Source organism: Pongo abelii, chromosome 1 (assembly GCF_028885655.2).
Source record: "Pongo abelii isolate AG06213 chromosome 1, NHGRI_mPonAbe1-v2.0_pri, whole genome shotgun sequence".
Taxonomy (NCBI): domain Eukaryota; kingdom Metazoa; phylum Chordata; class Mammalia; order Primates; family Hominidae; genus Pongo; species Pongo abelii.
Genome location: NC_071985.2, coordinates 49144052 through 49288230, shown reverse-complemented (window position 1 = coordinate 49288230; position 144179 = coordinate 49144052). Strand labels below are relative to the sequence as shown.

Below are 144179 nucleotides of genomic sequence, written 5' to 3'. Positions count from 1 at the left end.
CAACATGACAAAACCCCATCTCTGCTAAAAATACAAAAAATTAGCCAGGCATTGTGGGGCATGCCTGTAATCTCAGCTACTCGGGAGGTTAAGGCAGAGAATTGCTTGAACCTGGGAGGCGGAGGCTGCAGTGAGCGGAGATCACACCCCTGCACTCCAGCCTGGACCACAGAGTGAGACTCCATCCCAAAAATAACAATAATAAATAATAAAATAAAAGTGGAGAGAAGCAAAATGCAGAAAATTCGAAGCAAAACTTTCAGTCTCCTTATTGGCTGTGTCAGGGACATGTCTCTGAGAGTGAGGCCAGTGTCCCAGGCCTCCTGATATTGGGTGGTATGGATGACAACCGAGAGGTGGAACTTGCAATGAATGGCAGCCTACCCTTCCTCCTTGCTTTCTGCAGTCTCTGCTATGGCTACAAGTCACCTTCATGGAACAGCCAGCTGAAGAGAAGAGATAGCAGAGCACTGGTTCAAGGCCCCAGGCCTGCAGTTTCTGGGGTTTCTGCAGTTTCTGCGGTTTCCGTGTCCTACAGCTTCCCAGCTCTCTCTCCAATTTTTGCTGTCAAATTTCAAGACTTACAGCAGCATCCTTTTTTTTCTATTATTATTATTATTATTATTATTATACTTTAGGCTCTATGGTACATGTGCGCAACGTGCAGGTAAGTTACATATGTATACATGTGCCATGCTGGTGCGCTGCACCCACCAACTCGTCATCTAGCATTAGGTATATCTCCCAATGCTATCCCTCCCCCCTCCCCCCACCCCACAACAGTCCCCAGAGTGTGATGTTCCCCTTCCTGTGTCCATGTGTTCTCATTGTTCAATTCCCACCTATGAGTGAGAATATGCGGTGTTTGGTTTTTTGTTCTTGCGATAGTTTACTGAGAATGATGATTTCCAGTTTCATCCATGTCCCTACAAAGGACATGAACTCATCATTTTTTAAGCTGATACCACAGCTCCTACACTACCAAAAGTGCCCAGATGTTCTAGAAACTTCAAAATGAACTGAGCGTGGTGGCTCACACCTGTAACCCCAGCTATTTGGGAGATGCAGAAAGATCTCTTGAGGCCAGGAGTTTAAGATCAGCCTGGGTAACATAGCAAGACCCTGTCTCCAAAAAATTTTCTTATTTTTATTTTTTTGAGACTGAGTCTCACTCTGTCACCAGGCTGGAGTGCAGTGGCGTGATCTTGGCTCACTGCAACCTCCACCTCCCAGGTTCAAGCGATTCTCCTGCCTCAGCCTCCCAAGTAGCTGGGACTACAGGCGCACACCACCACACCCAAATACTTTCTGTATTTTCAGTAGAGACAGGGTTTCACCATGTTGGCCAGGATGGCCTTGATCTCTTGACTTCGTGATTTGCCCGCCTCGGCCTCCCAAAGTGCTGGGATTACAGGCATGAGCCACCGTGCCCAGCCAAAATTTTTTTTAATAAACCAGGCGTGGTGGTGCACACCTGTAGTCCCAGCTACTCCAAAGGCTGAGGCAGGAGGATTGCTGGAGCCCAGGAGCTTGAGGCTACAGTAAATTATGATCATGCTACTGCATTCCAGCGTGGGTGACACAGCAAGACCCCACATCTAAAAAGAAAAAAAGAGTCTGGGCATGATGGCTCACGCCTGTAATCCCAGCACTTTGGGAGATGGAGGCGTGTGGATCACGAGGTCAGGAATTCAAGACCAGCCTGGCCAACATGGTGAAACCCTGTCTCTAATAAAAATACAAAAATTAGCCAAGCGTGGTGGTGCACACTTGTAATCCTAGCTACTCAGGAGGCTGAGTCAGGAGAATCTCTTGAACCCAGGAAGCAGAGGTTGCAATGAGCTGAGATCACACCATTGCACTCCAGCCTGGGTGAGAGAGCAAAACTCTGTTTCAAAAAAGAGAGAAAGAAAGAAATAAAGAAAGAAAGAAGGGAGGGAGGGAGGGAGGGAGGAAGGAAGGAAAGAAAGAAAGAAAGAAAGAAAGAAAGAAAGAAAGAAAGAAAGAAAGAAAGAAAGAAAGAAAGAAAGAAAGAAGAAAGAAAGGAAGAAAGAAGGAAAGAAAGAAAGGAAAAGAAAGAAGGGAGGGAGGGAGGAAGGAAGGAAGGAAAGGAAGGAAGGAATAAAGGAAGGAAAGAAGAAAGAGACTTCAAAATGGTTCAGTGGCAATAATATGTTTTTTTAAAAAGAAAGGCCAGGTGCAGTGGTTCACATCTGTGATCCCAGCACTTTGGGAGGCCAAGGTGGATGGATCACCTGAGGTCAGGAGTTCTAAACCAGCCTGCCCAACATAATGAAACCCTGTCTTTACTGAAAATACAAAAATTAGCCAGGTGTGGTGGCATGCCTAGCTACTCTGGAGGCTGAAGCAGGAGACTCGCTTGAACCCGGGAGGTGGAGGTTGCAGTAAGCCGAGATCATGCCATTGCACTCCAGCCTGGGTGACAGAGCAAGACTCCATCAAAAGAAAGAAAGAAAAGAAAGGAAGGAAGGAAGGAAGGAAGGATGGGCAAGCTGGGTGTGGTGGCTCGCACCTGTAAGGGAAGTCAGGGTAGGGGTACTGCTTGAGGCCAGAAGTTTGAGACCAGCCTGGGCAAGATCCCATCTCAAGGAAGGGAAGGGAAGGGGACAGGAGGGGAGAGGTGGGGAGGGGAGGGGAGGGAGAGAAAAAATGGAAGAAAGAAAGAAAATAAATTGAAGATTTTTATTTTTAATTTTTTTTTTTTTTTTTGCAGGAGTTAGTGTAGCTTGATGGCAAAAAGCCATAAAGTAGAGATGGTCTCTGCTAGAGGCCAGGCAATATGGTAACTGAGAGCACAGACTCTGGGTTTGAATCCGGGATCTACCAACCTGTTTAACTTTGGGCACATTGCATGATCACACTGTGCCTCACTTCTCACATTTGTATAATGGAGATAATAACAGTACCTATCTCATAGAAATTGTGAAGGTTAATAGATTAAATCATGTAAAAGTTCCTGGAAGTAATCGGCACATAGTAATTCCTCAGCACATTGAGTCTCTGTCTCTTAGCAGCTGTGGCCTTGGGGACTTATTTACCTTCTCTGTGCCTCACTTTTCTCACCTGTATAACGTGGATAACAACAGTGCCCACTTCAGAGGATTGTTATGAGATATAAATGAGGTAAGTTGCCTGGCTCGTAGTAAGCATCATAAAAGTGATGGCTATTATTTCCGTTCTTTTTCTCCATGCACTTATCAAAAAATATCCATTCACTTTTCCTGGCAATTCTCCGCTATATCAAACCTAACAACTTCTTCAGATAACAAATATTTTTAGTCTCACCATACCATCCTGAGATATAACTCAGACAAAATAACCTACCTATATACATAATGTCAAAAATATATACAATGCACTCATCATATCAAAATGATTTATATTTAAAATATACATATATATTTCAATATCTAAATGCTTGAACACAACTAAATTAGAAGACATAATTAAGAAGTCAGATGCTTGCCCCTACTTAAACTAAGTTTGGATTTAACAGAAGATAAGAAGGCAGTCCACACAACAAGTACAGTATGGTTAAGCAGCAGAGGTACAGGTGGATGCTAGAATAACGTCTAGTGTTTAAAAAACGGTAACAGACAAGGCTTATGTGTATATTCTAAAAGAAAGAAAGAAATTACTCTAATTAGAGGAGAAAAAGCATGCCAAGACAAATTACAGACCCTCAAAGTGGAGAAAATGAGTTAGTACTGATATTCTTGCCAACAAATAGGGCCTAGCTTACAGGGAGGCAATGAATGATTACCCCTGTTATGACTGGAAGCAAGGTGGGGACAAAGTCTGATAGCAAACATGTCTCCTTTCAGGAAATCCCACTGCATATTAAAACTCATAGTCTGGCCGGATGTGGTGGCTCACACCTGTAATCCCAACACTTTGGGAGGCCAAGGCAGGTGAATCACCTGAGACCAGCCTGACCAACATGGAGAAAACCCGTCTCTATCAAAAATACAAAAAATTAGCCAGGCATGGTGGCGCATGCCTGTAATCCCAGCTACTCGGGAGGCTGGCGTAGGAGAATCTCTTGAATGTGGGAGGCAGAGGTTGCAGTGAGCCAAGATTGCACCACTGCACTCCAGTCTGGGCAACAAGAGCGAAACTCCGTCTAAAAAAAAATAATAATAAACTTACAGATTCAGTGTCTGGAATTTAAGAATCCTCCAGGGAATAAAGAAGGGAATGAAAAGAGAAAATTAGTAAGAGAGACTAGAAAAAGGTTATACAGGAGACTTCCAGAAACAGCGTCAGGGAAAGACTGAAAAAAGGAGAACCAACTCCTATAATTAGAAACAATTTTACCATGAAATTTTCACCATATAGATTTCTTTTTGACATCTGGCAACCAAAAACACGTTTTAGACACACATCTGTAGTCCCAGTTACTCGGGAGGCTGAGGTGGGAGGATTGCTCGAGCCCAGGAGGTCAAGGCTGCAGTGAGCCATGATTGTGCCACTGTACTCCAGCCTGGGTGACAGAGGCCCTGTCTCTAAAAACGAAACAACAAAAATGTTTGAATATATAGCATGACAATAAAATGAAATATTTTAAAACCAAGCTATTCTTAAAATTCAATGCAATCCTTGAAATTAATGTGTCTCCAGTAGTTAATCATTTGGCTCTGAAAATCTTTTTTTTTTTTTTAAGACACAGTCTCACTCTGTCACCCAGGCTGGAGTGCAGTGGTGTGATCTTGGCTCACTGCAACCTCTGCCTTCCAGGTTCAAGAGATTCTCCTTGATTCTGCCTCCCCTGCTCAAGCGATCCTCCCACCTTAGCCTCCTGAGTAGCCGGGACCACAGGCACATTCCACCATACCCAGCTAATTTTTTTAACTTTTTGTAGAAACAGGGTTTCATCATGTTGCCTAGGCTGGTTTTAAACTCCTGAGCTCAAGCAATCCACCCATCTCGGCCTCCCAAAGTGCTGGGATCACAGGTGTGAGCCACCGTGCCCTGCCTGGTTCTAAGAATCTTTAAAGGAATCTCAGGTACACATTTGCAGTGGGTTTTCCTTGCTTATGATGAAACTCTTTTCAACTAAAAATGAAGTTGGACATGTTAGACTACATTGAACAATAATGTTGAGGAAATATCTTTATTTCATTTCATCTTTCCTCTCCATAACACCATCCTATAGTGTTGGGTATTCCTATAATAATTTTCTATGATTATTTAGTATTATTATGTATTAAATTACTACTGGTTTATATTTAATAACACATTTAATTCACTGGGATATTCCAAAGTAAAGCAGGATGCTGGACAATGCTACATTGTACTGATCTGTCCCACAAGAGCCAAGATGTCTAGCTTCCTCTGTCCCTGCCCACCAAATGCCAGCAGCTCCTCATCACTGTGACAACCAAAAAACGTGCCCACAAATTTCCAAAATGCCCTTTTTCGGAACGCTCCCTTGTCTAATTCATTCAAGCTTCCACAGGAGATAGTGAGTACCTGTGTTGTACCAGGAAAAAAAATCTAGTTAGACTCTTACTAGACACTCTGCATACCAAAATAAAGAGAAATGTTAAATGTAAAAATAAAAGTAAATTAAAAGTGAAACTAAAATTTTATTTTTATAGATATGTTTTTTAATTTTTTATTTATTTATTTTTTTGAGATCAAGATACTCTGTCACCCAGGCTGGAGTGCAGTGGCACAATCTCAGCTCACTGAAACCTCTGCCTCACGGGTTCAAGTGATTCTCCTGTCTCAGTCTCCTGAGCAGCTTGGACTACAGGCACCCGCCACCATGCCTGGCTAATTTTTGTATTTTTAGTAGAGACAGGGTCCCACTATGTTGGCCAGGCTAGTCTCGAACTCCTGACCTCAGGCGATCTGCCCGTCTCAGCCTCCCAACGTGCTGGAATAACAGGCATGAGCCACTGCGCCCAGCCAAAAGTGCAACTAAAATTTTAGAAAAAAAATGTATGAGAATATTTATCTAATGTCAGGTGGGGAATCCTTTTGAAACCCAAAATTTAGAAATCACAAAGGAAATGAATTAACTACAACACAGGTTTTTAAAAGAAAAAGAAAAATCAATAAAAATATTTGTTATAAATATTCGTAAAGTGCCATATATAGAGAGGGATTTTGCAAACTGATTAAAAGGAAAAGAAGTACAATAATGTGGCTGGGTGTGGTGGCTCATGCCTGTAATCCCAGCACTTTGGGAGGGTGAGGCGGGAGGATCGTTTAAGCTCAAGAGTTAGAGACCAGTCTGAGAGCTCAGGAGTTAGAGACCAGTCTGGGCAACATAGCAAGACCTATGAGAGTAAGCTCGGGAGATTAAGGCTTCAGTGAGCTGTGATTGAGCCACTGCACTCCAGCCTGGGTGACAGAGTGAGACCCTGCCTCAAAAAAAAAAAAAAAGCACTAAGCACAGCAATGCAAATGTACTTAATGCTGTTAAACTCTATACTTGAAAAACATGGAAAATAAGACGCCAGTAGAAAAATAGGTCAGAGAGTAACAGCAGAAAACATAAAATTCACATGAGACAAACATAGTTCCATCAATACATGTCGCCTCATTAGTAACTTAAAGAATACAAATTTAAAGTTTTCATTTTTTAATTGATAAAATTAGCAAAAAGAAATAATTTGAAATGATGATGCCCAAGTCATCACTTGGGTCTGAGAAGACAGAAATTCTCAATGTTGGTTTAAGAGAGTAACTTGGTACAATCTTTCCACCACACAATCTGGTAACACAGTGTATCAAGAGCCTTCAGAGGCTCTTTGACCCTTTGATCCAGTGATGAGCTCAGCTCTGAGAATCTCTATCAGTCAGACCTGCTTCCATCACAAGGGACAAAATCTCATTTCACAGTAGTGTTGGCATAAAGGAGAGTTTACCAGCTCACACGACAGATCCCGCTAGATCCAGGGGTGCAAATAGTGGCAGTGGGACTGTACCTCTCTCTCCCTGTTGCTCAGTTCTGCATGCCTCTGCTTGGCTTCATTTACATCAGTTCTCTCCACAGGCAGAAAGATGGCACCAACAGCCCCAGGGGATTCCATCCTCACAACAACTCTCGCAGAGAAGAAAGCACAGCTCTTTCACCCCCCATAGCAATCCCATCAAAAGGCCTCTGGGTGGCCCGGCTCTGGTCACCTTCTGTGAACAAGAGAATAAAGTCACTCTGAGTAGCCAGCCTGAGTGGTGTGAAGTCTAGAATCACGTGCCATGATTATACTAGATTCATGTGCCATGATTATACTAGAATCATGGGGTAGGGAGGAGGGTAGAAGAACAGAGAAAGATGCAAGACAAATACATAAGCAGCTTTTGTTTAGAATACCTCCAAGGGAAATCATCGGAGTCAGGATGGCAACCTCTATTCTAGTTTGTCCTGGTTTCAGAACAAGAGCCAATCAAAAATCACCTTACAGAATTTTACTGAATAGTCATACATATAGCTCAAAATGTTTCCAAATTTCAAAAAGTCCAAAATGATTCTTTCTGAGTGGTGACATTATGGATGGGTTTTATTTTCTCCTTCATATTTTCAAGTATTTTTCATATTGTCTTCAAAAAGCATTTATCTTTTTAAAAATCAAAGATAATATATCTTCTAAAATGATAACTGAAAACTATGTCTATGATATGTATAATCCTGAAAGGGAACTATTTTTAATAAAATACACCTCTTTATTCCTTTTCTGTGTTTTCTACAATGTGCACACAGCATTGAAATAATGTAGGGAAAAATACAACAAAATAAAATTCTTTTAAAGATCTGTTCCTGACTCCGGCGACTTTATTCTGCGCCTGTAGCTTCTGGTTGGAGTCTTATTGTCCAGTATCCAGGGAATCACTTTCATGTCTTCTTTTATAATTGCAACTTTTACCACCAAAACACATTCCTGAAGTGTGTTTTACTGGTTCAAATTTGTGACATACACAATGAGCAATGAACCAAAAATTATTTATAGAGCCAAACAGTAAATAGTTTCCCTATTTGCGAAGGAAGGGAGAATAATAGAGATCGTTTGTGGATTAAGCAGAAGTGTTACAATTTCCTGATGAAATAGGAGAAGAGGGATGCTTTAAACATTTCATTAGGAGCCCAAGAGCTGCAAATGACAGCAGGATGCAAAAAGCCCTCAGCTCAAGAATTGGCACAGGCTTCTCAGTATCTTGAGTTTCTCTCCTGTCCCTTTCAGATCCAAAACATGTAGGCCACGACTTCAGGTGGCACAGATGCAAATTCTTGAATACTTCTAATTCAGAATTCATTGAAAAAGCACGGAATTTTGGAACTAGATCCCGATATTCAGAACTTGATGAGTCAAGAAAATATTTCCCTCAAGGGGCTCTTGTTTTTGCCTGGAATGCCCCAAGACCCTAGGTTTCTTCTAAGCAGACAAACTCCTATTTATCTTTCAGTCCTGATAGTTTTTCAGATAGAAAGCCCACACATCAGACAGTTTTCACTAGGTTATGTTGCAATAACAACAATAACAAAAAACCCAAATCCCATGACTTACTACAACAAAGGTTCATTTCTTTATCATGTTACAGTAGTTCTCCCTTATCTGCAGTTTTGCTTTCCACAGTTTCACCTACCTGCAGTCAACTGTGGTCCAAAAATATTAAAAGAAAAATCCAAAACATAATTTATAAGTTTTTAATTTTGTGCCCTTCTGAGTGGCATGATGAAATCTCTTAGTAGCCTTCTGGGTTATCAGATCAACTGTCATGGTATCACAATGCTTGTGTTTATAGCATATATTTTTAAAAATATAAATAGAAATATCAAAGTAAAGATAAATGTGCATATTTTAACGTAATTAAGGACACTGGAATCATGCTATTTTACTAAGAGAAAACTCAATGTGTTCCAAATTTAATTCCTAAACAAATCAATCAATGAATTCATTCATTCAAACAGCATATTCTTACCACTGAATTTAAGCCCTTATTGAAATAAATAAATAAATAATTTTTTTTAAAAACACAGCATACATTGTTCCCCTCCCTTAATTAAGAAACAAGGTGCTGTAGAAAACAGAAAGATAAATAAAGAATCATTATTATCCTCAATGAGCATTAAAAAAAGAAATAACATAAGTAACTTTAAGACAGTAAACTAAACACACCATAACAATTAAAACCCTATCCAGATTCAGAAGACAGAAATCACAGTAGGTGGAAAGCATCAGATGCTTTGTAAAGAAAATAATCAGTACTCCAGCTGAGCCATTTAGCATGGAAGAGACTTCAACAGATGGATACAGAGTAGATGCACTTTGCACTATTGAAACATAAAGCTTAGGATTTAGAGAACCTTGAATGGTGCATTTTGATGGGAATGTGGCATACATACATCCTATGACGGAGCAGCAGAGAAAAAGCCTAGGAAGGTAAATTGAGACCAAAGCACAAAGGGACTTGAATGTCAGTTTAAGACATTTGGGTTTAATTCTGATGACAAAGCACATGCATTAAGCCTTCCTAGATGTTTGCTTTAACAATGTTACATGCCACTACTGTCAAGAATGTGATTGCAAGCATTGAGCAGACTTTTAGAAATCATAATCCTGGATTACCACTCAATTGCCTAGAAAAGCATGTCAATTGTTCTGGGCTTTCTCTTCCTCATGTACTAAGTCCTATTGCAGCAGCCTCAGTAGAGTCCTCATCATGTGTGTGTTCATCAGGAAAAATGAGAAACTTGCATGCCCGTCTACATTCTCTGCCTAACTCTTACTGTGAACAGGAAGACACGACTGTGAAAAAATTCATCAACTTGAAACTACCTGTAAGTAAAGACACAAAGTACGGGGGGCAGAAGGAAAATGGGGGCTGAAATGCAGCCCAAGTTCTATGCAACCTGTTGTGTGACCTGATGCGAGCTTAGTCAGTGCAAAGTGCTCATATTCCTAATTAGCACAGTATAAGCCTGTCCATCAAACCCAAGCCTGAAAGGCTATATGTACCCAAAGCGGGCAGCACCTTTTTCAGCATCACCCAAAGGTACCATATTTATAGCAGAGGCCCTGTTGCCCCACTTTATGTTTTAAACAGGGACCACAGTCCCATTTGCATGATTTCCTTGTGCATGTCTTCCTGCACTCGAAAAGGCTTTATTTATCCACCAAAGGGGCTCAGCAACTGTCTTTTGATTGATGGAACTAGAGGCTAGACCAGTGTTAATGAAAGGATCATTTTGAACAGAGTTACCAAAAAACCATCAACAGAAATAGCATGGAACTCCTGGCAGCCTAATTTCATTTGTCCTGGTACCATGTTTCCTCACCAGTATACCACGCCAAGCCATAATTCTTTGCATAGTAAAAACATCAACGCCTTTTATATATTCATTTAAAGTAATTTATTCATTATTATAAAATGCTTTTTTTATTGCTTAGTTAATAATAAACATGAATCACCAACAATGAGATAAATATTCTCAAGAAACCGCCAAGATACAGACTTGGTATTCAAGTACTTACACATTTTTTAATCACCCAATAAACATGTAAGATGTTTATTATTATTAATGTTCACAATTGGAAAGCTTGATAATGTCCTGTAGGCCAATAGCTCTTATTCTTCTAGATCCTAAAAGCAGGTGCCAGAGCAGAACTCACGGGGGGGTGGGGGCTTGTTCCCTTGGCATTCTGCATATCTCAGCATACGAAAATTGCTAGTGCAATAATATTCTGCTTTAAAGCTATAGATAAAAAAAGTGACATGCAGTGCCATGCTGTAATCCTCTCCAGGGCATTTAGGAACTGATCGACCTTCATTTTGCTTCATGAGGTCCACATTATTATCTGACTCATAAAATGACTTCTCACATTCTAAATAAATTAATCTTGCTTGTTCCCCTCAATAACATATACTCGTGTGAGTATAAACAGACAAGATTTGCTAAATTATTATTGATGGCTGAGGGCAAAAAAACCATATCAGAAGCAGGCATATCCCAAGCTTTTACCATGATCAGAAGCTCATACTGTTTTACCTGTCAATATATCTGGTTTCTGTACTCTGGTTGCCAGAGAGCTCCAATTGTAGACCTGGATGAGTTGTCAGGCACCACTTCCTGTACTTCCAGCCAAGTGAGACAAATGAATCCTTTTCATCCTGTGCAGCTGAAGTGCAGGAAGTTGAACCATTTCTTCCAAGCTTAGCTCCCTTTGCCCTATTCTATTCCATGGACTCCTTCACCTCCTGAACAAGAAAAGACCAGGAAATGTGCAGCAGCAATTCCAAAGTTCCAACTCCCAAAAGTAAGTGGCTGTGTAAGGGCATCCTCTAATGATCCCCCAAAACAGAAGTCACAGATCGTAAGAATCTGCTTTCAAGGATGCCCATAGTAGTTATCAGTTCCCCCCACCCCCGGCTCTGTCGTAAGACCAATTCCACAGCAAAGGAAAACACTTAGAAACTGTTTAAAATGCTTAGTTCAGTTATTCTGGAAAGCAGTCTGGAGATTTCTCGAAGAACTTAAAATAGAGCTGCCATTCAACCCAACAATCGCATTTCTGGGTATATACCCAAAAAAAAATAAATCATTCTGCCAAAAAGACACATGTACTTGCATGCTCATCACAACAGTATCCACAACAGCGAAGACCTAGGTGCCCATCCATGGTGGATTGGATAAAGAAAATGTACATATACACCATGAAATACTACGCAGCCATAAAAGAACAAAATCATGTGCTTTGCAGCAACATGGATGGAGCTGGAGGGCCGTTATCCTAAGGGAATTAATGTGGGAACAAAAAATCAAGTACCACGTGTTCTCACTTCTAAGTGGGAGCTGAACATTGAGTACACATGGACATAAGGATGGGAACAATAGACACTGCAGACTACTAGAGGCGAGAGGGGTGGAAGGGTATGGGTTGAAAAGCCACCTATGGGGCCCTATGCTCACTGCCTGGGTGAGAGGATCCATACTTCAAACCTCAGCACCACATAATATACCCATGCAGCAAGCCTGCACATGTACCCCCTGAATCTAATATAAAAGTTGAAATTATATAAATAAGTAAATAAAATCATCTTCAAAATAACAACATTAGAAATGTAATAATTTGACCCCTAAATTAAAATTATTTGGACAGAGGTACAGTGTAAGGCATCTAAAACACTAGCTGTTTCTTGAGAATACTTGTCTCATTGCTGGTGATTCATGTTTATTATTAACTAAGCAATAAAAAAATTAAATGCTTTTTATTTATTTATTTATTTATTTTTTCTTGGGACAGAGTTTCACTCTGTCGCCCAGACTGGAGTGCAGTGGCCCAGTCTCGGCTCACTGCAACCTCCACCTCCCAGGTTCAAGCGATTCTCCTGCCTCAGCCTCCCGAGTACCTGGGACTACAGGTGTATGCCATCACACCCAGCTAATTTTTGTATTTTTAGAAGAGACTGGGTTTCGCCATGTTGGCCAGGCTGGCCTTGAACTCCTGACCTCAGTTGATCCTCCAGCCTCAGCCTCCCAAAGTGCTGGGATTACAGGCATGAGCCACCATGCCCAGCCTAAAAGCATTTTATGATAATCTTTGTATTTGCAAGATGAAGAGAATATGTTAGATGGTGCCCTTAGTTTGGGCTGTGATAACAAATACCACAGACTGAGTGGTTTAAACAAAAATGTATTTATCCTAGTTCTGGAGGCTGGAAGTTTGAGATCAGAATGCCAGCACGGTTGAGTTCTTGGTGAAAGACCTCTTCCTGGTTTATAGACAGCTTCTTCCTGCATCCTCACATGGAGGAAAGAGAAATCATCTTTCTCTGTCTCTTCTTATATGAACACTAATCCCATTCATGAGGCCTCCCTCCCTTATGACCTAGTTATCTCCCAAAGGCCTGACCTCAAATACTACCACATTGGGAATTAAGATTTCCACATGTGCATTTTGAGAGGACACAAACATTCAGTCCATAGCAGACAGCAATGCTTTAAATTTTGCCATAGGCAAGTCCAGGACAGAACCTTTGGAATTTCAAACCTCCCTACTCCTGCTACTAATAACCATTCCCTACAGGCCTTGAGCTAAAAATATCCTCCACACTGGGTAAGCTGGAAGAAAAATAAATATTTACGCACCATGAATGACTCCTTTGCCTTATAAACACTGTGTCAAACTTGGTTGCTTTGTCAAGAGGCAGTAAAAAATAGGACTCCAGGTGAGGCGGCTCCCCTACCTATAAACTCAGCTACCCGAGAGGCTGAGGCAGGAGGATGCTTTGAGCCCAGAAGTTCAGAGACCAGCTGGACAACATAGTGAGACCCAGTATCTTAAAAAAAGAAAAAAAGAGCATTCCAGAACATTTGAGCCATGAAGACACCAGCACAACAAATATTTAGTATCACCATGAGGTCAGTCATTTACAATTTAAAGCTATTGTGTCCTCAAGAGACAGGAAAATTGAAGCTAAAGGGATGCTAAAAGATGGCAGGGAATGTAAATTTGCCACCTTAAAAGGGTGAGCTCTGCTGACCAAGGACCAAGAGATCAAACTGGGAGATGGTTCATTTGTCCCTAAAGCCAGTTTAATTTCAGCAATTAACAAAACAGTATTTCATAAAACGAACACAACAGTTTAGTATCAACAATTAATATCAACAATTAAAACCTAGATATCCTATTTCACAACCTTTAAAATTGGCAACTCAAGCTGAGAGCAGGGGCATGAGCCTGTAGCCTCAGCTGAGGCAAGAGGGTTGCTTGAGCCCAGGAGTTAGAGACCAGCCTGGGAAGCATAGTGAGACCCCACCTCTTGAAAAAAAAAAAAATGGTAACTCAACTTCTGGCACATATTAACTAATAACTTTTCTAGTTTGGACTTTGCCATGGTTTTTTTTTTGTTTGTTTTTGTTTCTGTTTTTTGAGATGGAGTGTCACTCTGTCACCCAGGCTGGAGTGCAGTGGTGCAGTCTCGGCTCACCGCAACCTCCACCTCCTGGGTTCAAGCAATTCTCCTGCCTCAGCCTCCCAAGTGGCTGGGACTACAGATGCGTGCCATCATGCCTGGCTAATTTTTTGTATTTTTAGTAGAGACGGGGTTTCACCATGTTAGCCAGGATGGTCTCGATCTCCTGACCTCATGATCCGCCTGCCTTGGCCTCCCGAAGTGCTGGGATTACAGGCAAAAGCCACTGCGCCCGGCCTGCCATGTTTTTTTTTTTTTTTTTTTTAAAGCTAAAGACTAAAACTGTTCCCATAAAGCCTTTTCTCTGTCAGAACCTGCAGTTCTACCATTCATTCAGCTGCTCAAGCCCCCGACCCATTGAGCTCCATGACACCAGCAAGTCCTGCAGCTTTTGTCTCCCAAACACCAAATTTCATCTAACAACAGGCCACGGATTGTTAGATGCACCATTGTCACTTGTATCTCTAAGAAAGAATCAGTATCACCAAATCTAAGCCTTATCCCAATTTTAGAGATAAAAACATGAAACATACTTACATTTCAGGATCAAGGTAATATGGTATATCTTGACTCTTAAGTTTTTCTCATCCAATGTCACCGCCCTGGTCCAGGCCCCCTTCATATCTCACCTGGACCTCAGCAACTATGGGCTGCTAACTAGTCTCCTTTACTCGTGACCCCTTCCAACCCATTCTCCATTCCACTGCCAAAATCACAATTTTTATAATACAAATCTTATCATACAATATGAATCTGGTCATTGTTGGTTTCAAAGTCTTCAGTGGCTTCCAATTGCTCTTGGCATGAAGATCTAACTCAAGAGAGCCTGTAAGACCATGAATGATCTGACTTCTGTCGTCTCATCTCTCAGCAGCTTCTCAGTCAATATCTCACCTGCAACCATATCTGACCCCCTCCTGAGTTCTTCATACATCTCAACTGCCATACACTCGCTTCCTCTGCTAACTCATCCTCTCTCTTTACCTGGCTAACTCCTACCTGTCCACCTTGTCCATCTTGTCTGTCAAAGCTGATCCTGGCCACTGTCTCATAAGAACAGGTGTGGTCCCTACTACTTGCTCCCATAGTACTCTGTACTTTGCCTGCACAGCACTTGGCACACCTGGAATGATTTGCTTAATTATTTACTTAACTGTGTGTTTTTCCAACTTGAAGTTCTATGACACTGGGATTGATTTTAATCAGAACAGATTCACTTGTGTCTAGCACAGTATCTGGTACATGTACATGTAGGGTGCTCCATGATGTGTGTGTGTGTGTGTGTGTGTGTGTGTGTATGTGTGTGTTTTGTTTTTGGGTTTTGTGGGGTTTGGGTTTTTTGGTTTTTTTTTTTTGAAACGAGGTCTTGCTCTGTCGCCTAGGCTGCAGTGCAATGACATGATCAGGGCTCACCGCAGCCTCAAACTCCTGGGCTCAAACAATCCTCCCACTTCAGCCTCCAGGGCAGCTGGGACAACAGGTTCATGCCACCATGCCCAGCTAATTATTCTGATACCAGTTTTAACAGGTATTAGAATTATTTCTCCTTTAACAGGATTAACTTTTAAATATACCCCACAATTGAGCTCTATATAGTTTTTATCCACACAAGTGTCTAAGAGTGATCTCTCATAATCATATTAATCATAAAAATTCTGAAATCCCAGGACAGGAAAACAGTACTAGAGTCAGTTGAAAAGGCTGATGATCAAGAATCGACAATGAGGAGGCAGGGCACGGAGGCTCACACCTGTAATCCTAACACATTGGGAGGCTGAGGCAGGTGGATCACCTGAGGTCAGGAGTTCAAGACCAGCCTGGCCAACATGGCAAAACTCCATCTCTACTAAAAATACAAAAAATTAGCCGGGCGTGCTGGCATGCGCCTGTGATCCCAACTACTGAGGAGGCTGAGGCAGGAGAATCACTTAAACCTGGGAGGCAGAAGTTGCAGTGAGCCAAGATGGCGCCACTGCCCTCCAGCCTGGGTGACAGAGTGAGACTCTGAATCCAGAAAAAAAAAAAAAAGAATTGACAATGATAACAAATGCTATTACTAAGTATGTTTTCTCCTTAAGTATAGGATAAAAATGTATTACCTGAAAATGCAATAGAAGAACCATATTTGATGTGTCTTTTAAAGTCTAAACCACAAAAAATACATAAACTAGCCACGTGAAGTGGTGCACACCTGTAGTCCCAGCTACTCGGGAGGCTGAGGTAACACGATCACTTCAGCCCAGAATTTTGAGGCTAGCCTGGTCAACATATCGAGATCCCATCTCTAAAAAAATTACCAACTCAAATTTTATCAGGCCATTTGTAATAGAACAGGTGTTCTCCAGGCCAGGCATATAGCGGAACAATTTCATGTAAAAGAATCCCAGCTGACCATCATGTTCCTAGCTGATTACATATTTGGAATTTGCAATGAATTACCCACAGACATCCTATCCCACGACAAGGTCTTAGGAGTTGATACCAATTGTACTGTGGAATGCTATACTATGTGGTATGCTGTGGATTAATGGGCTTTATGAGTTCACTTTAGAACCTGGGGACATTTTCCAATATGGTTTTTGTGAGAAAATCAGTGCCAGGGCACAGGAAGCTCAGAAGCAATGAAAACCCAAGTCTCCATCCACCATCTCCCCTTCTCCACCCCTTCACCTTCAGCCAACCCTGCCCCAGCAGCAGCCCAGCATGAGAAATGAAGCCCAAGGCACTATGGAGATACTTCATTCCCTGTCTCCCCATCCCCCTCAGTGCCATTTGCAACTGTGTCCCCCACCCCAGAGCCCAGGCAGCTAGAATCTCCTTTCACCTTTCACCCCTTACCAAAAACACTCATGAAACTGCTCCTCACCCTCCTCAGACCCTGGGAAATCTCACCTCTCCGTGGTCTCCCATCCTCAGGCTCCCGTCAGACTTCACTTGGCCGCGTCCTTCACTGCTCTCCTTCCTTACGCTTTATTGAACACATTTCCACAAGACATGTGTTCCCATGCCCTTCTTCCACGTCCACCTCCACAGGTTCTCGTTCCCTCTCCCAGGCCTCTCTCCACTCTATACTTTCAGGAATTCTACCCATGCAAAGCCCATCTCAGCTTCCACCTACTCCTGACCTGACACCTCCTCACGCAGCCGGCCTGCCTGGCGCCTTGTCTAGATGCTCTCACCTCGTTCTGCCTTGGATTACTAAAACTTACTTCCTGTCTTGCTTTCTTTCCTTCTGGAGTTCTTGAGGGAGAGTGCAGCTTCTTTACAATGTCTAGATCCCTGTCCCATCCACGCACACGGCACAGATACACTACAGAGTGCCCAGCTCACAGCAGACACTAAATGGTGAAAGAATGCAAGAGGGTCCTATGTCTCCCTAAGTCCAAAAAGAGGTATAAGAATATTACAGGTAGATATTTGTAACCCATTAAGAAAAAAGGTGAAATAGTGTCAATACCTAAGCAAAATACCATGAGAATATAAATCAAAGTGTGAACAGAAGAATATTAAGACAGAAAGACAATGGTTCTCCTCTGGAACCATTAGCATTTAAATACAGAAAAGAAAATGCACCATTTTAACAGCTGCAGAAGATAATAACAGACACAATTATTTTTCCCTAACTAGATGCCATGCGCCATGTACAGTACTTCCTAATCATCCCCTCATCCTAGTCTCAAAACAACTCTATTGTTGTCTCTATGTTACATAGGAGGAAACTGAGGTACCGAGCAGTTAATTAACCTTCTCCATCATGCAACCAGCAGGGCAGAGCTAGGATTTGTATCCCAGTAGCACCTTACCTTTTCCAGATTCAAGCTCAACTCCTAAATTCTCCTGCTTCTTCACTGTATTGTTTTTACAACACATTTGCAGGTTGTGGGCTAAGTCACCGGCTACTGAGAGATAAAGAAGTAACACTCCTAGGAATTTTACATTTCTGGCTGGGCACCGCGGCTCACACCTGTAATCCCAGCACTTTAGGAAGCCGAGGCAGGAGAATTGTGTGAGCCCAGAAGTTTGAGACCAGCCTGGGCAATATAGCCAGACTCCATCTCGAAAAAAATTGTGCATTTCTAATACTCACTGAGCCCCTACTATCCCCTGGATCAGTGTACATTGCTCTATATCTCCTAGCAAACCCAGGAGCTATGTATGAACTGAAACCCTGGTTAAATAGCTTGGTCAAAGTCACACAGCTCAGGTGGGGGAGGCTGGTTTTAAAGGCAGGCTGCTGATGCTATGTTCCATACTTTAGGCTACTACCGGCCACAGGCTCCATCTGAGGCCTTGTAGGGGGTGAGAGGAAAAGCCCCGCCACAGAGACAAGGTCTGAACCCTCTGCTGCCAGCCAGTAGAGAAAACAGTCCCTCACCCACAACGTGGGGGTAACACTGCCTACCACACCAGGCAGTGGAAAGAATTAAACTAATTTAAATAAAGAAGACAGTGCAGAGTACCTGACATGCAATAAGCACTCAAGGAGAGCTATTATTAGAGGTAACTCTCCCTGCTTTCAGTCTAATGCCATGTTTCTTATCACTTAAGGTGATCACCTTGTTGCTCTTTAAAATATTATGTATGGTTTTCTCTAAGATACATGTAAGTGTAAAATGCAGAAGAAAAGCATGCGGGGGCCGGGGGGGCAGAAATTCCCTTTTCTTTATTGATCAGCCTTTCCCCCAAAACACTTTCTCAAGGAATTATTAAATACTCAACAAGGTGCTGCACTACGTTATTTTAATTTAAAAAAAAAAAAAAAAAACGCGCACCAAACAACGAAGCTCCTGCCCTTGGGAGTTTATACCCAGGCTATTTTAATATTTGCAAAGGGCCCCGAGTGTCTAAGTGGCTAATGAATGTCTTGGGTCGATTTCCTCAAAATCCAGCCCATTGTTTCCCCCGTGAGCACGATCCGAAGCCTTATCCCATAACGCGCTATAGCCCGAATCTTTCTGCCAACAACCGCTGAAACTACCAGAGGTTGAAGCAATTAACATGAGATGCAACCTCACCGCGGCGCAGCTCCGGGCGCCCCCGGCTGCTGCGACCCGGGAGGAGGGAGCCCCGGAGCGGCTGCGCCCGGCCCCGCATCCCCGGCAGAGCAGGTTAGCTCCCCCTGGGGGGCAAGCCCTTGCAAAATAAAACCGAAAATGAGCATTCGCTCTCCCGACAGTCTTGCCTAAAAGAACCTCGTCTATACTGCAAAATCCCATTAGGTACACAGTCCGGTCGGCATTGTCACTTTTAGTGCGACTTCATTTTACACATTCAAAGAATACCTGTCCCGAGCATGGGACCTGGTAGAAAGGTCACGCTGTCTCCAAAGGAAGTTCAACTCAGTATTTCCCTCCCCCAGTGCTGCACACACCATCAACGGTAAAACCTCCCCTCCCAGTTTCAGATCTAGGCTTGCTGAGAAAGGTGCTGGAGTTGTTTCCAAGGTCATCCCCAGCACCGCGAGTCCAGCCTTCTGCACCACGCAGATTTTTTCGTGGGGAGTCAAAATTAGAACCTCAGTTTCCTTTGTGCTGTCACCCTACTGGTAAGAATTCTTACACTGTAGATGCACTGGGTGCTCAGAATTTTATCGATGATCTTATTATGGAAGCCTATTAATAAGCTCCAAATCAGAGACCTGCTCTGGAACCACGGAGCAGGGAGCAAGGGAGAAATTGCTATCTTTTCTTCAAACGCTCGGACCTAGCACAAGTACAAAACGTAGTGGCTGCAGGCTCGGCCTTGCTCCTAACAGCACTGACAGCTGGATTGGCGGACGCACTCCAGCATCACTGTCAGGAATGAACACGTTCCCAATTTTCACTGCACCCTTCCACTCTTGTGTGAAATGGAGGGGAATGTTCTTTTCAGCATTCATCTCTAAAGGGAGAACTATTTCTCACTATGCGAATACCTCACGGGGGTTCCCATCAAATAAAACTGCTTGATGATAACCTAATTTGTTCATTCAAGAGAATAAACTCTTCCTATCCATACATTATTGTTGTTATGGTTTCCGTTGTTAACTTATACATAAAAAGCCTCAGCTGAACCAAGCCTATTTTAGAAATAAAAATGTTCTTGGGACATGAATCTTAATGAGATCCTTATTTTAAATTGCGCCTGAAAATATGCATTGTTTTCAGTGCTTCCTTATATTTTCACCAATTTGTTGTCCTAAACGCATTTTTAAAAAGTTATAAAATGCATTTTCTTATAATGTGTTCTAGGTCTGTCTGTTGCCTTTTTGGTCTTAGGTTACTTTTTGGTGACCAGAAAATAAAATGTGTAGTTAAAAGAGGTTTTCCAGGCTGGGCACAGTGGTTCATGCCAGTAATCCCAGCACATTGAAAGGCCAAGGAGGGCAGATTGCCTGAGCCCAAGTTCTTTACAATGCAGCTTCTTTACAATGTCTAGATCCCTGTCCATCCACGCACATATGCACAGACACACTACAGACCGCCCAACTCAGAGCAGACACTAAATGGTGAGAGAATGCAAGAGGGGGTCAGTGGTCCTGTGTCTCCCTAAGTCCTGGGCAACAAGGCAAACACCTGTCTCTATAAAAAATTTTTAAAAAAAAATTAGCCAGGCATGGTGGTGTGCATGTCTGTAGTCCTAGCTACTGGGGTGGGGGGAAGGGAGTTGGGAGTGCTGAGGGGGTTGGAAGGTTGAGATGGGAGGATGGCTTGAGTCTGAGATGTGGAGGCTGCAATGAGCCACTGCACTCCAGCCTGGGCAACAGATTGAGATCCTCAAAAAAAAAAAAAAATCAGGTTTTCCAAAATGATATGCCAATTCATGCAATTCACCCTCCAAAATAAACCCGTTTACAGTCTTTTGCCTTCCCTATGTCCTCTTTTCCTCTATACTAAATCTTTTCAAACATAAATGAATCTATAAACAAGTGTATTCCCAAGATGCGGTTCTTAGAACACCAGTTCTGCAAGCTCCTCTCTGGGAAAGAAGCTGGCCCGTGTATCTGGGAAACCCGGCACATTCTCTCTCTGAGGGTTACATCTCACATTAAGGCTCTCAGTCAAGAAACTTGCTGAACTTGGCTCAGCCCAGCATTTTCCAAATTTATTTGGACGTGGAACCCTTTTCCAAGCAAGATTTATTAATACACTGTGGAATTTGTATTTCCAGGATTACACTTTAGGAATTGGTGATTTAAACCATCTAATATATGGAATAATTTTAGGTCAAATAAAACTGAGATGTCAAGATCCAGCATAAGATTTTTTTTAAGAGAATTAAGAAGCTGGCTCTAATTGCTATTTGTGAATTTTATAAAGCCATTGTGCTAAAAAAATAAATAAATAAATAAAAATGTTTTAAATAACTGGAAGGGTAGGCATCATGTCAGAATTCTGAAACTATACTAAATAAGAAGATTCCAGAAATATCCCTTTTTCCCCCATGGGAGCTATAACCCAAAGTGTGGTACAGTTTATCTTGGTTGAGTCAGCCTCCCCATTAGCCCCAACACACCTGGAGTATTTAAAAATAGCCCCCTAGGTATAGATTCCTGCAGCATTGGAAGTAGATTCAAGGCTCAGAAGAAAGGGCCACCCAGTCCAAACCTATTCTATTATTACTTGAGCCCCACCCTTGCCCCCCAAAAACAACCATGCACCCCAGCAGGCTCTAAGCTGCCAGAAGACCTGCATGTTTGATAAGCCTTATATGTGCTTTCTTTCCCTTGAGGCACAGCTAACGGAGAAAAAGTACACACAAACATCACCCTTGAGAACAAGCCAGTCAAGCTAGCAGTCTAAGGGCTGTTCAAACTGTGACCCATCTGGACTAATTTTTATTTAATGAAAACATTTTATAAAAGGAACTCCAGGTGTGTCAAGCACCTGGACTAATAGGAAGAGGGGAATAGGCAAATGAAAAGGGCTGCATTTAGTCCTTCTCAATCGGAGAGTTTCTTCAGAAAGTGAGACGGAAGTGTTTATGTTTTTTGTTTTTTGTTTTTTTTTGAGATGGAGTCTTGCTCTGTCACCCAGGCTGGAGTGTAATGGTGCAATCTCGGCTCACTGCAGCCTCCACCTCCCGGATTCAAGTGATTCTCCTGCCTTAGCCTCCCGAGTAGCTGGGATTACAGGCATGTGCCACCGTGCCAGGCTAATTTGTGTATTTTTAGTAGACACGGGGTTTCGCCACGTTGGCCATGCTGGTCTCGAACTCCTGGCCTTAAGAGATCAGCCCACCTCAGCCTCCCAAAGTGCTGGGATTACAGGCATGAGCCACCACACCCGGCAGAAGTGTTTATGTTAAAACACCTAAAAAATTGCCCTTTGACACCCCTGCCTATCTGTGGCTCCCTACAGCACACTTCCTTCTCCCTATCCCACACGTGAAGGCACAGAAGGTAACATGGATGCAAGTATGGGATTATGCATTAAATTTCTCTCATATTCCTCACAACACTTAGCAGAGAACTAGGTAATAAATAGATGTCCAAATAAGTAATAATTGATTGATTAATTAATTGATCAACTGATGGCCCTTCTAAAGTTACTAATTATCTGAGAGAAGTTGGACTCATAATGCAAACACTTTGTTCCTGTTTCACCCCAGGAGATTATCTTACATTTCAAGGGAACCTCACAGATTGAACTGGACTGTGAAAAATGAACCAAAACAAGCTGGCAAATAGTTCTCAAATTCTATTCCACCCACAAAATTTGCATTGCTTCTATTTGTCAAATGCCACCAGGCCCTTCATATCTATCATCTTCTCCCACACAGAATAGCCTGAAACTGTGAAGTTGTGTGTGCATACATGCTTTCTGTTACTTAATAATTATGAATTTTATGGAAACTTTCTAAAGGAATACAAATAATAGGCAAAATCTGTCTCATCTAAGCCCATCTAGTGATTTTGTTTTGTTTTTGAGACGGAGTCTCGCTGTCGCCCAGGCTAAAGTGCAGTGGCATGATCTCAATTCACTGCAACCTCTGGCTCCTGAGTTCAAGCAATTCTCCTGCCTCAGCCTCCCGAGTAGCTGGGACTAAAGGCGTGTGCCACCACACTCTACTAATTTTTTGTATTTTCAGTAGAGACGGGATTTCACCGTGTTAGCCAGGATGGTCTCTATCCCCTGACATTGTGATCCACCTGCCTTGGCCTCCCAAAGTGCTGGGATACAGCCACAATGCCCAGCTATAATTGTTTATTTTAAAGTTGGATGTTTGACTTCTTTAAGATTTAAACACAGGCTTAATTTCATCACTAAGAATTACTAGTGTCATGTCATGTACCCCATTAAACAAATGAGTCTATCCTGAGACATTTATAATCATAAACCATATTAAGATCTAGAGTCTGCTACTTAAAATTCTTTTTTTTTTTTTCTTTTTTTTTTTTCAGACAGAGTCTTGCTCTGTCGCCCAGGCTGGAGTGCAGTGGTGCGATCTTGGCTCACTACAACCTCCGCCTCCCGGGTCCAAGTGATTCTCCTGCCTCAGCCTCCCGAGTAGCTGGGACTACAGGCATGCACCACCATGCCTGGCTAATTTTTGTAATTTTAGTAGAGACGGGGTTTCAACTTGTTGGCCAGGCTGGTCTCTAACTCCTGACTTCAAGTGATCTGCCCACCTCAACTCCCCAAAGTACTGGGATTACAGGTGTGAGCCACTGTGCCTGACCAGCTACGTAAAATTCTTATATTTGAATTGGCTAGATGTGTTTAAAGAAGAAAAAAACTATCCAGTGTGCATAAAAATTGTAGCATGCCTCTGCATCCATGCTTCTCATACTTTCACAGGAAATGAAAGTGATACTTAATTATCAAAATAAAAATCCACAGAATCTACATGTGCAAAACAACTTCCTTTTTCTGTTATTCTCAGTCACCTAAGGAGTACAAGAACTGAAAGAGATCTTTTGGCTGTTGGTTCCAAGAAACAAAAGTATTTTCCTGTTCAGAATAAGTAATTTCTTAGGGTAACTTATATACTATTTAAACAGTGATACTATGTAGTAAAATAAAATACTAATCGCCACTCAGGAAATTATATTTGATTTTATATGGAATATGTAAATGCCTCTGAGTCAACCAATAATCAAGCTCTGTGCTTTTCTCTCCATGGTGCTCAACTTCTAACAAAACGTTGTCTTTCAATTTTTGTAACCTTAAAGTCCAGGACTGCTCATTCAGTCTCACGCTACTCCTCTACGAATATTTTAGGACAGTTTGATGGGACATTATGTCCACAATCTATCCAAGCCAAATCAAGGTTATTGACAGGATCTCACACAGATAAATTTCAACTTTAAAAGTTTTCCACCGTCAGGAAAATGGGGCTGCTACAGGCTGGTGTTTATGCTGCCACCTCTCGGCCTTATAAGGAAATACATCTCAGGGAGAGGAAAGGAGAATTCTTGTTGCAAATTGTATTCCTATCGTATTTATGTTAGGGCCCATGAATGCTTCTTAAACGGGGAAAGAGGAGCTCACAGCCTGGAGAATATTAGGAAAGCCTGAATCCTCTCTCCAGAAAAAAAAAAACACATACACAATAGTTTGTTGTAGATAAATTTGGACGTCTTGAAGCCCATCCATGTACCACTTTCTATACTACAAATTCAGCAGAGCAACCTCATTTTTCGTGTTGTGACAAAAATTATGTAAAATGAAAGAAACTGGACATTCTGGGAGGATGGTTAGAATATAAGATACCAATAGTATCTTATTCAGAAGAAAAATTTTGACATCAAATTATTTTTAGTTCAAAATTAGTAGTGTGTTGGGAAAAAAAAAAAAAAAAAAACCATAAACTTTTTCCTGCAGCCAAGAATGTTTGGATTTTGTTTCAAAGTTAATCAGTGAGAAAGGCTCTCTGGGAATTCTGGGTGGTATTTCCAACAGAAACATTATGCTTTTGACACCTCTATTGTTGATATCTTAAATCCTCTGGCAGTTGAGTTTTGGATCAAGTAACTTGGTGGGTCTGCTGCACGTGGTCTGTTTATTTGTTTAGCTTATAGAAATGTCTTCTGTGTTCCTATGAATATTTTTGCAGCACAGGTTACACAGAGCTGTCAGCTGCCTCCGAGTGTTTTAAGGACTGATGCTTGACTTGTTTAAGATTTAAGCACAGGCTTAATTTCATCACTAAGAATTACTAATGGCACATAATATATACCATTAAACAAATACATCTATCTTGAGACATTTTATTGTCGTCAGCCATATTAAGACCCAGAATCTGTTTGTTGTTTTTTTTTTTGTTTTTTTCTTTGAGACAGAGTCTCACTCTGTAGCCCAGACTGGAGTGCAGTGGCGTGATCTTGGCTCACTGCAACCTCTACCTCTGGGGTCCTGGTTCAAGCAATTCTCCTGCCTCAGCCTCTTGAGTAGCTGTGATTACATGCATGCATCACCATGACCAGCTAATTTTTGTATTTTTAGTAGAGACGGGGTTTCACCATGTTGGCCAGGCTGGTCTTGAACTTCTGACCTCGTGATCTGCCCGCCTCGGCCTCCCAAAGTGCTGGGATTACAGGCGTGAGCCACTGTGCCCGGTCAAGACCCAGAATCTTAATATCTCTACTTAAAATGCTTATATTTGAACTGGCTAGGTTTGTTTAAAGGTATAAATGGGAGAGCATATCCCAGTGCTCTCCAAATCTGGAGGCCTCCTCATCCTCCCCAAAATGAAGTCATTCTTCCCATTTCCTACCTAGGGAAAAGTGTCTGGCTGAGTCGTTGGAGCATCTGAGAAACTGCTTGAACTAATCCATGCAGTCTTCCACTCTAATGGCATGATTGGCAGATACCTAAAGAGATATCGATTGGTCCAGTTCATCCAACACACTGTTCCTTTTGCCTGTCAGTGTGACCAAGGTATTAGCCCAGTAACACTTGAAACCCTTTACACTTCCCTTTCATAAAATTAGCACTCTCTTTATGAGTTCTCCCAAATATCTGCTGCATGTTAACAGAATAAACAATTTTTTTATGTGCACAGTGACAGAAACTGGTCACTTGGTCTGCCTAGAGGAACAAGCAGTTCTCCCATCCTCCTTTTTGTCCTTGTTAAGTTTCATTTTTATCTTTGCTGCTACTCTCATAACTCTCATATTGTATTATTCCATCAACATGCAATATTTTATCTTGGAAAATAGATCGTCATTATTTTATGGGAGAAAAAAGGTTTCCCAGTGCCCTGTGAGTGTTACTACCAACTAAGAACAGTTGAACAGACTCCTAACTGATGAAGCAGCGAGCCCTAATAGTGTTGCTGCTGCCCAGTCTGGGTTGCTTCAGGAGTTTTTACGTTTTATTAACATAATAAAATGTAGCTTCTACAGTTATCTACAGTATGTAATTACAAATGCATATTACTGATATTATCCGCGTGATGCTTGAGTTTGCTTTTCCATTAATAGAAAGTCTGCATTTTATACATTAATCATACAAAGAATTAATGATGGCTTATTCAAGTCTGTCTATAAATTGGTATTTTAGAAGCAGTTATGCTCACAGTAGAGTAGCCGTTTCTTTAGTGACAGGGTTTGTTCCAAAAGATGATTTTAAATGCATTTGTTTATAAACATAAAGTGGTACTATACCAGTAATAAAATGGGCCGGGCGTGGTAGCTCACACCTGTGATCCCAGCACTTTGGGAGGCCGAGGCAGTAGGATCACTTGACGCCAGCCTCGGCAACATGGCGAGACCCTGGTCTCTACAAAAATTCATTAGGCATGGTAACACACAACTATAGTCCTGGTTACTCAAGAGACTGAGATGGGGCTAGGCACTGTGTCTCACGCCTGTGATCCCAGCACTTTGGGAGGCCAAGGTGGGCAGATCACCTGAGGTCAGGAGTTTGAGACCAGCCTGGCCAATATGATGAAACCCTATCTCTACTAAAAATACAAAAATTGCCAGGCATGGTGGCTCACACTTGTAATCCCAGCACCTTGGGAGGCCAAGGCAGACGGATCACCTGAGGTCAGGAGTTTGAGATCAGCCTGACCCACATGGTGAAACCCCGTCTCTACTAAAAATACAAAAAAAAATTAGCCAGGCTTGGTGTCAGGCACCTGTAATCCCAGCTACTCAGGAGCCTAAGAAGGAGATTCTCCTAAGAAGGAGAATCACTTGAACCCAGGGGGTGGAGGTTGCAGCAAGCTGAGATCGCACCACTGCACTCCAGCCTAGGTGACAGAGCAAGGCTCCATCTCAAAAAAAAACAAAAAAAACTCCAAACTCTACTTGTCCAGAGTCAGAACAAAAACCACCAAGGTCTTTTGCCAGTGTCCCCATCACAGGGGATGGCACCACCATCATCCAGCCCCAGAAACCAACCCAGGGGCCATCTGCATCTCCCCACATCTAACCCATCAACAAGCTTTGTGGATTTTGCATGCCACGTATCTCTTGGATCTGTCTATTTCTCCCCACCTCCACTGTCACCCTCTGGTTTGAACTCCATCATATCTCACCAGAGTTCATGCAGTTGGCCCATAGCCCAGCTCTCTGCATCCACCCCAGGTCTATCTCAAATCCATTTTCCATGTTGCAGCAAGAGGAGTGATGTGAAACCCAAACCATGCCACCCTCCCCGCATTGAAAATATTTCAATTGCTTTCTATTGATCTTCAGACAAACAATAAATTCCTTTCCATAGCCCACAAACTCTTCCTACATGGTTTGACTTCGTGTAGCATTCATCTCTTCCTAGTATCAAAATGACCTTCTTTCAGTTCCTCAGCCTCAACTCTCCCTCTTGTCACAAGGGCTGTGAAGCACAAATTCTGCTCCCATTTAGTTGGTTAACTCTTACTCATCTTTCAGATCCCAGCTTCAGGTACTATTTTCTCAAGGAAGTTTTCTCTTACTAGGCCCAGTTTCTCTATTGTGAGCTTTCTTAGCACCTTGCACCTCTTGCTCATATTGAAATTTTAGGATTACTGATGTTATTATTTGAATAACATCTATCTCTCTGATTTATCTATAAGTTTCATGAAGGTAGCATCTGCTTTTGGTCCCCACTCTAGCTCTGATGTCTTGCTGAGTAACTAGCATGTAGTACATACTCAATAAATGTGTTGGTTGGTTAGTTGGTTGGTTGGTTGGTTGAATGAATGAGTAAATGAGTAAATTACAAAACAATGCTTCATTCCAGGCTTCATAAGAATCACGGACTCTTACATCAGTCTTCCTGATTTAGAATCTTAGTTCACTTACTGGATGACCACAGGCATGTTACACAAGTTCTCTGCGCCTCAGTTTTCTCATCTATAATACAGGTAACAATATCTTACCTTATAGAGTTGTTATGAAGTTTAAATGAGTTTATATATATAAATTACATCAAACTGTGCCTGGCACACAGTGAACACATATATGTAGTGTTACAATTATTACTATTGTCCTCTGACTTTAACAGTGATAAAGAAGATTCTCAAAGAAATTAAAGGCTTCGGCCGGGCATGGTGGCTCACATCTGTAATCCCAGGACTTTGGGAGGCCAAAGCGGGTGTATCACCTGAGGCCAAGAGATCGAGACCAGCCTGGCACACGTGGTGAAACCCCATCTCTACTAAAAATACAAAAACTACCCGGGCATGGTGGTGTACACTGTAATCCTAGCTACTCGGGAGACTGAGGCAGGAGAATCGCTTGAGCCTGGGAGGTGGAGATTGCGGTGAGCTGAGATCGCAACACTGCACTCCAGTCTGGGCAACAGAGTGAGACCCTGAAAAAAAAAGAAAAAGAAAAGAAGGAAGGGAAAGAAATTAAAGGCTTCTAAAATAATGGTGATGTTAAATCTCTTGAGTTCTTATCCTGAACCTTGTGCTGCATTGAGCTTACGGCCCAAGTGAGGACTCATCCCTTAACCATGTGTGGCATATGTCCTTGTTCATTGTTTTAGAAAAATATGCTACTTTTATTTTCACTGGTGTCATCTGCCTTCTCTTACTAGAACTTTTAACCTTCTCACTGTTTCTGCACTTAGAGATCATCATGAGGTTAGTAACGTCCAAATGACACCTCAAAATTAAGTCACAGCACGACAAACATCCCATAGGCTATGGCTAAGATTAACCCCATGCGCCCTGTAACTCCATCTGTTGCTGCCATGATGTATTGGCACTCTTGCCCTGGAGGGTGCCTCTCAGGACAGTGCTCCCCACAATAATTGGAACATCCTTCACAGCTCTCCTGGTCCTCATTCCTATCGCAGAATGCTCACCTCCATCCTGCGTCTCAAAGATGGCAACTTCTCAATAGTCACTTCAATGTTTCTGCAAAACCCTCCTGACCATATTCTTTTTCCTTTGCCACCAGGCTTAAACTTTTTGTAGGCATCTTTTTCTTCTTTACTCGATTTTGAATTACTTGAGAGCAAAGATCTTATTGCAATGTATTGCTTCAGGAAACCTTCTTTTTCTACCAAATTGAATCTTTCAAGAATGACCAAATGCGTAAACAAATAGATAAATGAATAAATAAACAAGAGCCCAAGTGAGAAATTTATTCATCTCATTCCCCATATTCTCTTGTAATATTAATCAATGTTAATTACAAAACCACAATGCAAATTATCTCTAAAATTCATTGACACTAGGTTCTAGTCTGGATTTCTTAAACCAAATAACTGGAGTAATTGAAACTAGAATAAGAATTTTTGGTTTAGTGAAGGTGAAAAAAACTTCTAGAATACTCCCTTTCACAAGAATAGAATGGACATCTTCAAGTTCATAAAATCTGAAAGAAGGAAGAGGTTGACATCCTCATTTCAGAATGAAGAGGGAAGAAAAGGCCACCAGTACTGATTGGATAGTTGCTGTGTGTTGGCAACCATGCTAGGCACTTTCAAGTAGTTTATTGAATTCACTTCCAGGGAAGCCACCTTAGTTTTATCTCCATTTTACAAATTAAAACTCTGACACTAAGAAGGTTTGCATCTTTTGCCAAAAGTATCACAGCTATGATCTGGCAGACCTGATTCTTGAACCCCAGGCTGACATACAGAATGCCACTGTGAAAACTCTATCCCCTCACCTACTTCAAAATGGAATGCATTCCAAGTCCCTTCCCTGTGTTATAATTACTGTTAATTTTCTACCAATACTTCCCTTCTCTCTTCTCTTCTTGAATGCTAAAATTTTATCTCACCTCCAATTTTGTTACCTTTCCCTACCCTTATGCACAGTCCCTTCCTTGCCTAGCCTTGATCTCTTCTCAGAAATCTCCACTGGCCAAGGACCTCTTTCTTAGGACATGGCCACCCCCAGTCCTCTAAAAGTCTGCAGCACACTCTTTGACCGTCTCAAGATGTTCAGGGCCCTTCCTAGAGCTTGATACTTGACCAAAAAAAAAACAAAAAACATGAATAAAACACACATGTAAATTTGGTCTGGATCATTGTTAACTATATAGTTATTTAACAACCTTCTATACTCAGGAGTCAAGCCTACACCAGTCATGACAAATGACACCAACCTAATGACCACAGTAATTCATTGTCCTGTTTAAAGATATTATTAGCAAAGTCAAGGTTAAAACCATGTAACGGAATTAATTAAGGGGTGATATTACAGGACCTCCATTACACTTTCGGTATACACTTCAACTAAGAAACATAGCTATATTTCATATTCCTCTAATTTTTAATTTTTTTCCCTTTGTACATTTTAAAATATCATAGGAGAGATTGTTTGAAACCTTGTAAGAAAATTTTTTTTCCAGAACCTTTAGCCAATACAATCTTTGCTTTTTCCATTTATTTTTTAAATTTCTTAATATGAAAAATTTAAGATTAAGACATTGGCTCACTTCATGACTAAAAACAGCATTTCATAAGGGTCTGACCAAAGTTATAGCCCCATGCTATCATGTAATTCACATTTATTGGTGGAGAGCGGGAGGGGGTCAATTTCAATTTTTTAAAATGACACCAGGGTTAGAAGGCTCCCATCAGTGAGCTTTGCCCCTATGGGCTGAGGGCCCCTGAACACACTGGAGAAAGCAAGGGCAGCCCAGTGACCTGTGCAGAGAATTTGTATCCTGTGTTTTAAAGGGAAAGAATATGAAGGAAGAAAAGTTCATTCTGAGATGAACAAGCAGTGCGGTTTAACCTGCCCCTGTGTAATCATTCCGCATATGCAATGAAGGGAAGTAGGCACTGCATTTTTAAGAGCTCCACAATCTCCCGTTTGGTGACATAGGATGTTTGCAAACTCCTGGAGGGAAGGGTTACTGTACTCAACCCACATTCCCTGTGGGCCATCAATGCCATTTATTTGTCATGATTTCAGCTGATTAATATGTAACCACAGAGGCAAAAGAAATAATTTCACAATCTGCACATCGCAGCAATTTTCAAATTCCTTTAGGTTGAAAGCAATCACCAGCAAGGCTTTCTCCACTCTGACATATTTATTCTTCCTCTTCAGATTCAAACCATTCCAAAAAGTGAACAAAAAATACAGCAAAAGCAGCCTGCTTGTCTACAGTATTTACATGCTTTACATACCCTAAAAATATATAGCTTATTAACGACTGATTTTCCAGCCTCTTCAATAAGCTTTTTATTAGTGTGACAATTTTTAACTTGTAAGTGTCAAGCCGTCTCTCACTGTGTGTGTCTCCTTTATGATATTTAATATAAAGATAGAAGAGTATTTATATCCCTCACAACAAGAGAACGAATTGTTTTAAGGTTATACAGCCTAGATGTGATAAAGAAAGAAGGAACCTTACAAAATGATAAATATTTTCATTAAAAAACTTTAAAACTAAAAGTTCAAAGATATGTTCTCCTCTCTTATTTCTTGTCAAAACATGACTTAAGACCCAAAACTAATCTAGTTTCAATTTTATTCCATATTTCAGTGCTGTCATAGTACTCAGCAAAGAGTATTGGAATACGATCATTTTTTATTTTGTTGATGTTACCGACAGCTTTATTTCACAAAGCAATCTTATACTATGTCTACCAGTGGCAGGGCATAGAGGTCAAATAGTCTATCCTTACAGGTAGAGAGCTTATTAAATGGCACGTCTATTAAACCCGACGGACAACATAAAGAAACATTTCAGCAAAATACTTTTAACATAGTTCAATGAAGATATGGCTCAAAAGGGTAGTAAATAATTTAAATGGAGACCAATAGGGAATTTGTTATATTTTTTACTAGCATCTTCAAAATTATATTTCAAGCAGAGTGGTTAGAATAGAGAAAAACACAAAAGCTTACAAACCTCATGTCGTGGGTATTTCCTACAGCAAATATAAAAGGAACATCAACCCAAATCCAAATATTAATAAATCAACAATTCTATCACAGAGTTCATTTAAAACAATCTCACTATAAATATTGTATCACTGTGAACTAAGGAAACAGTTTTTTAAAAATTACCTTACTGTCTTTTTTATTTTTGTTTTGGAAGACAGTCAATTTTAAAATTCTACTTATGGTAGCACCAATTCATGACAAAACCGCACTTCTAAGAAAAACTGCACCAGAAGAATAGAATAGAAATAATATGGAAAATATTTGTTTACTTATTACATACTATTTGGTGTGAAAATCTAAATTAGAAAATAACATGTGTGAATTCATAGTTGGGAATTTCTTTTCTTTTCAGATATCCCTGGTAACTCTTTGGTTATCAAAAATCAAGCTGATTATCTTTTTAATCACAATGTTTTTCTCCTGTATATGTTTAACTATATTTAGGAAAACCAGAAGAAAAAGAAAAAGAACAGAATCCATGAAAGAGACCGCGACTTCTTATCCTTATATACAAGCTGTGATTTATGGCCAAAATAACTAACTGAACTGTAACTTTTAATAAGTTTATCATAAATACTATATCTCTTAATCCTGAAATTGGGTCTCTGGTCTCTTACCAGGAATATAAACTACTTGATCAAGGGTTATCAGTAGATTCACCTAGTAGGATAATTAATAAGATACAGAAACATAAAACATGAGTTGTTAAAGTTTACAATTACCTTCCCTCACAGCATCGCTCTAAACGCACTGTCCTTGCTTCAGCACACAGTAAATCATCTACCTAAATGTATTTGCACCCAATCATTTTTTAAAGTCACAATCTTTGTAGTGTCAACTTGTCAAAGGTCAAAGGGAAGAACAGGCAAGATTCCCAAATCAATCTGCTTGTAGAAACTGTCTCATTTCATTTCAAATTACCTTCTGTGGTTGAAGCAGGCTATGGACAAACTGCCTTCCTCCATAAACCATGACAGCACAGGTCGAACTTATGTGATCATTCATAAGGGGCAAGTCGTGCCGGTTCTGTCATTAACTACTTTTAAACGGCTGTGCAGGGTTAAGTGATCTTGCAGGGCAGCCGCAGATATAAATACTGTTTGGACAGTTTAATGTCAAGAGACAACTCCTCTGGGATTAAAACTGTGTAACCCAATAGGATGGTTGTCAATACAAGGATTAAGGTACTTTGGTCCAGTTACTTGAAGTCATACCTTTACATGTTTTGTCCAAGTGACACTATAGGAGACCCCAAATGAGTGCCATCCATCTACATCATGCAACTCCCAGACAGCATTCTGAGAATATTAAAAATAACTTCAGGCATTCAGAGGCTCACTCTCCCAGGTGTTCAAGAGTTTACATTTGTCCTTGTGAGGCTGACCAGAAAATGAGAGCACATTGCTGTTGGGAGCAGGTGCCTTGCAGCAGCCTCGCAGCCTTGGACTTCCAGAACTCATGATCAATGGGAATATCAAAGACCCACTGCTGTCCATAACATCAGGGAAGTTGGGTACAGTAAATCGTGCAAAAAAGAGCCATAGTATAAGAAAAAAGACTGAAATGCCTATTCCATTGCTTTTCTAGTGCCCGTCCCTTGAGATAAACCCTATAATATCTAAAGATAACAACAACTAGTATTTATTGAGTGCTTAGGATATGTTGGGCACTCACTGTACTAAGTGCTTTGTATGGATGACTCATTTAAATCTTACAATAACCAAATGAGGAATCTGTTATTGCCCCTGTTTATCATAGGTGAGAAAGCTACAGACCACAGCAGGTAATCATTTGCCCCAAGTCAAATAGCCAGTAGTGATGAAGAACAGGAACAAATACTGTACCTGACTCCAGAACTCTCACTACAATGGTATGCCCCCTCCACTATAATTATGACTCCTGTGAGAAATTCTACTTGCTTGACTTAAAAAGTATTTATAATATACACTGGCTTAGCTTTCTTTAACGTGCATTAGCTGCATGCAAAACTGTCTGAATCATTAAAAGAAAAGCGTTGCTAAGTTACTCAGAAACCAAAGACAGCCAAATCAGGCTGATATGTGAGTATCTCTGTGGGTACATGAAGATTTTCCAGAGGGTACGTGGGCACAAATAGTTTTAAGGAAATGCATTTCAAAATCTTTTTCTAAAATTGATCCACCTGAGAAAATATAAACCTCTACTTCACCCAAAGCCTATTTACCAGGTCCCTGAAATTCCCTCCCCAATCCATTCCGTTAAGAGATGCATTTCAACCAAAAGATTTTTGTGTTTAAAACTCATCTATCAAATATATCAAATAGGTTGTAATATATTTATGGTGTTTTGATCAATTTCCAGTGCTACCTCAATACAGAGGAAAAATGTTAACCTTTAGAACCTTATAGGATATTTGAAAAGAAATTTCAATTTACATACCTAGTTTTGTAGCAGAGAATTACATGGTAGTTAATAAGGGCTTTCAAACATAAGGATGTATTTCATCAAGGTAAAATTCTATGAGGGAAAGAGAATGGAAATACAGTTCCAAGGAAAAAAAGGAACAATGCTATGGAAGAGTCGTGTAATTTTTTTTATTTTTTTATTTTTATTTTTATTTATTTATTTATTTATTTTTGAGACAGAGTTTTGCCCTTGTCGCCCCAGCTGAGGTGCAATGGCACGATCTCAGGTTACCGCAACCTCGGCCTCCCGAGTTCAAGTGATTCTTCTGCCTCAGCCTCCCGAGTAGCTGGGATTACAGGCATGCACCACCACACCCGGTTAATTTTGTATTTTTAATAGAGATGGCGTTTCTCCATGCTGGTCAGGCTGGTCTCAAACTCCCGACCTCAGGTGATCCGCTCGCCTCAGCCTCCCAAATTTCTGGGATGACAGACTTGAGTCACCGTGCCCGGCCCCGGGTTGTGTATTTTTTAAATTGGCTCTGGTAAGTGCAAAATCCCATGATATTCATATTCCTTTGGACACATTTAAATCAGTTTCTCAGCCTCAGCACTGTTGACATTTGGGGCTAGATATTTGTGTTATAGTTTGCTGTCTAGTGCATTATAGGATCTTGACCAGCATCCTTGATCTCTGCACGCACATGCGCGCACGCGCACAGACACACACACACACACACACACACACACACACACAGCTGTGACCACAAGACTTTGCCTAATGTCTCCTGGGGAGCAAAATCACTCCTGGTTGAGAATCCTTAAACAAAAGATACTATAGATTTATTATCGATTTTCAAAATTGGATATTTAAATTTATGAAAAATGTTAAATGTCCACTAAAACTTGTGCAAAAGAGTCCATTTTTCTTGAGACAGGGTCTCTCTCTGTCACCCAGGCAGCAGAGCAGTGGCATGGACACAGCTTACTACACTGTTGACCTCCTAGGCTCAAGCAATCCTCCCACTTCAGCCTCCCGAGTAGCTGGAACTACAAGCATGTGCCACCATGCCCAGCTACTTTTTAAACTTTTTATAGAGATGGGGTTTCACCATGTTGCCCAGGCTGGTCTCAAACTCCTAGGCTCAAGAAATCCTCCCTCCTCGATATCCCAAAGTGCTGGGATTACAGGTGTGAGCCAACTTGCCCGCTGCCCATAATCTTTAAAATTATCTCTAGAAGTGTATATGGGAAACAACATTCCAAGACCATGGAATTAAATAGGAATAGTTGGTGACAAATGTGGTGTGGGCAGAAGAAACCTCCACTGAAGCTAGGACCTCAGCTGAGACTTGCACTTTTCAGTCTCAACTGCTAGGATGATTCAGGTCCACAGAAGTCAAACAAAGCAGCCAAGCCATCATAAAAGGCAGTGTCAGTGTGATACTTGAACATGTGACTCTGAATAATCACCAGTTTAAAAGAAGCAGAAATAACAATGAGTAGGTGTTATTCCTCAGTAATTTTAAAAGCACACCTTTGGAAGAAAAAGCATAAACTGGGATAGGCCAAATTGAGGAGAACCTGAGAAACTCCCTAAAAACATGAAAGGTCACAGATCACATCTTCCTACTTTTGAATTTGTTGTAGTACTGTGTAGCACTTATCCATGCTTAAAAGTGAACTTACAGTTGTGTTTAATTTTAATTATCTCTCTTGATACTAACAAGAGTCTGGAGGGGTTAGAATCACAAGGACCTTAGTTTTTCACAGGCAAAACTGTCCAGGCCTGTTCTACCCCCAGCCACATACCAGAAGCTAGGCTGGAGGAGAAATCAAACCTCCTTATCAGACTGTGACAGGTAAACTACAGTCCCTAAAAATCAGCAGTAATCATTCTCTTATGTTAATTACACTGTCACTTAGATACATCAATTGTACAATATCAGATATTTGCCAAAATGACCCTGAAATGTCAACTAAAATATCAAAGTGTAAGTCACAACCTTTTCTTTTTTTATTTTATTTTATTTTAGAGACAGGGTCTTGCTCTGTCACCTAGGCTGGAGTGCAGTGGTGCAATCATAGCTCCCTGCAACCTCAAATTCATGGGCTCAAGCAATCCTCCCACCTCACCCTCCAAAGTAGCTAGAACTATAGGCGTGTGCCAACATGCCTGGCTAATTTAATTTTTATTTTTTGTAGAGATGGAATCTTGCTACGTTGCCCAAGGAACAAAGCTCCTGGCTTCAAGTGATCCTCCTGCTTCAGCCTCCCAAAGCCTTGGGATTACAGGGATGAGCCACTGCACCCAGCCCACAGTCTTTCTACTGGGAATCTTAAATGACTTTTAGTAACTCAAGCAAAGTGGGAAAAAAGTTCATAATATCAAAATTAGGAAATACATATAGGCTAAACTGAGAAGAAAAAATCACCCATAATCTCACCACCAATAAGCTCTATAGATGATCCTTTTAAATTTAATGGTACACTACAAAAATGCCTTTAAAATAGTCTGTATCTTCTGACCTCACCTCAAGCTTTAGGTTACTAGAGCATGCATTATCATCCTGGCTTTATAAATGAGGAAGGAAATCCAGACGTGGTGGCTCACGCCTGTAATCCTAGCACTTTGGGAGGCCGAGGCAGGCAGATCACCTGAGGTCAGGAGTTTGAGACTAGCCTGACCAACATAGAGAAATCCTGTCTCTACTAAAAATACAAAATTAGACGGGCATGGTGGCGCATGCCTGTAATCCCAGCTACTCAGAAGGCTGAGGCAGGAGAATCACTTGAACCCAGGAGGCAGAGATTGCAGCGAGCCAAGATCGCGCCATTGTACTCCAGCCTGGGCAACAAGAGCAAAACTCTGTCTCAAATAAATAAATAAATAAATAAAGAAGGAAGGAAGGAGAGCCCAAGAAGTTAAGTGGCTCACGCCCCAAGTCCAGCGCTCTTTCTGCTGAAATACACAGCCTTCAAAAACAAAAGCAGGCAACGGTTGTTTTAAGCATGCCAAATATTCATTTTTGGCTCAGCTGCCAGTGTGAAGACAGTTTCATACATTTGATCCTAGTTAAGACAGATTAGCTAGCCAAGTGTGCATTTGATATCTGAATGTTTAAAAGAAAAAAAAAAAAGTCAGGATACTCCATCCTTGGATGTTCTAAAGAATCTTTTTCTGGAAAGTGCTTTCTGGGCTCCAACGTGCTGGAGCTTAGTCCCTGGGCTCCAATGTGCTGGAGCTTAGTCCCCTGCATTAGTGAATACAAGGCAATCCTGGCCTGAGAATTCCCCGTCTAGCCAGGGGATTGGCAACACACAAACAAAGGCTTAAAGAGAAGAAGCAGCATACTAATGAGTGCATGTCCTACACTGCGGGCCAGATACTCAAATGCCCAACACACTGAACAAAAGAACCGTCATGGTGAGAGGAGACAGGAAGCATTCATGCAGTCAGACAACACATACTTGGTGGGTGCCTGAGTGTTAGGCAGCGTTCTAGGCTCTGGGGATACAGGAGTGGTTCAGACAAAGCAGCCTGGGGTGGTGGAAAAGCAATGCAGCCAGGCCTATGGGAACATAAATTCTAGTGTACCTCTCACTAGCCTACAAGGCAAATTATGGAATCTCTGAGCCTCAGTTTCCTCCATTTATGATGGAAATATCTAGTCCATTGTATGAAATTAGCTAATACTTAATTTTATTTATTTGAAACAGGGTCCCACTCTGTCGCCCAGGCTGGAGTGCAGTGGCACGATTATGGCTCACTGCAGCCTTGAGCTCCCAAGCTCAATGAATCCTCCCACCTCAGCCTCCCAAGTAGCTGAGACTACAGGCGTGTGCCACAATACCTGCTAACTTTTGTATTTTTTGTAGAGATGAGAGGTCTTGCCATGTTGCCCAGGCTGGTCTCAAACTCCTGGGTTCAAGCCATCCTCCCACCTCAGCCTCCCAGAGTGCTGGAATTACAGGTGTGAGCCACTGCAACCGACCTAGGTAATGTGTTTAAAGTACACGATACATTACTATGTGTGGAGCTCAATAAATGTTATTCATGGTAACATGAGTAGTAATGATACATTACTCTGTATGGAGCTCAACAACTGTTCTTCATGGAAGCTAGTTTTGACTGAGATTTTTACTATGTCCTGAGGACTGTGCTAGTCATATCACATATATTATCTCATTTAATCCTCACAATTTAGCATAATAATTTATGGATGATGAAATTAATCATAGTAACTCTGTCCAAGGACATAAAATTATCAGGGTAAGAGTCAATATTCAAATCCTAGTAGTTATCTCTAGAGCTTATGATTGTAAAGATTCAAACGCCAGGTGTGGTGGCTCACACCTGTAATCCCAGCACTTTGGGAGGCTGAGGCGGGTGGATCATGAGGTCAGGAGATCGAGACCATCCTGGCTAACACGATGAAACCCCGTCTCTACTAAAAATACAAAAATTAGCCAGGCATGGTGGCACAGGCCTGTAGTCCCAGCTACTTGGGAGGCTGAGGCAGTAGAATCGCTTGAACCTGGGAAGTGGAGGTTACAGTGAGCCAAGCTCATGCCACTGCACTCCAGCCTGGGAGACAGAGAGAGACTCCATCTCAAAAAAAAAAAAAAAGATTCTAAATTATACCACCTCCTCATCTTCCCTCATGGTCTCAATCCCACCCCAACTCTCCACCTTCCTTTCCTTTTCTTTGAAGGCAATTTTTAGTCCTTGTTCTAAAGGAGAGGAAGGAAGCAAAAAGAGAGGACTCTGAAGTGTGCTGAGGCCTCTGCGGACCTACCACGGGATTCCTTGATCTCCACTTGCTATTTGTATCCTTCCTTTCATCTGTTGCTTCCAAGCAGGTCTCCAAATTCTAATTCCTCTGACTCATTTCTTACTTAAATTTCTTAACTTGCAGAACTAGAGTTCCTTGAGTGAACCAGTCATTTCATTAATAATTCAATGAATCCCTGCTGCTTCTAATCATGAAGTTCAAGATATAGTGCTCATGTTAGAAGCATCTAAATTGCAAGTCAACACCTATAATTCTTTTATTAAGAATTTGGGTGCATATTCAGTTGGAATCCCTGCTTGTTCTGTACACAGTATCTTAATAACTACGTACCGTGCATGTTTCTCTCAATCAGCAGTCACAAGGGTTCTTCCCCTGACTGCAGTTGTAGGGAATAACAGGTTGTCTCTTGGAAATGGAAATGGTCTCCTCTAAGGCTTTCCAAGTGAATCTGGAACACACTTCTGAGCTGGGGTAATCATATAATTTATTGTCCAAACTCGACACTTTAGAGAGTGAAAGGAAACACTAGTAATAATTATACTGGGACAACAGGTCTAAACTGGAGCTTTTCTGGGCAAATCAGAATTCATAGTTACCTTACTCAAAACCTATGGTTTAAGTCAAGTCATGCCAAATATGATCTCCAAATGTAGTGAAAATCCACTCAGACATTTAGCCTGACACAGTTACAGACGAACAGGTAGAATCTACTTTTTCTTTAGATTGTGATGCAATTCATAATATCAACCTCGGTCATATTACATGCTATGCCCACTCATTTTGGCACTTGACTTTTTTCTTTTAATACAAGGCACGTTTATGTGCCTGACACCATGTTACTCTTTAACTGAGTATGGCAAACACACAATGTATATATTCAATTGGTTGGAGCAATGATTTCCAAAGTGTGGCATGTCCATTACTCAAAAGCCAGGAATAGGGACTACCTCAGGTGGGCTCGATTTGGGACACACATAATAACTCCAGAATCTACCTTCCAGCACCACTGTTTCTGAATCCTGGGTTCCCTTCCCAGCGTTCTCCCCTTCCTCTCCTGTGGAAGGGTGAGTCTGCTTTATTGATGTTTCAACACTTTATGTTCTGAGCACTTGAGTCACATGGGCCCCAGCTGGCTTGACCTTGGTGGTATGCCTTGATCCAGTCACTGTGGCCAGAGAACGGAATATGGTGATTGGCTTAGCCAAGGTGAGAGGGATGGAGTCTGCTGGACCTGAAACATGGCATGAGAAGCAGACTGTTCCTTACTGTGGCAGATAGACTCATGATACTCATACAAGTGACTGCCATGAGTCCACCTCCTGGCATTCATGCTCTTGTGCAATCCCTTCCACTTAAGAATGAACACAGCCTGTGTCTGGCTTCTAACTAATAGAACACAGCAAAGGTAATGGGGTATATATAATTGTTTGAAAAGATTGTAGAACCTGTCTTGCTGAAGTCTTTTTCTTTCCCTTGCTGACTTCATCAAGCAAGCAGCTATGTTGAAAGCCTGTGTGGGAAGGGACTGAGCATGGCTTCTAGGACCTGAAGCTGGCCTCCAGACAATAGCCAGTAAGAAAATGAGGCCCTCATTCCAGTGGTCTGCAAGGAACTGAGTTCAGCCAATGACCATGTTAGTTTGGAAGAAGATATTTCCCCAGTCAAGCCTCAGATGAGAACACAGCCATAGCCACCATGTTGTAGCCTTGGAGAGGACCCAGTGAAGCTACACCCAGACTCTTGACCTATAGACTGTGAGATGATAAATATATTGTTGAATCTGTGATAATATTATGACACGGCAACAGGTAACTAATGCACCCACAAAAGCAAAGACAGAGTGCCATTGTCACAGAAATGGAGAATAGATGCTGCATGGCAAAAACAATGTCTACATGGCCGGGCATGGTGGCTCACACCTGTAATCCCAAAACTTTGGAAGGCTGAGGCAGGCGGATCACAAGGTCAGGAGTTCAAGACCAGCCTAGCCAATATGGTGAAACCCCATCTCTACTACAAATACAAAAATTAGCTGGGCATGGTGGCATGCACCTGTAGTCCCAGCTACTCGGGAGGCTGAGGCAGGAAATCACTTGAATTCGGGAGGCACAGGTTGCAGTGAGCCAAGATAGTGCCACTGCGCTCCAGCCTGGCGACAGAGAGAGATTCCATCTCAAAAAAAAAAAAGTCTACCACAATGAGCAATCTGATTAAATATTTGCCATTCAATCCTGTTGTTTGCCTAAGTAGACTATAAATGTCAAATTGATTGATCAATAATCCAATTAATTGAATTACAGATTATCAGAAAATAAATTCACTTAACCGTCATATTTAACCACCAAAAATACCTGTTTTAAAAAAATGTGGCCAGGCGCGGTGGCTCACGTGTGTAATCCCAGCGCTTTGGGAGGCCAAGGTGGGCAGATCACCTAAGGTTGGGAGTTCAAGACCAGCCTGACCAACATGGAGAAACACCGTCTCCACTCAAAATACAAAAATAGCCGGGTGTGTTGGTGCATGCCTGTAATCCCAGCTACTTGGGAGGCTGAGGCAGAAGAATCCCTTAAACTCGGGAGGCTGAGGCTGCGGTGAGCCGAGATCACGCCATTGCACTCCAGCCTGGGAAACAAAGAGCAAAACTCTGTCTCCAAAAAAAAAAACAAATGTAATCTTTGATTTTTGAACCATTTATACCAACGAAATTATACCAGCCACCTAATAATCATACTTAAAACTGACTGCAATCAGTATTTCATGGTCCAATAAGATGAAATCAAATCACAGAAAATGAAAAGGGAAATAAGCATAATAAATATAAAACTAATTAAATAATGCTATTTATAAAATTTAACATAGTCCATATTACAGTCTATGCTGACTTGGAATCAGTCACAGTATTTTAAGAAATGATATTTTCAACATTTACATATAAAAATTCAGAAATTGGCCAGGGGTGGTGGCTCACGCCTGTAATGCCAGCACTTTGGGAGGCTGAGGCAGGCGGATCACGAATTCAGGAGATCAAGACCATCCTGGCTAACACGGTGAAACCCCATCTCTCCTAAAAATACAAAAAATTCACTGGGCATGGTGACATGTACCTGTAGTCCCAGCTACTTGGAAGGCTGAGACAGGAGAATCACTTGAACCTAGGAGGCGGAGGTTGCAGTGAGCTAAGATCGCACCACTGCACTCCAGCCTGGGCAACAGAGCGAGACTCTGTCAAAAAAAAAAAAAAAAAAAATTCAGAAACTACAAATATACTTGATGAATTTTTGAAGTTTGATGAACTTTTAAATGTAAAAATTCTCATGTAACCACCACCCAGATTAAGATAGAGAACATTCTCAGTAACCCATCAGCTTCCTTCATGTCCCCTCCCAGTCCTTACTCCAACCATTAGTTTCGCCTGCTTTTGAAATTTATCTCTAATTACAACACACAGCATGTGTGTTGCATCCCTCTTCTCTCACTCAGCATTGTGTTTGTGAGGTGTAGCAGCAGCTCATTTTCTCTACCAAATAGTATTCAACTGCAGGACCATAGCAAATTTGTTTATCAATTCTACCACTGATGGACATCTAGGTTCTTTCTAATCTTGGGTTATTTTTAGGAATAATGCTGCTGTACACATTCTTGTATCATTTTTTAGTGTATTTACTCTTGGGTGTATATTTCAGAGTAGAATTACTGTCATTGGGTATATTTACCGTCAACACTGACAAAGAATTTTCAAAGTGTTTGTTCCTATGTACATTCCTACAAGCAGTGTCTGAGTGTTCCAGTTGCTCTGCATCTTCAATAACACCTGGTATTGACAGTTTAACATTTTTAACCATTCTAGGATATATACACGGAGCTCAGGAACCTGATAAAAAGGAAAGGCACAGTAGGGGTGTGGTGGAGCTGGGCAGCACAGAAGTCCAGTAATCATAACCCCCAACCCAGCCTGGTTCAAGGGCTGGCGATGGTCAGCACAGGTCACTAAACGGATGCAAATCCCCAAGGGAGAGCCTGGAGGAGTTCAGCTCTCCTCACCTTAGTGTCTGAGGACAGGGCAGGCGCTGAGCTTTTGGCGGAGAAATGGAAAGTTAATGCCAGAGAGTAGCCCCTCACCCCCTTCCCACGTGGATGACTTATTCTGATAGGTGCTGCCCGCTTGCTTGCTTTCGTGTCCTTCCTTCCTTCCTTCCTTTCTTTCTCTTTCTCTTCCTTCCTTCTTTCCTTCCTTCTTTCTTTCTTTATTTGAGATGGAGTCTCACTCTGTCACCCAGGCTGGAGTGCAACAGCGCGATCTCGGCTCATTGCAACTTCCGTCTCCCAGGTTCAAGCAATTCTCCTGCCTTAGCCTCCCGAGTAGCTGGGATTACAGGCATCCGCCACCAAGCCCGACAAATTTTTGTATTTTTCTTAGTAGAGACGGGGTTTCGCCATGTTGGCCAGGCTGGTCTCAAATTCCTGACCTCAGGTGATCCTCCTGCCTCGGCCTCCCAAAGTGCTGGGATTACAGGCGTGAGCCACCACGCCCAGCCAGGTGCTGCCTTCTTGACTCCTACCCATGGGCATCTGCACATTCCTGGAGAAGACACCCCCATCCCATGGATTTGGCTTCTAACTTCATGGTCCCCAATCTTAGCAAGACTTCCCAGCAGCACAATTACTTCTCCCTCCTCCTCTCCACCTCCTTCAGTGGGTCCTCCCAACCTGCAATCTCTCTCCAAATCCCCATCACTTTCTCAGGTGCCTTCAATAGAGGGTCTTGACTGCTCCTCTTTGAAAAGAGGCAAGTGCTCACTTGACCCTTCATCCTTCACCTACACAGTCATCTGTACCTGTAGGTGAGGCACAGTCATCTGTACCTCCCTCACCTTCCTGCAAACAGGCATCATGCTGCACAGGGGCAAAGACACAAATAAGACATGCTCCTGGTTTGCAAAACATTTTTTTTTCCTATTCCTTCCTCCAGTCCGAGGTGAAATGTTGGACCTGGCCTTCAGGTCGTCACCTCCCGTATCCTCCAGGACCTTGTTCCATTAATTGTCTCCACCACCATGCACTTTTATTTCTAAGCTCTCCTTTTTAACTGGTTCTCCTCTTCATCATAAAAACAGGCTCAAGAATTCCCCCCCCCCCCATTTATTTTTAAAGCGTTTTCTTAGTCCACAACCCCCTCTCTAGTAACCTTCCATGCTCACTTCTAACTCTTGAAATAACCAGTCTCCCATTCCCTGCTCCTTCCTCTGCAATCTGGTCTCTACCCCACTATGCCTCTCAATGGTGGCCGCTTTGGAGAAGCTGTTAAATCTAAAGGACGCCCTCCAGGTTTATCTGAATTAAAGAAGATAGGGGAATACCTCTTTCTGTAGTACCAGACACTTTTCACCACTCTCTTTTCTTTGAAACACTTGTCCTTGGTCTCCATGTTACTTTGCAGGCTCATACGTTTTTTAGATGCTTTTTGGGTTCCTCCTTCTCCAGCCCCATAAACATCCATGTTCACCAAGGCTCTGCCCAAGGCTGCCTCCTCTTACTCTTGACACACGCTCCCCTTGGTGAACACATCCACACTCACAGCTTTAACTACTAACTACACGCTGATTACTTTCCAAATGCATTCCCAGGCTAGAACTTTCTGGAGAACTGAGACCTGTACAGTGGGGTCACATCATATCAGTATCTGACTTCAGTGAATTCAAATATACTCATTCAGTAATTTTCTTTTAAACAAGATAAATAAAACCATACAAATAGCCCAGGTCATTCCACAAAATGAGGACTGTAGTGAATGTGGCTGTGATTTCCTAAATGCCTCACATTTCCTAAATGCCTCTGGGGACTTTGAGCACTAGTAAGTGGAGAGTTTCAAGAGACTCCTGGTCCCAAAACATAAGCCAACTACTTCACCTCATGCTCAACTGGAAAAAAAAAAAAAAAAAAGCCACAGTCTGTTCCAATGCTGGAGCAAAAGGTACCATTCTTACATATGAATTTCATGCTTCAACCCAGCGCCTTCCTAAGAATTTTTGGTTCCATCAGATCCTGGCCGCAGCTGCAGCAGTTCTCCTCTCCTGGGGCTCTCCCTGCCATCTCCTTCTTACTTCCAGGAACACGGCATTGGGTGTGGCTGTTTCTGATGGCATCATCAAGGTGCTCAATGAGGCCAGGTGTGGTGGCTCACGCCTGTAATCCTAGCATTTTGGGAGGCTGAGGTGGGTGGATCACCTGAGGTCAGGAGTTCGAGACAAGCCTGGCCAATATGGTGAAACCCTGTCTCTACTAAAAATACAAAAATTAGCCGGGCACAATGGCGCATGCCTGTAATCCCAGCTACTCGGGAGGCCGAGGCATAAAAATTGCTTGAACCTGGGAGGTGGAGGGTGCAGTGAACTGAGATTGCGCCATTACACTCCAGCCTGGATGGCAGAGCAAGACTCTGTCTCAGAAAAAAAAAAAAGAAAGAAAAAGAAAAAAGAAAAAAAAAGGTGTTCAATGACATGATGACAAGAAGGAGCACAAGTCTTCAACAGCAGAGGAGGTGAAGACACGTAAGAAGGTGGTGCTCTTCTGCTGAGTGGGGACGAGAATATCATCGTTGAGGAGGGCAGCGGGACCCTGGCAGGTGAAGTGGGGCAGGCTGTTGACAACTCCTACACCATGGTTGTCAAGGTCAAGATGCTGCCAGACAAGGACTGCCACTATGTCCTCTGTGATGCAACCTATGAGACCAAAGTGAGCCAAGAGGAGGACCTGGTGTTTATCTTCTGAGCCCCTCAGTCTGCACCTCTAAGAGTAGAATGATCTATGTCAGCTCCAAGGATACCATCAAGAAGAAGCTGACAGGGATCCTGCATGAATTACCAGCAAATGGCTACAGGAGGTCAAGGACCTCTGTACCCAGGCGGACAAGCTAGAGGCAGCACTGTCATCTCCTGCAGGGCAAGCCTTGGTGAGCCCCCTCCGGCCTCCTGCCTGGAGCACCTGGCAGCCCCAGACCTGCCCTTGGGGATTGCAGGCTGCCCCCTTCCTGCCAGATGAGAGGGGCTGGGGGGCTTCCAGCAGAGGGAGGGCAATCCCTTCACCGCAGTTAACCTAAGTTAGGAGTTAACCGAGTAAATGAGTTTGAGTAAGATTACTGTAGCTCCCACTACAGCAACAGACACCTTTTTTGTGCTCAATGAATGTTATTGAATTAAGTTGAAGCAATATACAGAAAGATTTCGAGGGATGGAAAAGCACACGGTTTAGCAGAAAATACCAAGAAACTTCAATATCGTGGAGGTGTGAAATGTGAGGTGGGGATTAGGGAAGCAAGGGGGCAGGGAAGAGGTGGCTGAAGGTGGTCTGGACAGGTGAGCAGGGCCTGCTTGCCACATATATCCCCATGCTGGGCTATGACATCTGTATCCCCAGAATACAGGGCCTATGTGCTAAGCTAAAGACTGGAAATTTCATTCTAGAATTTCTGGGAAGATTTGCAGTGTTTCAAGAAAGAAGGTGACAAGATAAGATTTACACTTTAGACTGCCTGACACTGGGTAGAGAAGAGATTAATATGGAAAGAGAATACGGACAAGGAGGCCCTTTAGTAAGCTAATGAGAAGCGACCTCCACTTGGAGGAAAAATAAAGACACAGCTGTTAAATCCTTAAGGCAGTTTTAAGGAAAATAGCCTTAAATTAAAACCCTTAAATAACATGTCCAGTAAACTGAGGATTTGCTGCTTTGCCAAGATTAATATCATAAAGTATGTATTCCTTCACCTCCTCTTCATGTTACATTGTCACCGTATCTTAATACATTATTTTCTCCATTCATGTGTCTGAATAAACACCCTTTTCTCTTTCCCAAGCCCCAACCTCTCTGAGCTCTTCTCCCAGCCCTCCTGCTGATCCTGAGATGGAATTTCTGCAGTGAATTTTTTTTCTTTGATACCATCTTCCTCCCTCTTCCCCGACTTCCCTTTGTTTAAAAGCATGAATGCTCATATATACTCTGAGCTGAATTTTTTTCTTCTTGAGCCTTCTAGAGCCAGTGTTAAGCCAGCCTTGAGCCTGGTCCCTTACGCCTTTTCCTACCAGCCTTTCTTTCTTCCTGCCTAATCTCACAAAAGAGCAACTCACACATAGTGCCCACCACCCACTTCCTCCCTAATTAACCATGTAATCTGGTCTTGATGCTCCAGGAATCTGTCCTCCCGAAGGCCCTTACATCCTAGCAGGATGAAGCATGTGCAAAACAACACGCCCCAAGGCAGTGGCGAAACAGTGCAAAGAAAGGCTGGAGAAAAAGCAGGCAGGAACACAAGAAGGAGCTGGCGTATGACCTGCACCTTGGAAGAAGGGCCACCTGGTTCTCACAGGCGACAGAAAGCTAACTCAAATTAATTTAGGCAAAAAAGGGGAATGTATTGTCCCCAGCAGAAGAGAAATCCAAGGAGGGATCTCAGGGTTTCATTGATGCCTATCAGGGCACATTCCTGAAATCCCTTGACCCCTTGGCCCTGCTCCCGAGTTGAGTTTGTTCTCCGACAGGTTTTTGCCACGCTGTAGAATAAATGGTTGTGGCAGCTCCAGGCTCACACAGCCTCAGAGCTGACGGTCACGGTCTCTCTCCAGGTGCTCACATCAACCCCGGAAAAAGGCTGGCTGCTCAGCTTAGCTCACATGCTTCCTCCACAGCTTCCAAAAAAAGGAGAGGGTGTGACACTGAAGGAATAACCAGCAAGTATGATAGGATTTTAGCAAGAGATTACTTGGAGGGAATTGAGGGACACAGATGGTGATTGACAGGGTGTATCTGGGGGGAGAATATGCATTCCCATGCATGGGGAGAAGGATACGAAGAGAAGTTGTTATTGAAAAAGACGTTGGGAATGAAACTGAGGCCTAGAATATCATTCTAAAGTTATGTGTGTGATTTTTTTTCCCTTGCCAGAAGTGGGGAGATTGTTTATTTTTAGGCATTGGACACACATTGATGGCTATTAAGCAGGACAATGGCCAAGTGTAACTGAGGCTTTAGAAAAAAGTTGATGGCAATATCAAGTCAAATGAATAGAGGAAGAAATTCCTGAAAGAACAAGGAACCACAGGTCACGACAGTAACCTTCCTAGACTGCTATAGGTAGAAGGGTCATCTCTTACGGAGGCACAATGATGCCTTCTCAAATAGGAAAAGGGGTAACTACTTGTGGAAAGACACTAGGGAAAGATAGCAGAATCCTGATCCTGAAGATTTATGGTTAAGGATGATGGCGAAATATAGTTTCTAGTAATAGAATCCTCCTAGCACATCAGTGCGGTCATACTGGCTGTGTAAACATTAAAATACTTCTGGGCCGGGCGCAGTGGCTCATGCCTGTAATCCCAGCACTTTGGGAGGCCAAGGCAGGCGGTTCACCTGAGGCCAAGAGTTCAAGACCAGCCTGGCCAACATGGTGATACGTCATCTCTACTAAAAATACAAAAAATTAGCCAGGCATGGTGGCAGGCAACTGTAATCCCAGCTACTTGGGAGGCTGAGGCATGAGAATCACTTGAACCCAGGAGGCGGAGGTTGCAGTGAGCGGAGATTGCACCATTGCACCCTAGCCTGGGCAACAAACGCAAAACTTCATCTTAAAAAAAAATTAAATAAATAAATAGAAAATAAAATACTTCTGTATCGGTTGGTAAATAGTCGATACCCTAACATGCCCTCCCATGGTCATTGCCTCCTTAACCCCAATCCCAGGACCAGGAGACTTCATATTCCAGCAACAACAGCATTGAGCCTGATGGTGGGGTGGTGGGGTGGTGGGGTGGTGGGGTGGTGGGGTGGGGGATGGAATTCAGAACCTGCTGCATTATACCATGGCCCATGTCCTGTGAGCAGACTGGTTGATGCCTGCACCATATTGATTGTTCAATATTTGGGATCTAAGTCCTAGGTGAGAGCAGACCTCTCATGGAGAAAAATTCCTAAACTATTTCCCAAAACCTGGAAAGTGTTAGGAAGGTTGGGCCACCAAAGAGCAGTTGATGGATGAGGAGCTGCATATTCATTAATGGGTCACAGACCCTTGTGATGGATGTTGTGATTTATGTAAGAAATATGTATTTGGTTCTTGTCCCAGTTTCCTGGCACACAGCTCCTAAAACTCTTGGAATCTCCAAAGGGATAAGTATTTTTGTATGCTAATGAGATGACTGATGGTTGGGGGCTCTGGTAGCCTCCCAAAGGGGGCTGGTTGCCAAGGGAACCAACCATGTGATTGGATGGTTGGAACTTTTATCTCCACCCCACCTTCATCTCCAGGGAGGGGGGAGAGAGAGGGCTGATGGCTGAGTTATTCACTAATGGCCAATGATGTAATCAATTGTGTCTTTGTAATGAAGCCTCTGTAAAAACTCAAAGGACAGGGCTAGAAGAGCTTCCAGGGTCCTGGATGTGTGGAGGTGTCTGGAGGGTGGTGCACCTGGGAACACATGGAAGGAAACTCTGTGCTCCTCCCCACCTGCCTTGCCCTGTGCATCTCCTCATCTAGCTGCTCGTCTGCATCCTTTATTAATATAACAAACCAGTAAATGTGAGTAACTGTTTCCCTGAGTTGTGAGCCATCCTAGCTAATTAATGGAACCTGAGAAAGGGGTCCTGGTAACTTCATTTATAGCTGGTAGGTTGGAAGCATAGGTGGGCTGGGCACAATGGCTCACACCTGTGATCCCAGCACTTTGGGAGGCCAAGGTGGGTGCTGAGTTCCAGGAGTTTGTGACCACCCTGGGCAATGTAGCAAGACCCCCATCTATATAAAAAATAAAACATTAGCCAGGCATGGTGGCACGTACCTGTGGTCCTAGTTACTCAGGAGGCTGAGGTGGGAGGATCGCTTGAGCCCAGGAGATCAAGGCTGCAGTGAGCCAACGCTGCACTCATCCTGGGCAACGGAGTAAGACCCTGTCTCAAAAAAACAAAAACAAACAAACTAACAAACCCAGAAGTACAGGTGACAACATGCTATGGACTTGCAATTGGCATCTGAAATAGGAGCAGTCTGTGGGACTGAGCCCTTAACCTGCAGGATCTGACTCTAACTCCAGAATTAAATTGAATCATAGGACAGCCCATTGGTGTCTGCTGGAGAATTGCTTGGTTTGTGGGGGGAAAAAACCCCACACATTTTGGTGACTGGGGAGCTCTGTGCTGTGGGGAGTGTGAGTAGGAAAACACTTTGGTTTTCACTAGCTCTTATACCCTTCTGTGGAGCTCACTGTCTGTGGCAGTCAGACTTCGCATTATTGTTCATTTTTAGCTAGGACTAGGATCCTCACCAGCCAATTTCATGCTGGGAAATTATCAGCATTATCTGTCATCATTCTATTTATCTTTTACCCTGCCCTAGGGAACCATGATATTTAAGCAAAAGTAAACACAAAAAGGAAGATGAGCAGCTAACTCGGATTTGCCGCTGGATTATTCTACATTTAACCAAATCACAAAAGAGATTAGAGAGCTTCCATCTGACCCAGAAAAAGTACAAAACCAAAGTGGAGAGTGACGGTATCATGTATTTATAACCATCATCTTTAGAGATACTGAATTTTGTGAAAGGCCAAATGTTTTAGGAAAAAGCCAAGGATGGCAAAAAGCAAATGAATATAAGTGGCTTCTGCCTGCTTTGACTGTTCATTTAGCAAAGTATTCTGAATGAATTTTGAAGGAAACTTTGCTAAGGAAACATCTTAGGCTTTTAATATTCAGTCCAGAAATATAAACATTCTTTAACCCAAGTCTCATAATTGATATTTTGTGGTACATTTTTATTTTTAGAAAGGCATTTAAAGGATAAGAGAAGCCAGGTATGGTGGCTCATGCCTATAGTCCCAACACTTTGGGAGGTCGAGATGGGAGAAGCGCTTGAGTCCAGAGGTTCGAGGTCAGCCTGGGCAACAAAGTGAGACATTGTCTCTACAAAAAAATAAAAAATAAAAATTAGGCATGGTGGTGTGTGCCTATACTCCCAGCCACTCAGGAGGCTGAGGTGAGATGACTGCTTGAGCCCAGAGGTTGAGGATGCAGTGAGCTGTGATTGTGCTACTGCACTCCAGCCTGGGCAATGGAGTAAGCACATCTCAAAAAAAAAAAAAAAAAAAGATAAGAGAAAAACAGGTCAGTGGTGACTCACTAAGGTAAGCAGTATAGCCATGTGACTCACCATTTCCACTTCCAGAGCTATACTCACAAGAATTAAAAACAGGTCTTCAAATAAAAACGTGTACATGAAACATTCATGGTAACACTATTCACAATTGCCAAAAGGTGGAAACAACTCAAATGTCCATCAATTGATGAAGGGATAAACAAAAGGTAATATCCCCACAAAATGGAATATTATTCAGCCATAAAAAGGAATGAAATGCTGGTATGTGCTACAATGTGGATGAACTGTGAAAACAGTATACTAAGTGAAAGAAGCCAGTCACAAAAGACCACATATTGTTCAATTCCATTTGTTTGAAATTTCCAGAATAGGCGAATCCATGTAGAGAGCAAAGCTGGAGGGAGGAGAAAAACAGGGAGGACTACTCAATAGGTATGGGGTTTCCGTTTGGGGTGATAAAACTACTCTGGAATTAGATTGTGGTGATGATTGCACAGCATTGTGAATGTAGTAAATGCCACTGAATTGTACACTTTAACATGGTAAAATTGGTACATTTTATGTTTTATGTTGTACCACAGTAAAAAAAAAAAAAAAATTGGCCAGGCGCGGAGCTCATGCCTGTAATCCCAACATTTTGGGAGGCTGAGACGGGCAGATCACGAGGTCAGGAGTTCGAGACCAGCCTGACCAATATGGTGAAATCCCCTCTCTACTAAAAATATAAAATTAGCTGGGTGTGGTGGTGCGCACCTGTAGTTCCAGCTACTCAGGAGGCTGAGGCAGGAGAATCGCTTGAATCTGTGTGGTGGAGGTTGCAGCAAGCCGAGATTGCACCACTGCACTCCAGCCTGGGTGACAGAGTGAGACTCTCTCGCAAAAAAAAAAAAAAAAAAAAAAAAGAAAGAAAGAAAAGAAAAACATTTTTGATTTTTATTTATTTTTATTTTATTTTGAGACAGGGTCTCACTCTGTCACCCAGGCTGGAATGCAGTGGTGTGATCTTGGCTCACTGCAACCTCCACCTCCTGGGTTCAAGTGATTCTCCTATCTCAGCCTCCTGAGTAGCTGGGACTACAGGCACCCACCACTATGCCCAGCTAACTTTTTTGTATTTTTAGGAGAGATGAGGTTTTACCATGTTGATCCGGCTGGTCTCGAACTTCTGACCTCAGGTGATCCACCTGCCTCGGCCTCCCCAAGTGCTGGGATTCCAGGCGTGAGCCACTGCTTCTGGCCTGCCTCTGCTTTTAAACACAAGCTTATAACGAAGTACAAGCCAAAAATGCTTCAATTAAAATCATTTGACAGCCACAGATTATTACTTTAAACCTGCTGGAGTGACCAGTTCTCAGGACTGGAAGTTGTAGAAATGACCAAATAAGGAGGATGGTTTTGTGTACGTGTAGCTCATCACTGAAATCAACACAGAGTTTCCCTATGTTTAATGTCAGGTCACCTACACATGTGCATGTGGTAAATATATACATCATTATATTGAGCACTACCAGGAACAGAAACATCTAATTTCTTTTTGGTAGAAAATTGTTTCACAAAAACAGAGAAAAGAAAAAGAAAAAACACATAATTTTGGGTTTCCTATGAATTTCTGAGTAGAAAAATAACATCTAAGATTACTATTTTAAAATCAAATTAGATAATTTTTTATGACGGGAAACTATCCGAACAATGACACCTTACTTCCTGTAAACTATGAGTAAATTCCACACATTCCCATGTTTACATAACCACAGCCCAGGGCTGCAATTCCCACATCTTAGTCACATAAATGTGTGTTTCGTTTATCATTAGAAAATAAACATGCTTTATATTCTGAGGTCTAACTTAATGGTTTGAACAATATGTAAAAGACTAGACAAACTAAAATATGTGAAACATTAACATTTGAGAAAGGTTTACATGGTCCCAGTTTACTTCTACTTTTACTGACACATCACTGCTGAATAATTGAAAGGCTCTCAAAAAACTCCAATCTAATTTTGTATTATTAATCTGAACATCTTTCCTAACAAAGTTTTTTCATCACTGGAAATATGGCAACCCTTTTCCCTTCCTAGCCCAGAAGCAGCAATGAATTGACACAAGACACAGACTGCTCTGAAATCACAAACGTGTTTGGGATTTCTTAAGCTAAAAGGAAAAGGGAAAGGGAAAGGCTTAAAGCAGCATTGCCCAAAAGGAGTTCCCGGGAACACCCAGAACACCAGTCCCCTGAGATAGCCATTGACACATGGCCGAGGTCTGATAATTGCCATCCATAGTTTCTCCCTCTTGGAGGGTCACAGAAGTTCACACAGTAAGATCCTGCTTACCCTTGTTTAACTCTACATCCCCATACTTATTTGACCACTCCTTTTTTCTAGTAACATGATTAACATTCCACAGGCACCTCGGGCATTGCTGGTTGGGTCAGTTCTGTTAAATTTACGACCTGGTATTCTGGACAATCGTTGTCTGAGTCAATCCAGAGAAACAACCTGGTTTGTCAGATGTCAAGATGTTTTGATGTTTTGTCAAGATGTTTGATCTTGCAAAGTCATGATAACCCCACATCAGCAGAAAGAACAAGTGTCAGTCTTTTTTGTCCCTCATCCAGTTTTTTTCTGGCCTGTTAGCACTTCCAAGTCCCTTTGGTAGTAAATGTTCTTTCTGAGACGCAGGGTGTCTGGTCTGACGGTGACTACCAGTTTCCTCTTTGGTATCTACCTGAGGGAGTTGCCAAAAATGCCATCACAAAAAAAGGAAGGCACCCCTATTTTCCACCCACACTGCTTTCCTGTCATAGAATATGCAGATATGCCTGATCCGTCACCATACTTAAGAGCTCCATCTCTGGAGTCACACTGCCTGGGTTCAAATTCCAGGCTTCACTGCTTCACAGATATGTTACACTGGGCAAATTGCTTTGCCCCTCTGAGCCACAGTTTTTTCATCTGTAACATAGGAGAACAATAAAAGTACCCACCTTTTAAAGAAAAGATTTAAAATGACAATGCTTGTGCTGGGCACTTAACAAATATTGACTGCTATTATTTCTCATTCCTCTGACCCCCTTCATAGCTAATGTAGTTTTGACAGCTAGGACAGAGGACAGAGGAAATGGAAACCATAGGGGAAGAGGAAGAAGGGTGTCTGCGGATGTTTTAGCTATATTTACACTGTGAGATGCAGAAGACAGAGAGACAAAAGCAGAGATAAGAGCTTCAAGGCGAAGAAAAGTAACAGGTGAGTCCCAGACTGAAAAAGAAAAACCTGATCTAAAAGAACAGGCCTCCATTTATGAGACACTGCCTAGCGCTTCGACACTCATCATGCCAAAAGCTTGGGTTCAAGCCCCATGGGATGTGTGTGGCTTCTTTCTATTCAACAGCCTCCATATGTCACCTTAACAAAGGTACGGAGCTGGTGGGTTAACACAAATTCAGTCACCATCACTGGGGCCACATACCCCCAATTCTCTGACATACCTCCCCAACTAGGGGAGGGCAAACAGAGCTGAGTCCCTTGATCTATTTGGTAGAAGAAGTGGATGCTCAATAAATATTTGTTGAATAAATAAATGTCTGAATGAAAGACAATCAGGTAAGTACCTGAATAACTGAGGGTGAATAGCAGAGTGATTATTAGTTTTCAAGCAATTTCTATTTATCTTTTAGGACAAGGATGGGCAAACTTTTTCTGTAAAGAGCCACATAGTGAATATTTTAAGCTTTGTGGTTCCTATGATCTCTGTTGCAATTACTCAACTCTGCACTGTAGTTTGAAAGCAGCCGTAGACAATATGTCAATGAATGGACACGGTTGTGTTTCATTAAAAGTTTACATACGTACACAGAAATCTGAAGTTTGCATAATTTTCATGTCATAAATTCTTCTTTTTTTTTCCCTACCCGTTTAAGAATGTAAAAATCTTTTGGCTCACAAGTCATATAAAAACAGGTGACAGGCAGAGGTGACCCTTGAGCTATAGTTTGCGGGCCCCTGTTTTAGAAAATAAGTAAGACTGGACGCGGTGGCTCACGCCTGTAATCCCAGCACTTTGGGAGGCCGAGGGAAGTGGATCATCTGAGGTCAGGAGTTCGAGACCAACCTAACCAACATGGAGAAACCCTGTCTCTACTAAAAATACAAAATTAGACGGGCATGGTGGCGCATGCCTGTAATCCTAGCTACTCGGGAGGCTGAGGCAGGGGAATCGCTTGAACTCAGGAGGCAGATGTTGCAGTGAGTCGAGATCGCGCCATTGCACTCCAGCCTGGGCAACAAGAGCGAAACTCTGTCTCAAAAAAAAAAAAAAAAAGAAAATGATAAGTAGATGAGGAGGTAGGGAGACAACAAAACATTTATTGAGCATCTACTGTGTGCCAAGGACTGTGCTAAGTGCTGCTGAGAATGTAGCAGAGAAGACAAACAGGCCGAGTCCCTTCCCTTAGGAAGCACATGTTTTAAACAGGAGAACCTGATAGCAAACAAGATAATTGCAGACTGGGTACTTGGTATAGAGGAAACAAACAGGATAATGAAATTGACCAGGGAAGGTCATTTTAGAGAGGCAAGAGGCTCAGTGCTTTCTCATACGTAACCGTGTTTAACCCTCTGAACACCCTGTGGGGTATCATCCCCATTTTAGAGATGGGAAAGTGATGTCTGAAACCTCGCAAATGGTCACTAAAGAAGCCAGGCCGCAAACCCAGGACCTGTCTGCAAGTGCTGTGCTCTGTGGGTGGCTGGAGAGGAGATTAGCTAGATAAGGGGTCAGGAGTTCCAGGTCCAAATCCTCACTCCATGCTTCACTCCTCAAAGCTTCAGTTTCAAAGATGGAAAAAGAAGATAATTGGGATGGTTGTGAACATTATGTAAGAACCTACAGGCCGGGAGTGGTGGCTCACGCCTGTAATCCCAGCACTTTGGGAGGCCAAAGTGGGCAGATTGCCTGAGCTCAGGAGTTTGAGACCAGCCTGGCCAAGATGATGAAACCCTGTCTCTACTAAAAATACAACAACAACAAAAAAAATTAGCCAGTGGTGGTGGCGTGCACCTGTAATCCCAGCTACTCTGGAGGCTGAGGCATGAGAATCGCCTGAACCCGGGAGGTGGAGGTTGCAGTGAGCTGAGATCGCACCACTGCACTCCAGCCTGGGAGACAGTGAGACTCTGTCTCAAAAAATAATAACGATAAAAATAAAAAAGACTGGCACGGTGGCTCACGCCTGTAATCCCAGCACTTTAGGAGGCTGAAGCAGGCGGATCACCTGAAGTCAGGAGTTCAAGACCAGCCTGGCCAACATGGTGAAACCCCGTCTCTACTAAAAATACAAAACTTAGCCGGGCATGCTGGTGTGCACCTGTAATCCCAGCTACTCAGGAGGCTGAGGCAGCAGAATTGCTTGAACCTGGGAGGCGGAGGCTGCAGTGAGCCGAGATCATGCTACTATGCTCCAGCCTGGGCTACAGAGTGAGACTCTGTCTCAAAAAAAAAAAAGTTAGCTGGGTATGGTAGCACGTACCTTTAGCCCCAGCTACTCAGGAGGCTGAGGCAGGAGGATTGCTTGAACCCAGGAGTTCAAGGCTGCAGTAAGCCATGACTGCGCCACTGCACTCCAGCCTGGGTGACAGAACAAAACTCCATCTCTAAAATAAAAATAAAAAATAAAAAGTTGGGGCCCTGCTCTGCACTGATAATCAGAATTGTGGGCTCATGGCTATCTTGAGAGAGAAATATCAGGGAAGACAGCTTTCCACAGGCATTCAAAGGACACAGCATTTAATTACCAAACAAGTGACCATGACACGTATACAAATACCTTAGGACAATATGTTGTTTCCTGAAATTCTTAGGAGGAAAAAAACATCATATGACTATCAGCTAAAATTTTTAAATTAATACAATTATTTACTCATGATCAAGATGGTACTTGTGGGCAAGAAGTGGAAGAAAAAAGAAAATATTAATAGATGAAGAATGTAATCACATCCTGAGAGTGATGAAAAAATACGAAAAAAATTTAAAAAATTAAAAATTTTTTAAAAAAAGAATATAATCATTTAGCAAATAGCATAAGATATGAGACTTAGGGAGGTCTAAGAGAAAACACAAGGACATTGAATATTAATAGTAGTCCAAAGAGCTTTTACTGAAAAATAATTGAGTGTGAAAATGATACAACTACCCGACAGGTATTTATCTACAATACCAGCAATGCTGAATGTGAAACACCGTAGAAATGCCCAGAGACTCAAGGTTTTCTGTCCTTTCAAAGTGTATCACCAGTCAGAGTCCCCACAGAGAAGTAGATGGCATATTCAACTCTGCATAATTCCAAGAGGATTTAATAAAGATGCTATTTGTAAATACAGATAGGGTACAGAAAACCCCAAGGAAAAGTGCAGGTTCCTGGGGCTAGCAAGCAGTGCTGTCTACTCCAAGGCCTCAAGGATGCAAGAAGGGAGTGGTCATGGGGACCCTGACATGCATGTAGAGAGGACATGCTGAGAGAACCAGTGACCTTCTACTTGAGGACACAGCCAAGCTGTCTACTTTCCCTTCATCTGCTGGGGCTCCCCACTGGCCAAACCCAACCGGAAGCCAGAGGATCTTTTGATGTGGTTCATAAGGGCCAGACTCCCCCAGGAGAGGGCAGGGTGGAGAAGTGTGGAGAGGGGAAACGGAGTGACAAAAGGAAGATTTCCAGTCTTTCCAAGTCCTGTTATTGGACCTATCTGAGATACATAAATGGAAAAAAAAAAAAAACAGAGAAAGAATGCTTTTCTGGTGTGCTGGAAATCTTCTGTGTGTGTGTATGTGTGTGTATCTATCTATCTATCTATATGTGTGTGTGTATATGTATATATGTGTGTGTGTATCTGTGTGTGTGTGTATATATATATATATATAACAGAGAAAGAATGCCTTTCTGGTGTGCTAGAAATCTTCTGTTTGTGTGTGTGTGTGTGTGTGTGTGTGTGTGTATATATATATGTAGAGAGAGAGAGAGAAAGAGAAAGAGATATGGAGTCTTGCTCTGTCACCGAGGCTGGAGTTCAGTGGCACGATCTTGGCTCATTGCAACCTCCGTCTCCTGGGTTCAAGTGATTCTCTTGAACAAGTAGCTGGGATTACAGACTCCCACCACCATGCCCAGTTTATTTTTGTATTTTTAGTAGAGACGGGGGTTTCACCACGTTGGTTGGGCTCGTCTTGAACTCCTGACCTCAAGTGATCCACCCACCTCGACCTCCCAAAGTGCTAGAATTACAGGCGTGAGCCACCGAGCCTGGCCTCCATATTTTAAAAACAGAAAATTCCCTTGACCTTTGTATTGGTTTCCTGTGGCTGTAGTAAAAACTGAGTGGCTTAAAATAACATGCCTGTAATCCCTGCAGTTTGGGAGGCCAAGGCAGGCAGATCGCTTGAGCTCAGGAGTTCGAGACCAGCCTGGGCAACGTGTTGTGAAACCTCATCTCTATAAAAAATACAAAAATTAGCCGGGTGTGGTGGCTGGTCTCCCAGCTACTCGAGAGACTGAGATGAGTTGGATTGCTTGGGACCAGGAGGTCAAGGCTGCCGTGAGCCGTGATCATGCCCCTGCACTTCAGCCTGGGTGACAGAGCAAGATCCTGACTCAAAAAAAGAAAAACAACAACAACAACAACAAAAAACAGACATTTATTCTTTCCTACTTCTAGAGACCAGAAGTCCTAAATCCAGGTATTAGTATATACTCTTGGGCTCTTCCAGCTCCTGGTGGCTGTTGGTGCTCCTTGGCTTGTGACTATATCACTCCAATCTCTGCTTCTGTGGTCACATCACTTCCTTCCCTCCTTCGTGTCTTTTCGTCTCCTGTCTGTCTCAAATCTGCCTCCGCCAAGAACATTTGTCATTGGATTTAGGGCCCATTGGATAATCCAGGATAATCTCCTCATCTCGAGATTCTTAATTGAATTGTATCTGCAAAGACTCTTTTTCCAAATAAGGTAACATTCACAGGTTCAGATAATTCCTGAATTATCTTTATGTGGCTATAAGAAGTCGTAGACTGCCAATTAATAAATGTAAAAGTGATGAAAGAATTGGAAAACCACAAGTCTGCAGCCACCACTGAAACAACTGACTCAGCCAAGGATCATTTAAAATGCTGAAACCATTGGATGAAAGGTCAGTGGAGAAAAAGATAGTCACACACAAACTATCACCCAACACATTACTTATTAATTAGAAAAGGGATAGGTACATTTACAATGAAAAAGTTTAGTGAAAGCTACCTAAACCAAACGATCAGGCCTTGTGCTGACATCATCTGATGTGATTCACTGAGAAGAACCCAACATCAACAAAAATGTATAATCTGGATGTACTCATGAGGAAACAGTCAAAGCCAAATCAACAGACATTCTGCAGAATAACTGATCTGGACTCTTCAAAAATAGCAGTATCAAGATATTCCCAAAACAGTGCAGGGGAGGCATAAAGATTAAAGCCATGATAACTGGATGCAATGCCTGATTTTCAACTGGATCCTGGAATCAAAAAAAAAAGAGCTATGAAGAGCAAATATAGACTGTATGTTAGGTAATGGTATAATACCAACGTTAAATTTCATTATGTAATAATTATATTATGGTTATGTAGGAAAACATTCTTATTCTTCACAGTTACTTAAATGTAAAGGCCACAGTGACTGCATCTTACTTTCAAATGGTTTAGAAAGGGGGTTGGGAAGGAGAGCCGGTGTTAATACAGCAAAATGTTAACTGGTGAATCTAGATAAAAACAGATAAATCAACAGGTGTTCATTGTACCTTTATTTCAACTTCTCTCTAGATTTAAAGTTTTCAAAACAAGTTGAGGTGGGAATAGAGTCATGGCATATGAATATTACTTCTTTATAAGGAAGCTTCTCATTGGCTTCAAAAACAGACACTACTTTACTGGAATTCCTTTTCTGCATTACCTGCACTGCCATCTCCCACCTGCCAAAGCTACCCCATACCCCCACCCCAACTATCTTTTCCACCCCATGCAACAGACCAATCAAGCTGGATGCCCAGGCAGGTCCGCCAGTAAATTTCTCAAAAACATCTTCATACTGCCAACCATCTTAGTCACACAAACCATTGATTCTCAGCCTCAGCTGAGCCTCAGAATCAGCTGGGGAGCTTTTTACAAATGCAGACACCCCAGAGTCAACCACAAAGATCCTGACTCACTTAATCTGGGGTAGAGCCTGTGCACCTGTATTCTATTTTTTAAAGCTCTGAAGTCTGATGAACAATCATGAATGTGAACCCTTGGAACAAACCTTTCCACATGAGTTTCTGTTCATTTGTCTATTTCCTCTGGTTAAGAATTATCACTTTGGTGGGGCGCGGTGGCTCATACCTGTAATCCCAACACTTTGGGAGGCCGAGGCGGGTGGATCACCTGAGGTCAGGAGTTCAGGACCAGCCTGGCCAATATGGTGAAACCCTGTCTCTACTAAAAATACAAAAATTAGCTGGGCATAGTGGTGCACACCTGTAACCCCAGCTACTCGGGAGGCTGAGGCACGAGAATCGCTTGAACCCAAGAGTCGGAGGTTGCAGTGAGCCAAGATCGCACCACTGTACTCCAGCCTGGGCGACGGAGTGAGACGCCTCAAAAAAAAAAAAAGAATTATCATTTTGACAGTAATTTTGAATTCTAAATTCTAAAATTTTGAAACATTTCAGTGGGTGCTTACCACACTTGATTACCTATAATCTATACAAATTTAACTTGGATGTAAATCTTGATATAATGAGGCAATAGAAATAAGTCAGATGTGTATTTTATAAAAGGAATATCAGTTGGCCAGGCATGGTGGCTCACGCCTGTAATCCCAAAACTTTGGGAGACCAAGGTGGGTGGATCACTAGACGTTAGGAGTTTGAAACGAGCCTGACCAACATGGTGAAACCCAGTCTCTACTAAAAATACAAAAATTAGCCAGGCATGGTGGCATGCACCTGTAATCCCAGCTACTTGGGAGGCTGAGGCAGGAGAATTGCTTTAACCTGGGAGGCAGAGGTTGCAGTGAGCCAAGGTTTCACCACTGCACTCCAACCTGGGCCACAGAGTGAGACTTCACCTTAAAAAAAAAAAAAAGGAATACCAGTCATTTACAGAAGTTGATTATATGAAATATTCAATTGCCCATTAAATCTGGAAAAAATACTAAAGTATTTGAAAACAATTCCATATATAGTTCCATGTTTTCCTCTTTCAATTATTATTATTATTATTTCTTTTTTTTTTTTTGAGAGATGGAGTTTCACTCTTATTGCCTAGGCTGGAGGGTAGTGGTGCAATCTCCACTCACTGCAACCTCCACTTCCCAGGTTCAAGTGATTCTCCTGCCTCAGCCTCCCAAGTAGCTGGGATTACAGGCACCCACCACCACGCTCAGCTAATTTTTTGTATTTTTAGTAGAGACGAGGTTTCACCATGTTGGCCAGGCTGGTCTCAAACTCCTGACCTCAGCTGATCCACCCGTCTCAGCCTTCCAAAGTGCTGGGATTACGGGCATGAGCCACTACGACCGGCCTTCCTCTTTCAATTATTATAAGGTCATTTCAAAGTGCTATGGCAGATGAGGTGCAGTGTCTGAGAGTGCAAAGTACCTGTCTATGGCCTGACAACTGCTCTAAACCATGATATCCTTATCTTAAAAATGGGGATAATAAAATCTATCTTTGGCTATAATCAAAATCACAAATAACAAGTGTTAGGGAGAATGCGAAGAAACTGGAGCTCTCACACTGCTGATGGAATGTAAAATGGTGCATTTACTTTGGAAAAGTTTGGCAGTTTCTCAAAAGAGGAAACAAAATTCTCATGTCGCCTAGAAATTCCTCTTCTAAGGGTTTACCCAAAAGAAATGAAAACATATGTCCATATAAAAATTTGTACATGACTGTTCATAGCAGCATCTTTTTTTTTTTTTTTTTTTTTTTTTTGAGATGGAGTTTCGCTCTTGTTGCCCAGGCTGGAGTGCAATAGCATGATCTCGGCTCACTGCAATCTTTGCCTCCTGGGTTCAAGCGATTCTCCTGCCTCAGTCTCCCTAGTAGCTGAGATTACAGGCGGATGCCACAATGCCCAGCTAATTTTTGTATTTTTAGTAGAGACGGGGTTTCACCATGTTGGTCAAGGCTAGTTTCGAACTCCTGACCTCAGGTGATCTGCCCGCCTCAGCCTCCCAAAGTGCTGGGATTACAGGCGTGAGCCACCTCGCCCGGCCAGCAGCATCATTCTTATTCATATTAGGCAAATACTGGAAACAACCCAAATGAGAAATAGATAAACAAATTGTACTACATTTAATTCATGCAATGGAATACTATTTAGCCATGAAGGAGAATGAAGTACTGACACATGCTATAACTCGGATGAACCTTGAAAACATTATGCTATGTGAAAGAAGCCAGTCAGGCTGGGCGTGGTGGCCCACACCTGTAATCCCAGCACGTTGGGAGGCTGAAGTGGGCAGATCACTTGAGGTCGGGAGTTCAAGATCAGCCTCGCCAACATGGTGAAACCCCATCTCTACTAAAAGTACCAAAATTAGCTGGGTGTGGTGGTGGGCACCTGTAATCCCTGCTACTTGGGAGGCTGAGGCAAGAGAATTGCTTGAATCTGGGAGGCAGAGGTTGCAGTGAGCCAAGATCGCATCACTGCACTCCAGCCTGGGCGACATGGGGAGACTCCGTCAAAAAGGAAAGGGGAGGTGAAGGGAGGGGAGGGAAGGGGAGAGGAGGGGAGCAGAGGGGAGAGTAGTGGAGGGGAGGGGAGAAGAGGGGAGGGGAGGGGAAAGGAGGGGGAGGGGGAGGGAAGAAAGGAAGGAGCCTGTCACAAAAGACCACATATTATATGAAATGTCCAGGAGAGACAAGTCTAGAGACAGAAAGTACATTACTGGTTGCCTAGGACTGGATGAGTTGAGAAGATGTGGGGAGTGACTGGTAATAGGCACGGGGTTTCTTTGTGGAGCAATAAAAATGCCCTAAAATTGATTCTGGTGATGGTTGCACAATTCTGTGACTATATTTAAAACCACTGAATTTACACTTTAAGTGGGTGAATTACATTTATGTGAATCATATCTCAATAAAACTATTCTTTAAAACAATAAACCTAATCCCAGCACTTTGGGAGGCAGAGGTAGATGGATCACGAGGTCAGGAGATCGAGACCATCCTGGCTAACATGGTGAAACCCCATAGCTACTAAAAAAAATACAAAAAATTAGCCAGGCATGGTGGCAGGTGCCTGTAGTCCCAGCTACTCAGGATGCTGAGGCAGGAGAATGGCGTGAGCCCGGGAGGCGGAACCTCCAGTGAGCCGAGATCACGCCACTGCACTCCATCATGGGCAACAGAGCGAGACTCCATCTTGGAAAAAAAAAAAACAAAAAACCCATTTTGCATCTTTTTTTTTTTTTTTTCCTTTTTGAGACAGAATCTCACTCTGTCACCCAGGCTGGAGTGCAGTGGCGCAATCTCGGCTCAGTGCAACCTCCGCCTCCCAGGTTCAAGCGATTCTCTTGCCTCAGCTTCTCCAGTAGCTGGGATTACAGGCGCCTGCCACCACGCCTGGCTAATTTTTGTATTTTTAGTAGAGAGGGGGTCTCACCATGTTGGCCAAGCTGCTCTCAAACTATCCTGACCTCAGGTGATCCACCCACCTCGGCCACCCAAAGTGCTGGGATTACAGGGTTGAACCACAGCGCTCAGCCTCATTTTTGTGAACTTGAGTTAATTTATGTAAAGTGCTTAGCATAGTACCTGCTAAGTAAATGAAATTCAGTAAATGGGTACAATTATTAATGGTTATTCATTATTAAGGGAGGGCTACCAGGAAGTGACAGTGAATTGACTTGGGCCTTGGATAAACAAGAGAACTTGACAAAGTATTCCTTTTAGTAATTCCTAAACTGTGCTATACTTGTTTATATGTGTCTCTTGGACTAGACTATGAACTCCTAAAGGACAATGTCCATGTCTTAATTATCTGTAATTCTCTCACACCAACGATGGGATATTAATAATTTAAATATGTAAAGAGAAACACACTGACCTTTTAAAATACCATAGATGATTAGTTAATAACATGAAAATATGGTCAGAGTATATTAAATGCAAAAAGCAGTAAAAAAGAGTCTGATCGTTTGTGGTATGTTTTCAAGAAGAAAAGTGAGGCCAGGAGTGGTGGCTCACGCCTATAATCCCAGTACTTTGGGAGGCTGAGGTGGGCGATTCACTTGAGGTCAGGAGTTCGAGACCAGCCTGGCCAACATGGTCAAACCCCGCCTCAAATAAAAATACAAAAATTAGATGGGCATGGTGGCGTGCACCTATAATCCCAGCTACTCTGGAGGCTGAGGCAGGAGAATTGCTTGAATCCAGAAGGCAGAGGTTGCAGTGAGCTGAGATCATGCCACTACATTCCAGCTTGGGCAACACGGCCAGACTCCATCTCAAAAAAAAAATAAAGAAGAAGAAGAAGAAAAGTGAAAGGATTTTCATGTCATCTCTGGATAGGAAAATTATCGATAATTTTTATTTTCTTCGTTTTGTTCTTCTTTAGTCTTCACATTTTCTATAGTAGACATTACCTCTGTAATAATGAAATCTATCAATTATGACAATGACCTAAGAAGTAAAACATGCAGCAACTTTTCTCCCAAAACTTAAACACATCAAAATAATTAAACCATACACTAACTTTTTTTTTTTTTGAGGCGGAGCCTCGTTCTGTCGCCCAGGTTGGAGTGCAGTGGCACTATCTTGGCTCACTGCAACCTCCGCCTCTCGGGTTCACGCGATTCTCCTGCCTCAGCCTCCTGAGTAGCTGGGATTACAGGCGCCCACCAACACACCCAACTAATTTTTTGTGTATTTTTAGTAGAGACAGGGTTTCACTATGTTGGCCAGACTGGTCTCAAACTCCTAACCTCGTGATCCGCCTGCCTCGGCCTCCCAAAGTGCTGGGATTACAGGCATGAGCCACTGCACCCGGCCTCACTAACATTTTATAAAGCAATGGTTCTTAGAAGTACCTCTCAGTATCATCTGTGCCTTTTCAAAATACAACTATCTGGTCCCAACTCCATACCTAATGAATGAGAATCTGCAGGGTTAATATCTGGGCAGATGTCCTTTGTAAAAGTTCCAGAGTGACTTGCTATGTCATTACTAACATAAAAAACCAATGTTAGGCCAGGCGTGGTGGCTCACACCTGTAATCCCACCACTTTGGGAGGCTGAGGCAGGCAGATCACCTGAGGTCGGGAGTTCAAGACCAGCCTGGCCAACATGGAGAAACTCCATCTCTACTAAAAATACAAAATTAGCCAGGAGTGGTGGCACATGCCTGTAATCCCAGCTACTTAGGAGACTGAGGCAGGAGAATCACTTGAACCCAGGAGGTGGAGGTTGCGGTGAGCCGAGATCAGGACATTGCACTCCAGCCTGGGCAATACAGTGACACTCCATCTCGAAAAAAAAAAAAAATTAGACAGATGTGCTAACATGCCTGTGGTTCCAGCTATTTGGGAGGCAGAGGTGAGAGGATCACTTGAGCCCAGGAGGTTGAGGCTGCTGTGAGCCTTGATTGCATCACTGTACTCCAGCCTGAGTGACAGAGATCCTGAAAAAAAAAAAATCTAGGCTCTGCTATATCATCAGCAAAATTTTACTAGCACTTATCTCTGGAACTGTACTTATGTATCTCTCTCCCTCACAAAGAATATGAGCTCCTGGAGGGAGAGGGTTTTGTCTGATTTTTCTCTGTATTACAATGCCTGGTGCATAAGTCATGTCCCATCACTGTTAGTCTGCATGTGTAGATATATGAGTGCAAGAATGGTAAACACCATTCACCTTATTTCTGCCACTGTTTTGTGTTTGATATGGCTTGCTTACCTGCAAAATAATCCTGTATGCAGCTGGAATTGTAACCCAACTAATTCAACCATTTGGAAATGTGAAATAATTCTAGTGGGTAGATAGTCTAATTAGAAATGACAATGAGGCATAAAGATGTGAAGTTGTTTCATGCATAGGATACTTTTTAATATGCAAACCAAACTTCTTTGTAGCTTTTTGTCTCTACCATTCACTAATCTAATAATATTTGGCTTAGGCTACTATCATTATTTAATTCAACTGTACATTAAGTTCAGTATTCTTCAGTAACTCCCTTTTCTGAGGTATTGACATTAACATTTTGTTACTAGTTCTGCAATATTTAAGCTCCATATATCACTAATATGAGGATCCAAAAATAAGATAGGCTAGAAAAAAAAGACTCAATTTTTCCTAGGCAGGCTTCAAGCCTATTTGCAAAACAAGTATGGTACATACATACATGTATATATATGGCCAATAATTTATCCAATAATCCAAATTTTTGTTAGCTGCCTGTATCTATCATATACTGTGGAATCAATGCATTCAATGACCAGATGAGGTAGTTTACAAAACCACCACCCTTCCACATCCCTGCAATGTGATGTTGCAGTTCTTCCCATCAGAAAGTTGAGTCTATTTCCCTGCCCCTGCATTTTGGATGGCCATGTGACTTGTGAAGCAAATGTACGCAAGCAGTGGCCTTAATTCACCTGTGCTCTGGGTTTACTCTCTTGCTTGCATTTATATCCCTAAGACCACCATGTGAATGAGCCCGTGCTAGCCTGCTAGAGGAGTGGAAACATGGAGGAGCACCAAGGCTCTCAGCCAGCGGCCACACATAAGGGAAGCCTTCCTGGATCATCTGGCCACCATCTAACCCATTGGTTGGCTCCAGACATAGGGACAAGCCCAGAAGACATCAGCTGCCCAGCTGAGCTGCCCAGACTAGAATCATCTGACCACAAAATCACAAGCTAAATATATGGTTGTTTAAAGCCATGAAATTTTAGGGGTGGGGGAATTGTTACTAGCAAAAACCAACTGATTTGGCCAGGCGCAGTGGCTCACGCATGTAATCCCAGTGCTTTGGGAGGCTGAGGTGAGTGGATCACCTGAGGTCAGGAGTTTGAGGCCAATATGGTGAAACTCCATCCAATATGGTGACGGGGTGAAACCCCATCTCTACTAAAAATACAAAAATTAGCTGGTCATGGTGGCGTGTGCCTGTAAGTCCCAGCTACTCAGGAGGCTGAGACAGGAGAATTCCTTAAACCCAGAAAGCAGAGGTTGCAGTGAGCTGAGATTGCGCCACTGCACTCCAGCCTGGACGTCAGAGTGAGACTCCATCTCAAAACAAAAAACACACACAAAAAATTCCAGCCTGGCCAATATGGTGAAACGCTATCTCTACTAAAAATATAAAAATTAGCTGGTCGTGGTGGCATGTGCCCGTAGTCCCAGCTACTCAGGAGGCTGAGACAGGAGAACTGCTTAAACCTGGGAACCAGAGGTTGCAGTGAGCTGAGACTGTGCCACTGCACTCCAGCCTGGGCATCAGAGTGAGACTCCATCTCAAAAAAAAAAAGAAAAAAAAAAAAAAAAACCTCCAGCCTGGCCAATATGGTGAAACCCCATCTCTAGTAAAAATTCAAAAATTAGCTGGGTGTGGTGGCATGCACCTGTAGTCCCAGCTACTCATGAGGCTGAGGCAGAAGAATCGTTTGAACCCAGGAGGCGGAGGTTGCAGTGAGCCGAGATTGTGCCATGGCACTCCAACCTGGGCGACAGAGCAAGACTCCATCTAAAAAAAAAAAAAATGGCCAGTCACCTGTAATCCTAGCACTTTGGGAGGCCAAGGTGGGTGGATCACCTGAGGTCAGCAGTTCAAGACCAGCCTGACTAACATGGTAAAACCCCATCTCTACTAAAACTACAAAAATTAGCTGGGTGTGGTGGTGCACACCTGCAGTCCTAGCCACTCGGGAGGCTGAGGCGGGAGAATCGCTTGAACCCAGGAGGCGGAGGTTGCAGTGAGCAGAGGTCGCGCCACTGCACTCCAGCCTGGGCAACAAGAATGAAATTTGTTCTTGTTGAACCATCTCAAAAAAAAACAAACAACAACAGAAAACTATATATAATATATACATATTTTTGAGACAGGGTCTCGCTGTGTCAGCCATGCTGGAGTGCAATGGCATGATCACAGCTCACTCTGAAGTGATCCTCTTGCCTCAGCCTCCCAAGTAGCTGGGACTACAGGCATGCACCACCAAGCCCGGCTAATTTTTGTGTTTTTTGATAGAGATGGGGTTTTGCCATCTAATTAAAAATAAAAGGAACTGCAGAATATTTTACTGGGGAGAATAAAAAGAAGACTACTCACCTTGCTTACAGTATCACTCACAATATGACCCCTGCCTACCTTTCTATGGGTGTTTCTGAAGATTGCTCTTCATATAATCTATCCTCCAGCCAAACTGGGTTTCTCAGATTGCTTTGCATTTTTCTGCTTCCCTGCCCTCCTACCTTTCTCAGATGTGCCCTCTGCCTGGACTATTGCCTTCCAGAAATTAGTACCCTCCCGACTCAGTACACGTGTCTATCAAAACACTAACACTAACAGCCCCACCCATCTCACAGGATCCTCTGAATCTTTCTATTCAGTGACTATGGCTTTGTGCTGCCTTCAAGGCATTACTATTTCATTCTATGCCAAAAATACTCATCCAAAGGCCAATCCTACACACAAGTTCCAGGGGGGTCTCTAAACACCCTAAAATCATTGCAAAATCATGTGAGCCCACGTGCACACACACGTGTGTGTGTGTACACACACTATGTGCATTTCTTGGGGGAAAGAGGACACATATATTTCCCCAGATTTTCAAATCTTCCATGACCCCAAAAAAGTAATTTAATTCTCATTTGGTCATTTAGTCCTACTTGCTTCATAGTAACCTCCAGGATTTATCCAGATCAGTGCCTCCTTAGTGCCTGGAAAAGAGCCTGGCACAAAACAGGCATTAGGTTGTTGAGTTCAACTGGATAGAGTCAACACACATGTTGGTGTTTACCAAGAAGAGAGGGGAAAGTTTTAAAAACAAAGAAGGAAAAGAAAACCCTTCATTCCTTCAAGTTAAAGATTCTATCACAACCCAAACAAGAACAAAAGTGAAAGTGAAATTACTGTATTTTTTTAAAGCTTTCAGCCCAGCCTACTGGCAAGGCTAGGATTGGGGACCAGAAGGGAACTTTTGCAGTCCTCAGTCTGCCTCTGACTCCCTGGGATCTTGGGTAATAAGTATCTCAAACTCATTATACTCATTTCCTATTTATGCAACATGGAAAATAATTCTTGCCCCTTATCTACCAAGTAAGGAGACTGTAAGGAAAACAGATGACACACAAAATGCTTTTTGAACTCTTCATTAGGCAGAGTCTTTACAAATCTTTTCGTCAGAGAGTCTGTGGTTACAAAGGCCCACTCGGCTCTAGTGGTTGTTTTGATGTCCTGCCTTCTTTCAGGTCTAAAATACTTCCAAATGTGCTCAAATTTAGCATTGACGGTAAGAAAATCTTGGGCTGGAATGCACTCTGACCACATGCTGGAGCAGCATTTCTCAACAATTTTTAACTCATATTCCCATTTGATAAGCATTAAAAATCTCACTCCTTTTTAAAATTTTGTTTTATGAAAACAAAGGTCTTTTTCCCCCTTTTCAAAGTATATAATTCTATAATAAATACTGCTTGGCAAAAAAAATGGGAATGAACTGTTGATTTGCAACAGCATGAACAAATCTCAAATGCATTATGCCATGTGAAAGAAGCCAGACCAAAGAGAAGAGCACATGGTGTATGATTCCACTCATATAAAATTCTAGAAAGGCAGCCAGGCGCAGTGGCTCATGCCTGTAATCCCAGCACTTTGGGAGGCCAAGGCGAGCGGATCGCCTAAGGTTGGGAGTTTGAGACCAGCCTGGCCAACATGGTGAAACCCCATCTCTACTAAAAATACAAAAATTAGCCGGGCGTGGTGGTGGACGCCTGTAATCCCAGCTACTCGAGAGGCTGAGGCAGGAGAATCGCTTGAACCTGGGAGGCGGACATTGCAGTGAGCCGAGATCGCGCTATTGCATTCCAGCCTGGGAGACAGAGTGAGACTCCGTGTCCAAAAAAAAAAAAAAATTTCCTTTTTCAAACTATACCCATCTCCACCCTGTCCCCATAAATATTGTTCTAAGCAGTGAGCACACTGACCACCTAGGAGGTCCCTCATTCATTCTTGAGCCCCCAAGACTTAGCACAGTAAGCAAGCCCTGACTGTCAGTACCCGCCTTCCACATAGGCCATTTCCTGCCCTAAGATCTGTTCTGTTCTCTCCTGGAAATGACCTCTTCCTGCTTCTGTTTCTTCCTCATTCCAGATGCAGCTCAGGAATCTTCTCCATCAGCCTTCCCTGAATCTCAGCTCAAGCCTGTGCTCCACAGCTCCTGAGCATGTTTCTAGCTGCCACTCACCACTTTGTACTGATTTTATCTGTTGAAGCTTCTAGTCTTCCTCATGAGATAGTAAACAGAAAGGGGTTCTTAACCTTTTTTTGTGCCTCCTAAAGCCTTCTCAAAATAAGGTAAAATAGACATAGGCATATGCAGAAAACTAATTATGAAATACAGTTATCAAACTATTCAAACATTTATTGGCTGTCACACCATATGTGCCTTGTTATCGATCTAGTGGTAAGTCAAATGACTACCATTATTTCAAAGTAGTGATATGTATAAACGGGAACAGCTATCACTCCTGTGGCTTGTCATTACCATTGATAACTGAAGGAAATACTGTATTGCAGTTAGAGGGTGATGAAACTGTAATCTTTTCCTATAAAAGTTCACAGGGCCCCTGAATTCCACCCAAGGACAAGGAGCCACAGGGTCCTAGAAAGGTTTTTAGAGGGCTGTGTCCTCTTTATCTTTGGGTTCTCAATGCCCTCAGCACACAGCAGGGAACTTAATGTCTCAGCTACAAAACAATGTAATAACAATAATAATATTAAGTATAAATTCAAAAAACTAAGATAGTTTCTCCTGCTAATACTTGTTACTATTACTACTAGTATGCTTACACCAAAGTGTGTCCTGGAAAATGGTTTACCGACTGCCAAAGACCTTGAAAATACATTTACCTGGAACCATAGCATTCCCTGGCCACCTCATAACATTCTTCAATTCTTCAAAGTATTAGCATAAAACCATGGAAAGAAATATATAAAGATCAGAGGCATTGAGAGGAGGAAGTCCGTTCCCTTAAAGTGACCTCACCATGTACAACGTGACCTTCAAATGGAGCATGGAGCTCTCTAAATCCTTGAGAAATGGATGAAATTCCCTTTGCTCAGTCTTTTTCTTCTCATTGCAGTGGTGAATAACGCAAGATGTCTCATGCTAACCACGGCCCTCTCTTGATATTACTAAATACTTCCTTTCTTCTCTATTTGTTGTTGCAGTTATTGTTAAGAGCATTTCATAAGAGTGTGAAAACAATGAAGTGAGTTCAAGTAAACTGAAGTAACAATGAAGCACCTACAGAGAAAAAAAGTCCTGTTCACAGTGAGCTTTCACATGACCTTTCTTTAGTCTTTTATTTTAATTGAGACAGGGTCTCTGTCGCCCAGGCTGGAGTGCAGTGGTGCAACCATGGTTCACACAGCCTCAACCTCCTGGGCTCAGGCGATTCTCCCATCTCAGCCTCCAGAGCAGCTGGGACTACAGGTGCGTGCCAACACGCTCAGCTTTTCTGTATTTTTTGTAGAGATAGAGTTTCGCCATGTTGCCCGGGCTGGTCTCAAACTCCTGTGCTCGAGCGATCCACCCGCGTTGGCCTCCCAAAATGTTGGGATTACATGCATGAGCCACCACGCCTGGCCAACCTTCTTTAGTCTTACAGTACACATTGAACCATCCACTCCTGGGTCCAGGTGGTGTGTGCGAGCCCGGGTCTGTCTCCATTCTGCCAGCAGTATGGAAAAGGCTACTCCTCGGCCTACTACATCACACTCATTTCCTTGGTATTTGAGGTGAACTGGTTTCTTCCAGCATAATTCTAAAGAACTAAGGTGAGAAAAAAAAAAACACCGTAAAATCTCTTTTTTTACTCCTACCCAAGAAATTCGGGAGCCACTCTTTTTTTTTTTTTTTTTGAGACGGAGTCTCACTCTGTAGCCTAGGCTGGAGTGCACTGGCGCGATCTCGGCTCACTGCAAGCTCTGCCTCCCGGGTTCATGCCATTCTCCTGCCTCAGCCTCCCGAGTAGCTGGGACTACAGGCGCCCGCCACCACGCCCAGCTAATTTTTTGTATTTTTAGTAGAGACAGGGTTTCACCATGTTAGCCAGGATGGTCTCGATCTTCTGACCTTGTGATCCGCCCACCTCAGCCTCCCAAAGTGCTGGGATTACAGGCGTGAGCCACCACGCCCAGCCCTGGGAGCCACTCTTACCCTAAATCAGTCACTTAACCCCAATTCAAAAGAATGTTGAGCTAGCCTGTTGGTCCAACCACACCCCCATCCCTGTTGTAGCACTAAACATTGGCAACATTGGAAATGAGCTCTGTAGAAACAAGCAGTTTTGGAAACTGAGTATCAAGATAGTGGCTCACTGCCTAGATAAGAGTTTGTAAAATTCCTGAGAAGTACTGAGTAAAATTCCTAGCTCACCTGAAGAGAAAGGCCACAATTCTGAAGTAAGGGGGATGGCATCCCCTCTGGCTTCCCAGGGGTCACAGCCAAGGCTAGCTGATTTGCAGAACATTTTGCATGCGACAGAAATGAGCATCCCTCCTCTCTCTCACTCACTCTCTCACTCACCAGCTTTTTACCTTTGGTTTATGTTCAAATCAATCTCATTTTCAAAGTAGTAACAACTACCTTTACACCACTTCTCCCAAAAGTTACCAAACTACTGCTGTATTATTTCTGTGTTCTAACTTCTCAAGAAAGTAGTTCACAGTTGATGTCTTCACTTCCTCCCTCTGATTCTCACCTCTGACCTCTCTGAACTCCTGTTCCCAGCCATCAGTCTCTGCACTGGACTGCAATTAATTCACTGAAATGGGTGGTGCCAAAGTCAAAGACTTCATAATTGCCAATCACAGATGATTTTGAGTCCTGAGCTTCCACAATCCTGAGGGATGCTTGACACTACCCTCCAGCTGGAAACAGTCCTTCTGTGGTTCTAGTCCTACTTCTCTGTTTCTTCTGCATTTTCTTTAGATGCTAGTATTCCTAATTTTCTCTCTTTCCTTTTTGTTTTTGTTTTGTTTTTGTTGTTTTTAAGTGAGACTGGGTCAAAGTGATCCTCCTGCCTCATTCAGCCTCCTGCATACCTGAGACTACAGGTACATACCACCATGCCCAGCTAATTTTTGCATTTTTTGTAGAGACAGGGTTTTGCCACATTGGCTAGGCTGAAATTTTCCTTCTTTAGTCCTCTTTTCTCATTTAATCTAGCCATTCTCTTTAGGAGATTTAATTCACTGGGCTTCAGGCTTTTTTGCTTAAGAATCTTCTAAAATAAAAACTACAGGGCTGGGCACGGTGGCTCACGCTTGTAATCCCAGCACTTTGGGAGGCCAAGGCAGGCAGTTTTGTGGCAGTAGGCCTGTGGTCCCAGCCACCCAGGAGGCTGAGTTGGGAGAATCGCTTGAACCCAGGAGGTGGAGGCTGCAGTGAGCCGGGATCACACCACTGCTCTCCAGCCTAAGCGACAGAGCGAGATCCTGTCTCAAAAAAACGAAACAAAACAGAAAACCCCACAAAAACAAAACTACATATTCCTATGCAATTTCTTTTTGTTTGTTTGTTTTGAGACAGAGTGTCCCTCTGTCACCAGGCTGGAGTGCAGTGGCGCGATCTTGGCTCATGCAACCTCCACTTCCTGGGTTCAAGCAATTCCCCTGCCTCAGCCTTCCAAGTAGCTGGAACTACAGGTGTGCACCACCACGCTTGACAGATTTTTTGTATTTTAGTAGAGACGGGGTTTCACCTTGTTGGCAAGGCTGATCTCGATCTCCTGACCTCATGATCTGCCCGCCTGGGCCTCCCAAAGTGCTGAGATTACAGGCATGAGCCACCTCGCCCGGTCCTCCTATGCAATTTCTGATTTGACATCCAAATTTTTTATTTTATTTATTTATTTTATTATTTATTTACTTGACAGGGCTCACTCTTCATCCAAGCTAGAGTGCAGTGGGGCGATTATGGCTCACTGTAGTCTCAAACTTCTGAACTCAAGCAATCCAACTGCCTCAGCCTCCCAAGTAGCTACAATCCCAAATTTAAATGGTTGCAATGAATTGATAGTGTTTTGTAAATGTACAAGATCTTCTTTTATAGTCAGAATATTGTATCATTCTTATATCTGCTTTAACTTCTGTTTTCATTCACTTACTCCACAGAATTCTGGTGGGGGAGGAGGCTGGGGGGAGACCGGGTCTTGTTTTGTTGCTCAGGCTGGAGTGCAGTTGTGCAATGGTAGCTCACGTGGCTTCAAACTCCTGGGCTCAAGAGATTCTCTGCCTCAGCCTGTCAAGTAGCTGAGGCTACAGGTATGGGCCACCACATCCAGCTAACTTTTTACTTTTTCTTTTGTAGAGACTGGGTTCTCACTATGTTGCCCAAGCTTGTTTTGAACTCCTGGCCTCAAGTGATCCTCCTGCCTCGGCCTCCCAAAGTGCTGGGATTAGGCTGGGCACGGTGGCTCACACCTGTAATCCCAGCACTTTGGGAGGCCGAGGCAGGCGGATCATGAGGTCAAGAGATCGAGACCATCCTGGCTAACACAGTGAAACCCCGTCTCTACTAAAAATACAAAAAATTAGCCAGGCATGGTGGCACACTCCTGTAGTCCCAGCTACTTGGGAGGCTGAGGCAGGAGAATAGCTTGAACCCGGGAGGCGGAGGTTGCAGTAAGCCGAGATCACGCCACTGCACTCCAGCCTGTGCAACAAAATGAGACTCCATCTCAAAAGAAAAAAAAGTGCTGGGATTACAGGCATAAGCCGCTGTGCCCAACCTCCCACAGATATTTTAACAGCCTTATTGAGATATAAAACACATACTGGCTGTGCGCAGTGGCTCATGCCTGTAATCCCAGCACTGTGGGAAGCTGAGGTGGGTGGATCACGAGGTCAGGAGTTCGAGACCAGTCTGGCCAGCATGATGAAACCCCATCTCTACTAAAAATACAAAAAATTAGCCAGGCATGGTGGTGTGCACCTGTAATCCCAGCTACTGGGGAGGCTGAGGCAGGAAACTCACTTGAACCTAGGAGACAGAGGTTGCAGTGAGCTGAGACTGTGCCACTGCACTCCAACCTGGGTGATAGAGTAAGACTGTCTCAAAAAAAACAAAACAAAACACATACCATATAATTTATCCATTTAAAGAATGCAACTTAATGGTTTTCAGCATATTTACAGCTGCAACTGTTGGTACAATCAGCCTTAAGACATCTTCATCACCCCAAAAATAAACCTAGTACCCATTAGCACTCATTCTTCATTGTCCCCTCCCCTACTACAGCCCTAAGCAACCACTGATCTACTTTGTGTCTCCATAAATTTGCCTATTCTGAACATTTCATACAAATGGAATCATATAATATGTAATCTTTTGTGACTGGCTTCTTTCACTTATCATGATATTTCAAGGTTCATCCATGTTGTGGAATGAATCAGTACTCATTCCTTTTACTGTCCAATAATATTCAATTGTATGGATATGCCACATTTTGTTTATCCATTCATCAGCTGGTGGACATTTGAATTGTTTCCACTTTTTGGTTATTATGAATAAGGCTGCTACAAACATTTGGATGCAAGTTTTTGTTTTACCCACCAATTATAAATGAAATTTGTTTTTATGCTTCAAAAGCTTTTATTGGCCAGGGACAGTGGCCCATGCCTGTAATCTCAGCACTTTGGGAAACCGAGGCCAGCGGATGACCTGAGGTCAGGAGTTCAAGACCAGCCTGGCCAACATGGGAAAACCCCATCTCTACTAAAAATACAAAAATTAGCTGGGCATGGTGGCGAGCACCTGTAATCCCAGCTACTCGGGAGGCTGAGGCACAAGAATCGCTTGAACCTGGAAGTTGGAGGTTGCAGTGAGCTGAGATCACGCTGCTGTACTCCAGCCTGGATGACAGAGTGAGACTCTGTCTCAAAAAAAAAAAAAAAAAAAAAAAGCTTTTATTAATAACCCATTCATAGATCTCATCCACAAAACTATGGACATAAATTTAAAATAGAAAAAAAAATTGTGACCATAATCCTCTAGGTATACAAAGAAAAATTCCTCAGGGTTAAGTAGTAGTAAATTCCAGTTATTCATAGTACACAATTAATCAAAACATCATAAGTATATTATAAACTTTGACAATCATTCAATATAAAGTTCTATTGGAAATACATTCTTTAATGAGATTAATGAGATGAACTGGGTTTATTTTCCTATTATTAGTTAATGGATTTGTGGATGACTTATTATTATAATGAAACCATTTGGTATAATTATATCACTACTTTTCTTTTTATAGATACAATAATTGAGAAATTATTTTTAAATAAAAGAATGGAAGTATTTTAGCTACAGCAATGTCACTCAAATCTTTGAAATCCTTGAAAGTCATAGCCCCAAATCACGTTGTAATCTATCCTTATGTTCAGCCAGGCACAGTGGTATGCAACTGTAATCCCACACCCTTTGAGGCTGAGGTGGGAGGACCACTTGAAGTTCCAGGCTGTAGTGTGCTATGATCACACCTGTGAACAGCCACTGCACTCCAGCCTGGGCAACATGGTAAGACCCTATCTCTAAAAAGTGTGTGTGTGTGTGTGTGTGTGTGTGTGTGTGTGTGTTTAGGTCTCCCTTCAAGTATGATGAAAGCAAACAGCCAGACTCACCTGACTTGTAAAAGGAAGTGTCACTCACCCTGAGTCATTCACATTCTCCTACATGCATTATATTTGAAATTGGCCCCTAGGTTTGGGTCCCGGAGGTTTTTTTTTTACCTTCCCAAACCCACCATAGCAAGATGATGGAAGTGCAAGAGGTGTGCATTTTCCCTGTTCTCTAAGGGATCCATTTGAGAAAAGTGTGTATATATGGACAGTGAATATCTGAAAATTGCTTCCCTCCCTCAGAACCACTGATTCTATTTGCAGCCACATGACTCTCAAATCTAGCTCATCTCTTAATAAGCCCCTGACCCTGCAGCCTGAAGCACACTGCTTCATCAGCCCTCAGGCCCCTCAGTAGGTCTCACATTTAGCTAATCTTCCCCAAATATATCTCCCTTACTACCAGTCCACCCTCATGCACTCTGTTCACCACACTGCTGCCAGATCAACATCCTACACAAGCAAATCCTGTCAAGTTGCTGCTCCACTTAAACTCCTTCACTGGTGCCCAGAATTTACCTTAACCCTTTGCACGTAAAGCACCTCGTCTGAGAAACAGTGAAGTCAGGTCCTCTATGGGGAAATGACACATGCTCTCATGCTGACCCTCTGAGACCTGGTTGAGAAATGCCAGACCTCAAGGAGACAGGACAGGTTAGTGGTTAAAAGGATGGACTCTGGAATGGAACTACCTGGGTTAAAGGCAGTTTACTCACTGATAACTTTGACCCCCTGAGCCCATCTCTTCATCTGCAGAGGATAATACTACTATCTTTCTTAAAGGGTAGGTGTAAAGATTAAGTGAGATAATGTATGTAATTTGCTTAGCACAGTGCTTGACACATGGTAAGTTACAATAATACGTCAATGAGTCTTAGCTGCCATCATCTTCCTCATAATTATCATGAAATTAACTCCCAAAGTCTTCCATTGAGGGTCCAAGTCCCTTACAAGTCAGAGAAGCCCATCTTGCAGCCTCTCCTCTACTCTTCCCCATACTACACCACTTACTATCCTCTCCGTCCCTCTCCCAGATCAGGCTTTCACACCTCTGAGTCTGGGTACTCACCCTTCCCTCACCTAGAATTCTTTCCCTACTCTCTGCCTGGTGAATGCCATCTTCAAGACAGCCTCATTTGTTGCTCCATCTCAAGTCCCCTCTGGGGCTCCCTCCTCTTTTTCTAGAACTCTGTATTGTAGCACCTCAAAGCTCAGTCTGCTGACCCCTTCTCTTCTCTATCAGTAACCCCTTTATGATCTCTTTGTCTCTGGGCTTTAAATATTTATATGCTGGTAATTTCTAAAAGCATATCACCAGACCAGACCCCTTCCTCTCCTCCGTTTGATCTCCACTTGGATATCAAGTGGACATCTCACACTCAACATGGGCAAAAATGAACCCTTGGTGTTCCCCCCAAATCTGTTTCCTCTGCATATCCTTCCCATCCCAGGTATTGGCAATGCCATCCTTCCAGTTGCTCATACCAAAAGCCCTGGAATAAATCCTCACCTTCTCTTTTCCACTCACATTCCATATCCAACCCAGGGATAAATCCTGTTGGTTCTACCTTCAACATAGATCCAGAATCTGCCCACTTCTCACCCCCATACTGTTATGAACCCTGGTCAGACCCATCATCATCTCTTGTCTGGATTACTCAATGGCTCCTAACTGGTCTTTCTGCTTCAAACTCAGTCTATTCTGAATATAGCAATCAGAGCAATCTTTTTAGATTTTTGTTGTTGCAGTTGTTTTTGAGACAGGGTCTTGCTCTGTTGCCCAGGCTGGAGTACAGTGGCATGATCATGACTCAGTGCGCCCTCAACTTCCCAGGCTCAAGTGATCCTCCCACCTCAGCCTCCCGAGTAGCTGGGACTACAGGTACGCAACCAGCACACCCAGCTTTATTTCTTTTTTAGTAGAGATGAGGTCAGGCTATGTTGTCCAGGCTGGTCTCGAACTCCTGGCCTCAAGTGATCCTCCTGCCTCGGCCTCCCAGAGTGCTGGGATTACAGGCATAAGCCATTGCACCCAGCTTAGAGCAATCTTTTTAAACTCTCAGTCACATGTCCTCTTCTGCTCAGAACTTTGCAGTGGCTCCATGTTGCTCTCATAGTTAAAACTCAGAGTCTTTAAAATGATGCTGGCCAGTCTGACTCCCTTACTCCCCGACCTCACTTTCAACTACTTTACCCCTCACTCACTCTGTTTCAGCCACACTTACTTCCTTGCTGTTCCTAGATCTTGCCAGAAGGCAATTTCCTGTTTCTCCTTAGTTGTTTCCTCTGCTTGGAAATCTCTTCTGTTGAGATTCCCACATGGCTAACTCACTCAGCAACTTCAAATCTTTGTTCAAATCTCACCTTCTCAATGAAAACTGCCCTGACCTGAGCTAGATCTCAGACACAGGCACCTGACCCCACTCATCTACGTGGTCTCCCAGGAGGCTCGGCCTCTGAACTAGTTCCTCCTGGGCCTCTGAAAAAACCCTCTTTGCTGAGTGCCTTCTCTGGCCCCATATTAGGTTCCGAGAAAAGGAACCATTCTAATGTTGTAGGGCTCAAATCAGTTGTTCCACATCCCAAGGCTTATAAACAATTGAGACTGAAACCATGCCTGCTAGAAGCCTGTACTGTCCCACTGTGCTGCTTGCTGGAGAGCTCCATGCCCTTGTCCTGCCCAACACAGGCCATTATTCTACCCCTAGCAACGAGCCCAATTCTATGTCTAATCAGGGAGTAGAATGATGAAAAGCAGTTAGTTTAGAATTTTGGGTTGTTGGGTTTTGTGGGTTTTCTTTCTTTCAATTATCAAGTCATTATATTATGTCCATCAGTCAAAATCGGAAAAAAACACAAAGGATTTTTAATACACTTCATGTTTTCATCTGTGGATGTTAATTACAGAATAGCTGACAGCAGAAGAGAATTTTAGGTTAGAATCTTTCTCTGAGTCTCACTGGGCTCCCGGGTGATTATTTGCAGCCCTTCTGTCCCTTCTTCCAGGTCTTCCCTTTACCCCACCCCACCCCATCTCACCACTGCACCCTCTTAATTGTTCACTGAGAGAAAGCAAGAACACCAACCGATGATGTTCTTTCTGTACTTAGTGTTACTTGCCAGTGAGTAGTCATTTTTGTGAGCTGGGAGACATTCTCCACCATGGCTAATTACCAGGGAGTTCGAGTCATTCTGCCTGGGTTCAAATACCCCCTCTGCTACCGATGCTGTGGGAATGATTTGGCCTCTTTAAGGTATTGAAAATTAGTGTTCCTTCTGTATAGGGGGCTGTATAGTGAGCGAATTCAAGACCAGAGCCAGCCTCTGGCATAGAGGAAGTGAGCACTCAGAGTACAGTAGCTGTTGCCATTGATATTTCACAGGCTCTGATGCAGAGAAGCTTGTCCTCAGTGCTCCATCCCCGAAGGGAGCAAGTTGCTCCCCATTCATGACTCAAAACACCCTGGAGGAAGATTATGTTTATCGGTTCTATAGTAAACTTCCACCTTGTGAAATGACTTCGGATGTTTGTTAATACTGGTAAGCTTTCCGACTTCCCTGTGAGAGGAGTGTTGGCATTCTCTTTAGCCGCAAATACTTACTTTAAAGAAAACCACTCTTATGTTACAAAAATACAATAGCAATTCTAAATAGAAGTTATTCCGACTTCAATCTTTATCTATAACCCTCATTTCCAGTGAGTTCTATAAACTTTCTTTCTGATTCTAAGGAAACGGTAGCTTCCTGCCACTTCCTCTATTAATACAGTTGTAGTAACATCTCCTCACTGTCTATTCAACTACATGATCAAAATAGGAAAACAGACTTCCTAAAAGTTGAACTTAAATTAGACATTAACTCTCAATATCTGGTTCATGATTGTATTTTTTTGTTATTAATTCTTTAAAATTAATTCAAGAATCTTAATTATGCAAAGCTTCAGTATAATAGCAAAGACTATTTTCTCCTTTTATTAAACATTGCAAGGCAACTGCTTTACCATTTATATTCATTTTCACTTTCTAGGAACACAAATAAATATTTAGAGAATTTCACACAAAAAAAATCATCAATCAGAAAGAGGACTTAGCAGACTATTAGAAAAAAAAAAAAAGTTGTTTTAAGTATATGTAAGTTACTATGTATATGTGTACACAGTAACTTTCTCCTTTCCAGTCTTCCTATTTGTATTCAAATATTCAAATAACAACATACCAGCTAGCTGCTAACGGTGTGATTTTCTGCAGTACTTTTCCTGGATGCAAAATGTTTGACCCTGCAAAGACAAGGTGACTCAGCACATTCAAATTGCAGAGCTCAGGTTTAGAGGATAGACACATTGCAAGAACTGCTGAGAAGATATTAGGAGAGAATTTTTGTTAAGGCTTGAAAGGTCAAAGAATTTAAATGTATGCCCCTCTAGCCCTACCCCCACCCTGCCCCAAAAAAGGAAAGTACGGACTGGAGAAATGAGAAATAAGATTGTAGTAAAAACAATTCCATCTGATTGCTAAAAAGATTGTTGTACTTAACTACATTAGCATTTAAATGGCCCTGGTAGGACATGGAGGAAATACCTACACGCTAATGCAAAAAAGGTAGGGAAGCTGTCAGGTTTGCACCTTTTTTGTCTCATTGTTTAAGTGGAGCCACTTTTTTTTCCCAGGCTGGATAAACAGACTGCAGTGAAGATGAAACAGACATTGAGAAAGCTAATATTGCTTACAAAGAAGCAAATAAAATTTTTTTAATTACAAACACTGTAAAGCTGAGAAATTGAGAATGTTAAGCACTATATGCTTTTCTACTGGTGTGTTTGGGAACTAATGATTCCCAAACCTTGCAGACGATCAAAATCACAAGGGGAGGTTTTCATAAATATAGATTTACAGTTCCCTTCCTGTCCCCATTCTGATTCAGTGGGTTTGGGTTAGAGCCCAGGAGTCTGTAAAACACTCATCCAAGTGATTCCGACACACAGGCTGGGCTGGGATCAGGCACAGCTGATGAAATGCAAAGGTGAGGCAAAACAAACCGGGAGTCACATCTCTCCCAGCCCAACTGTAAAATGCATGGGTAAAATGTCAAAGAGTACTTTAACATTTAGGAGGATGTCTCTTCATATGTTAAAGCTAACAAATGAGGCCAGGCGCAGTGGCTCACGCCTGTAATCCCAGCACTTTGGGAGGTCGAGGTGGGTGGATCACTTGAGGTCAGGAGTTCAAGACCAGCCCGAACAACATGGTGAACCCCCGTCTCTACTAAAAATACAAAAATTAGCCGGGCATGATGGCGGGTGCCTGTAATCCCAGCTACTCAAGACGCTGAGGAGAGAGAATCGCTTAAACCCGGGAGGCAGAGGTTGTAGTAAGCCGAGATGGTGCCACTTCACTCCAGCCTGGGTGAAAGAGCAAGACTCCATATCAAAAAAAAAAAAAAAAAAGCTGACAAATATTAGTCATATTTTTAATTGTCTTACCTTTTAAAATTCCCAACGATATCCTAACTTTTAAAAGTTATTTTAGAACATGACCTTGCCTTCTAGTTCCTGTTTATAGTGATGAGCTACACATTATCTTTGTGCCTGAAACAAAGACTTCTTTGCCAGACTCTGTGCCTGCTAATTTCCTTCAATTCATTCATAGAGTCTTCACTGCAACTCCTGTAAGTAGCTACTATTATCCCCATTTTACAGATGAAGAAGTATGGCTATGAGAATTGTTCTAGTGATAAAGCTGAGACTTAAACAGAGTCCTAATACTCATGCTGGATTGTCCATTGTTATAAAGAGCTGGGTTTGTTGGTTGGTTATTTGGAGAAATTTACACATGACATTTGGTTATGTTCAAGAGAATCTCAGGCCTGGCATAATCTTCATACATTCAGCAAACAACAGTTAGGCATCGTGTCAGGTGTGGGCAAATACAAGGACCACCCACAGCTCTCTATCCTGGAAGTACCTTCCCCACCCCTCTACAGGGTAGCAGACAGACAAAGAGGAATCATCTCCAAGAGATACAAGGACCACCCACAGCTCTCTACCCTGGAAGTACTTTCCCCACCCCTCTACAGGGTAGCAGACAGATAAAGAGGAATCATCTCCAAGAGCTTCTTCTGGACTTTGCTCTATTAACTGTCCCATTGCCTTCAGGGGCACATGCGTAGCTGTCTGAACTGAAACATTTCCACTGCTGATTCAGAAATGTGTTCACCCTAATTATGGGCACAGAATGCTCTGAGGAACACAGGTGGGAGGGGCTGTCTGGGACCCTCTGGACGCCTTCACAGAGAATATGGCTTATGAGCTGAAGGTTGAAGGATGAAAAATATGTCACAAAGCAAAGTGAAAGGGCCCAGGGCAGCATGTACTGGGCCTGCCATGTCCAGCAGGGGACCCTGGGGCTGAAGTAAGGCCAGAGGTAGGAGCAACAGGGGGAATGGGGCAGGTGGGGAAGTGGGGTGTAGGCTGGGAAAAGACCCAGAAGGGGATTTTATGCTATGTGAGGAGTTTAGAATTCAAAAGATGCAAAAGGGAACCAACAATGGGGTTTTTTTTGTGTTTGTTTTTGTTGTTTGGGTTTTGTTTGTTTGTTTGTTTGTTTTTGGCTTAAAGAAGGAACAAAGATATCTGTAACTGGTTGTGATCAATTAGTTGTAAACACTGTTGCACTTGACCAGCCCCAGCAGTGGTTTTTATGCAGAGGAGTCATAGGACCAGATTGGTATTTTAGTAATGCTTGTGCCAGGGTAGAGAATGGGTTGCACAGAAGGCACAGGGCTTGACAGATCAGATCAAAGTCTGTTGCAACAATCCAGGTTGGATCCAGTCCAGACTAATGGTGTGATCCTGCCATTAAAAAAAGGACCTCACCGGAGAAATTTCTGAGGTTTGGGGCATGAGCTTTGGAGTCAGGTGGGCTGAATGCTGGTTCTCAACCTCTTCTTAGCCATGTCTTTAACGTCATCAAAACCTCACCTTGCTTATTTTATATGAGATGAAATCTGCTGTCTGAGTCATTTTGCAAATGAAATTGGGGTTCATGCTCATCTGCACAAGGTTCTCACTCCATCAGTGGTGATATTATGATGATGATGATGATGATAATGACAGACAATACTTTGGTGACTGATTGGCTTTAGGCTGAGGGTAAGTGACAGAAGAGTACAGGATACCTCCAAGGTTTCTAATTGGGTGAGTGAAGGCACACATTGCCAACCGGGCTGGGGGCACAGAAAGAGGACCTGGTTTAGAAAAAAAAAAAAAAAGCACATTTGGTTTTGAACATGTTGTGCTAAGGATACCTACCAGAATTTGTTTTATGAACAGTTAGTTGGAAATACAGATTGAAAGAGGAGTCAGGGCCAGGCGTGGTGGCTCACACCTGTAATCCCAGGACTTTGGGAGGCTAAGGTGGTCGAATCACGAGGTCAGGAGTTCAAGACCAGCCTGGCCAACATGGTGAAACCCCGTCACTACTAAAAATACAAAAAATTAGCTGGGCATAGTGGCGGGCGCCTGTAATCCCAGCTACTTGGGAGGCTGAGGCAGGAGAATTGCTTGAACCCGGGAGGCAGAGGTTGCAGTGAGCCAAGATCACACCACTGTACTCCAGCCCAGGCGACAGAGTGAGACTCCGGCTCAAAAAAAAGAAAAGAAAGAAAGAGGAGTCAGGGCTAGAAGTACAAATTCTTGAGCCATTTGGGATCATGTTTGAAGCTGTGGGAATGAAGTTTCAGGGAACACTAATACATATGGCATATTGAGAAGAAATCAGAGTAACAACTATTTTATTCGAAATGAAAGCTCTGATTCAGGATTGTCAGAAACATACAGCCATTAAACAAATGTACATTGAGAGCAAACTACATGCCAGGCACTGCCCTGGAGCTGGAAACTGGAACATACAAGCCAACCCATGGAAAGCTCACATTGTCACCCAGGAGACAACCCTGTAATAAACCTGGTACCCCAAAAGAGGGAAAACACCACGAGGGAAGTAGGCAGGGTGCAGGCAGAGGGTGGAGATGTTGAGTGCCTGGGGGAGGCCCAGGCTAGCTACAGGGGCCAGGTAAGGCCTCCCTAGGAGAGGACATTTGAGCTGAGACCTGAGACTAGGAGAGCATTAACTGAGGACTTATTAAGTACAAGGCTCTGTTCTAAGCCTTTTAAGTACATTATCCTATTTAATCCTTACAACAACCCAATGAGGTAGGTGCTGTTATTATCCTCATACTAAAAATAAGGAAACTTAACCACAGAAATGTTAAGTAACTTCCCCCACACAGCTAGCAAGCTGGCACAGAAGACCCTGACTCAGACAGTCTAGCTTCAGACAGCCCATGCTCTTCCCTGCTGCACAAACTGCCTCTCACTGTCTGTGATAAATGCTCCTATTAATAGAAAATGAGTTCAAGAAGGAAAATGCGATCAACAGTGATCACAGTGGTTCAGAGCACAAAGGCTTCATCTAGAAATAATTTTAAGTGCTTGGTCTTTGCTATGTTACTACTTGAAGCGTGGAAGCTTCATAGAGAATTGGTCGGTAGCCCCAGATTCAAGTGTCAGCTTCGCTATTCTCTAATTTCGTAACCTGGGGACAGACAAGTAATGACCTCTACGAACCTTCATTCTTTTCACCAGTAAGATAGGTCTAACACACAACTCCAAAATTACCATGAAGATAAAGAGATTCAATCCACATACATGACAATCTCTAGCAGACAATGTTATCTTCAGGAGCTGGCTGATGCTGGGGAAAGTTTCCCAGTACAGATAGCACACCATGACGTCTTCGTAAAAAGCTGAAGCTCAGAGCAGGTGCAGCACCGAAAACAGGACACTTTAGGTGACAGCCTACAGACTGCTATTCTGAGAAAAGATCTTCAAGGGGTAGAAAAAATCACTTTTAGAACTCCAACTGGTCTTATCAATTTTTAAGGAAAATTAAATTTGTCATATTTGCCATTGTGAAAATCAGCTCAAATATACAACAGGAAAGCTTATTTCACCGAAACTCAGTTCATTCCAGACTCAATCAAAAATGACAGGCTTCTTCTGTATTCTACCTTTTCCTCCTCTACTTTCCTCATTCCAGACAATAAAGTATTGTCCCTCGTGAGGTAGAAACAAAACAGCAACATGAAAACACATTCTAATAGCTCATGGGAAGAACAGACATCATGATCCCAAAGTGCTATGTTAAATGCCTTAAGAGGCACCACTACTGTGCAACGGTGGTCCAGAAAGAGCGCGCCCAGCCAGCTGGATCAGGAATGATTATGAAGAGAGGATTTGATCACAGCTTTACAGGGCTTTAAAGGGCAAACTACGGTTTCCTGCAGTGGCTTTGGAAGAGAGCATCCACAAGGCCCTGAGAGGCATGGCTTTGCCTGCCTTTGTCTCCTACAGCATCCACCACTCTCCTAGCCCCAACTGCCAGCCACAAGGGCAGCTCTGCTCCTCTCAGGATCCTCTGAGGCCACCCCTACATGCAGGGATCTGCAATTGCTCAGGATCAGAAATACTTCTGGTCTGTGAATGAGCTTCACACTGCTGGTCTCAAGGGGAATATAACCTTCTCTGTAAAGCCTTTGCTGAGCACCTCCCCTCTAAAGTTCCCACCTGGACATGCCCTACATCTACCCCCGTCACTCCTCCACACAAACTCATTAACATTCTATTTTACTTTCTTTATAGTACTTATAAAGTACTATGGAAAAATCATCCTGTTCAGTTTTTTTACTGGATTATTTTCTGCCCATCTCCATCCTCTGCTAAAAATTGTTAAGTCCCATAAATGCCTAGATATTGTCTTTCTTTTTCACCCTTGTATTCCCAGCACCTGGCAGTAAGTAAAGAGCTCAATAAATATTTATTGAATCAATACAGGAATGCAGAAGAGCATGATCAAGTTGCAGAGGCAGAAAAGTAAAAGCTGAGTTTGAGAAAGTGGTAAGTTGCACGTTCTGGTCCAGCTGGGCATGGATAGATGTGGGACAGGTTGCTTGCAGAGGACTTGGTGCAGTTTGGACTGAGTAGATAGTGGAGAGCTTCTGAGAGTGTTTGACCAGGCAAGGCCCTGAGCAGTGCTGTCCTTAGAAAGGATTAGGCCAGCGACTATGAATAGGATGAACTGAAATGAAGCTAGAAAGCCCAGGGAAAACCATTTGTTACCCCTAAAATTGGCAAAGATTAAGAAGTCTGACAAGTGTTGGAAAGTATCTGGGGAAACAGTTTTCCAACAGTTGAAAATCAATTTGGTAATATCTCTTAAAAGTTAAATCGTGCATATTCAAAATGTAGCAATCCTGCATCTAGGAATCAAGACTAAGAAACTATTGCCTATATATTAGTGAAAAAAATATAAACAATCATATATTCACTAATAAATGGACTGATAAAATGTGGTATTATTTATGCCATGAAATGCTAGACAGCAAATAGCTGGGCGTGGTGGCTCATGCCTATAATCCCAGCACTTTGGGAGGCCAAGGCGGGCAGATCACCTGAGGCCGGGAGTTTGAGACCAGACTGGCCAATATGTTGAAACCCTGCCTCTACTAAAAATACAAAAATTAGCCGGGCTTGGTGGCAGGCGCCTGTAGTCCCAGCTACTTGGGAGGCTGAGGCAGGAGAATTGCTTGAACCTGGGAGGCAGAGGTTGCAGTGAGCTGAGATCATGCCACTGCACTCCAGTCTGGGTGACAGAGCAAGAGGCTTTCTCAGAAAAAAAAAAAAAAAAAAAGAAAAGAAAAGAAATGCTAGACAGCAATTAAAAATAATGAATATATATATAGATGTGTGTGTGTGTGCGTGTGTATGTGTCTGTACAAAAACATGGCTAGACCTTAAAAACAATGCTCAGAGAAAGTAAACAAATCATGTAACAGTGGGCTGGGCATGGTGGTTTACACTTGTAATCCTAGCACTTTGGGAAGCAGAGGCAGGAGGATCTCTTAAGGCCAGGAGTTTGAGACCAGGCAACATTGTGAGATCCCATCTCTACAAAAAAAAAGAAAGAAAGAAAAAAGAAATTAGCCAAGCATAGTGGCACACCCCTGTAGTCCTAGCTACTTGAGAGGCTGGAGCAGGAGGATCACTTGAGCCCAGGAGGTCAAGGCTGCAGTGAGCTATGATCATGCACTCCAGCCTGGGTGACAGAATGAGATCCTCTCTCTCTAAAAAAAGAAACCATTTATGTATATTTAAATCCATAAAACAATACTACATATTAACTATGGGTACATATAAATATATATAAAATATTAAAAAGTATACAAACTGAACATGGGCTCTGGGAAGTGAGGACAGAAGGAGGAAATGGACTTGGAATTAATATTCAAAGTCAACTTGATTTTATCATCAATATTTTGTTTTATTTCTTTAAAAAAATTGAAGAAGACATGACAAAAATAATAACAGTTGTTAATTTTGAATGATGGGAATATAGTAGCGTTTACTGGGAATCAGAAGAGAGATGCTAGTAACAGATGGAAAAACTAACAGGATTTCAGGACTGGGTGGGTTAGTAGAGGGTATAAAGTTGCCAGAAAGAATGAAGAATAAAAATTATATTCTTTCTTTTCTTTAACAATGAGAGGCTAGCCATACCATTAAAAGAACTAAAAAACAATGAATTCCACTTTAAAAAGGTTTGCCTTATTAATGAAACAGCCAAATCATGGCCAGCAAAAAGTCATAATTCAAAAACCCAAGCTGGCACTGACAAGCTATCCTGCAAAAGTAAGGAATAAAATAGGTGCCTCAATCAATATCCTCAAAAAAAAATTTTTAAGACTTTTTTAAGGTCCATAGAGAGTTCACTTTGTGTATTTGGCTTGTTTACAACATATATAGAAACCCAACTACAGTGTCCTATACTCAACAATTGAAAGTGAGGTTACTAAATTTTAATACACATTTCTAGAAAGCCTGGGGGTCTGACTCTGAAAATCAGCCATTCTAGTAAGACAACTTGTTAAGAGTTTCCTTTCAGTAAGCAACATTGACTAACAGAGCAAACAATGATCCAAATTTACATTGTTCAAATTAAAATTTCAAGCATTAACCTCTATTTTGAAATCAATCTGCCTGTCTTTACATAAAGATTATCGACTTCCAATTATCAGAAGAATGCAGCTTATCTTTATTAAAATGTACCCCCCCCAATATTTCATGATATTTACATGCTTGCATAGTACTTTCCTATCCTTTTGTAACGTGTTTTGCAACTCCTGAAAAGTCAATAGTCTTAGCTCTTCTCTAAAGGGGGAAACATAAGAGACTGAGTGACTAGTTCAGGGTGACTCACAGGCAGAGTCAATATTGGAACTCGGAACACTGAGCCTGGCATTCCAAGTTCCCAAAACCTTGAGGCTCTTGGTAATCCCAGCAGAATTTTCTTCTTTACAGGGCTGTGCTTCTTTGAGGCCTCTGAGACTAGAATGTTATTGTCCAAAACTTTCTCTTTCAAAAGTAGTCAATAGTCAGAAATAAATGTTGGCCTGCAAGTTCAATCTTTTTCTTTTTTTTGAGACAGGGTCTCACTCAGTTGCCCAGGTTGGAGTGCAGTGGCATGATCATGGCCTACTGCAGCCTTGACCTCCTGGGCTCAAGCGATCCTACTGCTTCAGCCTTCCAAATAGTTGGGACCACAGTCATGCCCCACCACACCCAGCTAATTTTTAAAATTTTGTAGACGTGATGGTCTCACTTTGTTGCCCAAGTTGGTCTCAAAGTCCTGGGTTCAAGGGATCCTCCCACCTTGGCCTCCCAAAGTGCTGAAATTACAGGTATGAGCCACCGCTTCTAGTCCATCTTCACTTTTTAAAAGGCATAGCTAAACTGCATTGATACAACCTAATGATCTCCCTAATTAATGTAACTTTGCTGGTAATTGTTTTTTTAGAGTCCACTGTTTAAGATTGGGTTAAATTCAAATCAAATGATACTGTTTAAACTATTTGCTGTTTTTTGTATTTGTTCCCCGTTAGTGCTATCTTGGACATGCTGAGCTCCTAACTGCCACAGGGCTGTTTTGCTACTACTGACCTTATAAAGCCAACAGTTAGTGACTGTGTATATAAGGATTTAAGAGATTATTTTACCAGAATAAGGTTGCTTTGTAGCCATCCGGTGTAAATGGTGTTTCTTTCCATTAACAAATTGAAGAGCTCTTAAGCACCTGAAATTAAATAACAGCTTAAAAAATAAATTAATATACAAAAAATTTAGGTTTACTGACAATATCAGATTATTTCCCATTTAAAAAAAAAAATCACCCAACTCTTTTTTCTGATGCCTTTCACGTGGGACTTCAAAAAGCTTTTCCAAATATTTTCACTATCTATAGTTCTCATTCTAATTTTGTAAATTAAAAAAAAAAAGAGCCAAATAACTGACCCAAAGTTATGCAGTCAGTTGGTAGTAAAAGCCAAATAAGAGCTCAAATTTAATCTAGTCATTAGAATCTGACACAGTGTCCTCTTCACTAAGTTGTACTACTGCCTCATTTTATTTCCCTTAAAAAATAATTGTTTGCATATCAATTAAACTGGTCACATTGAAATATAAAAGTACGCCAGTATTATCAGGAGGTCCTTTCTTAAAGCAACAAAATACAATCACCTTTGTGCTAAAAATAAGCTATAAAATAATTGTGTACCTTATAAATTTATCTACAAGTTTTAGCCTTCATTATATTCATTAATTAAAATGCCATAAATCTTCTTTTCCTATTGCTAAGATATTCTTAAACTTGCATACAAAGCACCAAAATGCACATCAGCCACAACACACACAAATTCATCACTCAATCTCGGTCCATTACTCTTGCCAAGGTCAGTATCGAATATTCTTGAAATTTTCACTTGTAGAATGAATAGATGTTTTGTAAGGATTATCTATTCAGGCAGAAAAAAAGGGGGGAGGGGAAGAACACAAGAAACAATTAGCTATTCAACTGGTACTGAGCAAATTCCAAGTACGGAATCCTTTGTTTGTTTTTATCCTGTTTTTGTTTTTCTTACCTACCTTGGGACTCCAGTCCACGAGAAGAAATACATCTTGTGAGATTTTTGTACAGCCTTTCTACAAACCTCCGTAGAGAAGGAGACGTTGTTGTCAGTTTTGGCTTCCTTTTGCAGTCAGGGACTGGGACCCAGAGTTATCTATTTGCATTTCAACACCCTTCTTTTGTTTTCGGTCCCACAAGAGGCTCAACCAGTTCAAAAGCAGGTAAGGCAGTTAGATCATCATAATGACCCTAGAAAACTCAAAGGAGAAAACTTTTGCAAACAATGTGGTTATTTTAGCATAAAACTACTACTTATTTCATCAGTCAAGCCTACAGAGCTCAAGCTAGACTATCTTGTTAAAAATTTACCTTAGATTGTTCTTAATTCTCTCTGTGCCCTAGAGAGAGAAGAATGATGGTGGAAAGCAGGGTTAGAGAACAGAGAGGAGAGTTCTGCATCCAGAATCTCTTCTGAATAAACAAATATCACTAAAATATCCAAATATTCATAGGAATTTACAGGTCACATTATTGCATTTGATTCTGAGAGCAACAGCCTCTGTCATTTCTGCTGACGGAGCATTCCTATATAGCTCTAACAAAATTAAGAGAAAAGAATGCTTTCTAGGTGGAGAGAGTTGGAGAGGACGGGTAAAGGTGCAGCCATCCCAGTGTCTGAAGGACACTCAGACAACAAATGCTGCTGGTGTATAATTCCTGTCACACCCACTCAGATGACTACATGGTCAAGATTCCAGAATGTGATCCTGAGGACAGCTTTCTAAGCATTTAATATTCCAAGAGGCATCGGCAGATAAAAATGTGCAGAGTTGCAAATTTTTAATAGAAAATCCCCCAGGGTCTATGTTGAAGGTCAGTGTTTGGGAAAAGGCTATATTATAATGGGGCTATGGAGTCACAGATTAGAGATGGAAGGGATCATAAGGTTCATTTCCTCAAGGTCCGTGGTTACACAGCTGGTTTGTGACAGGCTATGAGCTGTAGGGTAGCTCTCTGGGCGCTCAATCTCATGCTCTTGAGCTTTTGGTTACCAAACCTGCTTAGATGAGATCCACAGTGAGGTTATATTGTAAAAATTCTGAGACTTGGCAAGTCAGCCTATAATGAAGATATATATGCATAGACTTCAAAGGACTGACCTTGTCATCACCTACAATAGCTCTGCCGGAAAGATTACTGATTCAGGCATTCAGCTTTTGGATAAGCATCTTTCCTTCCAACTTGCATGACAACAACTCCAACTGCTCTTAGAAATAATGGGGCCTCCAGTCTATTGATCCCTCTGCTTTCTCCCAATTCATTAGCCTTCAGCTGTTTTCACTTTCCTTCTTACTCAATTTCTATTCCATGGTCTGTTATTACTATATCCTTTTCGCCAATCCCTTAAACTCCCTTCCTCTCTGTTTTTTCTACAAACCTATCTAGGAAAACGACAGCCCTCATTGAACCCCGCCATCTCCTTTCTCTGCTTGCACGCAATAGTCAAACTCTGCTGGAGGTGATCAAAAGCGTAGATAGGTTCATCACCACCAACTTCTTATGGGCCCTCAATACTAACAACTACATTTTTGTTTTATTTTTAAGAAATGGAGTCTTGCTCTGTCGCTTAGGCTGGAGTGCAGTGGCATAAACACAGCTCACTGCAGCCTCCATCTCCCGGGCTCAAGAGATCCTCCTGCCTCAGGATCCCAAGTAGCTGGGACTATAGGCACAAGCAATCATGCCCTGCTCTAACAACTGTGTTACGTTTCTTTTTTCAACTTATTTTCCAAGAATTATTTGAAACTTTCTCCATCACCCGCAAGCTTCCAGTACACCCATCTCTCTCTCTTTACTCCTTCATCTTCTGCTTAGATGAGGACTCTCTAAATCTTTTTCCACCCAGATCCCTGCTTTCCCTCCTGCTTCAAGGTGAATGAGACCCCTCCTCCACAAGGGAAATCCCTTCTCTTTGGCCTTGCATTCTCTTCTCTCATCATCACCTACAACCTTTTTGTCATTTTTTTTCTCATATCACATCATTTTCATCAGAAGAGCCTATTGGTTCTGCCTTCAAAATATATCCAAAATCCAATAATTTCTCATCATCATCACTCCTACCCCCTCATCGAAGACATGGTCATCTCTCATCTAGACTATTAATGGTCTCTCAACTTTCACCATTGCCCCCTTACAGTCTATTCTCAACAGTGATCTTTTGAAATCATAAGTCAGAGCATGTTCCTCCTCTGCTTAAAACCCTCCAATGGCTTTCTGTTTACTCAGAGTAAAAGCTGAAGTCCCTACAAAGACCTTTAATACCCTACCAGCACTGTCCAGTAGAACTTTTTGTGGCAATGGAAATGATCTACATCTCACTGTCCAATACAGTAGCCACTAGCTACATGTGGCTACTGTGCATTTGAAATGTGGCTAGTACAATTGATAAAATGAATTTTTAATTTTAAAAATTTTAATTAATTTACATTTAAGTAGCCACTTGTGGCCAGAGGCCACCATATTGGAACGCTCAGCTCTACAAGATCTATTCCCCATCCACCCTATCCATCTCTTGCCTGAGCCTATAAAAGCCCACATCACACTATAAAAACTCCTTTGAAGTCAGATGATGTCACTCCTCTGCTTAAAAATCTCTATACTTTCCCATTTTACTCAAAAGCCAAAGAAAGTCCTTATCTTGATTTACAAGGCCTCATATGATCTGGCCACCTTACCCATCTCTCTGACCTCAGCCTCTAGCTTAATCTCTTCCTTGTTGACTCCACTCCAGGCACAACATTGCCCTCCTTAGTGGAACACATCAAGTATGCTATTGCCTCAGGGCCTTTGCTCATGCTGTTTTCACTGCCTGGAACAATCTTTTTCCCAATATTCACATGACAAACTCAGAGCTCCTTCACTTCCTTAGTAAGTACTCTGCTACAAGTGTCTTCTGATGAGAGGCTGATCTGACCTTACTTGATCTGAAAGTCCTATCCAAAACAATTCCCTCCCACTTGATCACTCTCTATCTCCATACTCTGTTTGTTGTTGTTGTTTTTAAGTAGAGACGTGGTCTCACCACGTTGCCCAGGCTGGTCTTGAACTCCTAGGCTCAAGTGATCCTCTTCTATAGGCAGCTACAAAGATATGCATTAAAGTGACCACATAGCTTCATTATAAATCTCTTTACTGACTCTATGCCTTCATAGGGAAAAATGAGAATAACTACTTTTTTAACAGACTAAATGAAAATTAATTTCAGAGAGTTTATAGAAAATGGCCAGGTGCAGTGCCTCACGCCGGTAATCCCAGCACTTTGGGAAGCTGAGGCAGGCAGATCACTTCAGGTCAGGAGTTTGAGTCCAGCCTGGCCAATATGGTGAAACCCCGTCTCTACTAAAAACACAAAATTTAGCTGGGCATGGTGGCATACACCTGTAATCCCAGCTACTCAGGAGACTTAGGCAGGAGAATCACTTGAACCCGGGAGTCAGAGGTTGCATGAGCCAAGATCGCGCCACTGCACTCCAGCTTGGGCAACAGAATGAGACTGCCTCAAAAAAAAATAAAAATACAAAATACAAAAAGAAAATGAATGCTATTCCCACTTTCATTTTTACTCCTCCCCTAACTGGCCTAAGTTTTTCTTACCAAATTGCCATTAGATTTTCAAAATGCTATGCTAAATAAAATACTGTTGGCCTTCATGTTTGAAAATGATGTTGCTGAGAGTGCTATTTTTTAAGCTAGAATTTTTACAGTCAGCAAATAAAGTAATGGTCGGTAAATTCAAGACCAGTTCCACAGAATGGATTGACTTCCTCTTAACCTGCTGGGCAAGAGTGAATGCTATTTTTTTTTTTCTATGTTTAACATATTCATGAGGAGCAGGGATGGAGTAAGTACATTCAAGCCACAGGTAGTCAAAATAATTTTTTGCCATTGGTTTTAATTATATATGCCATGATATCTTCTGGTAGAAATGACAAACTATAAACATAGGTTTGTGTTTCACATCCTATTCTTTTCCATTGTTGCCTGACAGAGCCCCAATGAATAGGGAAATTACGTCCTTGGCTACAAAAATGGGCATGCAATTAGAATCATCCAACGGACAAAGAAACTAAAAAATTTTAGGGATTTTGGCACTCCTGTTTCCGATATCTTTGCTTCTTAGAGGGAAAAAACTCAAGTCAAGCAATTTGCTGCAAAGCACAGACACTGTGACACATTCAGCAAGGACCAAGGTGTCCTAATTTCCCTGCAATCAGTGTGTTTTCTTTTCTTTTCTTTTCTTTTTTTTTTGAGATGGAGTCTTGCTTGCTCTGTCACCCAGGCTGGAGTGCAATGGCATGTCTCGGCTCACTGCAAGCTCCGCCTCCTGGGTTCAAGCGATTCTCCTGCCTCAGCCTCCCGAGTAGCTGGGATTACAGGTGGATACCATGACGCCTGGCTAATTTTTGTAATTTTAGTACAGACAGGGTTTCACCATGTTACCCAGGCTGGTCTTGAACTCCCAACCTCAGGTGATCTGCCTGCCTCAGCCTCCCAAAGTGCTGGGATTACAGGCATGAGCCACTGCACCCGGCCCAGTGTGTTTTCTTTGAAAACCAATGATTATCCTCCAATTGGTCTGGAAGAGAGAGAGCATCTCCACAGAAAACCTGCATATAACTCTTCTGGCACTGTTCACAGTTAAGAATTGCAAATTACTTTACAAAATTACTTCTCTCAAAATACCCAGACACCTGGCCACAGACTGCCAACCTAATACTAAAATAGGCAACTTGATCAGCTCACGCTGTGACTTTAACCATTCAGCTGCATTTGACCACAGCGACAGATATCTTTGCCAGAAGAAATATGAAAAACTCTGGGAGCTGATTGCAAAACTGGGATTGGTCCAAACTTTTCCAAAGTGATGGCTCTGTTGTCTGGAATGTCTCACAGCCAGGACATTTTTCTCAACACGTCAGCTCTATATAATGAAAGCAATAAGAAGAAAATCAGATGTGCACAGAGCTTTTCTCTCTCTGCCTAATATGGGAATAATAATTAACTGTCCAAAAATGTAAGCACTGGCTCATGGCTGATGATTCACCTTTAAAGTTGTGCAAAGAAAAAGGCCAAACCTTTTGCAAAGCATGTATCAGTCATAAAAATGTCTACTCCCTTTGACACAGTAATCTTATTGCTGGAAACTGATCCTAAGAAATGATCCAAAAGAAAAGACATTCACTACAAAATATGAATCAACCTAAATGCCCAATAATCAGAAAAATGTTAGTTATAGTACATCTTTCTAATGAAATACTATATTATAATTAAAAATGAATTATGAAGACTGTCACAATATACAGAAAATAGAGGATGATATTAAATTGAAAAGCAGAATACAGATGATATATGTGCATTATGAATGTAACCATGTTCAAATATATTTGCACAGAGGAAAAATGGAACAGCAGTATTATGGGTGTTTTTTTATCTTTTTAACATTTTGTAACGTTGATCTGCTGTTTTATATGTAGAGAGAGACAGGGTCTCACTCTGTTGCCCAGGCTGGAGTGCAGTGGTGCAATTATAGTTCATTGCAGTCTCGAACACCTGGGCTCAAGCAATTCTCTCGCCTCAGCCTCCTCAGTAGCTAGGACTACAGGTGCCAGCCATTGTGCCAGGCTTGTTTTAATCTTTTTTAAAGTTATGTACAATATTTCATATTCCTTTCTATACAATAAACCAGCACATAAATAATTTTTAAATTATCTAAAATAGCTAGCTCATTTCAAATATTTGTCCTTTAAAAATTAGGAGCAGGACACTTGCCCAACATTTGACAACCAGCAGAATATCCATGCCAGTTTTGCTTCAACCCCTCTGACCACTCCGAAGTCAACCTAGATTCACCTAAGCCCAGAATATAGTCAGATCAGAAAGGCATATGGCTCTGCCCCTGAAAAACTCTTGGCTCAGTCCCTCCCCTAAAGAAACCAGCCACCTGGCCATGGGGATCTGGGTCCCAAGCCTCTGCTACTATTTCCAGGGAAGACCTGGTTTGTGAAAACCTCTGGGTCTACCTCCTGCAGCCACCCTTGTGCTCTGGAAGGCAAGTAAGCCATTTCAATACAGACTTTGGATCCTGGACCCAAAGGTAGAAAAATACACAGCTATGAGGCCTTTGTTTTGATGTTTGTTTCTCAAAAATGGATTTTTTCACACCCAGTACATGTGGGGAGCAGCTGTTTTGTACACAACCCTAGCTCTCCACAGAAAGATGAAGAGGTGGGGGTGCCCCACTTGCTTCTGGTCTGCTACCAAGAAGAGTTAATCATCTCCCCAGATAGTGCAGGGAATGAGTTTTAACCTTGAATATACAGGCTTTGCGCTCACAGATATTGGTCATTAATGTTTATGCATGAAAGGAGACAGTTTTTGTTTGGTATACAGAGCATTAAAAAGGAAAAAGGAACTACTAATTTCTACAGGTTTCATTGTCTTGAGATCAAATGTTCATAGCAACTCAGAAATCTGTCTAGAGAAATGTAGCTATTGCTAAGCTAATGCTTAGTAAACTCAAATAGACCCCATTTTTATTATTGATATATATGAATTATATTGTTTCAAATGCATGCCTTTATCAATAATTCTTCAAAGGGAAAAATTTTAATTTTACAGAATCTTTTTTTTTAATCTATCAAGCTTTTTCTAAACCATCATACCTATGTTGCTCAAAAATTGTTGAGACCCGGGGTCAAGGAGACATTCACATTGGCTTTCAACAGAAAATGTGCTTCTCTACACTAAAATGGCCACTTAAGCAAGACTGTGGAAATGATTTATCTCACAATGTTTAAAGTTGGATCCTCACTCCAGCTATGTCATGACTGCACAATCAGTCAGAGACAAGTAGTTACACGCTCCTAAATAAAGAAGAGCACACTAATGGCCAAAAGAGTTGCGCATCTAACATACTAAAATTACCTTAATAAAAGTTAAATTACCCACATCCAAAAGAATACAAAAATCACTCGCAATAATAATGTTTAAGTGTTAAGAACTGCAGAACATAAAATAGATCTATTTACGTCACATAAATGTTATCTTCGCAAATTGGTGTTAGGTTAAGCAGTGATATTAGCAGTATATAAGTCAGAAAGTAAGAAAGTAGTATATAAGTCAGAAAGTAGCAGTATATGAGTCAGAAAGAAAAAGAAAAGGAATCAAGCAGTATAACCAGAGGCTATCACATGAGAGCATAGATTGCTGTTTATTGTTCACTGTAGTATCCCCAGGACCTGGTAAGTTCTGAATAAATATTTGTTGAATGAATGAATGTATGAATAAAGGAACAGAGCTCATCAAAACAAAAACGCAATTTGTGTTGTAGAATTATAGGCCCATGCATACTTGCTTTAACAAGTCAGAAGAGACTTCCCAAAAGTAACATGTTTGCTACTGACTATAATTAAAAATTGGGAGTTAAAATTTATGTATGGACCCTACATTAAAATATGGTCAAGATTTTTTTTTTTTTTTTTTTTTTTTTTTTTTTTTGAGACAGAGTCTCACTCTGTTGCCCAGGCTGGAGTGCAGTGGCTCGCTCAACTCACTGCAACCTCCGCCTCCCCGGTTCAAGCGATTCTGCCTCAGGCTCCCAAATAGCTGGGAATACAGGCATGCACCACTACGTCCGGCTAATTTTTGTATTTTTTTAGAGACAGGGTTTCACCATGTTGGTCAGGCTGGTCTCGAACTCCTGACCTCGTGATCCACCCGCCTTGGCCTCCCAAAGTGTTGGGATTACAGGCGTGAGCCACCATGCCCGGCTGGCCGAGATATTAATAGAAGCAATTGGAACCATCCTAAAAGACCCTTCAGAGACTGTCTCTATAGAGTCAATCATGTTACAGTTTCAGAAGTTTCTTGGTCAAATTGACTAAAAGACCCTTCAGAGACTGTCTCTGTAGAGTCAGTCATGTTACAGTTTCAGAAGTTTCTTGGTCAAATTGACTAACAGGTTTTGAGCACCCTCATTCCACCTGAATCTTTCCTAATTCACCATTTCAATTATGTATACTAAATGGGCTCAGAGCCTGCTTCTAGGAGCATTAGAAAATGAGACACAGTCCAAGATGTGTTTTAACTCTTCCTGGAGCAGCAATCTAAAGTGCACCTACCTCCATTCTACCTCCAGCTCATTATCCTGTGTCCTTACTTTGTAGTGCTTAGCACAATCTAGTTATCTTGTTTGTTTGCTATTTTCTGTCTGCCTACTCCCACTAGAATGTTATTTCCAGGAGAGCAAGAACTTTGACTATCTTAGTTTATCACTGTATTCCAGCACCTGACACAGTGCCTGGTACCCCATACTCAAATTTTTAGGAATGAATGAACAAGTAAATGAGTGACTAGGATCTAAGGATGATGTAAATAGTTTATTGCTGGCTAGAGGAAAGTATAAGAAAAATGTTCTCAGACTTCTACTCTAGGCTGCTATATGACAACATATAATTCTATTTTTAAATAAGATTTGGTAAAAGGCTTTCTAAGCAATTGATATATTATCCTTGGATGAATGATCCAAGTCCTCCCATTCCAATTAGATTCTTTTTTTTTTTTTTTTTTTGGCAGTCTTGCTCTGTCACCCAGGCTGGAGTGCAGTGGTGCAATCTCAGCTCACTGCAACTTCCACCTCCTAGGGTTCAAGCGATTCTCCTGCCTCAGCCTCCCAAGTAGCTGGGATTACAGGCATGCGCCACCACGCCCAGCTAATTTGTGTATTTTTAGTAGAGACAGGGTTTCATCATGTTGGCCAGGCTGGTCTCTAGCTCCTGACCTCAGGTGATCCACCCGCCTTGGCCTCCCAAAGTGCTGGGATTACAGGTGTGAGCCACTGCACCTGACCCCAGATAGATTCTAAGACAGATTCTGACAGTTCAAAGTTCAAACTGCTCTCGAAATATAAGAGTATATTTCTAAAAATAACTAAAAAAAATTAAAAACTTCAAGATTCTAACTACAGCACCATCTCTTAATCCATTCACTTTAACAATTAACTCTTAAGTTTCATGTCATACTTCTTAATTTTCACAGTATAAAAATATTCAATTCACTAATTCAACAGTGAATATGTAGAAATTTAAAGACATTTTAATTTCTTCATTTTGCCTTAATGTAGCAACTTTAATATACTCTATTTTTTTTCTTATATCTAGATTCTCAGGAAAAGATTTTACTTAACAGGGCCTTCTTTCATCAGCAATAAGTATGAAATTAGATCTAGACCCCTTTAACTTTACTCCTGGTTCAATTCTAGCTTAACTAATTGCAGTACATTTGCTTTGCATTCCCTGAAATATTACATGGTTTTACAACAGTCAGGTTCTTTGGGTGCATCACATCTATGGCAAGAATCTACTTTGACTAATCTTGGGGATAAAAGATTGTGTTGATATTTATCCACACAATTTGTTGAATACGGGACCCCCAAAACCTAAATGAATACATACTAGATCAATCTCTTTTCAATATATTCAGACATAGTACACACTGATATTTCATAGTATTTCCATGGTAATTCAAAGCCTAGCTAATTTAGGCTAACAAAGTTTCAGTGTTCAATTTCAGCTGTTTACTTACTTTGGCCACCTTCTCCAAAAACTAGATTCAATATAATAGATAAGATTTTTGCCCACACCAATAATCCCTCCAAAACCAGATATAGCAAGATGTATTAACTCAGTTGGTTTTGTTTTTGCACAAATATTACAGCAACATTACTGGAGATTAATATTTAAGAAAAAAGAAAATCACTCATAATGCCATTGTACTAAATCAAACACTTCATCTCTATGCATACATGAACATAATTTTATCAATCAATCTATTGATCTATCTATCTATCTATCTATCTATCTAATCTGTCTATTTATTTATTGAGAGAGGATCTTGCTCTGTTGCCCAGACTGGAGGGTAGTGGTGCAGTCACAGCTACACTGCAGCCTCAACCTCCTGGGCTCAGCCTCCTGAGCAGCTGGGACCACAGGTGCGTGTACCACCACATTTGGCTTTTTTTTTTTTTTTTTTTTGGTAGAGACGGGGTCTCCTTGTGTTGCCCAGGCTGGTCTCTTAAGTGATCCTCCCGCCTTGGTCTCCCAAAGTGCCACAGCACCTGGCCCTGAACATTATTTTAGTTTAGTTGCTTGAGATGGAGTCTCACTTTGTCACCTAGGCTGGAATGCAGTGGCGTGATCTCAAATCACTGCAACCTCCACTTCCCGGGTTTAAACCATTCTCCTGCCTCAGCCTCCCAAGTAGCTGGGATTACAGGCACGCACCACCACGCCTGGCTACTTTTTGTATTTTTAGTAGAGACGGGGTTTCGCCATGTTGGCCAGGCTGGTCTGGAAGTCCTGACCTCAAGTGATCTACCTGCCTCGGCCTCCCAAAGTGCTGGGATTATAGGCGTGAGCCACCGCACCTGGCCTGAACATAATTTTAAATTGCATTCATAGTAAACATGACCTTTGGAGTTTTGTTCTTTTTGTTATATATTTCCATGTTTCTAGATACTTAATATTTATAATTTCCAGTGGCTACATATGAAATCTGATAAAATGCCATGATTTCTTTCATACTCCTTTTGTGGGACCATAGGCATTTCTCTTTTGTTTTGCAGGAGATGATCATAAATAACACTTTGGTATATCTCACTAGGTTCTAAAACAAATTCTTTTTTTTGTTTGTTTTTCTTTTGAGACGGAGTCTCGCTCTGTAGCCCAGGCTGGAGTGCAGTGGCATGATCTCAGCTCACTGCAAGCTCCGCCTCCCCGGTTCACACCATACTCCTGCCTCAACCTTCCTAGCAGCTGGGACTACAGGCGCACGCCGCCACACCCGGCTAATTTTTTGTATTTTTAGTAGAGACTGGGTTTCACCGTGTTAGCCAGGATGGTCTCGATCTCCTGACCTTGTGATCTACCTGCCTCTGCCTCCCAAAGTGCTGGGATTATAGGCGTGAGCCACCGTGCCCGGCCTTAAAACAAATTCTTAAACTGGTATTACCAAGTCAAAGAATGAGCATTTTCACATCTTGATTAAATTTTAACCCAGATTTAAACGTGTGTTTTCAGAGGTATGAGTAATATGAGTATTCCAGGAAATATAAAAATAAGTATTAAAATGCTGTGGGTTTTGTTTATATTTAAAAAAAAAAAAAAAAAAAAAAAAAGCACTAAAGAGATAAGAGAGAAGCCACATCCAATTACTGGTAGGTCCTGCCCTGGACATTGTGGGAAGTTGTAGCTCCCTGTGACAGTGAAAGTTCAGATGTCTCACCAAAGCATCTTAGTTTTTCTTTGCACTATTTCAGAATAATTATTCATAAATTATCTAAATACATGTTCTTTTCAGAAACCAGATTTAAGGATGCTAGGTACACATTCTGATAGCCAGGACCTCAACCATTTTGTTCACCACTGTTACACAAGGACCTCAAACAGAGCCAAGCAGGTATTAGGTACCATTTGTTAATGAATCTGTTTAATGAGTGCTATAAAGACTGAGGGAAGTTTGAACTCACTACACATGTGTAACCTGGGAAGAATTGCTTCTTTACTACTCATGGTATCTTAAACTTACTGATCTACATGCTATTTGACAAATCACTTGGTCAGAAGCCATTTCACAGATGGAAAATAACTGCAGAGCATTAGGTACTGGGCCCCACTAGGGAAGGTGGGATTCAAATCCTAACTCCTTTCTGAGGTCCCACCATTCTTGCCACACTGACTTCATAATGTCTGTCCCTCACAGACTAGCACCCTGTAGACATCGACATTCTTTGCTGATTTTTTGTTTGTTTGTTTCTGGAGTGCAGTGGCGCTATCTTGGCTCACTACAGCCTCCTCCTCCCCGGTTCAAGCTATTCTCATGCCTCAGCCTCCCAAGCAGCTGGGATTACAGGCGCACACCACCACACCTGGCTAATTTTTGTATTTTTAGTAGAAATGGGGTTTCACCATGTTGGCCAGGCTGGTCTCGAACTCCTGACCTCAGGTGATCTACCCTCCTCGGCCTCCCAAAGTGCTGGGATTACAGACATGAGCCACCATGCCCAGCCCTTGCTGATGTTTTGTATTTTTCTATTTCTTTACTTTTTACATATACATATGTCACTGCAGACAAATTATTATAGAAAATATAGCTAAGACTTAAAACTAAACACCACAATCCTATTCCCCAGATATAATAATACATTGTTAACCCTTCCAGACTTTCTCCTGTGCCTTTTTTTTTTTTTTTTTTTTTTAGACAGAGTTTCGTTTTTGTTGCCTAGGCTGGAGTGCAATGGCTCAGTCTTAGCTCACTGCAACCTCTGCCTCCCGGGTTCAAGTGATTCTCCTGCCTCAGTCTCCTGAATAGCTGGGATTACAGGTGCCCACACCACCCTAATGTTTGTATTTTTAGAAGAGACGGGATTTCACCATGTTGGCCAGGCTGGTCTCGAACCCCTGACCTCAGGTAATCTGCCCTCCTCGGCCTCCCAAAGTGTGGGGATTACAGGCACGAGCCACCATGCCTGGCCTCCTACACATATATTTTTATAAAAAGAGAAAAGGGGACTGGCACAGCGGCTCCTGCCTATAATTCCAACACTTTCGAATGCCAAGGCAGTTAGATCACTTGAGCTCAGAAGTTTGAGATCAGCCTGGGTAACAGTGAGATCTCATTTCTACCAAAAATGAAAAAATAAAAAATTAGCTGGGATGGTGGCGTATGCCTGTAGTCTTAGCTACTCAGGAGGCTGAGGTGGGAGGATTGCTTGGGCCTGGGAATTTAAGGCTGCAGTGAGCTATAATCCTGCCACTGCACTCCAGCCTACAGAGCAAGACCCTGTCTTAAAAAAAAAAAAAAAAGTATATGCACAGGGAAAGCAAACAGGAAATACAACAAAATGTTAATTAAATGGTTGACTGAGTGCTGGATATTTTTTCTTTTTTTGTATCTTCCAACTTCTTAACAATAAAAAACATGGTACACAAAAGAAACATAAAAATGTAGCAGTCACTGAACTTTGTTTTGCTAAGTACAGTAAAAATGCTACTAAAGCTTAAGTATTGGAGTTTTATCTTCAGCATGTTAGCTTATACTATACTGTTAGTGAAAACTGTTAATCAAGAGGACTACAGCTTTTTTTTTTTTTTTTGGATGAAGTCTCGCTCTATCACCCAGGCTGGAGTGCAGTGGCATGATCTTGGCTCACTGCAACCTCCACCTCCCATGTTCAAGCACTCCTCCTGCCTCAGCCTCCCGAGTAGCTAGGATTACAGGCATGCGCCACCACACCTGGCTAATTTTTGTATTTTTGGTAGAGACGGGGTTTCACCATGTTAGCCAGGCTGGTCTAGAATTCCCGACCTCGTGATCCGCCCGCCTCAGCCTCCCAAGGTGCTGAAATTACAGGCATGAGCCACCACACCCAGCCCAAAATGACTGTAACTTAAAATATTTTTGCTTCTAAATGTTGTCCCATAGTTTCTGGATAGTTCATGAAAATGTTAAAAATTTGCCTTTCTTTAGGATAATTTACATTAGCTTTTAACAGCACAGTAACTTTGAGATTGAAGGCCTACCTCAGCATGCGTAACAATAAAATATGTTTCCCTCAAATAAAGACAATTAAAAGTGACAGAAGACAGATAAAAGCAAAATAAATTAGTCATTTATTTCATCATTTCATCACCTGTGCAACTATCTGACATTTGTAAACAGAGTAAGAAAAAGGAGATGGGACAGAGAGGCCTTTTGAATTGTTTGTTTATTCATTCAAAAATAGCAAGAACTGGCCGGGTGTGGTGGCTCACGCCTGTAATCCCAGCACTTTGGGAGGCCAAGGCGGGAGGATCACGAAGTCAAGAGATTAAGACTAACCTGGCCAACATGGTGAAACCCCGTTTCTGCTAAAAATACAAAAATTAGCTGGGCGTAGTGGCACACGCCTGTAGCCCCAGTTACTCGGGAGGCTGAGACAGGAGAATCGCTTGAATCCAGGAGGCAGAGGTTCCAGTGAGCCAAGATCACACCATTGCACTCTAACCTAGTGACCCAGCAGGACTCCGTCTCAAAAAAAAAACAACTAGAGTCACAAACGTTTTTTCCCTTTCCCCTCTAGAAGGGACAAAATCAGAACAGACATGTATAAGCCCCTTCTCATTAAGAGGAAGTGATCCTCTCCATCTTATAGAACAGTGTTTTTCAAGTTATAAATTTATTTTTAGTGAGTCCCATCCAGCACTTTAAGAAAAATGAAATAGAATAAAATGTATCAAAGAGCAATAATTTTAAAAACAATATTTTGTGTGAAACTTTACATCAATTCATGATTTATATTATAGGTGATATAAATGTATTTTTTATCATGGAGTCACAGAAAAAATCTTAAAGCTTCTATTCTAACGTAATGAAAATGAAATAAAAAACTATTCTCCCCCATCTCCAATCAAAAATTAAATCCCCAAGTCAAGTATTCCTGGGAAGTATGGAAAAATAATTTGCAATTTAAGAAGTCTATGGTTACGCCGTAACTCAATCTAAAACCTTCTAAAGTTTTGAGTTATTCAAAATCATATGAAAAATGTTGGCACTACAGCCACCTTAATTACTGGTCGATTTCTTAACACTTAGTTTACTTGTTATAACATAATTATACAGCCTGTTACGACCGCACACTCCTAAATTCTCTGTGCTTCCACTCTCCTGGCCACACTCCTCTTTTACATTTAAAGCCTTCCCTTGCATCCTGGGGAACTCATTTTCCATAATTAAACACTCTTGCAACCTCAATCTCCTGGCATTAACTTGAAACTCCCTCTCCCCACAGTTCTCTCAAGAGAAGGCTGTTTTCTCATGCATTTAACAAATATTAAGTACCTTCCAGGTACCAGGCAATGTGGAAACACCACGTATATAGCAACAAATGCAATGTCCTGAGGTGGCACTGGGCTGGTCTTCTTGCAGGAACAGAGAGGAAACCCATGTGAGTAGGAGAGTAGCATGCAATCTGAGAAAAGTGAACAGGAGAGTGGCTCTGCAGGCCTCATAGAAAGTTTGCATTTTACTCTAAGAGTAGTAGGAAGACACTGAAGCAGGCTGAAGTTTAAAACAGCAGAGTGGTATTGCATGAATGATTCTAGAGGAAAATGGATTGTATGGGGACAAAAATGAAAATAGGGAGAAGAGCTGAGAAGTTAAAACAGTCGTAGAACAAGAGATAATGGTGGTTTGGACCTGAGTAGTGACAGTGGAAATTAAGAAAACAGAATGGAAATATTTTCTAGATGACAACCATAGAATTTGCCAATAGACTGAAATGTGGAGAATTTAAAAAGTCTAGAGTTTGGGGCTAGGTGGGGTCAGTGTCCTTCCCATCCCACATACCTCCTTTCTTTTATCCTCTTGTAAAACTAGTTTTTTTGTTTGTTTGTTTGTTTGTTTTGAGACAGTCTTACTCTGTTGCCCAGGCTGGAGTGCAGTGCTCCATCTCCTGGGTTCATGCCATTCTCCTGCCTCAGCTTCCTGAGTAGCTGGGACTACAGGCGCCTGCCACCACACCCAGCTAATTTTTTGTATTTCTAGTAGAGACGGAGTTTCACCGTGTTAGCCAGGATAGTCTCGATCTCCCGATCTCATGATCCACCTGCCTCGGCCTCCCAAAATGCTGGGATTACAGGGGTGAACCACCGCGCCCGGCCTTGTAAAACTACTTTTTTTAAGCCTCATGGCATTTGGCTATACCCCTCTCCACCACTTCTCTTGGCTGACATCCATTTACTGCCTGGCCATTTCCTAAGAACACTAGAAATGGGCTCCTCTCCTCCCCACATCCTGCCATTTTTCTGAATATCCTCAAGATTTAAGTAGACCAGCCATCCATCATCACTCTGCTCCTAATTTTCTTGACCACCCTATCTCCAGCTTTATCCTGCCCTGTACCACTTCAGTCATATCTCTCACAGGTGCACCCTAGACCTTGTCAGGGTCCAACCTGCTCTATCACTGAAATGAAATCTGACATTCCACTTTGAATGCAACTTTTCTCCTTGTAGCTTCCTCATCTATTCCCACCAGAGTTGTTTTCTAAATCTCTCAGGACTTTCCTTTTCCCCTGTCCTGTCCCCTCTATCTAGCTTAGATTCCACCCCTGTATTCAACACTCCATTTCCCACTGTTGTCCTGTCCCGCTGCCTGGCAAATCCATTCCAATTGGCACTGCTGACTATACAGTCATGGCCACTCTCAACTTGGCACTTGTTTTCTCTATGCTTATTCATTGCCTGCCTAACTCCTTCTCATCTTTTAAGTCTCAGTGATTCCTAAACTAGAATAAATTTCCAACTATACACATTCACAGCATCCTTACTTCTTTCTCATTATACTCTGCTTCTGGCCCTTCTTTGTCATGAACTCTAATTAAGCTCCTTGAGGGAAGGGCTATATCTGATTCTTGACGCTATTCAGTAGCTAGTAATGCCTGGCACTCAATAAATACTGTTAAGGGAGTGATGTCGTATTTTAAAAGCTGAAACATTAAAAGTGGAGTTTTTTTTGTTGTTGTTGTTGTTTTTCTTTTGAGACTGAGTCTCGCTCTGTCACCCAGGCTGGAGTGCAGTGGTGCGATCTCAGCTCACTGCAAGCTCCACCTCCGGGGTTCACGCCATTCTCCTGCCTCAGCCTCCCGAGTAGCTGGGACTACAGGAGCCCGACACCACGCCTGTCTAATCTTTTGTATTTTTAGTAGAGATGGGGTTTCACTGTGTTAGCCAGGATGATCTCAATCTCCAGACCTCGTGATCCACCCGCCTCGGCCTCCCAAAGTGTTGGGATTACAGGCGTGAGCCACCACACCTGGCCAACAAATTTTTATTTAAAAGGGCTAACACTGAAAATTACTCTTAAAAATTTATGCCAGTGCTTAATTTAGAATTTAAGAAGCAGAAAACCTGCTGGAAAACACTGATTAGTATACATCAACATGTTAAAATGTGAGGTGTCAACAATGAAGCAAATCTGTTACATATATTCTTATACAAATTTTTTTTTTTGCTAAAAATCACCAAATGTACTAGTCAAGTTTAATCCTTAAAAATAAAAAAGTATGAGTTACATCTTAATGAGGTAATAACAAAGTATGTGCTTGCATTTAGAAGTGTCTGTACTCAAATTGTGTTTTTATTTGACTTAAAATTTAAGTCAAATCCCAAATACAAGCAACAAATTTTGTTTTCCTTTCTACTTATTATTTAGAAAAGGTTAAATGGGCTAACTAAACAATGAGAAGAAAACAGTCATTAGAGTACAAACACTAGCAGTAGAAAATCATGAGGCAATTTTGTTAAGAAAAATTTCAAAATATTTTCAAATTCTCTTTGATTTCTTAGTTCATTCTGTAGGCAAGTCCTGTGTTAAACTACTTCAGAAAATGTTCCTTAATCAGATATGATTTTAAGATATAGTTAATATGCCTTGTTAATATGTAAACACTAGAGTTGTTTATTCTTCAATCTATTGTTATATTTTAAATTTTTTCTCTAAAGTATTCTAAGAACAGAACAAATCAAACTGCATGGTATATAAACCACCCTGACTCCATTATAGAATGTCTATTTCTGATAAAATTGTATTTCCTTTTATCTACTTATTAATACATATTAAGCAAGAATAATGCTATGACAAGAAGAGTCAAGTGTTTCAATAAATTGTTATGTTTTGGGGAAACAAAATGAGGAAGGTGGTAATAGTAATTTCCTTATATTCATCTTTCCATTGGAAACTATAACAATAATCTGATCACAGAAATATAAAATAATCTACCTTTTGATATTATAAAATTTGCATTCTGCAAAACACCCCAACTTTCCCAGTATGCAAATTCCAAACATTAGCATTACAAACTATACTTATTGAAAACTGCAAACAGCTGAGCCAATAGCATCAACACTGCCTAACTGAGGAATCACAAATAGGACATGAGAAGATTCCATAAAAAAAAACAATGAGTAAAAATAGAAAACCTTCACTCCTAGACATTCAGTTAGCCCAGTTCTGCCAGTCGCCCTCTTTTATGTAACACAGGCAGGTTAGGATTCCTTGGGCTATAGGTCTTTACCTATCACAGGGTATTTTCCTGTTCTCCACTCAGCAGTCCTGAGAATGAGGCAGGCAAGTATTTTTTATATCCACTTTATGTTTATGAAAGAGGTGGCCAAGAAAGGTTTAGCAGTTTCTTCAGAATCATGTAGCTCCAAAGTCCTGGAGTCAGGACTAGAACTTAAACTGTGGGACCCCTGGGCTTGAGCTCTTTCGAGACCATGACGCTGAAACTTGGTGCCAGGCTGGATCTTGAACACAGTAGGAAGCCTCAGGGATCTCAAACCAATCCTACATTTGCATTCTAGCTCTATGATTTCCAGTGCTTCTCTGGTGGAATTTTCCTAGCCCAATTTGTTCATCTGTAAAATGAGATTAATATTACCCAGCCTTTCAATTTGTCAGAATCAAATGAGGCAAAGCCCAAAAACACTCTGACGAAGTAGGTGTTCAACAAATGATAATACACAATTCCCACAAGCAGCCTGTGGAACTTTCATAAGCAATGCCAGGTTCCTCAGGAATTATGTTTTATATGTTAGTACATTCATTCCCATATTATAGGGCATACAACAATCAGGGGGCTCTGTTTATGCAGCTCCAAAACCCAGCATTCCAATCAATGGACTAGAGTTTCAACTTACATATAAACCACTTTTAACAATGTAACAGGGCTCCTCCCTCCTCCGCCTTTACCAGTTCCCACATCAGTGGGAACTTTACCAGTTCCCACATCAGTGGGAACTTTACCAGTTCCCACTGATGTGAAGCAGTAATTGTTACTCATTCACTCTGCCACAGTTGTATGCCACATAAAGGTGTTACTCAGATAATGAATACAAAATAAGACCTGTCTTTCAGGAAGTCAGGGAGATTTCTTTTTCTTTCAAGACAGGGTCTCACTTTGTCCCCCAGGCTGGAGTGCAGTGACACAATCTCAGCTAACTGCAACCTCTGACTCCCAGGCTCAAGCGATCCTCCCACCTCTGCCTCTGGAGTAGCTAGGACCACAGGCGCGCAACACCACACCTGGTTAATTTTTGTATTTTTTGTAGAGACGGGGTTTTGCCATGTTGCCCAGGCTAGTCTCGAACTCCTGGGCTCAAGAGATCCACCCGCCTCAGCCTCCCAAAGTGCTAGGATTACAGGCATGAGCCACGGCACCTGGCTGAGATTTTTTTTTTTTTTTTTGAAACAGAGTCTGGTTCTGTCACCCAGGCTGTAGTGCAGGGGCGCAATCTCGGCTCACTGCAACCTCTGCCTGCCAGGTTCAAGCGATTCTCCCGCCTCAGCCTCCTGAGTAGCTGGGACTACAGGTGCCTGCCACCATGACCAGCTAATTTTTGCATTTTTTATAGAGGCAGGGTTCCACCATGTTGGCCAGGCTGGTCTTGAACTCCTGACCTTCGATGATCCACCCACCTTGGCCTCCCAAAGTACTGAGATTACAGGTGTGTGCCTGGCCGAGATTTCTATTTTAAAGAAAAGAGAGTGCAGTGTCTCACGTCTGTAATCCCAGCACTTTGGGAGGCTGAGGCAGGAGGCTCACTTGAGGCCATGAGTTCGAGACCAGCTTGGTCAACATGGTGGAACACTGTCTCTACTAAAAATATAAAAATTAGCCAGGTGTGGTGGTGCACATCTGTAATCCCATCTACTTGGAAGGCTGAGGTGGGAGAATCGCTTGAATCTGGGAGGTGGAGGTTACAGTGTGCCAAGATCATGTCACTGCATTCCAGCCTGGGTGACAGAGACTCCACCTCAAAAAAAAAAAAAAAAAAAAAAGAATACTGGAACAAAAGAGGGATTTGATGATTAGATACCCCTACCTCAACTATTATTTATTTAGAGATGGGGTCTCACTATGTTGCCCAGGTTGGAGTACAGTGGCTATTCATACAGGTGCAATTATAGTGCCTCAAACTCCTGGACTCAAGGAGTGTTCCCATCTCAGCCTCCAGAGTAGCTGAGACTACAGGTGTGTGCCACATCTGGCTGCTTGACTAATTTAATTTTTAAATGTGAACTATAAATATGAAATTAACATAACTAAGGAGTTTTAGTTAACTGCAAATAGATTTGTCCTCATGAAGGAAATTAGGCTGATCTCAAACCCTAAATACCATGTAATAATCCTAAATCTGTCATCATAATTAAGCCAGAAATTATCCAGTATATACCAGGTTTATTAGAGATTTGAGTAAAACCTACTGTTGCTTCTAACACTCCATTAGTGAATTTTTTTTTTTTTTTTTTTGAGACAGAGTCTCACTCTGTCACCCAGGTTGGAGTGCAGTGGCGCGATATCAGCTCACTGCAACCTCCGCCTCCCAGGTTCAGGCAATTCCCTGCCTCAGCCTCCCGAGTAGCTGGGATTACAGGCGCCCACCACCACGCCCGGCTAATTTTTGTATTTTTTTTAGTAGAGACGGGGTTTCACCATCTTGGCCAGGCTGGTCTTGAACTCCTGACCCTGTGATCCACCTGCCTCGGTCTCCCAAAGCACTGAGATTACAGGCGTGAGCCACCACACCCAGCCTCCATTAGTGAATTTTAACTTAGAATTTAAGAAGCAGTAAATTCCTTAAATTAATGTAGTTGTCAGATAAAAGAATAAAAAATAAAACAGTGGGAATCCAGCAAGCTTAAATAATTGATCAGATAGGCACAGTAAGTTTTTTTTAAAAAAGCTTCTCACTAAAAATTGCCCATCTTTAATCACACCTAGCCTTGTATTTATTTCTTAAAGAGTGACTGGTCAGGTTACCTAAATATTCCAAAAGAGAGACCTCTATGTGTCCCCCAACTATTTCAACAGTGGCATATCTTTTAAAGCAGAGTTTCCCCACCTCAGCATTACTGACATTCTAGGCTGCATAATTCTTTGTTTGTTCCTAAAAACAGAGGTTTTATTGCATTTGGTCCACAGTTGGTATTTTACCTCATTTCATGGTGCAGGGCCCTTGGGTGGGGGTCCTTGTGCAGTACACTTGGTGGGGTCTGTGGCTGGGGGAGACAGAGCAGTATAGCTGGTCAGGCCCAGGAGGGTAGGAGGGATGGGGCTCCTTAAAACCTGATAAGCTGCATAATTCCTTGTGATGAGGGGCTGTTCTGGGCATTGTGGAATGGCTAGCAACATCCTTGGTCTCTCCCCATTAGATGCCAGTAGCACACAGTCTGGTTCCAAGTTGTGACAACAAAAATGTCTCCAGATACTGCTCAATGTCCCCTGGGAGCAAAACTGCCCCCAGCTGAGAACCACTGATTTAGTTATTCGTGTGGTGTCTTTATCCCTACAAGACCCTTGTTAAAGTGCACATGCATTCCCTGGAACGGTTACATACTGATCTGTTACGAGCCCTTGCTCCATGTGATGGGTGCTTACAAGCACCACTTTACAGATGAGGAAGTTCAGCTTCAGGAAAATGAAGTAACTTTACTTGTATTCAATGCCAAAGCCAAGATTTTAAATTAGGTCTAACTATAAAACTTTCTACATGGGTCTTTCTGTAAGGCCACAAGACTTCTGAATAAAGAAGGCATAATGTAGTACTAGTTAAAAAAAAAAAAAAAAAAAAAAACCCCACAAGATTTGAAATCACTAAGGGGTTTCACCAATTTTACCGGTGGTACATTAGGCAAGAGCAGATCTCTTCCCTTCCTGAGCCTGTTCTTCACCAGTGACATGAAAATACTCTCATTTATAGCACACAAGGGACTTGTGAACTATGACATACAACAGTAATTATAGGCCAGACACAGTGGCTCACACCTATAATCCCAGCACTTTGGGAGGCTGAGGCTGGCGGATCACCTTAGGTCAGGAGTTTGAGCCCAGACTGGCCAACATGATGAAACTCCGTCTCTACTAAAAATACAAAAATTAGCTGGGCGTGGTAGCACGCACATGTAATCCCAGCTACTCTGGAGGCTGAGGCATGAAAATCGCTTGAACCTGGGAGGCGCAGGTTGCAGTGAGCCTAGATTGTGCCACTGCACTGCACTCCAGCCTGGGTGACAAAGAAAGACTCCATCTCAAAAAAAAAAAAAAAAAATGTAATGATAACAAATTTTTAAAAATACTCATGGTTGGATATCAGCACCCTAAAATCTCCTCCCCCAGATTCACTTTCCTATGTCCTTTGTGTCTTTGCTCTAACATTACCCCTTCCAGGACTTCCCTATCTGAATAAGCACACATCTCGCTATCATTTTCTGGTCCCTTTTTCTTCCTAGCATTTAACCCTAACCCACATTATATGATGTATTTGTTCACCCAGCTCCTCCATTAGAATTTAAGGACACTCCATTTTGTTCTTTTCGCCTTTGTTACCTAGACTAATGCTGGCACATAATGGGCACCCAGGTATTTGCTCAGTGGATTAGTTTTTATAAAACTAAACCAGTGAATTTTGAATTAGGGTCCTATGGGAAGTGAATGGATTTTGACGAGAGAGGAGAAAGGCCAAGGAGAGTGTTGGAGCATAAGTGAAAGAGTTTTAACACAGTGCTTCTCAAATTGTAATGTATCCAGAGCATCTTGCTAAAATGAAGGTTCTCATTCAGAAGACTAGGGTGAGGCTGAGACTGCATATTTAACATACTCCTAAGTGATGCTGGTCCACTTTCACAGCCAGGCCCTAGACAACCAAAGAGGGCATTTAGGTAGGATCTTTGCACTGAGATGCGAATCAGAGCAGCAGAGGACTAATGAGATGAATTATTTGTTAATGAAAAGTGCATGCCATCTCTCTCTGTATTGCTTTCCTTTCAGCTTCTAAGGCTGATAAGATCCAAGGAATACTTTATGGAATGAAGAATCTGAAAGTCCCAGTACTAAACAATCTTATATTCATATAGCACCTTTTTCATAATGTAATAGTCATCTATGTATATTTTAGTTTTGTTTTGGAGGTGATATACTGAAATGTTAATATCAAAATATGTATATTTAGCTTTATCTCTAATTGCCATATAATACAACATACTAATGACTAATGTATCAGATTTCAATAGATTATGAAATGTTTTCTTTTCCACAATCATTTTGCTTCTACATCACTTAATACTTAATGTAACACATACATAACTTCTGACTTTGATAGCTGGTAGATTAGGAGCAGTTGAAAATCATGAGATTAAAAGTAGCTAAATGGAGGAGAGAATACATTCCAAGTAAGTGTAAGACCAGGCAGTTGTCCATCAAGTTTCAATTTGGATAATAATGTAATTGGGACTAAAATCAAGAAAAGCCCTGAACGTCATTCATTTCCAAGTTATAAATTATGTTTACTTACCTCTGGTAACAGTAAAATGCTCAATTTATTTTTATTACAAAAGGCAATTCTTGGCCAGGCACGGTGGCTCACTCCTGAATCCCAGCGCTTTGGGAGGCCGAGGTGGGAGGGTCACTTGAGGTCAGGAGTTCGAGACCAGCCTGGCCAACACAGAAAAACCCCACCTCCACTTAAAAAAAAAAAAAAAAAAAAAAAAAAAAGACAGCCTGGGTGTGGTGGCTCACGCCTGTAATCCCAGCATTTTGGGAGGCCAAGGTGGGCAGATCACCTGAGGTCAGTTCGAGACCAGCCTGGCCAACATGGTGAAACTCCATCTCTACTAAAAAAATACAAAAATTAGCCAGGTGTGGTAGCGGGTGCCCATAATCCCAGCTACTCAGGAGGCTGAGGCAGGAGAATTGCTTGAACCTGGGAGGCAGAGGTTGCAGCAAGCGGAGATCACGCCACTGCACTCCAACCTGGGCAACAGAGCAAGGCTCCTACCTTTCAATAGATATTTCTAGAAATTATAATCTTATGAAATGAAAAAATTCAGTTTTCTCCAAACAACAGTTCTGACTTACATTTGAAAAACCCTAACAACTGCTCCTATCCAACATTTGGGAGCCACCTAAAAGATGTGAAGTGGCTATTCTTGAAAACAGGGAGAAACTGGATATTCCTTATATGTATGTGAACCAAGATTTCCAAATATATCTGTTCTGTGAAGCCCAATTTTCTAAGAATGTTTTTAAGAAATGAGCTTTTTCAAAACTCAAGTCAGGTTCAGGCACTGGTGTGCTTCCTATTGATAGGCTAAACTTCTTGCCTTTCTCTTCACAATCTTAATAGCTCTAAACACATTAATCTTACTTATTGCAAAGCAATGTCCCCACCATCTGCTCTTGCTAGTATTCCTCTGAAAGTGTCTTATATATTCAGCCACCAGTAATTTGTGTTCTGAATATTTTATTAAAACGCAAATACATGTATACTTTATAAGCCATGCAGTTATTTAGATGATAAAGTTTATCTGTATTAAACTTGATCAGCCATGCAGTTATTTAGATGATCAAGTTTAGTACAGAAAAACTTGATCATCTAAATAACTATACACGGCTTATAAACAAAACAACTGACTTATGAAAGGCAATTCTACATATATATTGAATTTCTGCTCTCACATTCACCTGGCAAAATTCCAACTGATATTTCAGTACTGAACATTTTTAACAAATAGTACTTTCAGACCATTCAAAGTATTTTTGTATTCTAGTTCCAGATGGAGTATTGGTTCAGCTGGGTATATGACTGAATATAATCGGGTGATCATTTCTTATTAAATTATAAAATGCATGTTAGTTTTGGTTTGGAAATCAGAAAAATAGTTTCCATCATTAAATGTCATGAGAAGTCCTGAAATTACTTCATAATTACATAACTATTTCTATAAAATTTTGCTTGCATAAGACTTTATTTACATACATAATTGAAAGTTTAAAAGCAAAAAATGATTTCCATGACAATTCTTTTCTGCTATTTAATATTTAGCTATGAATGAAAATGTTTCCACTTACTTTGTATTACAAGTCAGCTTAGTGTTTTTTTTCCAAATTAAGATACTCACCCATATTGAATTACAGTACTTCAAAATTTCAAGTTTCAAGAGAGAAACTTTCAATGTTATCACAAAAAAGATAAGCAAGACACTCCTTTTTCTCTCATCTTTTCCTAAATACTACCTCTTCTCCTTTCTATAGGACACATACACTAGCATTATTAGGAAAAATATCATTATATCCTTTACACACCCTTGTCTCTCCTTCTCAAATATCAATTTGTTTTAGAGGTTTAATAAAATCAAAGTGAACAAAATGAAAAACTGTAATGTTCTATTCTTTCTATCAGGCCACTCTGGAAAATCTTCCCAAATCACATTTTAGTTTTGCCTTCATATACATTCCTATAACTCACCAGCGGTACCCCATAGGAACCCATTATCAGTTGGCCACTGGTACCAGTCTTCCAAATCTAACTAATTCAAATGTTTAAGGTCTTTAAGTATATGGCCATGGTAAACATTCCCATTAATATTAATCTCCTTAGATCCTTTTTCACTCTGTCCTTACACAACAGTCATTCCTTCCCTTCCAAAGACAAATCTATCACAAGTTTTAATATTTTGTTTTTTATGGCATGTTCAACAATCATAGGTTTTTTTAATACTTTTTCAACTAAACCTAGACAATCTATGTTAAGTGTTGTCATAACCTAATTTTTTACTTACTAAAAACAAGAGGCAATTTTAAAAGTTAGTGTAATGGTTTCTAAGTACCCTTGCAAACTTTCTAAACTAAACCTTTAAGAGATCAAATTACCAACATAAACAGTCATAAAAAGAAATACACAGCTAACTACTCCAAATGTGACTGAGTATAGAAATGTGTATGATATCTTAGTGGACATCATAAAAAAGAAATTAAACATTTGGACCTTCTACAGCTGTCCCCCCAAGTCCAAAAGAATAAAATTCCTCAGTAATTTACCTTACAAACAACATAATCCTTAACACATTACAGTAACACAATTTTAATTTGCTCATTGTAAGGCTACTTACAACAATAGTGAAAACAGTACAAGATCAAGTTTTAAAGTGATTTAATGCATTTATGCAGTGCTACGAAATCTTGCTCAGTTTTCTAATGTGCTTGACTGAATAAAATTTACATATTAGAAAGAAGAAAAAGAAAAAAGAATAAATCTGCCATGGCCTGGGGTATAAAAAATAATAATAAATTTTTAAAAAGAAAATTTACATATTGGGTCTATTAAATGCAAACATTTTCACAATTTTTATCCCTACACCTTACCCACTTGCAAGATGAAAACTTCAGGTCTCATTTCAGTCAGCTTTCTAATCTATACTAGGCACTTTTATTGTTTTGGACCACAAAGTAAAAAACTGCAAGTCTTAGAAAAGCTCTTTCCAGTTCCACCACTAAACTGATGAAGGTCATGGGTTGTCTATTCATGGAGACCCACAATGATACCCATTTACAGTTCTCATTATCCTCCAAAAAGAAGGAACTCTCTTTCAAATGTTTGCACTTGGCTTCCTCGTAGGAAGAGCCTAGTTTATGCACAAACATAAAATAGTTACACTGCTGATCTTCTCATTCAATTTTGCAATCCACTCTTTAGAAATTAATCTAAAAAATGTCACTTCGACTTTAAAAACTGTATTTATTCCAAAACTCAGTATTTAAAACTTTAGCTCCCATTTAAAACTTTAACTTTCCAATAGATAATGCTTATAAGATTCTTATCTAACATAGAATAAAGAAATGAAGTAGTCACAAGTTAAAATTGCAAACATTTTTCAAAGCAAAACAAAAAAATAATTATTAAGGGTTTCCAACTTTGTATAACCACTCACACTTTTCCTTTGTCGTAATACAACATGCCTTTATACACTGTATTTGTACATTTATTTTTTGGTGGGTAAAGAATGTGGATTCAGAGCTTTGGTCTTAATTCCTAAATTCTGTTCATATCCATTTAATCACATATAACAATTTTGACTGCCAATTGTTTTAGTAAGAAAAAAGTTATTTAAAATTCTTAACAACTGATGGAAACTGTGTGATTTTATGAGTTACCAAAGAAAAGATTTAATACATAAACACAAAGATTAGCCATCTTTTTCCTAGACTGGACATGTAAACAGAAATTCACCACAGTTGTCTGTTAAGAGTTATTTATTAATTGCTCCACAATAGTTCTAAAGTTCATAACAAACCAAAGTACTGAAATAAGTCTGAACTGAAAGAATGACAAAATCAGAACAGTTTTCCAACTAAAGATCCTCTTTACCCTTTTAACAGTTAATATTGGAGTAAATTTTATATTCCCTATTTTCCAAATGTGACTGAGTACGGAATGTATATGATATTTTCCTTCAAAATCTATTCCTTTTCTTCTCCATTCTAAGATATCCCTTAATTCCCTTTACACTCAACCCCTGCCCATTATTCTTCTATTCTCTATAAACACGGGAAATACATTTTCCCCTCTGGAGTATAAGCTCCAAATCATTACATTTTTCTCCAGCTATCTATCTACACTTCCCAAGATACTAATTTCAACATATAACTTGCTTTACAAGGCTTATCATGCACAGTACATTTCAACCTAGCTAGTCACACACAGGCTATAATGAAGTATAGTCTGTTATTAAGAACTCAATATTATTCCTCCTAGGTAAAAAGACGTAGGTTGGTTGTAGGTTTTTTCACTTTTGCCAAAAGCTACTCTGTGCAACTGAAGAACCACAGTAGTTGAGTGTAATTGTTATAAACACAACTCTGTTGACAGAAAATACTGAACTGTCAAGTCTACTACCTATACGGTAGTTATTATCAGATGAGAAGTGCAAAGAATTATAAAATCTATTCAACTAATTACTTGACCAGCTTATCATAAAACTCCATGGCTTTTTGTAACCTAAATGCATTCCATAAATGCTAAGTAGTTAAATTGCAGATAAATCAATTCAGAAGCGCCCCTAATATTAGATGATTTTCTTAGGTTTTAACTTCCTAATTATCTATACAATAAAATTTCAATATTTAGGATGTCTTCTAAATTCTTAACCTAGGGTCCATAACTAAGAATTTATTTCAAAGTTGGAGGAGGTCTTGTGAGCATGTAGACTGGCTTGCACATTTTCATTTGTTGATATATCTCTGCTAATGTACAGGGGGCGGGGGGCCATCAATTCTATCGGGTGCCCAGAGTCTGTGACCCAAAAAAAAAGTTACACTGGACTTGTATGAGTAAGCCAAAGATTCATAAAGAATTTAAATATAGTCTATTTAAATTAGTCACACTCAAATACAGTCAAGCATAAGATAACAGAATTCTAAGATGCTGTGTTCATGCTAATGTTCATTTTAAATGTTACCAAGGATATAAAAAAATAACAAGAATACAATATTTTCCCTCACTATCTATCAGTAATTGTTTATCATCTCATAGAGGGTACAAGCAGATTGGTAAACCACCACAGATCCCTCTTCTTAAATACCAGGAGGGATCCCATAACAAAATATTCATGGAACATTACTGACATAACCTCACACAACATGATGTATGGATCATATCATATAGCACTAACAAAGGAGTCTTGCACATTTTTAAAATGAAATCCTATCAGTATGTATCATAGAAAACACCAAGACAATAAAATTCAGAAAATTATAGTCTTCAGGTATGTTTTACTCCAAAAGTAGAAGTTCAGAAACTAATTATTTTTGGTGAGGGAAGTTCTTCTGCTTAACAAGAGCCTACGAATTTGGAAGGTAAAAATTCCATGTGACCTCATGAAGCCATATTGCTCAAACTGTCACCCAGTTCAGGCTTAAATGCTACTAATGGCAAGTAATTACAAAATGCCAGATGACAGGAATGAATACAAACTTTTGCCTCTCTCATCTGATGAGCATAATACAGAAAACTAAACTAAAGCAGAAATATTTGTATCAGTTTGCAACTTTTTAAAAACACGCTAAAAATTATAGATGTTTTTCCACTGTTCCATTAAATTACCTCAAAAATACTGACCAGCAATTGCTAAATTATGGTAGTCCTTATTCTGAATTTCCAGTAGCACAACAGAAATCCAAAAGCATTGTTTCCTACTTCATACCTTAACTTCTTAAAAGTAAAAAAAATCTTAATTTTAAAATGACCATATTCAGAGACAGACGTTCCACAGAAGAAATAAAGGCAGGTGGATGGGTTAAAAAAAAAATCAATCTGTTAGGGCTAATCTAGAACAGAGAATAAGTCACCTGTGCAAAGAAATCAAAAGTTGGATTTCAATACAGAATCAAGATTCTGCTTAGCACTCTTGACAAGAAAAAGACCAAATCTAGGAAATACACTTGGGCAAAAAACAAACAAACAAACAAAAACTTACATTTCCTAATCACAACTCGCCAGTACAGATAATCTCTACAGAGAAATCCATGCTTATACTTAATATCTTTATGATTTCCTGTAATACTATCATATACCAAAAACAAAGCCTCAAAGACCTATTCTACCCTTTAATATATTTATTCCCAATTCCTCAAAACTGTAGCCACTAAATTTCAAAACACAAATGTCTTATGATCTACTTTTTCTCCTTCATATTTATAAGTTTACTAATATATTACATATTTACTAATTTTCAGTTTCTGCATCTCCATTATTTATATGGTTTAGCTCTTTCCTTCTAATACTTATACTCTCAACTTTTTAAAACATTGCTATGATTTAATAATACCTTCATCCTAACTAAAATGCTCAAGACCGTTGTAATCTAAATCATACTGTCATTTTATTACAACTTTTTAAGTAAAAAAAATTTTTTCCCAAAATTGGTGCCATAGTGTATTACAACCTTTTTGAGGCAAAAAAGGATGCACCTAAAACCAGAAGATATTGGAATCTGATTTAAAATAAAGTCTCAATAAATAATTTCTCTGGAGTAATATTAGGATGGCTAACCCAATTTCAATAAAACATTGATTTACATAATATTAAATTTCTATTCTTCCATATTATGCACCTAAAACATATTCAACGTTCATAAAGTATTCAATGTTCATAAAATATTGAGTTTTCATAATGTCATAAAACTGAATATTTTATGAACATTGAATATGTTTTAGGTGCACAGTAATATGGAAGAACAAAAATTTAATATTATAAAAATTTGAATCCTTTTTTTTTTTTTTGAAACGGAGTCTTGCTCTGTCGCCCAGGCTGGAGTGCAGTGGCACAATCTTGGCTCACTGCAACCTCCCCACCTTCTGGGTTCAAGCAATTCTCCTGCCTCAGCCTCCCAAGTAGCTGGGACTACAGGCACACGCCGCCCCACCCTGCTGATTTTTTGTATTTTAGTAGAGATGGGGTTTCACTGTGTTACCCAGACTGGTCTCGAGCTCCTGAGCTCAGGCAATCCACCCACCTTGGCCTCCCGAAGTGCTAGGATTACAGGCATGAGCCACCACGCCCGGCCTTAAGTCCATTTTCAACTAAAATAAACCTAGAAACATAAAATACCTAAGTTAAAAAAAAACAATTAAAACACAAGCCTCTAAACTGCAGGTTATACCACGGATGTGAGTATTTTAGAAAATGTTAATAGAAAATTCTCAAAAACGTTACTGGATATTAAGTAATATCTCCTTTCTTCAATTTTGTGATTAACAGGACTTTTATTGGTAGTAAACTAGAGCAAACAATCAGAATAATACATATGCAGTATTCAGTACACACAATAAAAGTTAAAGAAATTCAAAACCTGTATAAAACAAACTGGAGAAAAATCATACAGCTTAAGAGATACAGTGGTAAAGGTCCTCTCCATCCTTGGATTACAGCTTGTACTCTGTACTCAATAGAACTTACCGCACTTACTGAAATAAGAAACAAACACTTTTTAGTACTGAGTGTATTTAAGAAGATTAAGTACATTTTCTAAGAATCTTGCAATGACAAGTTGGTGACCCTTTAGCTGCTAAAGCTAAAGGGAGGAAAGTGGGAAAAGAAAATTAACTAATACTTTGTAACCATTTTTAATATTTCTTATTTTCCAAACACTGCTTTTATAACAGAAGTGTTTTACACTTGCACAATATTAATTACTTTATTATACATGGAAGCCTGCGGTAGGCTGATTACACAATAAGACTGCAAACAACCAGTGGTACTTTTCTGACGTCAGAAGAGTACATAAGACTGAAACATCACCAAAAGTACATAAAAAACTCATCAGCATAAACATCAAAGTACATTAAAAAATATAATCAGGAAAAAAATACAATTGCTAAAAAGCAGTTTTAGAGTAGAGCCACTGCCAATCAGTAGCTTCAAATGGCAATTAGAGTTCATAGCAAGTTTTGATGACTTTACAAGACCCCTGTACAATATACTAATGCACCCTTTTATTAAAATGTACATTAAAGGCCGCAATTTCACAAAGAGGTTCTGATGTTATTACTATAAGCAGACACATTCTTATCCCTCACAGGAGTTATGTCACCAGTTGAAATTACAACCTTATTAATATCTATCCAAGAACATAGGGTTTTATTACATATGGAAATCTGTATGGGTTTTTTTTTTTTTAAAGGTGGGTGTTGGGGATGTTTACCCTATTGTTTTTTATTTGGATGCCCTAAGGCATATAAAGCGCATAGTGAATTACCTACTGGAATGTAAATGGTTCTAAAATTAAAACTGTTAAAATAGAAAGAGGGAAAAGGAAGGCCCAAGAACTCTTAAAGAGAGGCTGAGAACAAGAACAAAAAAACCCAGAAGTGTAGGTAATACGTAACAGCGCAGACAGAACCGTTTTAGGCCATGTATAATAAATAATGCATGCCCCAAATTTCAGTTAATCATATAATTTCAACTTGAGTTCTAATACTGGAACCAGCCAACCACTTGGGCTTCAACACTGTACTAGATGTCAGTAGAATCGCTTGATGGAATTACAGCCTTGTTACAGTTGAGATAAAGAGAGGGTGCTTTTTTTTATTTTTCCTTCTTTTATTAAAGCTATCATTCCAGGCTTTGATCAAAGATCCAAGAATATTTGTTCTACCAGGCTGGAATGAATGTGGTTTGGAAGTTCAGAGTACATTTAAAAGCTGCAACAAAATATAGGTAGCCAACAATCTCAGAATTTTGGATCAGCCCAGATGGAGATAGCAATTTGAAATGTTTTCGATCCCTTACTTAAATGACGAAATGTCTATCAGCCCAGATAGAGCAATTTGAAATGTTTTCGATCCCTTACTTAAATGATGAAATGTATATCATACTATCTGTAAATTGGATATTCCATTACAGTGATAACGTACAGAATTCCCATGCGTTATTACACTTTCCTGAGAGTAAAGCAATTAGAATAACCTTAATCCTAGCAACAAAGTTTTTTTTGTAGGTTTTTTTTGTTGTTTTTTTGTCTTTTTTTTTTTTTTTTTTTGCGTTTAAAACATTTGGGCTATTCCCTGACGATCTATACATGTAAATTTGATTGCTAAACATTGTCACTTTGAATGTCAAACTATTTTTAATCTATTGATTTTGATTAAAAATCATAATACAAACAGAGCTAAAATCACGCTAACAAAATAAACTAAATATGAAAAGTTGCATTGAAAGGGCATCACATTATTCTTAATAGGATCGTGTAGAAACATTCCAATGGCAGTGTTCTCAAAATAAAACAAAATTACATTAGAAGACCTCCAGCCTGGCCACTTTTGGGACCTTACCTGTAACTCTGGCTGGTGGGTGTCTTTACTCTTGTACTACATGGCTCACTTACATCAGACATCATATTTGTATACCCTGAGAAATCTGACACTGAAGTCCTTACTCTATGGTCCACTTCTCCATTAGAGTTAGTGATAAAGGTCATTGGCACCCTGCTGCCCGACTTAAACTGAGAACCAAACGCTTGTGCAAAGTTCTCAATCTGATACGTTGTTCTAGGCTCTATGTCTTTCTGAGGATCTATCTGGCTAGCTAACTCCTGAGATGGAATCTGAAAGCCTGTTGAAGACTCTAAGTTTTTCTGTTCCTTCTGGCTAGTCAATTTCTGAGATGAGGACTGGAAGGCTGATGAAGTCTCTAAGTTCTTCTGAGAATCTATCAGATCATCCAGCTCCTGGGAAGGTGTCAACTGCTGATGTGTAGCATCCAAAGCAGACAAATAAAGACCTGGCTGAGATCCAAACAACATCCCAAAAGGAGGCTTTGGCAATGAAGATGGCAACACTGAGGTAACAGATTGGCCGAAACCACACTCCAAAGGAGACGTAGTGTATATTTGTTTTTCTGGAAACAAAGTGTGGTTGTGGAGAGGTGAAGACAAACTGACAAATTGGAAACCGTGTCCAAGAGTAAAACTTGCATTAGTGGATTTTTCAAAAGCCTGCTGGAGGTATTTGGAGTATTCCTGCAACATACTTGCTTTATCATTTGAAGGTGTTTGGGTGCCTGGGCTCAAATTTTCTTCTTGAACCAATTCTGAGTGTTCTCCTGAGGTGTGTAAATCCACTCGTGGTTCTGCAATATTGAAAGGATCCTCTTTCTGGTTTTCTGATTTGTTGGAGTATTGATCCAAAATACTTTGTAAAACCTCATCAGGAATTCCAGACTTGTCATGACAAGATTTAATTTCAGCATTTAGAGCTGAGGAGTCAATAAGTGACAATGGTGCCTCATTGTCCAAAACACTGACACCTGCAGACTGAATGACAGACTGTTGGGAGACCATGTGTCCTACGTTTATAGAAAAGGCACTGTTGCTGCTGGCAGTTGGTAAATATCTTCTTTTCTTTGAAAACTGCATGGCATCATCATAATTACTACTTATCTGACCTTGTTTGCCACTTGTACTTTGGAGAAGACCAATGGTCTCCACACTATTATTTGATACTATGCCAAGTGAGCCACTTGGTTTTCCAGACAAGGATTTCTGTCCTACTATGTCTGGTAATGGTGATACAAAGTTAAGGTAGTTTTTATCTGTATTCTTTCTGCTTCCTTTCTTAAAGATCAATTTTGGCACCCTTTTCTGCAGTTCATCTATTCCAGTGCCAATTATGCCTCCACTGGAAGACACGGTAGGCATTTCTACTGAGTAACTCTGCATGTTTATATTATTTGAAATTTGTGATTCATTTGTTTTACCGGTCTTCTGTTCCTTATTTTCAATAGCTATGCTTTTTGACTTTGTTTTTCTCCTTGAAGAACTTGTATTTCCCTGAGACAACACAGCCAGATTACCCATATTGTTATGGTTTGATGACCCAGGTTCTGCACTAGTGGCTCCTTTAACTATGACTTCACCACATGTGCGCCTGTGCTTCAACAATCTATCAGTCCTTGAAAAATACTGTTGGCAAGTGTCACACTTATATGGCTTTTCTCCACTATGTGTCCTCTTGTGTCTCTCCATATGGTACTTCTGAATAAACTTCATGCTGCACTGATCACATCCAAATGGCTTCTCTCTACTATGAATTTTCTCATGTCTCTGTAGTAGGTACTTCTGAATGAAACCCATACTACACTGGCTGCACTGGAAAGGTCTTTCTCCTGTATGAATGAGGACATGTCTCCGCAGGTGATAGGAGCTTCGGAAAGCAGCACTACAGTGATCACAGATATGAGGTTTCTGACTTGGGGAGAGGATGGCACCTTCTCCATCTCCAACCAAAGAAGGTTTGGAAGATGCACTTGGCTTCCTCTTGGCTTTGATTCCCTGAGATTCTGGCTTTGGCCTTTTTGCCTTTTTGACATTAGTGTCCTGCTTTGGCTCCTCAGTGCCATGGTGGTCATCAGTCCTGCTACTGCTGCTGAGTAATATGTCGCGGTGGTGCTGGGCTGGCTGCTGCTGGACATGCTGGTGGAGAATACTGAGGTCCTGGATGACGCCGTGACTCCCCCCTTCACCGCCTCCTAGGCCTGGAGACCTCTCTTCAGCTCCAGCGAACAGCCCCCCATAGTGGTGGTGGTGATGGTGGTGGTGGGACTGCTGCTCCTCAGGATCCGCGGGTTTCTCCTGTTTGATGCTAACCAAAGACTGCAAGAACCCCCAGGAGGTCCTCTGCGAGGGGAAGGCCGCGGCTGACGCCGCCGGCTCCTTCTTGAAAGTCATGTCCGGGGCTGGCGGAGGGGGGGGCTCAGCGGCCGGGGCTGCGGAGGTAGAGGAGGATAACACGCATTGCGGGGGAGGGGCGGCCGACCCCGCCGGCCGGGTGAAGCTGGTGACCGGGGGAAGCCGGTGGTTGAACATAACCATACCCTGGGGAAAGGTGGGTTCCATCTCTGCCCTCCTGCCGCCGCTGCTGCTGCTGCCGCCGCCGCCGCCACTACCACCGCCGCCGGAGCCGCTACCACCGCTACTGCCGGTACCTCCGCCGCCACTCAGGAACCCACTGCCGATTTTCATACCCCGGAGGAGGCCTGGCTAAGGAAAGGAGGAGGAAGAGGGAAGAGGGAGGAAAGGAGGTGGAACCGGGCCCCGGGCCGGGACCACCTCAGCGCTAAGGACCCCGCCGCGCCGCCGCCCAGACCGCAACGCGCCCAGCACTAATTCCCAGCCCAGTCGCCTCCGGCACCGGCACGCATGGTCGTGCGACTCTTCCCCAAGCCTCGCCCTCTCCCTCCTGGACCCACCGGCAATACTTACGGGTCCCGCCGCCGCCGCAGCCGCCGTCGCCTCCAGTTAATAAAAATAACGCCGTCCTCTCCACAATGGAATTAAAAGCCTCCCGTGTACTGCGCAGCCGCGGCGCAGTGTCTGCTGGGAACTCCTCGACCCGGCCAGAGGGGAGGTCTAAGGAGCCAGGGCGCCTGCGCCGCAGCTTCCGCCCGGCCTGCCTGTCAATCACTGGGGCCGTTGGGCGGAGGCGGGGGAGCAAGGGCAAGGGAGGCGGGGATTTGGAGCCCTACTAAAAAGGGGCTTTCGAGGCGCACAGGCGTGATTGGTGGGCTGCACTGAAGGAGATGAAAGTGGTTGAGGGTTTCTGGGGGAAAGACGCTCAGGAGGTGGAACCCAAGGGGCGGGAAGTTACGGGGGACTGTACTACAGCGTGGCGTGGGAGATGCAGAGAAAGGGGCTGGAAGAGAAGGTAGGGGAAACTGAGGATTCAATGTTAGGGCTTTCTTCACTCTAGGTTTTGCAATCCAGGTCTTGAAATAAAATTCAAACCTAGACGTGGATCATTGAGGGCACTTTTGATTCTATCAAGAAGCATTCAACTCCAAATGCTCAACATTTATTAAAACAGGTGCTTATGTTATCCCTTTGAATTTGGAAGCACTAATAATGGGCGCATATCCTTTGCATTTATGGGAGGAGCCTGCTTTGAAACCGCAATTAGTGGTACCGTTGCAAAAAAAAAAAAAAAAGAAAAAAAGAAAAAAACTTGTCTTACTGCCAACCTTCCTGAAGGCTACTGGAAGAGGAAACCGAGCGTAATCCAGGTGCAACAGTCCTGTAAAACACGCCCACACACATACTTCATTATCATCACATCTCAGTTAAATGCCCCCGTACCTTAGCCTGGCTAATCAGTCTGTTTGCCACGTTATAAATGCCTGGCCCTTTATATTGTTTATGAAAAATTAACCACCAGGCCATTCTAAGAGCTCTGCTAGGATCAACTCTTTCCTCGCCAGTACAGAATACCGAGAAACTCATTGCAAATTTAGAAATTTTTCTCGTAAGGGAAAATTGTGAAGTAAAATCTTAAAATCAAAGTTATATCAACAAAATCAAACAACAAATATTTATTCAGTGCCTAATGTACACAAGGCACTCGATTTCATGTTAAGCATGCAGAAATCTAAACCAGACACTTTCCTAGCAAAGGATATTTATAAATGAGAAATTTTAAATAAAAGAACTAGAACTATGACAACAGCTTATTTACATAGTATGTTTTCTTAATGAAATTACATGTACATCACAATGTTTCTAGCTAAATAACTTCTCATAATTAAATAATAAATTCTCTGGGAAATTTCACAATCGAAACCATAGGGATTATTTACTAATACTTATGGACCTCTCTGAGCCTGCCCTAAAAATTTTAAAGACAATATTTAATGAGCATTTTGAGATAAGAAGTAATTGCTTTTTTTCTAATCCCATGAAACAACATGTAAGTATTCCACCACTTAAACTGACACTTTAATACTGTCAAGTATAGTTGTGATATTGTGAAATATATATTTGGACTTTGAACCGTTTTGTGGCATACAACTGCTAAAATCCTTGGAATCTGCAAAGTAATAAATGTCTTTTTGGATGCTAATGAAGCGACTGATGATGGCTGGCAACCCCTAGGTAGCTTCAGGATGGGGGCTGGTCACCGGAAAGACCAAGGCAGGATTAGAGCTTGGGACTTTCAGTCCCACCCCCCGACCTCCGGGGAGGAGAGAGGGATTGAAGGTTAAGTTGATCTCCAATGGCCAATGATTTAATCAATCATGCCTGTGTAATGAAGACTTCATAAAAACCTAAAAAAGGACGGGGTTTGGAGAGCTTCCTGTAAGCGAACCCGTGAAGGTTCCAGGAGGGTGGCGCACCCGGAAAGGGCATGGAAGCTCCGCGCCCCTTCCCACAGACCTTCCCCTATCCATCTCTTCATCTGTTGTTCATCGATAGCCTTTGTAATGTCCTTAATAGTAAACCGGAAAACGTAAGTGTTTGCCTGGGTTCTATGAGCTGCTCTAGCAAATTAATCAAGCCCAAGGAAGGGGTCATGGGAACCCCGATTTACAGCTGGTCAGTCAGAAGCACAGGTAAAACAACCTGGGGCTTGTGATTGGCATCTGAAATGGGGCCAGTCTTGTAGGCCTGGGCTCTTAATCTGTGGGATCTGATGCTGTCTCCAGGTAGGTAGTGTCAGAATTGAATTGGAGAACACCCCGGTGGTGTCTGCTGCAGAATCGATTGCTTGCTCGGCATGTGGGGAGAAACCCCTACACATTTGGTCGCAGAAATCTTCTGTGTTGATTGTTGAGTGAGAGTATAGGAGAGGCTGAGTTGTTTTTTTGTTTTTGTTTTTGTTTTTTTCTACAATAGCTAAGTGTTAAAGACCGAAAGTTCAAAAACTTAAGGCAGTCGTAAAATATTAGTCAATGCCTATGAGAAATGAGGCTGTCCCTTTATTCAGGGTGTCAGTGTTTAATGGTAAGCTGGGATGCACATAAGCTAGTCCAAGCATGAAGGGCAGTAGGACACTCATATGAAAAGCCAACTTTGTTCCTCAGTTATCAAGATAAGAAACCTGTCATTTCTCTCATTCACTCTGTCAGCCTTGAGATACTCCAAGCAGACTTACCTCTGTGTTGTACACCCCATATATCAGGAAGATGAAGAGACCCTGTAAAATAAAATGGAGGGGAAAAGCTGTTAACGCTAATCATTTCAGCAGTAGAAATACCTGAAATAAACTTTCCTGGGAACAGACAAAAGAAGACACACTTCATCAAAGTCAATTTATTTTCCTATTTTTCAACATTAGAAGGTGTACCTTGAGCATTTATATGATAACAGAGCAAGCACATGACTTATAGTAGTTGTGCTATTCAATTCTTTAGAAGTACAAAATAAAAATACCATCCCAAGCACAAAGAATATTAATTAGAAAAATCAATATACCAGTTCTGAAAGATAGCTGGGTAATGAAAAAATTAAACTCAGGAAATGTTATTAAAGTAATCATAGAAATAACACTAAGCATCAGTATTTCCAAGCACTGTTTTAGACTGTAGCAACTAGAATATATTTGTTACAATCTTCAACAGGGTTAAAATTTGAAAAAAAAAATTATAAAGCAGCTAAAAGAATAAACTTAAGGTAATAAGTATGAATAGGTTTTGAAATAATACTTGAAATACCAGCTCGAGATAAAATTTCACATTACCATCTGTTGTGAACTGCATACATTTTTATTGTAATCTATATATGTAATAAATATTCCAAGGATGTTGATCAGTCTTTAGCTTTAGAAAATGCGTAATTAATTAGAAAATATAAATTCATTCTTAACTCTAAAATCAACTTTTAGAAGAAAATAAAACTGATATGCTTTAAACTTAGAGAAAATAGACACAAAAAATTTTCACTTTGGTGAGGAAACAAAAATCTACATTGTAGTATTCTTGTTAGGTACTAACAAACCAAATATTAAATAGGAGTCTGTACTAAATCTAGAAATGGTTCAAATAGTTAAGTAATATGATTCTTTCAAAAGGAAAATATTAAAGGAATATTTTAATATTTGTTTATCTCTGAATGCTTAGATTTTACAGATAATGGAAACAATCCCAGAACAAAGAGATTGTATAAAACTAGTGATTCTTGTTTTTTGTTACTTTTTAAATAGACTTTGTTTTTTAGAATAATTTTAGTTTTACAGAAAAATTGATAAGATAGTACTCAGGCTGGGCACTCCTGTATTCCCAGCACTTTCGGAGGCCGAGGCGGGCAGATCACCTGAGGTCAAGAGTTCAAGACCAGCCTGGTCAACATGGTGAAACCTCGTCGACACTAAAAATAAAAAATTTGCCGGGCGTGGTGGCACATGCCTGTAATCCCAGCTACTAGGAAGGCTGAGGCAGGAGAATCACTTGAACCTGGGAGGCAGAGGTTGCAGTGAGCAGAAATCGCGCCACTGCATACCAGTCTGGGCCACAAGAGTGAAACTCCGTCTCAAAAAAAAAAGCAACAAAAAAAGATAGTACTAACAGTTTGCATATATCTGATATATCCCCAGTTTCCTCTATTATTAACATTTTACATGAGTATGGTATATTCATCAAAACAAATCTAATTCTTTTCAATACTACTACCTTTATAATTTCAGAAACTAAAACTGTTGCAATACATACATTTGTATTAATAAAAATGATTAATGAAGAGTTATGAACAATAAACAATTTCCATTTTGATAATAAACTTTTAAAAATTCAACTATAGCTACACTTTTTTTTACTGTGTATACACGATGTCCTAGAGTTCAATACCAACACTCACTTTCCTCCTTCCAGTAGCCTTGGTCAAGATCCATTTAGTGCAGACTAAATTCAAGCCACTCAGTACTTGAGTTTAGTACTCATTTTATAGGCCACTTGTTTGCCCCAATTCTGGATAATTCTAAATAGTTAAGAAAAAAAAATATTTTTTCTGATTTATGTAAAAACTCTAAGATAATTAAGAGTTCCTCTTCCCTCAATAATTGTTAATTTTTTATTCCTTATTTTGCTGCATAAATAAAAATTTAAGAGTAAGTCATTCAAATTTTAATTCTATTTATGAGATAGGAATATTTTGCTTTGTACAATAGATGAGTTCCTGAACAAATAAAATTTCCTGAACATTGAACAACATGCATTATTATTTCTGTATAAGAAACCCAGCTGTTTACATGAAATCTATATGATGCTTTGAAAATCAAAGAGCTGGCCAGGTGCAGTTGTTCACGCCTGCAATCCCAACTCTTTGGGAGGCTGAGGCAGGAGGATCGCTTGAGGCTGGGAGTTTGAGACAAGCCTTGGCAACATAGCAAGACCCTGTCTCTACCAAAAATTTAAGTTAGCCAGGCATGGTGCTGCATGCTTGTAGTCTCAGCTACTCAGGAGGTGAGAGGATCACTTGAGCCCAGGAGTTGGAGGCTGCAGTGAGCTATGATCGCACCACTGCTCTCCAGTCCATCCTGGCAACAGAGTGAGATCCTATCTCTAAAAAAAAAATAAAAAGAAAATCAAAGAGCACTTTAATAATGGTATAATCACCCCTATAATTTATCTGTCTTGTAAGTTTTATTTTTTCCCCATGTTTTGGTAAACTGAGAAAGTAGAGTATGCTTCACGTTTTTATTTACTATACTACCATGTTACTTATTATACATTTTTAATTTTAATACATTTAACCTTAAATGTAAAATGATCACAACAAAAATATTCCTTTTGAAAATAGGATTTAGAATTTAAAAGGATTTTAGATAAAGGCAGCTTCCATCTCAAAAGCTTTTTTCTCTTTTTCCCTGTCCTCAACAGATATACACCTAACAGCATGGTAAGGAAGCCCCAGAAGGATGTTTCTAAAGACCATGAGGGAGTCTGAAGCCTGAAATCATGCCAAGGACTCTCTGCTTCTCTTTTGCTTGGGGTGTCTGTCTGATGCTGCCACAACCAGTTGAAACGTATAACATTAACAATAAAAATTAGTTTTTTTGTAACTAATTTTATGCCCCATAATTGTATGCCCCACACATGATGACTTTTTTCTCCATTAATTTTACCAGGTATTCACAGTCATGATCATTTAGATCTAAAGCCACAGAACTTCATAAACCCTTTACTACTAGAAAAACATCCTATTTTCTCAAAGGGAAGAATCACAACAGAAACAGCTAAACATAAACATCTTAAGCCATACTATGAGCCACTTTTAAATTCTTGCAGAGAGAATACCTTTAAGAACAGCTGGAAGGAACCAACTGCCAATCTTCAACTGGCACTGCAATTTCTGGAACTCCTTATAGCAACATTCTGTCCTACTAAAGAGTGAATACTGAAAGTATGTCACATTTCTGAATTGAATGATCCCTCATGTCTGTTAGGTGGTTTCTACTATTCCATCTATAGAACAGCTCATCTGTAATGTATTAATATATGAAGTATTTTCTATAGAGGTACCTATTTCTCAATGCTTTAGTCACAGTAAAAATAACATTAATTGGGCAGGAAGCATCCAAAGTGTAGCTGGATTCCTGTAGCATGCGTGTACTTTATGGGCAGGGGCCAGGAGTTGGGAAAGAACACCAGGATATTACATCTGATACTGTACAGAAGTTAAAAATAGAAACTAAGGGAAAGAGAAAAAAAAACTTGATGATTTCATTCTCATTTATTTATGAAACATTGAAAACTGAGGAGACTTTGTAAATATTTACACTGTTCTAGAAGTCTTGAGCATTATCTGCAAACAGATTCAGTGGTTGACATTAAGTCTGTTGTTATATTGATCTGTACTTTTACAGTACACTTCATGATTGTTACAGAATCAATCTTTTTTAAGTGGTAATATGTTCTTTCTTGGCAACAGAAAGAACAGGACAGGTGCCCCATACATAGTACATTGCCTCCTCAGGAATCAAATTAGTATTAACAGTCCTAATATCTGGATAGCTCTCTCAAGCACTTTCATTTACATAAATCCATTTGTTCTTCACCACAACATTGCAAAGGAGGCAGTGTGAGTATTATTAGCTTTATTCTTATATATGGGGATTTCGAGGCTTGCTCAAAGTGCCACAATGCTGACAAGTTGGCAGAGCCAAGGATTAGTGTTTGACTCCTAATATAATGCTCTTTCACACACATTGTCTTAAATAGATACCTTCATAACTCTTTTTTTTTTTTTTTTTTTTGAGACGCAGTCTTGCTCTGTCACCCAGGCTGGAGTGCAGTGGTGTGATCTCGGCTCACTGCAAGCTCCGCCTCCTGGGTTCATGCCATTCTCCTGCCTCAGCCTCCTGAGTAGCTGGGACTACAGGCGCCTGCCACCATGCCTGGCTAATTTTTTGTATTTTTAGTAGAGACGGGGTTCCACCGTATTAGCCAGGGTGGTCTTGATCTCCTGACCTCGTGATCTGCCTGCCTCGGCCTCCCAAAGTGCTGGGATTACAGGCGTGAGCCACCGCCCCCAGCCAACAACTTCATAACTCTTAAGTCACTAGCTTCAAGATAATGCAATTGGTGAGACTTTTCAAAGCTCAGGTTTATTAAAAGCATATTGCAGTTTGATTAGCTCATAGGGTCAGGGACTCAGTATTTAGTAATAGGGCTTCAAGTAACCCTGGTCCTCCACCTAGCAAGTACAACAAGAAATGCGGTTGGTAACAATGATTTTCAGTAGCTATGGGCCAGTTTCTGCCTTTTGTACTTTCCTTATAGATTCTCATTCAATGACATATACTTTCTGGTTGCTGGGAAACTTACCTTTTACCATCAAAAAAAGGCTGCTAGGTAACCGTATTGTCAAATATTCTTATCATTGTCATCATTTACTGAACTTTTTTGAATGTATGTTACTATGCTGTGTACTTTTATATATTTACAAATCCTGTTCCAATCTACTTTCTTTTTTGTTTGTTTTGTTTGTTTGTTTTTGGTTTTGTTTTGAGACGGAGTCTCACTTGTCACCCAGGCTGGAGTACAGTGGCGTGATCTCGGCTCACTGCAACCTCCGCCTCTCGGGTTCAAGCGATTCTCCTGCCTCAGCCTCCCGAGTAGCTGGGACTACAGGAGCCTGCCACCACGCCCGGCTAATTTTTTCTATTTTTAGTAGAGGGGGTTTCACTGTGTTAGCCAGGATGGTCTCAATCTCCTGACCTCGTGATCCACCAGCCTCGGCCTCCCAAAGTGGTGGGATTACAGGCGTGAGCCAGTGCACATGGCCCCAATCTACTTTCTATAAACAATTCCTGTTTTGGGGATTACATCCTATAGAAACAAAAGCATTAATGTGCAAAGATATGTATTTTTGAGGTTGCTTGTTGCAACATTGTGCAGTGGCAAAGAACTAGAAACAACTTGAATACCCTTCAACATGAGAACAACTGCATAAGTTGTGGTATCTTTATTCCTTAGGATATTAGGCAACTAAAAGAATGAGTTGGAGCTATATTAGTCTGGAAGGATGTCCTTGCATAGTTAAACAAAAAAAGCAAGAGGAAAAGATGCATTATGTTATATATTCTTACTTTTGTAAAACAAATAGCAAAACTCTTCCTTCCTCTGCCCAAATGTAACTATTAATAATTACACAGGAGAAAGATGTGCAAGGATGCACACCAAACTGTTGTTGTCACTGGTTTCCTAATGGGAAGGATAAGAGGAAGAGGAGGTAAGTCAGAAACAAGTGAGACAGGCCGGGCACGTTGGCTCATGTCTGTAATCTCAGCACTTTGGGAGGCCAAGGTGGGTGGATCACCAGAGTTCAGGAGTTGGAGACCAGGCTGGCCAACATGGTGAAACCCCGTCTCTACTAAAAATACAAAAATTAGCCTGGCATGGTGGTGAGCACCTATAATCACAGCTACTTGGGAGGCTGAGGCAGGAGAATTACTTGAACCTCGGAGGCGGAGGTTGCCATGAGCCAAGATCGCGCCACTGCACTCCAGCCTGGGCAACAAGAGCGAAACTCCATCTCAAAAAACAAAAAGAAAAGGAGAAACAAGTGAGACAGAGCAAACTAGAAAAACATGCTGATGTTGGCAAGAAAAGAGGTGGAATATAAAATTCTATGTATCATGTTACTGTAAATATAGAAAACAATCTGCACACGAATAAGGATCGAAATATAAGACAGACAAATGAAATATTGATTTGATTTGGAGGTAAGATTAGATTTTTTTCCTAGATTCTTATTTTAATATGAGGACTATAATAACTTTGAACAAAAAAGTGAGTTTATTTAAAGTGTGTTTATTTTTTAAGTGGGCTCATTTTTATTTTTATTTATTTAGTTTTCAAGAGGCAGTGCCTCTCTGTTTTGCCCAGACTAGAGTGGAGTAGCTATTCATAGGCGGGATCACAGCAACTGCAGCCTCGAATTCCTAGGCTCAAGTGATCTTCCTGCCTCAACCTCCGTAGTAGCTAGACTACAGGTGCCCAGCTAAAATGAATTTATTATATGTACTATAATGAAATTCCTGGTAGAATTATTTTCTCTCTTTTTCTGAGCTTCTGATTTTTTTCAAATTTTACTTCTAACTATCCTATCATATATATATATTATAGATAGGATATATATATATAATATATATAGGATATATATAATATATATACGATATATTATATATAGGATATATATAATATATATACGATATATTATATATAGGATATATATAATATATATACGATATATTATATATAGGATATATATAATATATATACGATATATTATATATAGGATATATATAATATATATACGATATATTATATATAGGATATATATAATATATATACGATATATTATATATAGGATATATATAATATATATACGATATATTATATATAGGATATATATAATATATATACGATATATTATATATAGGATATATAATATATATAGGATATATATAATATATATGGGATATATAATATATATAGGATATATATTATATATAGGATATATAAAATATATATAGGATATATATTATATATAGGATATATAAAATATATATAGGATATATATTATATATAGGATATATAATATATATAGGATATATATTATATATAGGATATATTATATATAGGATATATATTATATATAGGATATATAATATATATAGGATATATATTATATATAGGATATATAATATATATAGGATATATATTATATATAGGATATATAATATATATAGGATATATATTATATATAGGATATATAATATATATAGGATATATATTATATATAGGATATATAATATATATAGGATATATATTATATATAGGATATATAATATATATAGGATATATATTATATATAGGATATATAATATATATAGGATATATATTATATATAGGATATATAATATATATAGGATATATATTATATATAGGATATATAATATATATAGGATATATATTATATATAGGATATATAATATATATAGGATATATATAATATATATAGGATATATAATATATATAGGATATATATAATATATATCGGATATATAATATATATAGGATATTATATATAGGATATATATAATATATAGGATATATAATATATATAGGATATATATAATATATATAGGATATATAATATATATAGGATATATATCCTATCTATAATATATATGGATATATATATATCCTATCATATATATATCCATATATATGTGGATATCCATATATATGGATATATATATCCATATATATAGAGAGATATATATATCCATATATATAATCCATATATATATCCTATATATATATCCTATATATATATCCTATATATATATCCTATATATATATAGGATATATATACATATATATGACTTATGTGTGTATATATATACATATATATGACTTATGTATATATACACATAAGTCATATATAAATAGAAGTATTTTATTTATATATATACATATATATGACTTATATATACAACATATATATGACATATATATGACATATATATACGACTTATATATATACAACTTATGTGTATATATACATAAGTCACATATAAATAGAAATATTTTATTTATATATACATATATATAACATACATATATGACTTATGTGTATATATATACACATAAGTCACATATAAATAGAAATATTTTATTTCTATTCTCATAGATAGATTTTTATATATATATAATATATACAGATATATGTTTAGTACATACATATAACTATACCTATCTATGTATATCACTGGGTAGTTGAAAATAAAATCTGTTTTTGTTTAGTTTAGTTTAGTTTTTTTTTTGAGACGGAGTTTCGCTCTTGGTGCCCAGGCTGGAGTGCAATGGCCCAAGCTTGGCTCACTGCAACCTCCGCCTCCCGGGTTCAATTGATTCTCCTGCTTCAGCCTCCCAAGTAGCTGGGATTACAGGCGTGCACCAGTACACCCAGCTAATTTTTGTATTTTTAGTAGAGGTGGGGTTTCACCTTGTTGGTCAGGCTGGTCTCGAACTCCTGACCTCAAGTGATCCACCCACCTCGGCCTCCCAAAGTGCTGGGATTACAGGCGTGAGCCACCTCGCCTGGCCAAAATCTGGGGTTTTTTTGTTTTTGTTTTTTGTTTTGAGAGGCAGCCTCACTCTGTTGCCCAGGCTGGAATGAAATGGCGCGATCTCAGCTCACTGCAACCCCTGCCTCCTGGGTTCCAGCAAATCTCCTGCCTCAGCCTCCCAAGTAGCTGGAACTACAGGCATGTGCCACCATGCCCAGCTAATTTTTGTATTTTTAGTAGAGACAGGGTTTCACCATGTTGGCCAGGACTGGCCTTGAACTCCTGGCTTCAAGTGATCCACCAACCTGGGCCTCCCAAAGTGTTGGGATTATAGGCGTGAGCCACCATACCTGGCCAAAAATAAAATCTGAAAGAAGTCAGAAGCCCAGGAAAAGATAAAATAATTCCAACAGGAATTTCACTTCACTCCAGGTGGCCAACCCAAGCAAGAGAACGTGATGAGTTACTACATGGTTCCCACTGTCTGATAATAAGATCTATTTTTCACAAAAAATATTTCCTAAGAGCAATACTGAGTGACATAAAGGAGAATATCTTTCTTTTCTTTCGTTCTTTCTTTTTTTTTTTTTTTGAGACAGGGTCTCGCTCTGTTGCCCAGGCTGGAGTGCAGTGGTGCGATCATGGCTCACTGCAGGCTTGACCTGAGCTCAATCAGTCCTCCCACCTCAGCCTCCCTAGTAGCTGGGACTACAGACATGCACCACCACGCCCAGCTAATTTTTGTATTTTTTGTAGAGACGGGGTTTCACCATGTTGCCCAGGCTGGTCTGGAACTCCTGGACTCAAGTGATCTACCCACCTCAGACTCCCGGAGTGCTGGATGTGAGCCACTGTGCCTGGCTTAAGGAGAATATTTTAAATGACAGTTTTGCAGGAGAACCAAACAGGATCCAAAAGGGCAGTCGAGGGTAAAGGTTAAAAGCTAAGGATCTGGGGCCGGGCATGGTGGCTCACGCCTGTAATCCCCGCACTTTGGCAGGCCGAGGCGGGTGGATCTCTTGAGGTCAGGAGTTCAAGACCATCCTGGGCAACATGGTGAAACCTCGTCTCTACTAAAAATATGAAAATTAGCCATGCTTGGTGGTAGACACCTGTAATCCCAGCTACTCAGGAGGCTGAGGCAGGAGAATCACCTGAATCCAGGAGGTGGAGGTTGCAGTGAGCTGAGATCAGGCCATTGCACTCCAGCCTGGCAACAGCGAGACTCCATCTCAAAAAAAAAAAAAAAAAAGGTTTGGAGTCGAACAAACTTGGATGTACTGTAGTACTCCAAGCTCTACCACACACTAACCCTGTGACTTTGGGCAGTTTTCTTAACTTCTCTGAGGCTAACTGTGCTTATTCTGTAATGATAGTAATTGTACAGGGTTGTCACAATAAAGTAGGTAACATTTAACATGATGCCTAGCACATAATGAAAATTCAGTGTGTGCTAGAATTCAATGTGTGCTAGACAAAAATCTATTTCTTCTATCTACATACAATGGAAACTGAGTAATTAGTAATAATTCTTACATTATCCATTTACATTTATTGAGTACTTACTAGGTATCAGGCACTGTGTGACTCTAAGTAGGGTTAAGATGTGGATCTTACTATCAAGAAGTCTAGTAGAGGAGTTATTTTTAAAAATAGACTAAAAGAAGCTTATACGTAGAAAACTCAGTTTCACCAAGGGAAGACAGTGAGTTTTCAAAGGGAAGCCAAAATTCATGAAGTGACTGCCTCTTTTTTGTGTGAAGCATTTGATTTGATATTTTTCTAAAGATCTGATTTTGTTTTGTTTCGTTTTGTTGTGTTTGAGATGGAGTCTTGCTTCGCTCGCCTCACTGCAACCTCCGTCACCTGGGTTCAAGCTATTCTTCTGCCTCAGCCTCCTGAGTAGCCGAGATTACAGGCGTCTGCCACCATGCCCTGCTAATTTTTGTATTTTTAATAGAGATGGGTTTTCACCATGTTGGCCAAGCTGGTCTTGAACTCTTGACCTCAGGTGATCCACTCACCTCGGCCTCCCAAAGTGCTAGGATTACAGGCATGAGCCACCGTTTCTGGCCATAGAGATCTGATCCTTGAAGGAGTAGAAGGAGTGATCAGGGAGACGGCTGGGAAAGGACATTTCTGAGATGATTTGAAAAAGAGAGTTTTGAGAGCACCAACCAGGCCAGAGTTACCTCCAAGGAGTTCAGAATTGCTGGAGCAACTGGTTTTCAAGTGAGACAGGCAAGGTGACGAAACTGGAAAGGAAGAAAGGACCAGATCATGAAAGGTTTTGCATATCATGTCAAGGAGTTCAGCTATTCTCTAGGAAGAGGGGATTATTAAAGAATTTTAATGGGAAAAGTGATGTAATGAGTTTTTTCTTTTTTTTTCTTTAAATAACTCTAGTAGCAATGAAGGAGGTGGATTAAAGTGGCACAGATCAGAAGTAGGGCAACCAGTTAGGAAGGTAGTCAGGGAAAGATAAACAGAAATGGGGAAATGGTTGTGAGAATGCAGAGGTGTTTAGGGGACACAGTTGATTGGACGTGGATGCTGGACCTGGAAAGAAAAGGAGAGAGCTGAGTTCCAGATAATTTCAGGTTTCTGGCTTCAGTGACGGTATGGGTGGTGGTATCATTTCCCAATGTAGAGAATTAAATGGAATAAATGCACATTTACTGGGGAAACTAAGAAATTTATTTTACATATGTTGAGTGTGGTCCGGTGAGCAACTGGACACAGAGATTTGAGCCTTACAAAGGATAACTGGGATACATCTGTTGATTTGGGATTCATCAGAATACAGGTGGAAATTGAAGTCATCAACTAGCAAACATGTAAAGTACATAAAGACAATAGCCTTGGACAGAGTTCTGGAAAATGTCAACGTTACAGAGATGAGCAGAAAGAGAGGAACCAGAGGAGTCAGAGATGTAAAGAGGGTGTTTTCATGGAAGCCAGTAGAAGAGTGTTTCAGTTAGGGAGAAATGATTAGCAGCAAACATAGGTTACAGGCAAAGACTCTAAAACCAGATTGCCCAGGTTCTAACTCTAGCTCTACCATTTACTAGCTGTGTGAGCTTGGAAACATTACTCAACTCCTCTGTTCTTCAGTTCCATGATTTATAAAATGCATACAATAATTATATGCATTTTATACCTGTCTCTTAGAATTGTTATGGGAATTAAATGAGTTAGTACGGCACGAAGTAATTGCTGTATGACCATTGATCAATTGTCACGGTACAATCAAGAAAGGACCTGAATATGCAATTGGAATTAGTCATTCATTTCACTTGTATTTGAATATCTACTATATGTCAGGCACTCAGAATGCAGTCTTGAACAAACCATTGACATTGCCCTTGATGGAGCTCACATTTTGGTGAACAGTGGTTGTTGAATGTGTACTATGTGCACTGCTTTAATCCCAACAAGCTTTACCTCACTCACGCCTCTCAATTACCCTAGGTTGTAGGTAACCATCATTATCCCCATTTTACAGAAAAGAACAATGAGTAGCACAAAGGAGTTAAGCAAACTCCCCAAACCAGGAAGTGGCAAAAGCAGGATTCAAACAGAGCTTAACTGGCTCTGAAGAGCACCTTCTTAACATCTAAACCAGTGTTTGCTGTTGACCTTAGCGACAGCAGTTTTAGAAGCATGGTGGAGCAATATCCAGGCTGCAGTAAACTGAGCATTGAATGGGAGCGAGTTAATCAAGATAGAAATTGAAAGCATTTCCTCAGAGAGCCAAACCAACAAAGTCCAAGCATGTGGATTTGTGGTGATCTTAGTTTGTTTGAGGGATAGCGTTAAGAAATAGTAAAGGATTCAATACTAAGCATGTTCTCAGGTCAAGTCTTTCTCAAATATCTGTTTCCACTATTCTTTTGCAAGAGCTGGGTGGCACTGGTTCAATATTAAGATCTTTAGTAAATGCCTGAAGGTGTATAGTTGGTATTGTTTATTAAAATAAGGTAAGTATAATTTAAATGTAAGATGAATATGTGGCAGAATCTCATTTTCTTATAAAAATCAAAGAAAATAAATTGTATTCTCTTTTTTTTTTTTTTTTTTTGAGACGGAGTCTCACTCTGTCACCCAGGTTGGAGTGCAGTGTCACCACCTCAGCTCACTGCAACCTCCGCCCCCAGGGTTCTAGCGATTCTCCTGCCTCAGCCTCCTGAGTTTCTGGGATTACAGGCGCCTGCCACTGCGCCCGGCCTTAAATTGTATTCTCAATCAAAGTTAAGATTATTAAAAGGTACAGATGACAGATCAGACTTCTTTTTTGGTGAATGGAAAAAATCTAAAGAGTACTCTTAACCTTTTCTTGGTCTGATACAGATTAGTAGATGCCAGGTATCTGCATTTTTAACAAACATCCCCGTTGTTCTGATGCATACTAAAGTTTTTGGGCTTTCGTGTGTTTTTTTGAGACCAGGGCCTCACTCTGTCACCCAGGCTGGAGTGCAGTGCTCCAATCATGGCTCATTGCAGCCTCAGCTTCCTGGGGTCATTCCTCCTGCCTCAGCCTCCTAGGTAGCCAGGACTATAGATGCACGCCACCATGCCTGGCTAATTTTTTGGTTTTGGGGATTTTGTTTTTTGTTTTTTGTTTTTTGTTTTTTACAGACAGGGTCTTGCTATGTTGCCCAGGCTGCTCTTAAACTCCTGGCCTCAAGTAATCTTCCTACCTTGGCTTCCCAAAGTCCTGGGATTACAGGCATGAGCCATTGCACCTGGCCTCATACTAAAGTCTAAGAATTAATACTGGCTGGGTGTGGTGGCTCACGCCTATAATCCCAGCATTTTGGGAGGCTGAGGTGGGCAGATCACCTGAGGTCAGGAGTTCGAAACCAACCTGGGCAACATGGTGACACCCCATCTCTGCCTGTAATCCCAGCACTTTGGGAGGCCAAGGTGGGCGAATCACAAGGTCAGGAGTTTGAGACCAGCCTGGCCAACTTTGTGAAATCCCATCTCTACTAAAAATAAAAAAATTAGCCGGGCGCAGTGGCGGGCGCCTGTAATCTCAGCTACTCGGGAGGCTGAGGCAGGAGAATTGTTTGAAGCCAGGAGGCGGAGGTTACAGCGAACCAAGATTGTGCCACTGCATTCCAGCTTGGGTGACAGAGCAAGACTCCGTCCCAGAAAAAAAAAAAATTAGCCAGGCATAATGGTGCACATCTGTAATCCCAGCTACTCAGGAGGCATGAGAATCACTTGAACCTGGGAGGTAGAGGTTGCAGTGAGCTGAGGTCGCTTCACTGTACTCCAGACTAAGCGACAGAGTGAGACTCTGTCTCAAAAAAAAAAAAAGGAATTAATTCCAAGCCAGGTGTGGTGGCACGTGCCTATAGGCCCATCTACTTGGGAGGCCAAAGTGGGGGAATCCCTTGAGCCCAGGAATTGGAGGCCAATCTGAGCAACGTGGCAAGACTCCATCTCTAAAAAAAAAAAAAAAAGAATTAATTCCAGTTCCACTATGGCATTTGTTATGTAAAATAAATAAACCACTATTTTAAGGGCTACTCAACAAATAAAAGCTGTAAATTTAGGGGGGGTTGGAGTTTGCCTTCTTTGAGATGAAATATATTATAACCCTAATCAGTTTTCAGGTGTTGTAACTGAAGGGCTGTAGAGAGTAAATAAACTAGAAAAACTTTCAGAACAGATTTTTTTTTTTTTAGCAGAGGTTTCTGTGTTGCTGAGGCTGAAGTGCAGTGGCTAGACTCAGGTGACATCATAGTGCCCTGCCACCTGGAACTCACCCTGGGCACAAGCAGTCTTCCTGCTTCAGCCTCCCGAGTAGCTGGGACTACAGGTGCACGCAACTGCACCTGGCTCAGAACAAAAGTTAAAGGGATTGGCAATAAAAAATTTCTTCTACAGCTTTTTTTTTTTTTTGAGTTAAGGTGATTGACCAGATATGATATAGGGCA

The 144179-nt window shown here is 41.1% G+C and overlaps 1 protein-coding gene, 1 long non-coding RNA gene and 1 pseudogene across 4 annotated transcripts; 1 reads left to right on the top strand and 2 right to left on the bottom strand.

Annotated features, from left to right (window-relative positions):
• The first annotated feature begins 40579 nt into the window (after nt 1-40579).
• On the top strand, nt 40580-48114 carry LOC100440753 (cofilin-1-like; annotated as a pseudogene).
• Nucleotides 48115-59204: 11090 nt separating this feature from the next.
• Nucleotides 59205-110337, bottom strand: LOC112129014 (uncharacterized). Of its 2 annotated transcripts, none has more exons than XR_002911430.3 (3): nt 91478-110337; nt 90553-90629; nt 59205-60074 (listed from the first exon to the last, which is right to left on the bottom strand). It is a non-coding gene; the product is annotated as an uncharacterized LOC112129014 (long non-coding RNA). The 2 variants fall into 2 exon arrangements; XR_010140833.1 differs by lacking the exon at nt 59205-60074 and adding an exon at nt 76749-81721.
• Nucleotides 110338-122134: 11797 nt separating this feature from the next.
• Nucleotides 122135-133009, bottom strand: ZNF281 (zinc finger protein 281). 2 transcript variants are annotated; one of them, XM_009239556.3, is made up of 4 exons: nt 132947-133009; nt 129811-129852; nt 127149-127956; nt 122135-126926 (listed from the first exon to the last, which is right to left on the bottom strand). In XM_009239556.3, exon 4 carries the CDS (start codon nt 126906-126908, stop codon nt 124218-124220), a length of 2691 nt encoding a protein of 896 aa, XP_009237831.3. In that variant the 5' UTR covers nt 126909-126926; nt 127149-127956; nt 129811-129852; nt 132947-133009; the 3' UTR covers nt 122135-124217. The 2 variants fall into 2 exon arrangements, with proteins under 2 accessions (XP_009237831.3, XP_002809695.3); XM_002809649.5 differs by lacking the exons at nt 129811-129852; nt 132947-133009 and having other exon boundaries at nt 122135-126922; nt 127149-127800.
• Nucleotides 133010-144179: the final 11170 nt, after the last annotated feature.

Bases quoted from the DNA above. Each gene is read 5' to 3' on its own strand.
- ZNF281 (XM_009239556.3), bottom strand. From the start codon at position 126,908: ATGAAAATCGGCAGTGGGTTCCTGAGTGGCGGCGGAGGTACCGGCAGT.